General features: G+C 34.6%; 1 long non-coding RNA gene across 3 annotated transcripts; it reads left to right on the top strand.

The window, feature by feature from the left end:
• Positions 1 to 23,750: 23,750 nt before the first annotated feature.
• Positions 23,751 to 134,603, top strand: LOC105479517 (uncharacterized). 3 transcript variants are annotated; one of them, XR_011623639.1, is made up of 4 exons: positions 23,751 to 23,968; positions 128,227 to 128,302; positions 130,172 to 130,380; positions 132,902 to 134,603. It is a non-coding gene; the product is annotated as an uncharacterized lncRNA (long non-coding RNA). The 3 variants fall into 3 exon arrangements; XR_985950.2 differs by lacking the exon at positions 130,172 to 130,380; XR_985949.3 differs by lacking the exons at positions 23,751 to 23,968; positions 130,172 to 130,380 and adding an exon at positions 63,607 to 63,698.
• Positions 134,604 to 144,179: the final 9,576 nt, after the last annotated feature.

Raw genomic sequence — 144,179 nt, 5'->3', positions numbered from 1 at the left:
ATATATTATATATAAATATAAAAGGTTTTTACACATATATGCTACATAATATATACCATATGAATATAAAATAAATATACACCTAGATATAAATATATGTAATATTCTGAGAAATGATACAGCTAATAAGACAAAATGGCATATGGGAATCTTTTCTAATTTTCTTTCAATTTTTCTGCAAGTTCAAGTTATTTCAACATAAAAATTTAAGAAAAAATGAGTAGGATAAAAGTAACAACAAAATATATACATAATAAAATAGTTCATTATTTTACATAATAAAGTAGATAAAAACAAATATGATTATATACACCACATCCAATTTAAATATAATATCCCTAGTAGATATTATAACTTCGTACCATAGAAAAACAAATTATTTCTAAGACATTGTGCTCTAATAACAACTAGAGGTAATATTTATTACAGTTCAAAATATTTTAATATTACTATAGTCCATGAGCACTTTAAAACAATGAATACTCAGTCAATATCATATGCTTAAATTATTTATTAAATGCACAAAGATAGATCAGAAATTTGATAGTACCAGAAATTCAGCAGTAAGTAAAATTGATTTAATGTACTTTGTGCATGAAAAAAGGAGTTTTTGATTTTTTGACACTCTGTAGATTAATCTGAGACCACATTGAGCAGTGAAGCAGGGTAGCAAACCTGATCTGTGGAAATTTGAAAGAACAGGAGGAGAAGTTAAAAAAATTGATCATTCTTATTTAATTTTTTGTGTGGCCTCAGAAGTACAGAAGAAAAGTGTCCAATAATTTTCCAAATTTTCTTAAAAAGTAATGACTTAAAAATGTAACTTAAATGAAATATTTTATAATGTAGGTTAAAATTTTAGATGTGTAATTTTCTGTACATATAAGTAAAAGAAGTTAAGATTAATTTTTAGTGAGGCAGATTTTTATAATTTGTACTATTCTATGAGCATTAAGACAACCAACAACTGAAAGATATGATCAATTTTAACATACATTTCCACTTTGTGGGCTTTCCGTGACAATGAAGCAAACGATGAAGGTGCAAAAAACTACAAAAATAATATGGTTTCCATGATCAAATATCAACTCTTCCAATTATTTCCTTCCATGAGTAAGGAAGGGGTTTAAAATCAGTTTTATGTAATGTATTTTTCTGTTTGCTATGCAGAGGTGCTATAATCCCCATTATTTTTTCTTCTGTCATATATATATGAAGTGATACAGTCAAGATGTTTCTCTATAGCAGCTAGAAAATTATCCAGCTCTCATTATATACTAAGATTTAACACTAAAATACATCATTTAGTCTTTTCTTTATGCAATATTTTTAAAATATGACTAAAAGAACAGAAAATAATACTTCCAGGAGAAAACCATAATAGAGAATCATAAATCAGCCAAAATCTCTTTCTTATTTTTTCTCCATGTTTAATTTTAGAGGTAAGAGTTCAATCACAAGACCCACAAGCAAATACATTTCTAGGTTTTGCCAGATAATTAGAATAGATTCATCCAATATTTTATTACTTCATATAAAATACTGCCCAGAGTTCACTGATATTCAGAAAGATGATCCTAAAACTGGACAGGTCCCTTAATCATCAACAAAAGATTTAATTAAGATAAGTAAAATGCATTTTTTTACCAAATATCTGATTTTCTGAGTAAAAAACATTTTAAAGCTTTTATTGACAATGCTAAGTTAGCCACAAACCCATTGATTAAGTATTTTAGTTATATTACTACAAATGTAACAATAGTAGGCACTTTCTGCATTCAGTGGATAAATCAAACCAAGGACAATGGAATTCCTACAACCTTACAGTTTCTAACATCAACATTAGTAATAACAGATGGCAATATTCAAGGAAAGTCACAAAAAAATCAAACAAAATATGAATTACTAAAATTATTAGTATATAATTTTTTGAAATATTAACTATATAAAGGTAAAGCTATCAAAGGATGGACAGTTATTTGTATTATAAATAATTTTATTCAAATATAAGTACTATAATTTTTATATCTAGGGCTAGCATAAAAAAAAAACAAAATGGAAAAACTTGGCTTCCCTCTAACAAAATAAAACTCCTATTTCTTGATATCTATGATTCTCATGCTAATATTTCTAATTTCATTAGTATAATTATGTTATTGATAATAATTTGAAAAACATTTTACAAATGGCACAAATGACAAAGCAAACAGGTATAAGTCATTTTTCAATCTTTTTGCATTCTAGTTTAGATGATGCTTCTGGGTTAATTTAAAAAATGCTACCACCTTAGTGTCTGATGATGACATGTTATTTAAGGTAATTCTTTCCGAATAAGTGTCAGAAGAATGCTTCTTTGTAATTTAAAAAATATTGTCGAAGGACATATTTTCCAACATATATTACTTAAATATGTATAAACAATAACAAAAAATTCACGGTCAAACAAATCTGGAAAGTATCAAATATAAAATTCTTGGCCAGGTGCAGTGGCTCACACGTGTAATTCCACCACATTGGGAGGTCAAGGAGGGTAAATCACTTGAGGTCAGGAGTTTGAGACTAGCCTGGCCAACATGGCAAAACCTTGCCTCTACTAAAAATACAAAAATTAACCAGGCATGGTGGCGCACACTTGTAATCCTAGCACTTTGGGAGGTTGAGATGGGTGGATCACTTGAGGTTGGGAATTCGAGACCAGCCTGGACAACTTGGTGAAACCCCGTCTCTACTAAAAATACAAAAAAATTAGCCAGGCATGCTAGTGCCTGCCTCTAATCCAAGCTACTCAAGAGATGAGGGATGAAAATCTCTTGAACCTGGAAGGTGGAGGATGCAGTGAGCTTAGATTGCACCACTGCACTACATCCTAAGTGATGGATCGAGACCATCTCTCTCTCTCTCTCTCTCTCTCTCTCTCTCTCTCTCTCTCTATATATATATATATATATATATATATATACACACACACACATACACACACACATATAAATAAAATAAAATTCCTTATTGGAAAAGTACACATTGAAGGCTCCAAGGAGTCACAAGACAAGGAAATAGTCCTATCTAAAGTAATATTTAGGCATACTTTAGCATTTTCTTACATATAATTTTAAAAATTTAAAACAAAAAATAGATCAAGAGGTGAAAATGAAAACAAATAACCTGGGCAGCTTGTGCAACATGCAAAGAACAGTGAGACTGACGTAATTCAGTCTATAAAGATTGCATTAAATAAAATCACATGTGTCAAATGGCCAAACTGAGCATCTGACTCATAGTCTCTAAACCTTTTATCAGTTCATAAAATTTTTAAGAAAAATGACTCTGACAAAAGTGGTCATATTTCTAACTCCACACCATTAAAAACTATATAAAGTTTTTCTTACTCTAGTTAATAAGAAAGAGATTGGACAAAAATGCAATATTTTAAGAAGGAAAGGAAATCAGGAAAATATATGAAGTCAAGACGACTCAGTGAGTCTTACTGAGTCCAAACCATCATAATGAATAAAAACAGCCATAATCTTCCCGATGAGATAGAGAAACAGAGACTCTATCTACCCATCTAACTGGAGGAAAAAAAAAAAAAAACTGACAAAATACATGAAAAAAAAGTCTCAAGTCATTGCACAGAGGCAATAAAGGATAGTGCTTCCTGAAATGTGGGAAATGAGGTGAACTCTAAGATTTCCTCAGTGTAATTCCTGGATAAAGTTTCCAGGCAGCAGTGCAGAAAGTGAAGATAAAGGTGAGCTGGATAGTCTACCTGAGTTGAATAGGCTAACCTGGGTGTCCGGGCAGGCCCAATATCCAGAGTTTCCAGAGTAAAAAGAGCAGTGGAAAGAGACAATTCCAGATACCAGCAAGGTTCCTACTGCAGTATTCAGCTGAATCTTGATCAATGCTCCTTTGTGAGGAAACTACCCAAAGCCAAGTAAAGAATCATCTAAACAGATTAGAAGAAATGATACCTGAATGTTCAATAACTGTTTAATGACTACCCCCATGGGGCAGTATTCAGGAGGGCATTGGAAGAGTACTTAGAAAGGTTTCACCTCAAAGTGGGGAATACTTAACCTGCTGTTGAAGTGCCTAACTTATTAAAGCAAAACTCTAAAGGAGCAAGTTATTTATAAGTAACTTAACCATGTACAGAACAACATTTAAAAATCTTTACAGGGGCCAGGCGTGGTGGCTCACGCCTGTAATCCCAGCATTTTGGGAGGCCGAGGAGGGTGGGTCACTCCAGGTCAGGGGTTCAAGACCAGCCTGGCTAACATGGTAAAACCCCATCTCTACTAAAAATACAAAAATCAGCTAGGCATGGTGGTGGGTGCCTATAATCCCAGCTACTCCGGAGGCTGAGACAGGAGAATCGCTTGAACTCCCGGGAGGCAGAGGTTGCAGCGAGCCACTATTGTGCACCACTGCACTCCAGGCTGGGAGACAGACCGAGACTCCATCTCAAAACAAAATAAATAAATAAATAAATATGAATACAAATGATCAGGCACCTAAAAATGTAAAGTTTATAATGTTTGGTGTCCAGTTAAAAATTATCTGGCCTTCAGAGAAAAGAAAAATACTACCCAAAATTAAGAGAAAAAATCATTTAATTAAGCCATGTCAGAAATGGCACATATGATTATTTATTAGATAAGGACATTAAAACAATTGTAATGTATTCCATATGCTCAAGAAGATAAAAGATATTTGAACATCTTAAGAGACTTAGTCAACATAAAGATCTAAATTGACTTCAAAAAGTAAATATTATAAGATCTGAAATAAAAATTGTATTCGATGAGCTAAATATTGCAGAAGATGAGTTTAGACATTGCTGAAGAAAGTAACAAAACCATTCAAAATGTAATTGAGAAGGAAAAGAGTGAAAAAGAATAAAACATGCATCAATAAGCTATGGAGCAACTTCAAGCTGCCTAATGTGTGTGTGTGTGTCTCTCTCTCTATATATACAAAATATATAAAATATATACAATATATATTATATATATAAAATCAGGGTACTAGAAGGAGAGAATAAAGGAGAGGAACACAATGTTTAAAAAATAAAGGGCCATAATTTTCAAAATCTGATGCAAGTTAGAAGCCTATAAATCCAAGATGCTGGACAAACACCAATCACAAAAGAAAATTAACAAAATCACATCAAAGAAAAACAAAATCAAACTATTTAACCCAGTTAACAAAAGAAGCCAGATGACGTGAGCTTATATATGGACAAACAAAGTTTCTATCAAAAAAATTTTGACACTGATAAATAAATTCAATAAAGTTGCAGGATACAAAATCAACTAAAAAATTAGTAGTATTTATGTATGCAAAGAACAAACTAGCTGAGAAAGATATCAAGAAGGCTCTCCCATTTAAAAATCTACAAATAATTTACCTAGGAATAAAATTTAACCAATGGAGTGAAAGACCTCTACAAGTAAAACTGCAACACATTGATGAAAGAAATGGAAGAAGATACAAATAAATGAAAAAACATCCTACGTTCATGGATTAGAAAAATTAATATTGTTAAAATGACCTTACTATCCAAAGTAATCTATAGATTTGATGATATCCCTATTAAGATACCAATAAAATTCTTCATAGAAATAGATTAAAATCCTAAAATGTGTATGAAACCACAAAAGACAAAGAATAATCAAAGAAATCCTGAGTAAAAAGAACAAAGCTAGAAGCATCACACTATTAGATTTCAAAATTTACTACAAAGTTGTAGTCACCAAAACAACATGGTAATGATATGAAAACAGACACATAAACTGGTTGAACAGAATAGAGAACCTAGAAATTAATTCATATATCTACATTCAATTGATTTTTGACAAAGGTACCAAGAACCCTCTTTGGGGAAAGGACAGTCTCTTCAATAAATGATGCTAGAAAAGCTGGATATCTATATGCAGAAGAATGAAACTAGATCCCCACTTCTTACCCTACATAAAAATCAAACCCAAATGGTTTAGTGACCTAAATGTAAGACCCAAAACTATAATATTACTGGAACAAAACATAAGGAAAGCAGTTCATGACAATGATCTGGGAAATGCTTTTGTAATGAAGACCTTGTAAGCACAGCAAACAAAGACAAAAGTAAATAAATGAGATTATATAATAAACAAAAATGCTTTTGCACAGTAAAGGAAACAAAAGAGTCAAAAGACTACAAAATGGGAGAAAACATTGGCAAATTATTCATTCAACAGGCAATTAATATCAGAATATAGAACAAACTCAAACATCTGAACAACAAAACAACAATCTGATTTTAAAATGGGCAAATGATCTCAACAGACATTTCTCAGATAAGGACATACAAATAACAAAAAAACACATTAAATAAATGGTTAACACCACTAATCATCAGGGAAATGTAAATCAAAACCACAATAAGGTATCTTCTCACTCCAGGTAGGATGGCTATCATCAAAAAGACAAAAAATAACAAATGCTGACAAAGATTCAGAGAAAATAAACTCTTAAACATTGTTGGTAAAAATTTAAACTAGCACAGCCACTATAAAGAACAGTGTGGAGGTACCTCAAAAAACTAAAAATAGAACTACCATATGATCCAGTAATTCCATTACTGGGCATTTATCCAAAAGAAAATAAATCAGTATATTGAAGAGATGCCTATATCGCCATGTTTACCACAGCATTATTTATAATTGTCAAGATATGAAATCAACCTAAATTTCCAATAACAAATGATGAGTTCGTGTCCTTTGTAGGGACATGGATGAAGCTGGAAACCATCATTCTCAGCAAACGATCGCAAGAACAGAAAACCAAATACCGCATGTTCTCACTCATAGGTGGGAATTGAACAATGAGATCACTTGGACACCGGAAGGGGAACATCACACACCGGGTCCTATTGTGGGGAGGGGGTGGGGGTAGATATACCTAATGTAAATGACGAGTTAATGGGTGCAGCACACCAACATGGCACATGTATACATATGTAACAAACCTGCATGTTGTGCACATGTACCCTAGAACTTAAAGTATAATAAAAAAGAAAGAAAATATGGTATAGATACATAATGAATACTATTCAACCATCAAAGAAAATGAAATTTGTCATTTGTGGCAACATGTATAGAACTAGAGGACATGATGTTAAGTTAAGCCAGGAACAGAAAGTTAAAAACTACATGTTGTCACTCATGTATAGAACTAGAGGACATGATGTTAAGTTAAGCCAGGAACAGAAAGTTAAAAACTACATGTTGTCACTCATATATGAAAGTATAAAATATTGATCTCTAGAATTAAAAAGCATAACAGAGGATACTAGTAACTGGGAAGGGTAGGGTGAAAGGGGGAATAGAGAGAGATTTGTTAAAGTATATGAAATTACAGCTGGATAAGAAGAAAAAGTCCTAGTGTTCTATACCACTATAGGATGGCTATAGTTAAAAATAATAATAAAAATCCCACCATTTTGGGAGGCCAAGGCAGGCAGATCAGTTGAGCCCAGGAGTTCAAGACCAGCCTAGGCAACCTGATGAAACCTCATCTCTACAAAAGATACAAACATTATCTGGGCATGGTGGTGCACACTTGTAGTCCTAGCTACTTGGGAGGCTGAGTTAGGAAGGATTAGTCGAGCTTAGGAGGTCAAGGCTGGAGTGAGCCATAATCATGTCACTGCACTCCAGCCTGGGTGACAGAGTGAGAGCCTGCTTCAAAACAAAAGGAAAAGAAAAAAGAAAAGAAAAAAGTATCATCAATATACCTGAACACAAGAAAAGTCAAAAGAAAACCTTCAGAATGATGGAAAATAATATAAAATGGGAATATATGTCTACAAATAGGAATAGTAACTATGTGGATAAATGTATTTTCTTTCATCATTACATCTACTTAAAAGATAATCAACTGTTTAAAAAAATAATAAAAATGTACTAAAAATATATTATGAAATTTATAGCAGCAATTATCAAAAATGTATGACAACCTTCGCACAGAGACTAGAGGGAAGAAATAGATGTATACAATTACAAGATTCTTATACCACACCTGGGTGATACAATATCACTTTAAGGTAGGCAGTAGTAAATCAAAGATATATACTGTAAAGCAACAATCAATCACTAAATTGACAAAAAGAGTGTTAGCTAATGAACCAACAAATAAAACAAAAATAAATCATAGAATACTATTCAATTAATTTTTAAAAAGCAGGGGAAAAGAATAAAGAAAAGATTAGACATATGGAAACAAGAGTAAGATGATAAAATAGAACTCAAATATATCCATAACCATATTAAATGTAAATATTTAAACATTCAAATTACAAGAGATTATCAGACTGGATAAATAAACAATGTACAATTTTTTACTGCCTACAAGAAACCCACTTCATAACAACCTAAGAGCTTTACAATAAAAGTATAGAATAAGACACCATGTTAACCACACTAGTCAAAAGAAAGTTGGAATGGCTTATATTAATATCAGACTAAGGTTTTAGAGTAAAGAGTTTTATGTTGGATAAAGAATGTCATTTCATAATAATAAAAGACTGAATTCAACAAGAAAACATAATAACCCTAAATGTTTACGTCTCTGCTAAAATAGCTTCATGATATAAGAAGCCATGACAGATAGAACTGCAAAAAGACAAATTCACAATTGTAGTTGAAGATTTTAAAACCTCTTTCTCAGAAATGGATAGAGCAAGTAAACATATACTATTAAAGATATAAAAGCTAGCCTAGACTGCCATGATAGAAATCATCACTGTATTTTTCTTAAATTTGTGGAGTTGAAATTTAAGAATGCTATAAAAAGGGTGTAGAAATAAAATTATTTTACGGCTAAAGTTTGAATAGGGGAGAGCTAGTAACAATGTTTTTTAGAATTGTATCTGTAACTTTGGTGTTGCACATACTCATATTATCTGTTTAAGTTTTTCTTCATCTATATTATAAAATTATTTAACCTATGTTGTTTTGAAGATTTCAGTTATATCTTTGATGAAAAGTTTCCATAAAGCAATTTTATATAACTGCTATAAAAAATAAAATAAAATAGTATGAGCATTATATACCTTATAGTGAAAAAGTTACCAAATATGCTTTCTAGTGTTCATAATTCAAAAATACATCTATATAAATCAGAAAGAAGTTATACACTGATTAGTTCCACATAAAATTTCTGTTAATTATTAATACTATGTTTATAGTAGAAATCCAGACTTTAATCAGATATTTTTTGAATAATAAACAACGATAAAATATAATTAGGGAAACACTTTTTTAGGGTACCTATCGCTAATTCCTTATAATGAGTTGGACTTTGGTTTTATCAATTTCTAAATTAAAAGCTCATAATATAAGCTTTGGTAAAATATATTAATCTCTGATTATCAGATAAGTAACTCTTCTATTAAACCATGTTTTCATGCTTATATGTAAGTCATTAACTTTACACAAACAGCACTTTTGCAAGACATCACAGGTAAGCAAATCTGAGCTAAGGTAAAGCAGTGAAGTAGATATATTTGTCTTTCATGCCCCATGACTACTTTTGATGCCAAACCCAATATATGCTTAATTTTTCTGGAGGGATTCTGAAGCACTGACCTGTTTATTCTTGTTCTCTTCTCAACCCACACACTAAGCAGTTTTCTTAAGATGTGAGAAACAGCTTTCTGGCCTCAGCTGTCTTTCAAGTTTTTTTTAAGGTCCTAGAGCATTTTATTATATGGTGGTGAGGCTTGCTGGAACTCAAGTTCTGACCACTGGGATGGGCGATTCCTCTCTATGTAGGATTGGTCTGAATGTTTCCTCCATGGGTAAGCGTCAGCTGAGTTTAACCTGGTTTTTCTGTCCACTGTGACAGGGAAGCACTGAATTTAATGTGAAGTCTTACAATTGCTGTGCTTTCCCTCTTCTAAGTGCAGATTTCTCCATGCCGCATGACCACTGTGGGCAAGAGTAGTGAGAGGGGGTTGAGGGAAGGGTGGCAGCAGCAATTCAAGACTGTCTTTTGCACTCTCTTCAGTGCCCCTCTCAGTGATATGACGTTAAAATCTGGTACCATGAGTGCTCACTGGTTTTTCATTCTTACAATGATGCTTTAGATGGATAGATAGATATAGATAGATAGATAGATAGATAGATAGATAGATAGATAGATAGATAGATAGATAGTTGCTGAATTTGGTGTTCCTACAGGGGAAAATGTTTAGTGGGGCCTTCTATTCTGCATCTTACTCTGCTTTTTTCTAAATGTCTTTAATGTAAACGAAAAGTGCCCAGGCATGGTGGCTCACACCTGTAATCCCAGCACTCCAGGAGGCTGAGGAGGGCAGATCATGAGGTCAGGCATTTTGACACCAGCCTTGCCAACATGATGAAACTCTGTCTCTACTAAAAATACAAAACTTAGCCAGGCATGGTGGCAAGTGCCTGTAGTCCCAGCTACTTGGGAGACTGAGGTAGAGAATCGCTTGAACCCAGCAGGCGGAGGTTGCAGTGAGCCGAGATCACACCACTGCACTCTCCAGCCTGGGTGACAGAGCAAGACTCTCTCTCAAAAAAAAAAAAAAAAAAAAAAAAACTAGATTAATAGTGAAATATTTGTGAAAAATAAATCGCTAATCATAATGAAGATTAAGTGGCACTATTAATATCACACAACATAAATTTCAAGCAAGGAATATTACTAAGTATAAAGGAGAACATCAGTCAATCAACATTGAAACATAGTAATCCTAAATGTGTATACACTCAATAACTAAGCTTCAAATACATGAACAAAAAATTGGTTGAACTTCAAGGAGAAATAAACAAGTGCCACTCTTCTGTCACTAAATGATAGAACAATTAGACAGAAATGTTTTAAAGTGAAAAGACTAATAACACTATCGACCCACTTGAACCGTTGTATAAAATTCTAATATCTACCAAAAAAGAAAGAAAGAAAGAAAAAACTCAGAACTGACAAATGAGTTAATCAGGGTTATTACATCAAAATGAATTTTATTTTTATATCCTAGAAATGACAAAATGAAAACTAAAATTTAAAGAAAAGCATTTACAGTAGAATCTGGAAACACAAAATACTTAGAGATAAATTTAACAAAATATGCAGAAGATATTAAAAATTATAAATTGCTGAGAGAAAATAAAGATGACCTAAATTAATAAAAATATTTGCAGATTTATACATTGAAACACAATATTATTAAGGTGTTAAATATTTATCGATTCTGTGCAATGCCAATAAAATGTGACAATTGACAAGCTAATTCTGAAATTTATAGGAAAATCCAATGGTGCTATAATAGATAGTACTAAAAGAGTGAAACGAAGTTATTGGATTTATAACAACTTATTATTAAAAGTCCAGAAAGTCTAGAACTAGATTTGCACTTCATTCAAAATGGAGAAAATAGGCTGATCTTTTCAACACATTATGAAATAAGAGGATTTTTTTTGAAAAATTAACATTGACCCTTAGAGCATACAAAAATATTTCAAAATAAACCATAGACCAAACAGAAAATGTAAAATTTTATACTTTCCTAAAAAAGATATAGGTAAAAATCTTTGCAACTAAAAAAGTGAATAGGTAAGCTAATTGTGGCATACCTACATAATGAAATACGACTCAACAACAGAAAGACTGAATTTCTGATACATTTATTAAAACAACCTACAGAATGAGAGAAAATATTTTCAAACTATGCGTCCAAGAAAAGACTAATATCCAAAGTATATAAGGTATTCAAATAATGCAATAAGAGAAAAACAACACTATTATAAACTTGGCAAAAGGACACAAACAGACACTTTTCAAAAGAAGACATACAAGAAGCCAACGAACATGAAAAAAGATTCAACATCACTAATCATCAGAAATGCAAATTAAAACCACAATAAGATACCATCTTACACCAGTCAGAATAGCTATTACTAAAAAGTCAAAAACAACAGATTTTGGCCAGGGTATGGAGAAAAGCGAATGCTTATACACTGTTGGTGGGAATGCAGATTAGTACAACCTGTATGGGAAACAGTACAGAAATTTCTCAAGAAACTAAAAATAGAACTACCATTCAATCCAGCAATCCCACTACTGGGTGTCTGCCCAAAACAATGATAAAAGTTGTTTTATAAGAAAGACACCTACACTACCTACACTTATGTGTTTATTACAGTGCTATTCAGCACAGCAAAGCCATGGAATCAAGTTAAGTATGTATCAATGAATGATCAATGAATATGTGTGTGTGTGTGTATGTCTGTGTGCATGTGTGTATTTATATATACATATATATACGTATGTCTGTAAACTCAGAAACAGAAAGTCAAATCCTGCATGTTCTCACTTATAAGTGGGAGCTAAACAATGGTTGGTTACACATGGACACATAAATTGGAATAAGAGACATTGAAGACTCAAAAAGGTAGGAGGGTGGAAGGGTGATGATGGTTGAAAAAAATACATGTGGGGTACAGTGTTCACTATTCAGGTAATGGTTACACTAAAAGTCCAGACCTCATCACTATACAATATATCCATATAATAAAAATTGCATTGTATCCTCTTCTGTTGTTTAAAAAGGATAAATTTGAAAAGCATGATGCTGAGGGTAAACAGTTGTACACAAAAGACTAGGATACTGTCTTATTCAACTTACATGAAATTCTATGTATACTGCTTCCTTAGTAATGGAAAACCAGTGGTTGCCAGAGACTAGAGGGAAGAAGAAACAATTAAGTGTGATGGGGTATAAGAAAACTTTTTGGAATAATAGAAATGTTCTATATTCTGATTGTGGTATTGTTTACACTGATAAATACATTTGTCAAAATGTAAAACTGTATACTAAAAATGGTATATTTTATATTACATAATTTTTACCTCCACAAAAAGTTGATTCAAAAGGCAATAGAGATAAAAATGTGATCAACAAAATCAGACTATATAAAATAATACATTTATAAGACATTTTTAATAATTGAAAATAAAAACTAATTGGTATATTCCAGAAAATTATGAATTGTCAAAATTGACTGAATAAAGGTAATGTCTGAAGAAAATAGAACCCTATAATGTAATTGAATTAATAATAAAAAATTTTCTCCTTCCCAGCCCAAAACACTATGCCCAATTGGTTATAACAATTCTTAAAGAAGCATATGATTTTTATTCATGCAATCATTCAGAGTAGTACAAAGCAATCAAATGTAGCTTATCAGACCAATAAAAATTTGACACTACAATTAACATTGAACCAAGCCAATAAAGAAAATAAAATCTTAAATTGTATTAACCAATATAGGCTGAACCAAAAGTGTTCAAGATGGTAGCCACAACCCACTTTTCGCTTTTGAGCACTTGGAATGTGACTAGACTAAATAAAGATGTATGTACAAAATACTTAGTATGAGAAAATGAATGTAAAATATCTGAATAAGAATTTTATATTAACTATTAAAATGATAATTTGGATGTATTGGATTAAATAAAATACGCTAGTAAAACTAAATTTCTCCAATTTTAAAAATTATTTTACTATGCTAAATTTTTAATTATAATGGATACTCACATTAGTGACTCACATTTTATTTCTATTGAATAGGGTTGTTCTATGTTATTTTGCAGTGTGGTAAGCAGAATGACCCTAAATGTCCCTATCCTAATGCCTGAAACCTGAGAATTTGTCATGTCACACGACCAAATGGATTTTGCAGTTGTTATAAAGGGTGCAAACCATGACATGAGAGTTTATCCTATATTGTGCAAGTAGGCCATGTCTAATCATATAAGCTATTAAAAGCAGAGTATTTTCTCCAATTGCAGTCAGTGCGATGCAGCTGAAGGAGAAGTTGGAGTAAAAACCTTCACCACCAACCTGTTAACAAGCCATACCCCCATGAGGTCATGAAGGCCACAAGAGCAGTAAAAGCAAGGCGCTCCTGCTCCTTGTAGGGTACCCTGCTCCTTATAAGAAGTGGCCTAAGGGGAGTCAGGACTCCCACCTCAATGGGCAATAACAAAAAACCTTCACTTTTCCTCATGTCAGTGGAGCTTAGGTGGGAAACTCTACTCTATATCTACATGAAAGTAGAAGGTGACATTCTTTCCCATTCCCCCACTGGAACAGCATCAGAGGAAAGCAGCTGAAATGAAATATTTAAAGAATATTTGCATTCTTACAACTAATACTCAAAATGTCTAGCTTTCAGTAAAACCCCTCATTATACCAAGAACTAGGAAAATGTTACGTGAATGAGAAAAAATGAACAACCTACACCAAAAGCAAGATGACATAAATGTTAGGATTATATGTCAAAACTTTAAAAATAGCTATGATAAAAATACAATTATGAAGCAATAATAAACACCCTTGAAACACATGGAAAAATAAATTCTCAGCAAAGTAACAGAAAATTTAGGAAAAAGTAGAAGATATTTAAAAAAAAGAAAATTGAAACAGAAAAATACAATAATGAAAGTGGAAAACAAAAACAAAAAACAAACCCTAAATTGATGGGCTCAACAACGTAGGGGAGACCTTACACGAATGAATGAGGGAACTTGATGATAAAACAGTAGAAATTGATCAATCTAAACAACAGAGAAAAAATGGAATTAAACACAAAATTGGAAAAATATTAGGGATCCTTGGGACTATAACAAAAAAAACTAACATTAATGTCATCAGAGTCCAGGAAAAATAAAAAGAAAGAAGAAAAAGGGTGAGGTCAAAAAAGTGCTCGAATAAATAATAGCTGAAATTATCCTAAATTGGTAAAAGACATAAACCTATAGACTGTTAAAGCTGAGCAAGCCTTAACCAAGATACACCCAAAGGAATCCGAACCAAACCACATTATAGTCAAACTACTGTGAGCCAAAGATAGAGAAGAAATATCTTAGAAGCAGCAGAGAGAAACACGTATAGGGAAAAAATATTGAAAAGACAGTGAATTTCTCATTAAAAATCAGGAAGAGCCAGAGGGAAATGAAACATTTATCAAGTCCTGAAAGAAAACAAAACAAAACAAAACAAAAAACTATCAACTCAGAATTTTATATCTAGCATTAGTCTTTCAAGAATGAAGGGGAAATACATTTTCAAATGAAGAAAAACTAAGCATTTGTCACTGGCAAAACTACTCTATAATAATGGTTAAAGTAAGTGATTTAAGCAAGATGGAAATAATAAACAAACAAGCTTTGACACATCATGAAGAACAACAGAAAAAGCAAAAACATGAGCAAATACAATAGATTTTCCTTCCCTCCCTGTATTTTCTATATTATGTTTGAAGGTTAAAGCAATCAATCAAGAAGCTCCTCATTGATTAAAAAATGTGAAAAGTAAACATTAAAGTACTTTAGAAGAAAATACAATATCAAAGCAGGTATTGATTTTCTAAATCAGGCCCCAAAAGCAGATATGTAAGAGAAAGAAAATAAATGTAAGTACATTTAAAATAATTTCAAATGGCAATATAACAAAAATTAAAAGTCCAACTTTTGATTTGCATGATCCTTTTGCAAGTATTTAAGCAATAGAAAATAATACCTGGAAGTTATAAATATCTCTTACACATTAATATTTCAAGAAATGAATAACTGCATAAAATGGCATGGGATAAATACAGGCAGTTTCTGGCAGTGTGATGACAAAAATAAAGAAAATTTGCTCAATCTAATTTGTAATTAAAAAAATAAAAAATGAAACATCATTAAAACTATTCCTTTGCTTAAATTGAAAAACAGTAAAGGGTAACATAATACCATATATTAGTATTATGGAATAAAAACTCATATACACTTCTTATTAAGTGTTAATAAGTACATTTTAGAAAACATCCAGCAATGCTTAGTAAAGTTGAAGCTGCAAATAATCCACTATCCAGCATTTGTATCTTGAAAAGGTAGAGGAATATTTACCTACTGGAGGAACTCTCACACAATGTCTAAAAAGGTATAAGAGAGTATTGTAACATAAAGTACAATGATGGAGAGAAAAAGAAAAAAAAAAAAAAACCAAAGACATGACAGGGAAATAGATGTGTTCTGTCCTGAGTGAAGTGTTCTGCCTTAGATTCGCCTAATTATTAAGGGGTCCAAGCATTGAACCCTGATTTGATAGCACTGAACCCCTTACAGTATACCAGAGAAGTTAATTTTAGTAATAAATAGTTTCATAAAGAGCTGACTTGCAGGACTTGAAAACCTTGCCAAGGAAACCACAAGCAAGAAAAGAATTAATAGAGGCAGAATGTGTAGCTAAAACTTAATCTTAGACACAGTAAGATTAAATTGCATACAATATGCATTTTTCTCCCTTTTTCTGTTCTGTGTTGGCAACTCATTTCTTGAATACGTATGAATATGTACTGAATTCTTTGAACACATTCAAATGTTCTAGGTTCTATGATATCTGTTCCATTTTGTCTACGAAAGAGTTAATCAAATAAACTATCCCCCATTAATGTATTTCTTCTCAAAGGCAGCGTAGTATACCTAACCTCTAGAGTGATAGTGATAGAGGTACTTCCAGCTATCACACCAAGGTGAATTGGAGGCAAGGGATAAGTGGGTAATTGAGCTATTTTCCTGTGGAGAAGCTATTATATTGGCTCAGATTATACTTTAGAAGCACATCTTCAGAAACTACATTTATGTCGCATTTGCCTGGAGCAAAGAATGTGTATGGATATCTTTCTGCTGGTTCACATTCTTTCCTTTAGTGAACAAAGACCAGGACTCTCTGGTCCAGTTGGTGTAATACAATTCTTTTCTAACATGGTCTTGGCCAGAGAATCTACTTGTTTCACACATATTTATTTTATGTATACCCTGCTCAGGAATGCCTACTCCAAAATATTCATATATTAATTAAAATAATGTCGGAATTATTTATACTTTCCCCTATGTGTTAACTGAATCTCTAGCCACATTTGCAGTCTAGACTGGATCAAGAAGTCTTCAACATTTTAATTTATTTTTTAATGTGAAAAGAGAAAACAATCTCTCTTGATGTCATTCTTCAAGTGCCTACATGTATTAGAAATATCCGATCTAAGAAGAATTTTTCCTTTGTTTAATGCTTTACTTGTAAGAGTGAACAACTTTGTGGATATCAGTCCCCAGTATTGTGATACAATTTTAATTTAGAAACAGATGATCAGTATTATACTGTAAGGCATTTTCCAAATTTATGGAGTCATAAACCTGATGACATTTTAGGGATGTTCACAATGGAGAGCAACGAGAATCATCAGTATAATTTTAACAAATAGAAATATATCTTGCCTAGCAATTGTTTTATATTTTAGAAGCTTGAGGGGTTTTTCTCTTTAATATTTTATTGAGTTCATGGAAAGGCAGGGTTATTATGGATATCCTGCGTTTAAATACTACATAGCCCTTGATGATTAGATGAGCTTAAAAATCTTAAACTACTTAACTCTCAATCAAATGGTAAAATAGCTTTTTTTTTTTTTTTTTTTTTTTTTTTACACTTAGGAGTGATTCTTAAAAGTCCTATACTGAGTTAGTGAGTTCAACTGATAAAATGTAACAGTATAAGAGATAAGTGGTGGGCCGGGCACAATGGCTCATAACTGTAATCCCAGCATTTTGGGAGGCCGAGGCAGGCAGATCACTAAGTCAGGAGTTCGAGACCAGTGTGGTCAACACAGTGAAACCCCGTCTCTACTAAAATTACAAAAATTAGTCTGGTGTGGTGGCACTTGCCTGTAGTCCCAGCTGCTCAGGAGGCTGAGGCAGGAGAATCGCTTGAACCTGGTGGCAGTGAGCTGAGACCACACCATTGCACTCTAGCCTATGGGACAGAGCGAGATTCTGTTTCAAAAAAAAAAAAAAAGGGAGGTAAGTGGTGATCCTCTTCACACTCAAATGTTTTTCATCTCTTCCCTGCTAAAATATTGGTCCCTAAATTCTATAAGCAATCTCTAAACAGAGTGCCATTGTTTACGAAGAGATACATTAATATAAATGCATACACTTCTAACCAAAAAAAATCTTAACAATGATGAATCAGTAATATAATCTCTGAAAAGCAAGAGATTTGAATTGTTTCTATTATTATTATTATTACTTCAAGCTAAAAAAGATTTTTCAATCCTACCAACATTTTCATATTTAAATACTAAGGAGATATATGAGTATATCAACATGTCAATGCACATCAGTCTTTTTTCACTTGAAATATAGTCAACTTTCCATTATTCATGAGAATGGAACAGGAGAGTTGTATGGATAATTCAATAGCAAGTCAATAAAATTTCTCTCTGTATTGGGATTGTATTATATAATAACTTGTGCAGTGAATATTATTATTATTATTATTATTATTATTATTTTTTTTTTTTTTGAGACGGAGTCTCGCTCTGTCGCCGGGGCTGGAGCGCAGTGGCCGGATCTCAGCTCACTGCAAGCTCCGCCTCCCGGGTTTACGCCATTCTCCTGCCTCAGCCTCCTGTGTAGCTGGGACTACAGGCGCCCGCCACCTCGCCCAGCTAGTTTTTTGTATTTTTTTAGTAGAGATGGGGTTTCACCGTGTTCGCCAGGATGGTCTCGATCTCCTGACCTCGTGATCCGCCCGTCTCGGCCTCCCAAAGTGCTGGGATTACAGGCTTGAGCCACCGCGCCCGGCCTGTGAATATTATTTTCTAACTCTTTTGATTAAGCCAAAATGAATGGATCATTTTATGCCTGAAGCACACACATGTTCACTAGATTCAGCAGATTTTTTAAAAAAGGAAAAAGTGCTACAAGTGTATACCGGACAGTGATATTAAAGTTCTGTGTGAAATTTGTACCTTGGACATAATAATTATTCTGGACCCCGTCTATCTTCTGTTAATTGTAAAAAATTATTTATTTTCAAAAATAAGTTATTTTTTCCTTGAGTTAATAAAATAATTATTAACTGCTCTCTATTGGTTCTGGGGAATACAGAGATACCAGTCTTAAAATCAACGCAGTTTAGAGAAGGAGTTAAGCTTTCTACCTTAAATTTCTCTCTGCTATTTCTCTTCTACCAGTATTCAAAGATATTCACTCTCTTATACTATTACAATTTTTCCATGAACCTATATTTCCTTCTGTTTATAGCTGTATCTTGCTTTTAACTTGATAACTAGACATTTTGCGTGTCATTTATCTATCTGTCTCTTCTCGGTATTTGGGCTTTATTCCATGTCCCATCACATGATTAAATCCAATGAAGAGTTTTCACTTGCTTGGAAACTCAGAAGCTTTTGACACAAACATTCTCTTTATTTATCTAAAAATCAGCCCTTGGCTTCCCAGATTCCACACTATGCTTGCTTTTTTTTGTTCTTTTTGTTTTGTTTTGTTTTGGTTTGGTTTATTCATTTTGTACTCTAAATTTTGGCTAGGTTTTCTTCTGGTCCACTTCCTAATTGTTCTCCTTAGATAAACTCATTCATTCTCATGGCTTTAATGAACATTTTTATGCCAGTGCCATTCAACTCTCCAGCCCAGGGTTTTCTCCTGCATTGCTAACCCATTTATCCCACTGCCCACAGGCATCCTTCCTTTTCATGTTTCCCAAAAGTGAACTGATTTTTCAAGGCCAAGTCTACTACTTTATGTGTTTCCTTATCTCAGTTTGATGTTCCATCTACCTTGTTGCTCAAATACGTGTGACTGTTAATTCCTTTCTTTTTCTTACCTATGTTTAATTAATTATGTAGCAACTGGAATATACAATGGAAAAATGACCAAAGTAACTTATTTTTGTGTAAATGGTGACCAAATGTATTATTTAGATAGTTCACTTTTAATTATAGCCAAAGAAAACCTTTTTAATGTGGCAAGAAGGACCTGTGGAGTTGTATTGATAGTACTAAACTTCTGTCTGTTTTGCCTAAGACTTGAGATTATTTACATCCCTAATGTTATGAGTAAAGCTTGGTGCTGGGTAAGATTGCTTATGTCTATGAGTTTACTTGACAATAAGACCCTTTGTGTTAACTCAGTAAATCTTAACGTAAGTTGGTCTATTTTATATTATTGAGCCTCTTTTCTCTATCATAAATTCTATACTTCCACCTCACTGAACTTGGACTTACTTTGATGCCTTGAGTGCACTCTAGCTTGTATCTTTCTCTTTCTGAGTCTTTGAATAAGCTGTTCCCTTACCTGAAATGCTTTTCTCCTTATTCGCTCCTGCCTCTATTCTCATCAGTAACAAGTTACTCACTTTTTCTGTTAATCTGTATTTATCCTTTAATTTCTAGTTTAATATAACTTATTTAGTGAGGACTTTCTTACCTAAGTCTACATGCTGTAAGAACATCCTTTACTACTCTTTCAGTAGCATTGACTACTTTTGTAAATTACTTGTAAGACTTTAAATTCCATGAAGGAGAGAATTCTATCCCATAGCTTACCACAGCTTATTACCTAATAGGTCTAAAAATAAATGTTGAAAAAAAGGTGGCTATTTTGAAACATACATAATTGTTGACCTAAAATGCCTCACAGCAGGGAATGGATTTCAGAAAGCCCTACAGTATATTCACTGTAGCATAAAAACATAAACAGGCCTAGAGCAGAAGTTTTAGAGCACATCATTCTCTTTCCTTTTCTCTTCTTGTTTCACATTATTTGAGAGCAAGTATTTTTTCTAACTAGTATGTAACCTCAGGAAAGTCACATAATCACATAATCATTTAAATTTCTAACTGTAAAATGAGAGTAGGAATTATACCTTTTAAAAAATAGTGACTCTATGAATTGTTTACATTTCTAAAGAAGATCATTAAATAAATGTTATAAAATTCATTTAAGTAGAACTAATTTTAAAGTTGAACTGTGACATTTTTCTAAAATATTTATTTTCTCTGTGACTTTCTTTTAATAAAAGTACACATAGAATGCATTTCAACCATCAATTTATAACAAAAACTACACCTGATTTTGTACCAGCTTCTGTCTGCTTTATAATTATTACTCCTCTTATTTTGCCACAGTGTTCTAGAAATATGCCAGCAAGTTTAATGATTTATATATTTTGTTTTTTTTTTCTGTTAATAATGCTGAAGAACCTCCAAATATATTCCTGTTAATACACAATGAGGCTGGGAAGTGTATTAGAAATGCAACATGTTACAATCAAACAATAACAACAATTTTTCTACCATACAAAAGGCACATTACTTCCATTGTAAAAATGATTTAATGTATTATGAATTTCTTCCTGCATTACCAAACTTACTGTATCATCATCTATACCTTTATCTGATTACCTAAATGTATAAGATGGACATCAGTCAGTACTCCTGGAAAAATGCAATGCCTCGTAGGCTTTATGATTTTAGAAAGAAGATAAAAGCCTTATGACTCAAAGAAAGCAATCAAATGCATTTTGTACCCAGAAGCATCATATTTACTTAAAGGATTGTGACTATAAAAGCAAATCTGTCTTACTGGAAGCCGGGACAAAAGCTGTCAAAGAACAGGGTAGTAAATGGCTTTAAAATTGTTTTCTCTGCTTCGTTTCAACAGCTTAGGGCTACCAATGTTTGACCTTTTACAAGTAGAATGGTTTCCTGCAGGTCTTGGTTTCCACTGAATGCTGATGGTGGTGTGGACTTGATGAAGTCATCAACAATGGTAAATATGCTCATCACTGGTGCATTCTTCTGCGTCAAGAACACTTCTCATTCAGTGACATTTGCTGGTTCCCTCTAAGAAAAGGTAGAGTGATTCTATTTTCTCCCAAACATTTTCCCTGAAGTGTCTCTTGACCAGGCAGAGCAAGGAAAATTGTGTGATTGCCTAAATGACTCCACATAGCTCAGTGGTCAGAGGAAAATAAAGTCAGGTTGAACAAGAAGACATGTTATTGAGAACATTCGGATTCAACCTATTATCATCTTTACCACTTGGTAATGCAGAATACAAAAATATATTTGAAGATTCTTGGGATCTACTGCATTTCTTAGATTCTTTTGGTAGATTGTACATTACTTATAGTCTCATTCTCTGTTATTAGGATATTGACCCAATAGCTTCAAATATACACTGAAATATTAATGTATTGCATAGTAACATCAAAGCATAACATTGCTAACTTTTGAATGCTTATCATGTTAGGTAGACCTTGTTTTGTTTTTGACACACATCTGTGAGGAAGGGTTATTATTGCCTTATTTTTTTCTAGTTGAGAAAACTGTGGCTTATATAAAACACACAATTGTCCAGACACACAAAATAGTAAAGAAACTGGAGGCCAGATTGGAGCCTGGATCATTCTGAATACAAATCTCAAGCCAGTAAGGATTGCAACTGTATAAACTATGTGTGTAGGAATATCCTGAAAATAGAAGAGACATTCTTAAATTCTATTCTGTTTTGAAATAGAAGATTAAGTAGAAAAGAATTGTATGAGCCGAGATCATGCCACTGCACTCCAGCCTGGGTGACAGAGCGAGACTCCGTCTCAGAAAACAAACAAAAAAACAAACAAAACAAAACAAAAAAAAAACAAAAAAGAAAGAAAAGAAAATAATTGTTTTCACAAGTTAGGATCCCTCTGTTCAGAGCTTTAGGAAACTTTCAGAGGATACATTAAACCTTCACAAGTAATAAAAATGTGCTAAACTGCATGCTCAAAGCTTTGAATCCATTATTTCATTCAACCTTCACAGCAACTGTATAAGAAAGATATGATTATAATCCACAATTTATAGAAAGGAAAACTGAAGATTAGGGAATATTTTTATTCTCTATTTCCCTCCAGATCTATTCTCTGCACTTTTCTGCCTTGTTGCTCACATTGAGAGGCTAACCTCTAGGGACTTCTTTTCCTGGGCTCATGGTTCTCTGTCTTATGGTCGGATTCAGATGGTAGTAAGAACTGATTGGTGATGGACTGTCGGAGAAGAGATAGGGATATTTATTCACTCTGCTATGGTTTTGCTAGGGACTGCCTTCCGTTGTGACATAGTTCAAATCAGTGGTCTCACTTCTATGTCTCCAGCTGTCTCTACGATGTGATAACACCTTTCCTTCTTCTTTTCTTTCAGGGTGAAAATGGCTTCCTGCTGTTGCTAGTTCTGACTCTTTATTACCCCTTGTTATTTCCTTAACTCTGCACAACCTTGAGTTCTCTTCAATCAGACCTTTAATATATGACAATTGTTGACTGTTGGGACCTTGACTGACACAACAAAATTAAGTAAATTGTCTTAAGGCAATAGGGTTGCCAGAACTCAATTAGGGCTTATTTAGGATTTGGCAGAGTTGGTATTCAACTCAGATTGTTTGATGTTACACCCTTAACCACTCTATGGTCTCTATGATTTTGCCTTACAAAACATTCAGGAGAAAAAAATCATTCCTGAGTCCCCAAAGGGATTTTCTTTAATTCCTCTTCGGGTTCTAACCTTTATCTGGAAAAGGTGCTTCTGACATGGAAGGTGCCTCTATCAACTTCTGTTGAGAGAACCTGATCACAGGCCATCAAAAGAAATTCAAATCCTAAACAACTAGCCAAGCAGAAGCTGTTGAGTAGGCAGACAATATTTCTTAAAGTTGAAAGGTAGCAATAGCACTCTAGCAGTTGTTAGTGTGATTATTGCCAAGAACCACTCCTGCCTGCTGTAACTAAAAATACATGGGGCACTGTACAGTTACTGCTTGATCTCAGTATTAACTAAGAATGGCACTGCAACATTTTAGTCAGCTTTTCGTTCCTTCAAAACTTATGTATTGAATTTCTACTATAGGCTAGCCATCGTGCTATGTACAAGGCCTGTAAAGATGAATAAGACAAGGTTTCTGTCCACAAAGAACTAAAATAATAGATATGAAAACTCATGCTCCAGAAGTTCAACAAAGCGTCACGGTGGCAGTGGCTGTGACTGGAGGTTGGATATGTTGCTGTGGAAGGGTAAGTGTGAGTATTTCTTCACTGTCACTCTTTCTTGTGGCATTACCCATTGGGCCATCAGCCACGTACTACATTGCCCCTGGTGCATAAAATGCATGACACAAACACTAATAATGCCTTACTTTTCTGCATGAATGGGGGACTCATATGGAGGAATCAGCACATATAACGTGCTGAACTGCTCCTAAACAGCCCCTCAATATTTTCACATTCCTGTATCTCTATAAAGTATGACTAGATTTTTTTCATAATAAATATACAAATTATGCTGTTTTTTAAATCTCTAAAACCTTGCAGCAATTGTTTAGACAATATTTCAAAAAATAAATGCCTAATCTGAAGTATAAACAAAAGATTGACATCTTGATTCTTGCTCCACTTAACTAAACATGTGTCTGAATATCATTGCTTAAAGCATTTAAATAAATTTATTGATACATAACATTTGTACATATTTATTGAGTGCACATCTTATTTTCTTACATGCATAGAATGTATAATGACCAAGTCAGGGGTGTCCATCATCTTGAGAATTTATTATTTCTGTGTGTTGGAAACAGTTCAAATCTTCTCTTGTAGCTACTTTGAAATAGGCATTGTTGTTAACTATGGTCACCCTATTCTGCTATCAAATACTAGAATTTATTCCTTCTACCTAACTGTATGTTTGTACCCATTAACCTGCCTCTATTGATCACTACTCCACACCCTCACCCTTGCCAGCCTCTGATATTTACCATTCCACTCTCTACCACTATGAGATCAATTTTTTAGCTCCCACATATAAGAACAGATTATTTTTTTTTTCTTTTTGTGCCTGGCTTATTTCACTTAACATAACAACCTCCAGTTCTATTCATATTGCTGCAAATGACATTACTTCATTCTTTTTTATAGCCCAATGTAGTATTTCATGTATATATATAGACCACATTTTCTTTATACATCCACTGATGGCCACTTACGGTGATTACAAATCTCTACTATTGTTAATAGTGCCACAATAAACATATGAGTGCAGGCATCTCTTTGATCTACTAATTTATTTTGCATTGGATAAATAACGAGTAGTGAGATTACTAGATCGTATAGCAGTTCTATTTTTAGTATTTTGAGAAATCAATATACTGTTTTCTAACATGGCTGTTTTATTATTTCTAATACGTTTATCAGGGATAGTGATCTGTAGTTTTCTTTTTTGGGTGCATTCTTGTATAGATTGAGTATCAGAGTAATGATGGCATTGTGGCATGGTTAGGGAGAATTCTCCCCTGTCCAATTTTTCAGAATAGTTTGAAGAGAACTAGTTTAGTTTTTGCTTAAAAGCTTGGTTGAATTGGCAGTGAAGCTAAATGGTCCCGGATTTTTTTAGTGGGGCAAGATATTTTATTCATTATTCAAATATATTACTCATTATTGGTCTGTTCAGGTTTTCTATTTCTTCCTGATTCAATTTTGGTAGGTTGTATGTGTCCAGGAATTTATCTATTTCCTTTATTTTCCAGTTTGTCACTGTATATTCTTTATAGTCTCTGATGATCTTTGTATTCCTGTGGTATCAGTTGTACTGCCTTCTTTTTCATTTCATTTCTGATTTTATTTTGGTATTCTTTCTTTTTTCTTGGTTCTTCTAGCTAGCAGTTTATCAATTTTGTTTAATAAAAGAGAAATTTTTTCATTTTTTTTATCTTTTGCAGTGATTTTTCAGTCTCTGTTTTGTTCTCCTTTAATTTTTAATTTATATTTTTCTTTACTTCTACTAATTTTCTGTTTGGATCGAGTTTGCTTTCGAAGTTCCTGAGGTATATTATTAGATTGTTGAAATCTTTCAACTTTTTTGATGCAAGCATTTATGTGATAAACTTCTCTGTTAGAATTCCCTTACTTTTGCTGTATCCCATAGGTTTTCTTAATGTTGTGTTTTGATTTTTGTTTCAATAATTTTTTAAATTTTCTTTTTAATTTCTTCATTGACCCAGTAATCATTCAGATGCATGTTGTTTAATTTTCATGTATTTATACACTTTCCCAGGTTTGTCTTGTTGATTTCTAGTTTTATTCCATGGTCATTTGAGAAGATACTTGATATGATTTGGATTTTAAAAAATTTGTTGGTACTTGTTTCATGTCATTACATAGGGTCTGGCCTGGAGAATGCTCCATATGCTGATGAGAAAAATGTATACGCTGTACCTGTTGCATGAAGTGGTCTATAAATATCTGTTAGGTTCATTTAGTCTGATATACTGTTTAAATTTAATGTTTCTTTGTTATTTCTGTCTAGATGATCTGTCTAATGTTGAGAGTAGGGTGTTGAAGTCCCCAACTATTATTGTATTGAAGTTTATCTCTTTCTTTAGATTTAATAATATTTACTTTGCATATTTGTGTGCTCCAGTGGGGTGCATATGTTGTGAATTGTTATATTCTCTTGCTGTATTGATCACTTTATCATTATATAGTGACTTTCTTTTTCTCTTTTTACTGTTTCTGACTTAAAATCTGTTTTATCTGATATAAGCAAAGGCACTCCCACTCACTTTTGGTTTCCATTTGAATGGAATATCTTTTTCCGTACCTTTACTTTCAGTCTATGTATGTCTTTACAGGTAGGATGAGTTTCTTGTAGGCAGCATATAGTTGGGTCATACGGTTCTTTTTTTTTTTTTCAAAAAAATCTATTTGGCCAGTCTATATCTTTTAAGTGGAAAGTTTAATTCATTTATATTCAAGGTTATTGTTTACATGTGAGCACTTGTTTCTCTCATTTTATTAATTGATTTATCATTGTTGTGAATATCCTCTTTTTTTCTTTCTCTCTTATTGTTTATTACTGCTATTTGGTGGTTTTCTGTAGCAATAACATTTGAGTTTGAATCCTTTCTCTTCCTTCTTTGTGCGTTTGCTCTACCAGTGGGTATTATACTTTTATATGTTTTCATGATGGTATTAGGTTGGCGCAAAAGTAATTACAGTTTTTGCCATTACCCGTAAAGGCATAAACCACAATTATTTTTGCACCAACCTAATAGATATTGCCCTTTTGCTTCTAGGCATAGGACTACCTTAAGCAGTTCTTGTAGGACTGCTCTAATGGTAGTGAATTCCCTCATCTTTTGTTTGTCTGCAAAATACCTTATTTCTCCTTCATTTATGAAGAATAACTTTGCTGGGTGTAGCATTCTTGGTTGCCAGTTTCTTTTCTTTGCAGCAATTTGACTACATCATCCCATTGTCTTCTTACTTGTAAGATTTTTGCTGAGAAATCTAGTGTTAGTCCAATGTGGATTCACTTATAAGTGACTAGACAATTTTCTCTTGTGGTTTTTAGATTTATCTTTTTGTCTTTAGACAAAAACAGATAATAAGTCAGTTTGAGTATTATATTTGTGCATAAGACCTTTTTGAATTGTATCTTTTGAGGATACTTTAGCCTTTTTTATCTGAATGTCTAAGTCTCTTGCTACACTTGGGAAATTTTCAGCTATTATTTCATCAGACAAGTTTTCTATCCTTTTGGTCATCTCTTTACCATCTGTAACATCAAAATTTTGGATATTTGGTTTCTTTATCAGGTCCTACATGTCATCTAGGCTTTATTCATTCCTTCTTATTCTTCTTTGCTTTTGTCTGACTAGGTTATTTCAAAAGATCTGCCTTAAATTTCTGAAATTTTTTCTTCTACTTGATCTAATCTATTGTTGAAGCTTGAAGGTATTTTTCAAAATCCCTCCGACTTCAGGAACCAGGGGAAGGGCAAAGTGATCCCCAGGCCCTTGGCAAAGATCTCAAGTTGGGGTAGCTAGGGCTCTGCTACTAGGAATGCTTCCCGATACTAGGAAGAGTGGGGTTGTTTTCAGTGATAGTATGCATATGCAAGCAGCTAGGGACTGTTTGCTCACTGTTTGGCCACAATGATGACTGTAACAGATGAATATCAGTGGTGCTCTAGGGATGTGGAAATACAAAGGCTGTTGGTCCCTGGGAAATATGCATTTTGGTTGGGGCTGGGCTGTCAATATGGGGCCTGGTTGTAGCTTGGCAGAACCTGGGGAATGGGATGTGGGACCCAATGTCAGCTTCCTCTCTGAAGCAATGCCTTCACTAGGTCTCTAACCAGCTCCCTATGTTAGTCTTAGGGTCCCTGAGGGTCTAGGGGCTCTCCCATGGCTAGGATTGCTGGGGTTCATGGGGGGAAGTGGACTGCTGGAGCTCTCTCACTTACCCTATTCCTGTACTAGGAGCCTCTCTGGACTCCCAGCCTATCCCAGCTGAGCAGACTGCCTCGCTTTACTTTCTGTCTTTGATTAAGTGTTTCCTGTCACATCTATGTTGAATTTCAGAGTTCTCTCTTAGATGATATACTTTAAGTGTGATTATCTACTCATTCTTTTGATGTTTATTTGTGGAGAAGTCAATTACGAGATGCCTCTAGTCAGCCTCTTTGGTCATTCTCATTTAAACACCATTTTTTAAAACATTTTAATTTCACTTATGTATATAATTTTCTATTTGGAAGCAGAGGGACTGGCTTTGACTTATCAGTCATATAAATGCAAGAGAGGTATTTTGCTATCATGATGATTTTCTTTAAAAACAACATTTGTAGCTTTGACTTTCCATCTTCCCTTCATTTCCTGTTTTTATTTTCCTCCCCACCTTCCTATAATAGCCCATCTTCTTTTTAATGGCCCTCTGCTCTTCTCAAGTCATCTCTTCACTTCTCATCTTCCTTCCCCTTTACTTCCTCACCTGGTCAATTATCATACATAGGGTTATTTCAGATAAGATTCAACAATGGATGTTAATGCTGGTGTATATAAGTTTGATGAGTTATCATAGAATACCTCTCACAAAATACTAAGCAACTGAAAGGAAATAAAAATAGTGAAAATATGATGGAAAACCTGTCAGACACCAATGGCATAGATTGACATAACAAGATGAATCAGATTAACATTCCTAGTAATTGAATAATAATGTGTGGCATATGGTGCACTGAGAAGTTTACAGCATTATTTTAGGGGTTTTATTGCTAAGATTTTATGAGAAACTTTTTCTAAAGAAATCTGAAGACAAATGCTAATAAATGTAACAGATACTTCTGGATCAGAACATTGTCGGTGCAATTGATTCAACTGTCAATATTACTGTTTGGAATTATTGATAATATTGATGGTAATTTCCTAATTTCATAGATATGGAAATATATTTATCACATTAATGGTCTTTTATATAAAAAACTTACTAGTCTAAAAATTCTCTGACATTCTGTAGGATCAGGAAAAGAATGGAATTGTGTCTGTTTCAATAACAGTACATTTGTCTGCATGTAATAAATAATTCAACTAATATTGCATTAAAATAGTTTTTTTTTTCTAACATGACAAGTAGTCTCAAATTGCATATTTTCTGGGATCTGTTCAATTGAGTAATAAATATAATCAGGATTACAAATCATTTTTCCTCCTTGACATTGTGGATTTTAATTCTTACACTCTTCTTTTTACTTACAAGGCAGCTAACACAGATATAGAGCCATCATTATCATTAAAACTAACAAAAAAGTCTTCACGTTCTTCAGAATTCTACATCAGTTTAGGTTATTGCTAAAACTAAGCTGCATGGCCATTCAAAATAGCAAAGAGGCTGGGCAAGTGAGTCTGTTTAACTCCTAAGGAGTAAGTTGAGAAAGGTGGAAAAAAAATGAAGCAGTTTACAAGTGTTATTTCATTTAATTCTCACAAAATTTTTGTCAACTAGATAATATTATTATATTAAATTTATACAAGAGGCACAGAGAAGTACCCTTAGTAAGACTATCACTGTTTCAGATCAATTTCCCTACATAGTTCTATTTTTATGCCTTCTTTTATTAAACAAATAATATTACAGGAAAATTCTTCTATTCCTTTAACAAGTATATACTAAAAAGTATTGTATGCTTGATACAAATAAAATAGCCTTACTCAGGCCTAATTAGGTTCCTGTTCTATTGCTTAACTGGTACAGGAGACTCAATCTGAGTGGCTCTCTTGTGCTTAAGAGTACTTCAAGGATTATTCAGTTTTGTATAGCCCTTTCCCAACCTGGCCATCCCTGATTAATCTGACGTAGATCAATTGGTTTCCCTCTCCCAGGAATTTGAGACTTATAAACACATAAATACTGAAAATCTCTGAGTAATGTTAAAAGTCACGTTCTAGAAAATAAAATGACACAAACTCATGCAGCTTAGTTTCCTGTAGATGCACCCAAAGCTTGCTTTCCAAAATTTTATGATTTCGATCTTTATTGGGGGTATGTGAAATTTGCTTTAATATCCTTTCAAAAATGTTTTATTATGCAAAAGAAGCCAGTTGACTTCTGGTGCTTGTTATTTTGGAACTTGAAGCCACAATATCTTGTTTGCTATTCTGCATGCTAGAGTCTGGACTTTAAAAACTATTTTGATTCCTTTTGTACATTATAGAAGCAGCTATTTTACTTAGAAATGAATAAAATCAAAGAATCTCTTGAATACAAGGAAGGAAAATAAACTATGTAGTTTTCCAAAAAATCTGTTGAATATATATAAGCTACAAGTGCTATTAATATATGCACCAATTTCCATATGTTTCTGTTGTGAAATATCAGTCCTACTGATAGGAGGTCTTTTAGTTTAGGAACCTCAAATAGAAATGTCTCAGTCCTGATTTTATTTCTTTTTTGTTGTCCTTATCAAATATCAACCTTCTATGCTTTTCTGGGTACTATGCCAATTTGCATTCGCTCATTTGCTCCTAGGATCTGAATAGACAGGTCAACTGCCAAGAAAAACACAGAACTTAGTTGTCTGTTATTATTATAAGTGAAGAATTTTAAAATCATCTTAGAATTATAGTTTAAGTTATCATCATTTTTGTAGTTTAAACAATTTATGTTTCTACCTTCAGTGAAAACATGTAGACGTTTTAAAAAATGAGTTTTATATTCATGTATATAATGTTTACCTTTAAATTCATCTGCCACTATAGCATATCAAAAGAAGTTTCTATCTGCTCTGTCTCCAGTGGATGTGATAGTACAGAACTTTCTGCTTTCAATGAAGAAAAGCTAAGTTCTGAGCTAATTTCTCCTTTAAAATATTTACCTGCAGTTATTTTACCATATAAATGAATGACCAAATAGATTCCTCTAGCAGTTGCCTTGAGTCAAATAAGCCACTTGTCCCCTTTTTAAAAATTCTTTTTATAATGCTTTAATTCTAACTTTATGTGTGATTTACACTAACAAACAAAAGAAAGTACATTTTCAAGAGAGTAATAAAAGTCATCCTCTTTAATTCAAAGCTCTTCCCTTCACCTCAGCTTTTCTTAGTCTTGAAATCAAAGAATGGGCATGGTCTAGGGCCCTCTGCCTTACATTGTACTTTCTGTGTTCCTGGTTCTTACCCTCTAAGATAGAGTCCATGAGAAGGAAGAGGAGAAAGCACCCCCTGCATGACTTCCTCTGGAAAGACTGCCACCTTCTTTCTGTAACTTCACTACTGCTCCAGCTTATGGTCTATGATTTACTGTGCATTTTTAAAACTATACAAGTCTCACTGATGAAGGACTCCACTTCAAGCAGATTCCCTAGGCATGGCGTATTCTTTGGAAGAAAAAGTTCATTTTGCTAGTATCGTCTGAAGGCAACCTCAAACTTCTTGCCTCTGGTCTGTGCCAAAGTTTATTTTCTTAGCTTCAAGGAGGGGAAACCAATCAAGTACCAGTTCTCTTTACCTTCAACGATCATCCCTCTCTGCCCTTCTCACCTTCATTCATTTATCTCTTAAAGGAAATGGACAAATATTTTAGCTCCTCTTACTACTGCTAAGAGCATGATAATTTTATAGCAAGAAGTGTGACATTTTGAAATTGTCTCTGGAGAATATACAAAATTTTTCTTATGGGAATCTATTTCTATAGTAATGCCTGAAGCCAGTTACAATGTTTTAGGGAAGAAAATGATCTCAAACATTTTTTTCTCACCATGATACTACATAAGCCAAGGGAATTGTAAAAGCTTGCCCAGAAACACTGGAACTGGAGGAGCATCATCTCATCTATCTTTCTTTGTGGATAATGACTATGAGAGGTTTCATATGGAAGACAGTGACTCCTTAGCAGAGTCTTAAAGGATAAATAGGCATTACAGGGCAGTGAAGGAGAAATGCAGAGATGTCAGAATGAGCAAATGAATGGAATGAGAATTGACATGGGCTATGTAAGGAATTTTAAGCAGAGAAAATATCAATGTTTTCCAAACAACAGGACTGGGCCCGTGTTTGAAAGCTCTTGTATATATTGTGAGGCAAGTAGAGCAAGGGATATTCATAAACAGGTCACAGCATTCCTCTAAGTTATTTAGAAGAGCTTCATTTATATCTTCTCCAGATACTTATCATGAAGAGATTTTAGAATCAAGTAAAGTAGTGTTTCCTTGAAAGTAGTCAAGAATGCAAACTTGGGTCAGCCAACATTTTACTTAAAATATTAAGTCAAACATGCGTCAAGATTAAGTCACTAGATATTGATAATTTTTGACTCCTAGATAAAAGCTTACATCCTCAAATTTTTCAATCATTCTTTATAGGTTCATTGTTGTAGATAACTAGTCTGTACATACTTAATCACAGAACTAAACTTTCTATACAGAAAATTTCAATCATCTATAGAGATGCCTTGGGATGTTTTCAACATGTAAAGTGAGAGTTCCAAAATCAGTAAGCCTCCAAACCAAACATTTCATGATGAAATTAAATCGAGGAATACAACCCAGCCACTAGAATCACAAGGGAGAACCCTTGATGCTACTAAATAAATGTTGTCCTCTTAAAAGGAAATAATTATCATAACTCCACTGTATGGAAATGCCTATAGTTTTTTTTAACCTAATCCCAAAATGTTATTTTACTTGTTCTGTATTATAGCATTCCTTTTTTTGTTAGATCCAATAACTGAAAATTCTGTGCCATGGCAGTTGAACAGAAAGAAAATGAAGACAGGACTACACAAAAGCATAATCAATTCCAGAAAAATCTTCAAAGTTTTTGAAATCAATAAAATTAAAAATAGCCAAACTGTTAGTTGAAGCAAGACTGGCGTGCCCTAGTTTTCCGCATCAGTCATAAATTTAAGCTTATTATTATACTTCTTGAAATCAGCCAGAATATAAATTTTAAATTTTCAAACATACTTAGAACTAGAAAGTAGGAAGCTTTCAATTTATTTTTTATGGCACTTTTCAAATTGCTGGTGCATTTAGCCAATGACCATGTGATGGTTAACTGTCATGTTAAACATGTTAATGACCATATGATGGTTATATGTCAACTTTACTGGGTCATTTTCCCAGATATTTAGTCAAATGTTATTCTGTGTCTGGAATAGCGTTTTCGGATGAGAGTAACATTTTTATCAGTAGACTGAGTAAAAGAGATTGTGCTCCCTAATGTGGATGGTTTTCGTTTTATCAATTCAAGTCTTGAATGGAACAAAAAGGCTGCCACTCCCACATATAAAAGGCAATTCCTCCTGCCTGACTGCATGAGCTGGGGCATTACTTTTTTCCTGCCTTTGGACTGAAACTGAAACATTGATTTTTCTTGAGTCTTGTGACTGCAGCTTTTGTATTGGAATCTCTGCCATTGGATCTCCTTGTTCACAGGCTTTTGGACCCAAACCAGAGCTACAACATGATTTCTTGCTGATAGCAGATATGGAGATTCTCAGCCTCATAATCATCTGAGCCAGTTTCTTATAATATACATGCCTTTTTCATTCTCTTTTTCTTTTGCTCTTTCTTTCTCTTGCTGCCCATATATATATAGTTGTCTCTTGGTATATGTAGGCTATTAATTCCAGGACCCCCACATACACCAAAATTCACAAATACTTAAGTCGCCCAGTTGACCCCGCAAACCTGTGTATACAAAAAGTTTGTCCTCTGAATAGGTGGGTTTAGCATCCTGCCAATACTGTAATTTTGACTTCTTGTTGAAGAAAAACTTGCATATAAGTAGATCTTCACAGTTCAAAAATTGTGTGTTTCAAGGGTCAAAAGTCCACACACACACACACACACACACACACACACACAATCTTCTTGCTTTTGTTTCTCCAAATAACCCTGACAATACCTCACTCCTTAGACCACCTGATAGAAAAGATGAGAGAAATCATAGCACTGCCCACTTGATTGAAAAAACGATTGCTAAATAAAATTAAGAAAACACAACATGGCTATGTATTTCTATCCTTCAATATTTGAATTTAAGGTTAGTAGCAACTCATCAAAAAACTAACATTTTTTTCACAGGTCTTTGCAAGAATTTCTAAAGCCTTTGGAAACTTATAAATCATAGTGCCTTTTGTTCAGAGTGTATTATCATAGTCAAATATATTTAACAGAGAACAGAACAAGTTAACGATAGTTATGAATATTCACATACATATCAATTTTACACAGAATAAAATGGATATTCTTGAGAAAGCTCTCATTTTAACTCCCTACCATATGAGATTATTTAAATAAGTTTTATGATGCAATATGGTATCTCTCACCCAAATCTGCAGGGAAAGAATACATCTCCTTCATTTATTTCCTAGGCTTCTTTTATTAGTTACGCAAACCTGAATTTTTTAAGGGAAGAATCTGGAATTTCATTATTTAGCACATTAGTAAAAAAGTCTGATAGAGTTCAATTTTATTGGGGCAATGGAGAATAGACTGAATAGGAGTTTAAGCATTTTATGAGTTCACTTAATAAAGAGCCTTTGGCAATTTTCTTTCATAAGAACCAATATAAATGTTCAGACAATTGGCAAAAACAAAGTTCCTAAAAGAAGGAGAATGCATTATAAAATAATCCAAACAGCATTTTCTATGAAACTTAAGAGTACACTGCTTTAATATATGATGATTAGGTTTTTACAAAAACAACTTAGAGGAAAGAAAGAGTTACTGGGGATGTAAAACGTAATTATTAAACTAATTACTACAATGCAGGCATTAAGCACCCAATTGAATATGGCAAAGGGCCAGATTCTAAATTAAAAGTCAAGAAGAGGAATTTTCTCAGGCCAAAAAAAAAAAATTAAATGATACACTGAAAAGATATATGAAACAGACATAGAAATACATATAGAGAGCAAATATAAGCCATCCAATCTGTAGAGTATTACCAAAAGAAAAAAATTACCTGTCAGAGAAAGTAATCATCAAAAAATAGCGATACAGATTTGAATTTGGGAATAAAAGAAAACACCTTTAGTTTTCACACTGGAAATTGTTCTGGTATTTTGTTGTTACTAACAAATTACCTTAAAACTTAATTGCATAGAACAGAAATCATTTTGTTAGGCTCACAATTTTGTGTGTTTAGAATTCAGGCAGAGTCAGTTTATTTTTGCCCATGATGGGGTTCTCAACTATGGCAGCTTATATGATTAAAGGTAGTTTTGGAAGCTTGACTGGGGCCATATGGCTGAGATCCTAAATCTCAACGTTGTAAGGGTTCCTCTCTTCTTCACATTGCATCTCTTGGGGCCGGCACGTGCAAAGTAGCTGCTGCTTCACATGTTGGATGTTGGTCTGGGTGTCTGGAATAGGTGGGTGGATTGTTCCAGCATCTGTCACTTTTCACTTGACATTTCCTTGTGACCAACTCGGCTTCCTCATGGCTTGGTTATCTGAGAATAGTTGGACTTTTATTTGCAGCTTGGCCTTACCCAAAATGAATTCTATAAGAGGCCTGGATGGAAGCAGCAAAGCTTCTTAAGACCTAGCCTCAGAAGTTTTATACATCACTTCTGCATGTTCTATTTTTCAAAGAAGTTATAGGCCAGAATATATTCAAAGGTAATTAGACAGTTCTTAATGGAAAGAATATCAAACATTACGTGCCTATCTTATCATAGAAACTTTAATTCTTTCACAGCAAAATTAATAAATTTATTCTAAAAACAAATCTGAATTTGAAAGATAAAGAGAGAAGTATCTAGTAAGAAACAGAAATCTAAACATTCAAGCAAAAGAAAAAAAGGTAATTCTTGCTTCAGGCTTCTCTTCCATAATATAAAATGATAAAATGTAATTAAGTATGATAGCAGAATTTGAACAACAATATCAAAAAGCAAAGTTCCTATATACAGCCAAAATTATTTTTTAAATGTAAAATAAGAAGAATGACATTTTTCTATACTTAAAGATTTACAACAAATATCAACAACATAACTTTCTGAAAATCATGATCAATGAAATCCTTATTATATTAGTTGGTTTGTGCAACCATTACAAGAAATACCATAGACTAGGAGGCTTAAACAACAAGCATTTATTTCTCACAGTTTTGAAGACATCGAAGTTCAAGATAAAGATGTCAGCAGATCTGGGGTCTGCTGAGGGCTCTCTTCCCAGATTGCTATCTTCTTGCTATATCCTCACATGGCAGAGAACACAGAAAAAAAAAAAAAGAAAACAAAGAGGGAAAGCAAACTCTGTGTCTCTCCCATAACGGCACTAATCCTTTTCATGAAAACTCCAACCTCATGACCTGAATACATCCAAAGGACCCACATCTTAAAACCATCACATTTGAGTAAGAATTTCAACATTTGAATTCAGGGGAGACGTGTTCAGTCCATAGCACTACTTCAAAGTTAAAATTAATTAATTATTAACGTGGATATCAGAATTAATATAAATATCAAATAAATAGCATTAAAAATTGATCATATTGAAAATAGTATCACTCTGGATTTAAAACATTATATGATTTCAACAAAGTGTGGGAAGTAGAGAAGGAAAAAACAAGATAACTAGAAAATTATGTTATCAAGACATTATTTCAATATCTATACATTATTTCATTTTTACTCTTAATGGTATAAAGATTCAATTTACTCCCATTTCCTTTATATATTGAAGTAACAACTATTAAAACAAAAATATAAATCAATTCCAAAAGAATAGCAAAAAGAGACCAGAAACAACCTGATTAATGTTTCAAAAAATTATAACACGTAAGATAGGTATAGAAGTAAACATACAGAAATTCTAAAACCTTGTAGCTAGAATAAATAAACCAAAACTTTTGGTTATTTTGGTAGATAATAATAGATTACATTGCCCTAACTGCCAGTTATAAATTATTTACATTAGGGACACTTTAAACAAAATGACCCATAAAAATCCAAAAATAAATACTAAAACAAATTCAATCTAAAAGAAGGCAGGATAGTGATAATATCATAAGAACAGAAATAAAAAAATTACAAGAAACAAAATCAATAATTTTAAATTGATGACAGGTAAAAATGAAAGCATGAAATCAGAAATTTTTCATTTCAAAATGTCTAGAATAGAAAATCTTGGAAACTAAAAATATTCATATATAGTTATTGGAGTTGATTTTAACATGGATTTTTGAGAATAGTTTCAAGTATAATAAACATGAAAACATACAAATTATCTAAATAATATAATTCATGAAGGTTCAATGAGTAACTCTTCTTAAAAATATAAGCCTATGTATTACATACTTGATATATACATTTAAATATATTGAAAATTTTAGCTCCCTTTTCCAGTAAACACTGTAATATAATCCCCCAAAGATAAATTTAAAAAATGAAGCCCTTTAACAAAAATCAAATAAATATGAATAATTAAAAACAGTCAAATAAATTACAATTATGTGGAAATTTTAAAAGCCATTGTAATTGGAAGATCCTAACTGGTGATTTCCAGTGATTGATGGATATTCTGACATCACTTGTAAAGCATGAAGTGATTGTGTGTTTATGTTGAAGAGTCAGTGGCTTTAACAAGTTTAGTGACAATGATTTCTATTTATGTAAAAGTTTTCCTCTTTTAAATAACTCTTATTTCAAAAAGGAGAATAAAATTGTTTATATAAACCATTTTAAAATTAACAAAGACTTACATATCAGAACTTATAAAATGTGGCCAAAGCTATATATCTGGTAATTTACAGCAATAAATGTTTATATTTATGAAATCAAAAAATCAGTTTTATATAGCTATGCAAGTTGGTGGCAGAACATGTTGATTTTCAAAGAAAAGTAGGCAGAAGTTGTTAAAAAATGCCAATAATAAATTGCTTACATAAACTATTTTAAAATTAACAAAAAACTTACATACCAGAACTTATAAAATGTGATCAAAGCTATATTTCTGACAATTTACAGTAATAAATGTTTATGTTTATGAAATCAAAAGATCAATTGTATATATTTTTGTCAGTTGGTGTCTGAATATGTTGATTTTCAAAAAAAAGTAGGCAGAGTTGTTATAAGTTGCTAATAATAGCAGCTATTTACTAATCAGATAAAAAATCAGCAAAATTAATCAAAATATGAAGTTTTTAAATTATACTTTAAGTTCTGGGGTACATCTACAGAATGTGTAGGTTTGTTACACAGGTATACATGTGCCCTGGTGGTTTGCTGTACCCATCAACCCGTCATCTACATTAGTTATTCCTCCTAATTCTATCCCTCACCCTGCCCCCACCTCCCGTGTGTGATGTTCCCTCCCTGTGTCCATGTGTTCTCATTGTTCAACTCTCACCTATGAATGAGAACATAAGGTGTTTGGTTTTCCGTTCCTGTGTTAGTTTGCTGAGAATGGTTGTTCGCAGTTTCATCCATGTCCCTGCAAAGGACTTGAACTCATCCTTTTTTATGGCTGCATAGTTTTCATGGTGTATATGTGCCACATTTTCTTTACCCAGTCTATCATTGATGGGCATTTAGGTTGGTTCCAAGTCTGCTATTGTGAACAGTGCCACAATAAACATACATGTGTCTTTATAGTAGAATGATTTATAATCCTTTGGGTATATACCCAGTAATGAGATTGCTGGGTCAAATGGTATTTTTAGTTCTAGATCCTTGAGGAATAGCCACATTGTCTTCCACAATGATTGAATGAATTTACACTCCCAGCAACAGTGTAAAAGCACTCCTATTTCTCCACATCCTCTCTAGCATCTGTTGTTTCCTGACTTTTTAATGATCACCATTCTACCTGGCGTGAGATGGAATCTCATTGTGGTTTTGATTGGCATTTCTCTAATTACCAGTGATGATGAGCATTTTTTCATATGTTTATTGTCTGCATAAATATCTTTTTTTTGAGATGTATCTGTTCCTATCCTTTGCCCACTTTTTGATGGGGTTGTTTTTTTCTTGTAAATTTGTTTAAGTTCTTTGTAGATTCTGGATATTAGCCCTTTGTCAGATGAATAGACGGCAAAAATTTCTCCCATTCGGTGGGTTGCCTGTTCACTCTGATGAAAGTTTCTTTTGCTGTGCAGAAGTTCTTTAGTTTAATTAGATCCCATTTGTCAATTTTGGTTTTTGTTGTCATTGCTTTTGGTGTTTTAGTCATGAAGTCTTTGGCCATGTCTATGTTCTGAATGGTATTACCCAGGTTTTCTTCCAGGGTTTTTATGGTTTTAGGTCTTATGTTTAAGACTTAATCCATCTTGAGTTAATTTTTGTATAAGGTGTAAGGAAGGGATTCAGTTTCAGCCTTCTGCATATGGCTAGGCAGTTTTCCCAACACCATTTATTAAATAGGGAATCCTTTCCCCATTGCTTGTCTTTGTCAGGTTTGTCAAAGATCAGATGGTTGTAGATGTGTGGTGTTATTTCTAAGGCCTCTGTTCTGTTCCACTGGCCTATATATCTATTTTGGTACCAGTACCATGAAAAAACATGAATTTTTTAAAAAATCCTAATAAACAAATATGTGACAATTCTAAATGAGGCAGAATAATGGGCAATAGGAAAAGCATATTCATAACATAAGATATAATTAAGAAATTTTAACTACTTATTCAAAACGATTTTTTGTGGGGGAGCCAAGATGGCTGAATAGGTGCAACCGGAAGGAATATATCTCACTGAGAGTCTGGGACACTGGGGAGCCTGGCACACTCTGAGCAGACCTTCAGAAGGAAGGCATTGAAAGTGGATGGAGACACTGGACTGAAGTGGGAGAAGACTGGGTACCCTGCACTGGGCTGCTGAGCACCACGACTCATTCCTGGTGCCCAGTGGCTCTTGGGGAAGGTGTGAGGTGAACAGGTGAAGAATAGCTCATTCTTGCCATGGAATTCCAGAATCCTAGCTTCAGGAGAACCCTGGATCTTCAGGGAGACCCCTGGCAGGGAGAGCTGCTTCAAGTGGTGGCAAGGGCAGGACTCCAGCTTCTGCAGAAACCAGAGTGTTTGATGTGGGTATGGCTGCAGTGGAGCACACTCAGGGATGCCTACTCCCCAAGGCTCACCATACTCCTCTAGGTGGCTTTAGCCTTCAGGTGAATGTCAGACCTGAACAGAGAAGGGTGGTCTAGCCCAATGGATGGGACCAGTCTAATCTGAGTGCTCCCCTGTCTGGGGCCCCAGTCTGGCCATGCCTGCTTTCAGTACAGCCTCAGATGCCCAACTAGGATGCTTGCTGGCAGCTCTCATCATACCTCCTTTGCCAGAAGACTATACATAATATCATGGGAGAGCACCAACAGATTGACCACTGCCAACATGGACCCACCCATCTGCATCCTCCCCCCTGTCATTCTGCCAACATGCATTAGCCCATAGCCTCCTCCAAATGCTTTGAGCATGAGTGGACCTTGTCTCTTCTGCCCTGCTGGTGCTTGTGTGCACACACAGCCCACTGTCCCACTACTGCTGTGGTGAGTGCACCCTGCTGCCCTGCCCCTTACCAGCATCCCGCCTTGCTTATGCTGGGGCAGCCTGCTGCACTGCCACTGCCAGTACATATGCTGGCACCCTGCTCCCACTGGCGCCCCGCCCCTGCTGTGCCACTGCCTCTATCGGAGAGAGTGTGTGCACAGATGCCTGCACCTTGCCCCTATCAGCACCCTGCCTCCACTGAGCCTCTGCAGTTGCCACCAGAAGTGCCAGCATGCATATGGACTCCACTCTCCTACTTCTACCAGCTCCCCACCCTAGATGACATACAGACACCACACCATGCCACCATTAATGCTGGCATTCATGAGCAAGTACAGATCCTGCTGCCATAGCCCCAAGGAAACACTTTGGTCAGAACTCCCCTTCAGAGTGTTACGGACAGCAGACCAGGAACACATTTGCCCCTCTACCACAGAAGGTTGCTAACCTCGAGAGCTCAAAGAACAAAGTTAGAAAACTGGAACCAGCACCTCAGAATTAAAGCATGCAGCCAAGGATTGCGAAGCTGAATCTTGATCCCATGAAATCTTCCAGAAAGGAAACTAGTTGACTGAATTCACCATATAACACAATTAAACTCTTGATGGCATCAGAAGATGAAAGAAAAATAAAAAGCATCCAAAGGATAGCAACTTCAATGATTAAAGGAACATCTGCCTGCACAGATAAGAATGAACCAGCATAAGAGCTCTGGCATCTCAAAAAGCCAGAGTGTTCTCCTGTCTCAATGTGACCACAGTAATTTCCCAGCAATGGTTCTTAACTAGCCTGAAATCGTTGAAATCACAGAAATAGAACTCAGAATATGCATAGGAATGACGATCATTGAGATTCAAGAGAGAGTTGAAACCCAATCAAAGGAATCTAAAGAATACAACAAAATATACAGGAGCTAAAGGAAGAAATAGGCATTTAAAGAAAAATTCAAAGTGAACTGATACCAGCTGCAATACTTACTACAGTAATTTTATAATACAATTGCAAGTATTAACAGTAGAATGGACCAAACTGAGGAATGACTCTCAGAGCTCAAACTGTTTCTCCAAATTAACTCAGTCAGACAAAAAGAAGAGCAACAAGAATTAAAAAGAATGAATAAAATCTCTGAGAGAGACAGGATTATGTAAAGAAATCAAATCTATGACTCATTGGAACCATTGAAAAAGAAAGAGAGACAAAAAGCAAGGAACTTTGAAAACATATTTCAGGAGATTGTCCATGAAAATTTCCCCAACCTTGCTAAGAGAGGCCAGCATTCAAATTCAGGAAATGCCAGAGATCCCCTGCGAAATACTATACTAGATGACCATCCCTAAGACACATAGATATCAGATTCTCCAAGGTTGAGATGAAAGAAAATATATTAAATGTACCTAGAGAGAAGGGACAGGTCACCTACAAAGGAGACCCTATCAGGCCACAGTGGACCTTTCAGCAGAAACCTTACAAGCCAGAAGAGATTGTTGGCCTATATTTAGCATTCTTAAAACAAAGAAATTCCAGTCAAGAATTTTGTATCCAGACATACTAAGTTTCATAAACAAAAGAGAAATAAGATTCTTTTCAGACAAGCAAATGCTAAGGAAATTCGTTACCATCACTATTACTGATCACCACAAAAACACACTTAACAATGTGCACAATTGCCACTACAAAGCAATTAAACAATCAAGTCTGCATAATAACCAGCTAGAAACATGATGACAGGATCAAATCCACACATATCAATAGTAACCATGAATTTAAATGGGATTGATGCCCCAATTCCTATGGAATCTGTGAAACATAGATAAAGCAATGTTAAGAGGAAAGTTTATAGCACTAAACAACTACATCAAAAAAGCTAAAAAGATCTCAAATTAACAACTTAATATCATACCTTGAGGAATTAGTAAAACAAGAGCAAACTAACCCCAAAGGTAGCAGAAGACAAGAAAAAAAAAAAATCAGAGCTGAATTGAATAAAACTGAGATGTTAGAAACCATACAAAAGGTAAATAAAATTTGTAGACTACTAGCTAGAATAATAATAATAATAATAAAATAAAATCCAAATGCATACAATCAGAAATGACACATGGGACATTACTGCTTCTGTCACAGAAATACAAAAAACACTCAGAGACTATTATAAATACCTGCATGCATACAAACTAGAAAATCTAGAAGAAATGGATAAACTCCTGGACATATACAAACTCTCAAGACTGAATCAGGAAGAAATTGAATTCCTGAACAGACTAATAATGAGTTCCAAAATTGAATTAGTAATAAAAAGCCTACCAACCCAAAAAAGCTCAGAACAGATGGATTCATAGCCAAATTCTACCAGATGTATAAAAAAGAGGTGGTACTGTTTCTCCTGAAACTATTTGAAAATTTGAGGAGGAGGGAATCTTCCCTAACTCATTCTATGAAGCCAGAATAATCCTGGCACAGACACAGCAAATAAAGAAAACTTCAGACCAATATCTTTGATGACCATAGATGCGAAAATCCTTAGTAAAATACTAGCAAACTCAATCCAACAGCACATCTAAAAGCTAATCCATCATGATCAAGTAGGCTTTCTCCCTGGGATACAAATTTGTTTCAACATATGTAAATCAATAAATGTGATTCATTACATAAACAAAATTAAAAGCAAAACAAAACATGTTAATCTCAAAAGATGTGGAAAAGGCATTTGATAAAATACAACATACTTTTATATTAAAAACCTTCAATAAGCTAGGCATTGAAGGAACATAATTGAAAATAATAGGAGCCATCTATGACAAACCCACAGCCAACATCATACAGAATGGACAAAAGCTGGCAGCACTCTCCTTGAGAAATGAAACAAGATATGGATGCCCACTCTTACCACTCCTATTCAACATAGTACTGGAAGCACTATCCAGAGAAATCAGGCAAGAGAAAAAAATAGAACACATCCAAATTAGAAGAGAGGAAATCCAACAGTCTCTGATTGCAGACAATATGATTTTATACCTGGAAAACCCCACAGCCTCCGTTTAAAAACTCTTAGGTCTGATAAACAACTTCAGCAAAGTTTAAGGATGTGAATTCATGGTATAAACATCAGTAGCATTTCTATACACCAACAATGTCCATGCTGAGTGCCAAATTAAGAAGATTATTTCATTCATAATAGCCACCAAAAAATTCCTGGGAATATAGCTTACTGGAGAGCTGCAAGGTCTCTACAATGACAATTACAAAACACTGCTCAAAGAAATCAGAGATGACACAAACAAATGGAAAAATATTCCATGCTCATGAATAGGGAGAATCAATATTGTTAAAATGATCATACTCCTCAAAGAAATTTACAAACTCAATGCTATTCCTATCAAACCACAAATGCCATTTTTCAAAGAATTAAAGAAAACTGTCCTAAAATTCATGTTGAATCAACAAAGAGCCTCAATAGCCAAGGCAATCCTAAGGAAAAAAAAAAAACCTGGAGGCATCATGTTACCTAACTTGAAACTATACTATAAGCCTATAGTAACCAAAACAGTAGTTTCTGATACAAAAACAGACATATAGACCAATGGAACAGAATAGAGAACTCAGAAATAATATTGCACACCTACAACCATCTGATCTTTGACAAAGTTGATAAAAGCAAGTAATGGGGAAAAGACTCCATATTCAGTAAGTGGTGCTGGGATAACTGGTTAGCCATATGCGGAAGATTGAAACTGGACTACTTCTTGGTGCCATATACAAAAGTACACTCAAGATGGATTAAAGACTTAAATGTAAAGCCAAAAACTGTGAGAACTCTTGAAGGAAATATAGGAAATGTCATTATGGACAAAGGCCCTGGTAAAGATTTCATAGTAAAGCTGTCAAAAGCAATTGTAACAAAACAAAAATTGACAAATGGGACCTTATTAAACTGAAGTGCTTCTGCACTACTAAAGAAACTACCAACACAGTAAACAGACAACCTACAGAACGTGAGAAAATATTTGCAAACTATACATATGTCAAGAGTCTAATATCCAGAATCTGTAATGCCATTTTTCAACGAATTAAATAAATCTATGCCTATTTCCTGGTTGATAAAATAACCTGTACACCAAACCCCCTTAACACATAATTTGCCTACATAACAAATCTGCAAAGGTACCCCTGTACTTAAAATAAAAGTGAAAAAAAAGAGAAAACTTTTAAAAATCAAGTAAATACAAATTAAGATAAAATAGTTTCAACAAGTGGAAATAAAGGCAATAATTTTGAATTTAGAAATGTAAGGTAATAAATATTAAAGTATGATTTTTTAATAAAAAATGAATTTTTTTAAAGTATGATTTTTTAATAAAATGAATGGAAAAAGTAAATTAAAAATTTTAATTAAAATGCTCTATATAACTTGCTTTAAATTATAATATTTCAATAGAAATGATATATTCAAAAATGATCAAATCATGCAGGTTTACTTATGGCATGGTAACAGGTGTCAGTGGACCAACAATTATGAATCAAAATTGTTTACTATAGATCTAAATTCCATTAAGTATAAAACACATGCTTTAAAAAATAAGCGTTAGTTAGGTAAAATCTATGTTATCTAATTTTTTCTAGCGCATAAGCAATAATTCTTTCTCATTTTTGAAGAAATGGACACCAATACAAATCTTAAAACATACAAAGAATTTAGATACAAATGTCTTGTTAGTCATCGGTATGAATATCTTAAATTCTCAGTAAGTTATACCTTGCTCTATATTATCATCATGCTCAAGTAAAGTTTATTTGAGAAATGTAGTTATGATTTCACATGAAATAATTTATTAATGTACCTTTCATATTAATACAATAAAGGTAGAAATGTACATTATAATTTTATGGAGGTGGAGAAGGCTCAGAGACTTGTTGTGACCTTTCTCATATTCTCTCAACCCACCTTTTCACTACAGCTTTAGCAACTAGCTATGTGTAGAAAACATTCGGCAGATTCTAGCTTGGATGAACTGTCTGCTTTTGACTTTCTACCTAGGGTCTCTCTTCTGCCACTGAAAGGAAGCCTGTTCTGACACATGCATGAAAACAGAAGTGTAATGGAATTAGCTGCCCATAGGACAAACCTTGAAAAACTGGGAATTCACAGGAACCTATTGATAAATACTTTACTCTTCTGTCTCTCAGGAAGACAATTTTAGTGGAAAGTCTATGAAACTTTTTCAGATAGTCCCCAAAAGGATTGAGATTCAGTTGCTCAAGGGGTGGGACCAGATTAATAACAAACTCAATCCCTTTTTTTCATTTTAAACATTCCAGTGACCCATTCCTATGCCTTTGGATCACAATGTCTTTTAGATTTTTGCTGTTGAAGAGGGGGTTTAACATTTTTTTGAAATTAAGAAATATTTGGTAAATTAAAAATCATGACTCAAAGAGCATGCCAATTCACAAATATGGATTAACTAAATTTATACTTGAAGGAAAAAAAAGAAAAGCAGAATATATGTAGATAGCTCACAAGTAGCTACAAAGCTACAGTGAATTTTCAACTCTTTAATGAAATTAAAACTACAGTTGTCATATATCATTGTACTATTAATAAAGTCAATAGCTATCCCATTGACATCAATAATTACAGTAAGTGTATTCTGACATCTGATTTTTATAATTCATTGTCAGTATCTCCTGCAGTTACTTCTGACAGTGGATTTGCTTGAATATACCTGTGGTTAGTCAGAGTCTTCAACATTCCTGTTGTGGGAAGTCAGGGACCCCGAACAGAGGGACTGGCTGAAGCCATGGCAGAAGAACATAAATTGTGAAGATTTCATGGACGTTTATTAGTTCCCCAAATTAATACTTTTATAATTTCTTATGCCTGTCTTTACTGCAATCTCTGAACATAAATTGTGAAGATTTCATGGACACTTATCACTTCCCCAATCAATACCCCTTGTGATTTCCTATGCCTGTCTTTACTTTAATCTCTTAATCCCGTCATGTTCATAAACTGAGGAGGATATATGTGGCCTCAGGACCCTGTGATGATTGCGCTAACTGCACAAATTGTTTGTAGAGCATGTGTGTTTGAACAATATGAAATCTGGGCACCTTGAAAAGAGAACAGGATGGCAGCAATGTTCAGGGAACCAGAGAGATAACCTTAAACTCTGACTGCTGGTGAGCCAGGCGGAACAGAGCCATATTTCTCTTCTTTCAAGAGCAAATAGGAGAAATATCGCTGAATTCTTTTTCTCAGCAAGGAACATCCCTGAGAAAGAGAATGCATCCCTGAGGGTAGGCCTATGAATGGCCCCCTTGGAGGTGGTTGTCTTTTACGGTCAAAGCTAAAGGGATGAAATAAGCCCCAGTCTCCTGTAGTGCTCCCAGGCTTATTAGGATGAGGAAATTCCTGCCTAAAAAATTTTGGTCAGACAGGTTGTCTGCTCTCAAACCCTCTCTCCTGATAAGATGTTATCAATGACAATGTGTGCCCGAAACTTCATCAGCAATTTTAATTTCGCCCCATCTTGTGGTCTTGTGATCTCACCCTGCCTCCATTTGCTTTGTGATATGATTTATTACCTTGTGAAGCATGTGATCTCTGTGACCCACACCCTATTCGTGTACTCCCTCCCCTTTTGAAAATTGCTAATAAAAACTTGCTGGTTTTATGGCTCAGGGAGCTCATGGAACCTGCCAACATGTGATGTCTCCCCTGGATACCCAGCTTTAAAAGTTCTCTCTCTTGTACTCTTCCCCTTTATTTGTCAGACCAGCTGACACTTAGGGAAAAAGAAAAGAACCCATGTTGAATATCGGGGGTGGGGTTTCCCCCGATGATTTCTCAGTAAGATTATATTAAAATAAATTTCCCACAATCATTCCAACTTTTGATATTATTTCATAGTATCAGATTTTCTGTACAACTTGCATTACAGCATTAAGATATTTTTAAACTATTCCTAATTGCCTGTATATCCAGAAACCCCAAACTAGATAAGAAAGAAAAACTAATGTCATAATAGGATGAATTACAAAATTAAGAGAGATGTTAGCTATAGATGAATAGTTTTTGAAAATATATCAGTGACATATAGTTAAAGCAGATTCTTGGTTAGCTGTATGTAGGAATTCTCTCTGATCATATAAAAGTGTTATAAATTATTGATTAATTTTAATAGCTTGTTTTTCTAAGTTGTTTACAATTTGATATTTTTTCTTTTCATTAATTTAATGGCTTTATATGTATCTTCCAATGAATATCTCACAATAAAATTTTACTAATGGATAATGGGCTTGGTGGAATATGTGTATCTCTTGTTAAAAATATGAATTGGAAAAATAGAACTACTTCTATTGGCCCCAAGTTTAACCTAGAACTGTAAAATAACATGTAATAATGGACATTCATTCACAAGAGGTATATTCAGCTATGAAGAAAACATTCAAATCAAAGATTTAGACTACCAAGCACTTAATGCTGATTATGCATTAGGTATCAATTGGGAAAAACTAAAAGAGCTGAAAGAAAAAATAATGTCTTTAGGCTTTAAAATACATAAAGGAGTAAAATCCACATACATAATAGTAAAAGTAATAGCACATAAACAAACAGTGTTTTATGATCTTGCAATATCTAAGAAGTGGAAAAAGTCTTATCATTTAGTAAATCATGAATGCAGATTTTAATCATTAGACTAGTGACCAAAAGAATAATAAAAGCATGTAATACTGACAAACTAACACAAGAAAAAAAAAAGAGAAACTTAGAGTTTTGCTAAAAGAAAGCAAGAAAGAAAAAAGAGCATAAAACAGTGTGATGAAAAACATAATAAGACAGTACATTTAAAAATCTAATAATTATTAAATTAAAAGACCAACATTTTGAAATTAAAGAGAAACAAGATTGCTGTTTACAAAAGATAGACTTTACACATAAAGACACAAAACTATTGCAAGTAAAAGAACAGAAAAGGTTATGCTATGCAAAAATTAATTAGTTTTGTACTTGTATAGTTACTATGCAGTCTTTAAGATAAGAAAGCATTATTGAAGATAAAAAGGAATATTTCCTCAAAATGAAATCAATCCATCAGGAAATATTACAGTCCTAAATTTGTTTTCACCTGCTAACATGATCTTGAAATACATAAAGCAGGATATAATAGACACAAAGAGAAAAATAAGACAAAATCACTCCTATAATGTGAAATGTTTATGACACATTTTAGCAACTAATAGAAGAAGCAGTCTGTTCTAATGTAGAAGATTTTAGAAATATGATTAACAAAATTGACCTAATTGAAATACTATCAATTGTTAGTTTTACTTTTTGTGGTAAAATAACATACTCTGCATTATTTCAATAATTTTAAAGCTATTGAAAAGAACATAAATTCTACTGTTTGGGGCAGAGTTGTCTATAGAAGGGCAAGTTGATTTTATAGTGTTTCTTTACCTTTAACGAACTTTTTGTCTACTTTCTATCAGTTACTGTAGAGTCATCTATTTGTCCTTTTTTTTCTATCTGTTTTGCTTTATGTTTTGGAACTTCTGTTCTTAGGTGCAAAGATTACTGTTTCTTCTTGAGAAATTAGCCCTTTCATCATTAGGTAATGTTAAATTGCCAGTTTGTTATCTGGTTGAATTTTTGTCCCTTCGTGTACATATACTTCATGTATAGAATAAGAATCTTACAAAAGTGTTGTCTATTTTCCCTCTAGCCTTTGTATTATTGTATTTCTACAGTTATTAGAAGCTGCACAAAACATTTATATTTATTGGCTGCAAATAAATTAAAAATGTAAAAATTGACTTTTATTTTTATCAATATTGTTATCATTTCTGGCAGTTTCCAATTTTTTGTGTATATTCAAATTTTCATTTGATGTCATTTTCATTCTTCCTATAAAAATTTAACATGCTTCTAGGGCAAGCTTTCTAGCCATTAATTATTCTGCTTTTAAATATAGAAATATTTTTATTTCACACTCACTTTGGAGGACATTTTCACTGGATGTAGATATTTGCAGGCCATGTTTTATTTTTATTTTCTTCCTACTTTAAAATTGGCTGGCTGTTGTCACTGACTTGGATAATTCTGCACACAAGCCTCTCATTGTTCTTATCTTTTTGCTTCTGTAAACAATATTACATTTTTCCTCTGGCCACCTTCAAACTTATCTCTTTATTTGGTTTTCAGAAGTTTGATGGTAATGTATGTGTTTTTTTCTGTGTACTTTTACTCGGGTCATCTCTGAGCATCTTGAATTTGTAGTTTTTGTTGTTTTTTGTTAATTTTTGAAAAAGTGTGACTGTTATATAGTCAAATACTTCTTCATTGTTCTCATTATTTTCTACTTTTGAAATTTGAATTACACGTTAGCTCACTTGCCTGTGTCCCACAGGTCTTGAACGTTCTGTGTTGTTCCTGCTATTCTCTTTTCTTTTTTCCCTTCTACTTTGTGCTTTGACATAGATGATTTCTATTGCCCTAAGTTCAAGTTCTTTGATTTTTTTCTTCTGCTAGACCGAATCTACTGAAAAATCCCATGGCAGGAATTTCTTCATCTCTGATATTATATTTTTTGAGCATCAGTTAAAATGGTTTATTTTTGTGTGTGTGTGTTTCCTTTTCTCTACTTAAGTTTCCTGTTTATTGATTTATTTTGCTCACATTTTACACTAAATGTATTAATCACAGTTACTTAGATGCTGATATCTGGACAGTCTCTGTGTCTGTTCTGATATCTTTTTTCTTGCTCTTCTGTTCATCTTATAAATCTTTCTTGACTTTCGGATATTTTGTGTAAAAAAAAAGTGGAAACAAGTGAATAGTATTTTTCCTCATAAATAGAAATGGCACTTCTTCTGTTAGATAATTAGTGTGGATGGTTGAATCAACCTTGGCAGTACTTGAATTATGGATAGTTTTATTGTTGTTATAGTTTCCTACAGTGAACAACAGACTTCAGATTTCTCCACAGATGGAGCACAGGTGCTTATGTAAGGCTTGAGGCCTTGGATATTACAGGGTTTTTCTAAGTGGTTTTACTCTGCCACCAAAAGGCTTCCAATTGCTCTCCCTGACTGTGCCATAGATGGCAGTCTCTCTCCGCATTTGTCTCCCACAACAACAGACTGCTGCTGCTTATTGTGCAGTGCAAGGCTTGTGGTGAAGTTAAAAAGTGTTTTTAATTTCTCCTAAGGTTGAGTCACACGAAAAACTTGTGTACTTTAGCATCAAGGGCAGGGTTTTCTCAGAATGACTTTTCCTCCCAGACTTGGTAGCCAAACATTCCCCTATATTTTGGTGAATGGAAGTTGGGATGGCATTTGTGCATCAGGGTATTTTTTGTCCCTCTTTCAGAAATAGCAAACTTCTTTACATCAGTGCAAAATGTTGAAAATGAAAAGGTTTCCCACTTTTCTGCAGTATCAAAGAGGTTTTCCCTCATTTTGCTTTTATGGCAGAAGGAATGTTTTGTGGCTGTCTCCAGAAGCAAGGGTTCACCACTTGCATGCCTGCCTTTCATTAGATCAATCAAATATTTTTCTCATTTAAGAGCTATATATTATGTTTTTAGACACATTATAGTTATTCTTGAATTATCATAACTCACAGTTATTTCTGTTTTTTACTTTAAAATGTTTTAAATTTAACTATTTATCCCACTCCATCTTCTCTACCTCCATCTGCACTCAGGGCAAATACCTATAATTTTATCTCCCTTTTCTCATTAGTCCCCACCTTTATTAATATTCCTGTCCCACACCTGCCATGTTAGTATTACCTAAAATGGTATTTGTAGATTGTTAAGTATAATATTTTGTAGCTGAGCGCGGTGGCTCACACCTGTAATCCCAGCACTTTGGGAGGCCGAGGCGGGTGGATCACGAAGTCAGGAGATCCAGACCATCCTGGCTAACACGGTGAAACCCCGTCTCTACCAAAAATACAAAAAATTAGCCAGGCGTGGTGGCAGGTGCCTATAGTCCCAGCTACTCAGGAGGTTGAGGCAGGAGAATGGTGTGAACCCCAGAGGCGGAGCTTGTAGTGAGTGGAGATCGCGCCACTGCACTCCAGCCTGGGCGACAGAGTGACAGAGTGAGACTCTGTCTCAGAAAAAAATATATATATATATATATTTTTAAATATATATATATTTTTAAATACATAAATAATAAAATATATATATATACACACACACACATATATACACATACATATATATACACACACATATATATATATATAAAAAAAGTTTCTCAGTTAGATAATGGAAAATCTGACTAATTTTATATTCATCTTCCATTCCCATATATTTTAATATGCCTCAGTTTAAATACTCTTCCTCATAGAATAATTCTTGTCTTTTGCATTCAAACAAAATTGTTATGTAATAATATTTCTGAGGTTTTTCAGAACCTAAGATTATATAATCTCTTATTTAATAATATTTAGCTACATATAAAATTCTAAGTTTGAAATCAAGGTTATTTTTCTTCAACTCTAAAGCCAAAAATCCATTGTCTTCTTTTACCCAGTGTTGTCATTTAAAAGTCTGATGTCAGATTTACTTTCTCTTTCTTGTTAAGTGATCTGCTTTTTCTACTTAGGAATTTAGAATTTTTACTTTTCTTTGATATAGGTTTTAATAAAATGTATGTGGTTTGGTCATTATTTTCATTTTTGCTTTTTTTTTCTGTTCTCTCCGTCATGCTTGGCATTATTCAATTTGGCATAATTCAATTTGTCTTTAATTTGGAAAATTCTTGCTTATTATTTGTTATCACAATTATTACTTTCACCATATCATTTTATCTTTTTCTGGTGCTCTACTATGTCTACTTTTGTCACCCATATCGCTACATATTTGTCTCATTCTTTGATTTTCTTTACTTATTTCTAATTTTTTTGGCAGAGGTAATTGACATTAACTTTCAGCTTTTTGCACTAAGATGGTATAGTGAAAGCAATGATCCTAAAAATGATTCCAAGAATATGTGGAAACTCCTTCAATATCTATCTTCCTTCAGTGTCACTCAGGTATTTTCTTTGCCATTTCCCTCTCTACTTCTTGCACATTTCTGCTTCCACAAGCCTTTCTCATAGTTTGAGAAATTATTCATAAAACATCTTTTTGTTCTGTGGCATCTCTTGATTGTTCAGTGAGGGAAGCATTTCCTGTTTTGCCATCTTCTCTTAAATAAGAACTTTCCATGCACTTATTTTCTTAGTCATCAATATTTGTACAGTGCATCTTTTCTTGTGTGAAGAAAATCTGGTATACATAATATATTTAAAACTAACTCACAACAATCGTTATTTCTTCTTTCCACTGACAATTTCAATTTCAAACTCATTATAATTGTATAATTGTGAATATATTTTTCTTTTCTAAAAGTTTATGTTAATTTTTATTAATTTATCTCAACATTGACTAACTGGAGACAGCATGTTTTGTTTGTTTGTTTGTTTGTTTTGTTTTGTTTTTGAGACGAAGTCTCACTCTGTTGCCCAGGCTGGAATGCAGTGGTATGATCTCGGCTCACTGAAACCTTTGCCTCCCAGGTTCAAGCGATTCTCCTGCCTCAGCCTCCCAAGTAGCTGAGATTACAGGTGGGTTCACTATTAAATCGCTAATTTTTGTATTTTTAGTAGAGACGGGGTTTTGCCATGTTGGCCAGGCTTGTCTTGAACTCCTGGCCACAAGTGATCCGCCCACCACAGCCTCCCAAAGTGCTGCGATTACAGGCATTAGCCACCGCGCCCGGCCTGACGCCATGTTCTTAACATAGAAAGGAGACATTAAATGTCTATCCAAATCCTGTTTGACATAATTTGCTTTCAGCTGTACCCATAAAATGTCTCAAAATATATTTTTCTCCTCCTACGATTACCTTGGGAAATATTAATCTCAGAATAATTGAGAAACACTGACAAAGCCATTAATTTTAAATGACACATTACTGTCATCTAAATTGATAGAGCTATAATTGAGAATAGTATTAAAAGGTAACATCCTTATCATTGAATATAAATTGCTTATCTAATGAAACCTTGAGGCTTGTAGTTGCTTATCATAAGAAAATACCAGAATCTTATATAAATAAAGATAGATGAGTTTTTTGCTTTTCTCAGGATGATACTTCATCTTTCTGTGTTAAATGTTTGCATTTAACACTTGAAGACTAAATGTCTTTCTCAGAAAATCTCTAAAGCAATGTCAATAGTCCTGAAATCTATAGCTAGTGAATCACATATCCTGGTAAATCTGAAGAGAAAAAAATACGTACAGAGATGTTAAAACATACACTATTCTGCCTATGTGTTTGTTAAACAGGCTCTGTGTTTTTGTGCAAAAGCAATTGTTTGGGTGATTCGGGTATAATAGGGAGGGGTGTAACTAACTATATTCATTGTATTAGTCTGATAATATAATTATTTTACATAAAACAATAAATGCATTTGTGCTTGTCTCTCTGTGTGTGTATGTGTGTGCAAAAGAAAGCGTAATCTTGACAGAGAATTTAAATTAACTGGAAAAAAATGTTATTCATCAGGTTTTCTTACAGAGTGATAAAAAGTGTATTTCCAAAAGAAAAAGCACTCATTTGGTTGCAACTGAAAGAATATAATAATTATATTTCTAATATTTGAAAGAAAATTTTGAGTGAACAATGGTTACCTTCGAAAACTGAATATGTAAATATTATATGGATTATACCTTTAAATATATTCCTAAGAAAATGTTTTTAATGCAAAGTAACTAAAGTTTCTGTCCACCTTTATAAAATTAATGCAATATATTGTAAAATTCCACTTTATTTTACTCTAAATAAAAAGGAAATATTCCTATTTTTAGGGAAGAATGCAGTAACATTCACACAAGAATATGCTCGTGATTTCTGCAGTTCACTAAACCTTATATATGAACAACTTTTAAATTATGAAATATTTAAGATTATCCATCATTTGCAAGATTGAAAGACTTAATTGCATGTAAGTAACAGGGCTTATGATAGTGATCAGATTGTTTCCTCAATACAAAGTAACTTTATATTTGAGAAATTTTACTTTCAACATCAAATTTGCCTAAGATGATCAAGGAGTACAAAAACCAGTTTTGCTTATAACTTTATTAATTGCTTCTTGGCTCTGCTGAAATGTATTTATAGCAATGTTTATGTTGTAATCTGAATGTAAATTTGTAGAATTATTTGTATAGCTTAAAGAATTTCTGGGCACAGTGGCTCAAGCCACTGTAATCTCAGCACTTTGGGAGATCAAGGAGGGTGGATAACTTGAGCCCGGGAGTTCAAGATCAGCCTGGGCAATATGATGAAACCCCGTGTTTCATACAAAAAAATTAACCAGACATGGTGGTGCACACCTCTACCCCAGCTACTTGGGAGGCTGAGGTGGCAGAATCATTTGAGCCTGGAAGGTCACAGCTGAGCTAATTGCACCACTGCACTCCAGCCTGGGTGACAGAGGGAGACCCTATTTAAAAAAAAAAAAAAATCATTTCTGAACTATGATCTTCTCTCAGAAGATTTACTTGATCAGGCAGCAAAACTCTCTACAATACTTTATGAGTATATAAAAACACATAAATTATACACTTGACCAGCATTCTTATTATACATTTTCTCATTGTGAATATGATATAAATAATATAATTCAATAAACAGTTCACAATTCCTTATTAAGTATTGTGGCACTATTGAGGCACTGCAGCAGAATCCAAGGTGCAAATGAATGACAAAGGTTCCTCATCTCAAGGGCCATAATGTACAATAGAAGCTCTCTGCTCAAGATTGCAGTTAACTTATTTGTTTTACTTCTCTTTTCTTTTTCTCTCTCTTTTCCTTTATAGCTTTCTTGTTTTTGTCGTTTAAAATGTAAGCTTTTAAATAGGACATAAACTTATGGGACATTTTTTCTTGTGCAAGAAACCATAATGTAAACTTTGAAGCTGTGTACTATAGTATCAGCACAACTGTGTTGGATGAGCCATTATTAGTGTCATTTTATAAATGAGTAAATGAAACCAAAAGGGGTAAAATCTTCACACGGTAAACAGACTAATTTTTCTGTTTCACCATACCATAATGAAAGGATCACACAGTGTAATATACATTTAGGTAGTTAATTAATGCTCATAAGTAAAATAATAAAGCCCCGCAATACTCAGTGTTTCCAAAATGTCTAAATATATCTTACTATATTTCTAAATTTTGAGAGGTATAAAATATTCAAAATAAAACTAATGCTCTGAGTTACATGAATTTTGAATAGCACATCCCTCTTTACAATGGAGAATAAGTGTTTGACTTCAAAAAGGTGACTATGATTAAATATACCTTAGAATAGTGGAAATGAAATGTGAATTGATGCATTTGCTATGAATCTCCCATTCATTTCTGCCAAATAGGAAAAGTATCTGTCTACCGAAGATTCATGCTTCTTTTCCATAGCATCATTCATTGCTGCTAAGACTCATCTGTCTAGAGAGGAAGTATAATTCCCAGACTCCTTTGCAGCTAGATCGAGCCAGTTGACTAGTCTTCACCAATGGAATAAGAGAAGGGACATATATCACTGTCTCAAAATGAATAAGAGGCAGATGTGCTTTCTCCACCATCTCTTCCTCTATGTGCTGTCTGGCAAAAAGTGAATCTCTTGGTTTGATGTCTGATAGCTTATGAAAAAAAACTTTCCCATACCCTGATGAAGAACCCTTTCTTGGCATGGTTGTATGAGAAAGAGATACATGTTTATTATGAAAGGTACTAAGATTTTAAGATGTGTTAGTTATAAGAGCTATTACGTAGTTTCCTAATACAAGATGCTTTCACTGCAAGCCTTGTCTTTTGATCTTTGACATATATAAAGGACTTATTTGTTCGTTTTTATTAGTTTTATTGTTTAGAGTTGAATTATGAGTCATTGATAATTATTCAACATAAGGGAAGAACAAAAAAGTGAAGAGTACTAAAAAACATCAAAAGAAATTACAAAAAGTGGATGGGTGCAGTGGCTCATGCCTGTAATCCCAACACTTTGGGAGGCTGAGGAGGGTGGATCACGAAGTCAGGAGTTCGAGACCAGCCTGGCCAACATGGTATAACTCCATCTGTACTAAAAATTCAAAAATTAGCCTGGTGTGGTGGCAGGCGCCTGTGATCCCAGCTATTCAGGAGGCTGAAGCAGGAGAATAGCTTGAACCCGGGAGGCAGAGGTTGCAGTGAGCCGAGATTGCGCCACCACACTCCACCCTGGGAGACAGAGTGAGACTCCATCTCCAAAAATAAAAATAAAAAATAAAAATAAAAATAAATTAAAAAAAAGAAATTTGAAAAAGTTTAGAAATTTGATAAGGTAGTTCCAATGGGTCAGTGAGAAATACATGGAGAGAAAGAGAAAGATCAGAGGCTTCTAAATGACAGACCCATGTGACACTAATCAATTTAATGTTTTCAAGATGAAAATTTACAAATCTACAATCAAAGAGGAAAAAATATACCCAGTCTATATTGTCAAAATGAAAATAGATTAGGGCATTATTATTCTTTCCTGGCACACCTGTGTAATGTTGAAATCCAGTAAAAGAAAACAAATACGGAAATAGAGAGCTCAGAGTTGTGAGTGGAATGTTTCCAGAGCTCCACAAAGGCTATTTGGGAAATTGTAAACCTGAATCAATACATTGGAATTCAGAATATGCTCTCACAAGCCTAGAAGTGGGAATTTAATATTATCATATAAACGGAAACAAGTGAAATGGCAAGAAATACTATTGGTCTCCAACACATAGCAAAGACTCTCAAAGGTCTCTTTATGAAAAAAGCAGGAAATTTTAATGAGTGAATGATCCAGTTTCCATACAGAGACCAAAGTAGTTACTTTAGTAGTGCTTTGGTTCCATGTGTGTAAATTTCAGCAAGCCTTTTAAACCAAAGGAGAGATTTGAGTTATTATAGATCTCAGCTGTAGAAGGAATCTTCTTTGCTTATGAATTATGTAATAAGGCAAGTGTCATTCTGGTCATGTATTGCCTAGGCCATACCAGTTGTTTCATGTTTTTGAGCAATTTCTTGTGGTAACTGCATAAAGCATCACTTTCTTCATCAGTGCAATGTGAAATCTAATGACATAGTCGGAGAAATTATGTAGGAGTGTTTTTTGTTTGTTTTAATATTTGTATATTTTTATTTCCAAGTCATCCTGTTCGTAGCATGCAATAAGTTTTAAGTGGATGCTTTAACATAAAGTTATTTTTTAATAGATTTTGAGTAAAAAATTAATCCAGTGTTTTCAGATAACTGCTTCTAGAGAGAAAGAGCCCACAGCAAGCAGTGATCCTTAATGAAGAAATTTTACCATTTCTTAGTGACTGCTCCAAAGTTCAGGTGCAATATTTCTGGAGAAGCAACCAGACTACATTATTCTAGAGGGAGCAGAAGTGAAATCTCTGTACTGATTAATGACAGTGCTATTTCCTTTCATATATCTTTACATATGTCATTTTCTGATTTCTATAAATTTAGGGCTTATTAAATTTTCATTTGAAATAAGATTATGAATTGAATATGCCTATATGCGTGATAGAAGCTTTGTATCCCTTGAACATAACATATGACAAGCTTACATACCTTTTAGCACCAGATTTCAATAAAATGATAAAATGGAAAGGGTCACCAGAAGTCACCTAGCTTAATGCCTCATTCAATAGTTGAGGGAACTAAAGCCTAAAGAAGGAAAGTGATTTGTCCAAGGTCAATAAAATCTTTCATTTTATTCTTTTGCATTATAAGGTACTGACTTTCATGGTTTGATAGCTAAATGTGCATAAAGATTCCTTAAAACAATGAAGGAATATCAACTATGAAGGAATATCAACTATGAAAGAATATTGCTTTAATTCCTTAAAGCAATGAAGGAATATCTCCCTATACCCATTACTCTCAAATATAAGGGTTCAAAATAATCACCAGGGAAGTTTGTTGAAGTTTTCTTTGGTTACTATGCCCAAATATTTGGAGTCAGAAAGTCTAGTGTGGAACCAAAGCACCCATTCCAATGTAAGGGGCCTGTACTGATCTTTACAAAACAGTGCATGTTAAATGACATTCTATCCTGCTTTTTCTATTCTTGTCTCAACAAACACTGAAAATTTGGCTTAACATTTTAATAATAGATTTATTAATGTTACATAGTGTAGGCAGAATGCATTATAAATTTAACCACTGAATTGAAGATTTCCATGACTTTGAATATTTCTCAAGTTTCCTGTCTCCATCATCAGATTCACCATAGCTTATGTAATAATACTTAAGATTATGTAATAATTACTTAAGATTTTCTATAAATTTTATTGATATTTTTGTATTTATGAATTACATAATCTTATACTGCCTTTGATATTTTAGCTCTGAGAAAGAAAACTTCTCTACTAATAGGTTTTTATAGAAAATAAATATATTATTTAATTTTCTCAAAAGAAATATTGCATAGAGTCACTCAAAGAACTAGATGAATCCTGTTAACCATTCATTTTTCATTGCAGAATATATAACTACTTTTTTTCAAAGGTTATATGGTGAATAGTTAGAAATGAAATATTGATGCAATCATTCAAGAGCCTCTCACATGAAAACTGACAATTCTCCACTAAAATCGGGATCCGCAGACACCATCCGGAATTGCAAAATGCCAGCATCGAGTTGCTATTTTCAGTTAGATATTATGCCTTGTTTGACTGGTATGTGTTCTCTAGGTTATGGTGGCAGAGATTATATTACTGACTGTGCGCTGGTACATTTTTCTGAATGGCTAACACACAACAATTTTTATAGAATTAAGGTATAAATTCATATGTGGAAATTTAAAAAAATTTTGGTTTCAGTCAATATGACTTAAGAGATGTGGCCGGGCGCGGTGGCTCAAGCCTGTAATCCCAGCACTTTGTGAGGCCGAGATGGGTGGATCACGAGGTCAGGAGATCGAGATCATCCTGGTTAACACGGTGAAACCCCGTCTCTACTAAAAACTACAAAAAAACTAGCCGGGCGAGGTGGCAGGCGCCTGTAGTCCCAGCTACTCGGGAGGCTGAGGCAGGAGAATGGCGCGAACCCGGGAGGCGGAACTTGCAGTGAGCTGAGATCTGGCCACTGCACTCCAGCCTGGGCGACAGAGCAAGACTCCGTCTCAAAAAAAAAAAAAAAAAAAAAAAAAAGAGATGTTTTCCTGTTTTTTTTTTTTTTTTAAACAAATCTGGCTTATATCTCTTAAATATAATAAATACCCCATCCCTAAGTCAGACTGAAAATGTAATGTTATAATGCAGAGTTGTTTAACAGAAAACATTTTTTAACCAGAACTACTAAATCATAAAAGAGATAAAGTGGTAATTAGATTACAAATACTCACATCTGAGTATATCTTTTTGTTTGAGTTTCTTGGCTCAGAAGGGTAAGTGTTTGAATATTAAATATAGATCTTCTTGTACATTATTTGGCATTCATGCTAACTTTCCCACAAAGGGGACAACTTTTCACTTTCTATCATGAATTTTATATCACAATGAAGTAACTTCATTACTTAGTGGTCAATTCTGTACATTAAAAACCTAAGGCAGCTTTGTGACCCAATCAAGAAGCTATCGGTTCTTTTAAAATCTGTTTTGGCCAAAATATTACACCTAAATTATTACCCTAAGTTTCACACTATATTTTAGCCTCTGTATTAAAAAGTAATGTTCTATATATTCGACTTAACATATATATTTAAGGTGCATTCACACTGTATTGCTATCAATGCTTCACCCCTTTGTATGGTTAGATAATATTCCATTGGTTGGGCTCGGTGGGTCATGCCTGTAATCCCAGCACTTTGGGAGGCCAAGGTGGGTGGATAGCCTGTGGTCAGGAGTTTGAGACCAGCCTGGCCAAAGTGATGACACCCCATCTCTACTAAAAATGCAAAACTTAGCTGGATGTGGTGGCAGTGTGTGGCAGGCGCCTGTAATCCCAGCTACTTGGGAGGCTGAGGTAGGAGAGTGCTTGAACACAGGAGACGGAGGTAGCAGTAAGCCGAGATTGTGCCACTGCTCTCCACCCTGGGCGACAGAACGAGACTCTGTCTCAAAAAGAAAAAAAAAAAAAATCAATTTTGTGGCTATATCACATTTCTATATTCAGTCATCTGTTGGTGGTCATTTGGGTTAGTTCCACTTTATGGCTGTTATAAATAATGCTGCTATGAAGATTCATGTGCAAGTTTTTGTGTGGACATGTTTCAACTCACTTGGGCATATATTTTGAGTGGACTTGTGGCAGGCGCCTGTAGTCCCAGCTACTCCGGAGGCTGAGGCAGGAGAATGACGTGAACCCGGGAGGCGGAGCTTGCAGTGAGCCAAGATGGCGCCACTGCACTCCAGCCTGGGTGACAGAGCGAGACTCCGTCTCAAAAAAAGAAAAAAGAGTGGACTTGCAGGGTCATATAACAGTGTTGAACATTTTGAGTAACTTCCAGGCTGTTTTCCCAAGTCTCTATACCATTTTACAGTGCCACTGGCAACGTATAAGCATTCCTATTTCTTTACATCCTCATTAACATGTTATTGTCTATCTTTTTTATTCTAGCTAAACTAGTAGGTGTGATTGATATCTCATGGTTTCGATTTGTATTTTCCTAAAGACTAGTGGTGTTGAGCAGTTCTTCATGTGCTTATTGACCATTTGTATATCTTCATTTGAGGAATGTCTATTCAAAACCTTTCTCAATTTTAAAATTCAGTTATTTGTCTTTTTATTGTTGAGTTGTAGGAATTCTTTATATATTCTAAATCTAAGTATCATGTCAGACATATAATTTTAAAATATTGTCTTTCTGGGTTACTTTTCACTTTCTTGATAGTGTTCTTTTAAGTGTAATATTTTTGATAGCATCAAATTTATCTTCTATTTTCTTTTGTTGCTGGTGCTTTTGATGTCATAACTAGGAAACCATAATAATTCAAGGTTATGACATTTTACTCCTAGATTTTCTTCTGTATGTTTTATTTTATTGAATTAGTCCTTACATTTAGGAATATGGTGCATTCTCACCTAATATTTTTTGTATGGTGTGAGGTATTAATCCAGCCTCATTTTTTTGCATGCGGATACCCAGGTGTTTCAATACAATTTGTTGAAAAAACTATTATTTCTTCATTTTCTTGGTACTCTTGTCAAAATTCAAAATTCAGTTGACCATAAATGTGAAGGTTTATTTCTGGACTCTCAATTCTATTTCATAATTCTCGATGTCTACTCTTATGCCAATACTGTTCTGTTTTGATTACTGAACATTGTAGTAAGTTTCTAAACTGAAAAGTGTTAATCTTTCAACTTTGATTTTTTTAAAGATTCTTTTTGTTATTATGGTTCTTTTATATTTCCAAATGAATTTTAGGATCAACCTGTCAATCGCTGCCCAAAAAAATGTCTTCTGGGATGTTGAGAGGGATTGACTTAAATCTGCAGATCAGTTGTGTGAAAGAATTGTGTTTCTGTGTACTAGCCATGAACAAACAAAATAAAATTAAGAAAATAATTCCACATACAATTGTGTCAAAAAGATTAAAATACCCAGGAATAAACATTAAAATTGTTTAAAAATTAAATGAGACTTAAATAAAAAAGATTTTATACTGGTGGATCAGAATGACTTACTGTTAAGATGACAATACTTCTGGCATAGGTTGAAGGTTGAAAAAACAAATGTGCTAAGTACAGAATTCTAGGTTGGCATTTATTTTCTCTCATGAGTTTATTATTTCACTCTTTGAACATCCTTTGATTTTGTTGAGAAATCTGTCAGTTTAATACTCATTCTTTTATACATGAACTTTTTTCTCTTTTTTAATTTCAAACCACTTTTTTCTTATAGTTTTGTGGAGTTTCCATTTCTTTTTGCTTTAGTTTATCCTGTTTGTTATACATTGTCATTCAGTATTTATAGACTTTTATCTTCCTTCAGTTCTAGAAAATTCTTAACATTATAATTATAAATGTAACTTTGCCTTTATTCTATCTTACTTTCTGAAGACACTCATTAGACAAATGCTAGGCATTCATAATTTTCTTTCTTATCTTTGAACCTTTAAAAAAAATACTTTCAACCTCCTTTATCTAAATGTTACACTATAGATTTTTTTCCCGATATTCCATTCATCAGTTTCCTTTAAGTTGTGTCTTAGCTGATAGCTAAGCACCCTATCTTGTTTTGTTTTGTTCTTAATTTCAAATGCCTTATTTCTTATTTCTTAAGATTTCATTTCATTCTCTTTCAAATTTGCCTAGTCATTGTGGATAGTCTCTATTGCTCATTTCTGTGATCCCAACTTTCCAATTTATTAATTCCACAATATATACTTATTTCAAAACATCATACTGTACATGACAAATATATATATATGTCAAAAGAAAACTTAAAAAGTCTATACATAGTTATATTCTATTCTGCTCTGGGTATTTCTAATTCCTGAAGTCTTCTGAGAGATTTAAATCTCCTTTTTTTCTTGATGATTTTCACTCATAATGAAAGTTTTCTTCTGTGCTTGGTGATTTTTGCCTCTAAGCTCAGATGCCATTAGTTTTTATCAGTGGTAATCCTGAGGCCCTTACTTAAGAATGACTATGCAATTGCTTTTGTCAGAAACCTGGAGATGTTTCCAACCTTGGATTTCTTAATTCTTTTACAGGATTCAAATTTAAAGCAGTATCAGGTTCAGCTCTAACAACTTGTTCCTGGCCCAAGCCTAGGAATCCAAAATACAGTGCAGGCATTGGCATTTGCTCTTGGGTGGGGCTGTTAGCATTTCGTTAACACTAAAGGCTTTTTGCTCCAGCTCTGTTTGCCTGTGTTTACACAGAAGAAGCCTCTGCAGTTTTCCATGCTCCTGCCAGCCCAGAAACGTCTTAAAAGTAAGTTTTATCCAGAAACTAATTGTTTTGCATAAGAAGCTTTTTCATAGTGAGACTTTTCATTTGCCAGACTGACAAAAGCAGAAGTGTTGTTATATTTTTAATCTAATTATTTTTAAGTTTATGATTTGAATTAACTTATATCCTTAACATAAAGATAACAATCCTGGGCAAATACTATGAAGATTATTTGAGTTAGTTCTTGCAAAATAAAATGTATTTAATAAATGACAATTTTATCATTATTAGTATTGAAATTAATCATATATATTACTCGTATTATATGATACCTAAAATTAAAATTCAGAACTTATCTAATAGATGTCAATATTTCAAGAATTTATTTTATTTTGATGGATCAAATGCAATCCAGGCATTTTATTTGCATCCTACTAGACTATAAATGCTATGACATATTTTATTTTATGTGAAATTCAAGAAATACTAAAAGCATTTTATTCAAGGTTTTTATAAATTATTGGTTATTTTAATAAAATAATTTATATAATATAAAAATGATTACACTGAATTATTTTTGGGAAAAAATCAGAAATGCTTTGCCTTCTATAAGCCATTCAATGATTAATTGATTCATTCAATAAATATTTCTTGAATCACACTTTATAAAACAGAGCACATCATGTGTGCAGAATAATTTATGTTCCTTGAGTCAACAATACTTACAGGTGTGATTCAGGAGATAGGCATGTCAATGGCTTATTTTATTCCTGGGATGATAATAATTGTAAATAAATAAAAAATCGATATTTATACTAGGCACTATGCAAAATATTTTACATTCATGAACTAATTTAATACTTAGAAAATCCCAATAAAATGGTTTCTCATATTATCCTTGGTTTTCCTGATAAGAAAATTTAAGATTAGAGATTAAGTTCCCAAGGTCACCCTCTTGGGAGCAGTCATGAGTTTATTCCTAATTCTCCCAGACTGTAGAGTTCATGCAAGTAAAAATACTCTATTTTTCTCAATTACTAGATGTGACAATTAAAGGATGTGGCATATGCTCCTAGCATTCCATATGTAAAGAACTATTGTTGCATTTTGTAGAGAAGAAGGGGGCATCAGGGTGGAGGCACATTTGAACCGGGCATAGGAAGATGAGCGAATTAGAGAAGGGAAAAGCTGGGTGAGGTTATTCCAGATGAAGGTAATGGCTTGAATTGGGGACTAAGAGCATAATGGTCTATTAAGGAAGGAAAAGGGTCTGATGTGGTTGGTGCTTTATTGAAAGTCACAACAGGTGAATAGGCAGGTTGAAACTAGTTCCTTAAGGCTCTGAAGCCAACTAAGAAATCTGGCTTTCATTATATCAGCATTTGAGAACCACCAAACCTTTTAAAGAGAGTAGAAATTAGACATGATTTGGATTTTAATAAAATAACTCCAGCAACAGCCTAAAGATGGAGAGCTAGGATTTTATATGCAGGTAGAGCAGGTGAAAGATTATTGAAATGATAAAATCAGGAAGGGAGCGGTCAGACTGTGGAAATGGAATTTGAAGGCCATAAAAGTATTTTAAATTTTGAAACTCATAACTCATTTCCAGGTTTCTAAAACTAAAGCTTTCTTCTTTAAATTGAATTAAAAGGTAACTACAGATAACTAGATAATATTCCACATTTATATCTTCTGTGGCATTTTTATCTTTAGTTACAAGTATATGGAGTAAACATATCAAACACATTTTGTGCATTTTTATAATTCTATTATAAATTTTATTCTTTAAAATAACCTATTTTATTTATACCACTAATATAGTTTGTGGTATAAAGAAAAGATTTCTAACTTACTGTCAATAAGTATGCAGAAGCAAGAGGCCAACAGAAGGTGAGGCCTGGTGCTCAGCAGCCTAGGGCTTTTACAAGGAGCAATCATCCAACCCACTTGGGAATAAACATCCACAAAATAACAAGTCTACTCTGCTATCAAACCTAGCAGTAATGCACCAAACTATCAAAGTCTTTTGTATTCTTACACATTGTGTGTAGTGAGAATTTTTATTCTTATTTTTTACACAAGTAAATTATAAATTAGTTGGAAACCAAAAGATTTGAATTTTAACTGATATCTTGGGTTTGGTAGTTTTTCTCTGAGGTCTTTGTAGAATGATGTTGCAATTGTACTGTTCACATTTCATGAAAATATTGACTAGTATAATTGCATGCATTAACAAAGGTGAGAGAAAGATTAAAGAATGTATCTGTTGGTCACTGTCAGAGTTGATCATTTTAATATCAAATAATGGGATGTGTAGCATGGTGTCCAAACATGTATCGTGCAATATAAAACAAATATATAAATGTAGAAAAAGTCAAAACAATATGTGTCCCGATATAGAAAACTAACAAATGCAACACAGAATGCCAATGTAATGTTGTATTCTTTTTTTATTCTTCTCATTGTCATTCTACTCAATCTCAGGAGGAATATGAAAATATTCCTGCAACACAGACCAAAGCCATAAAGCATACAAGGAAAAATCAGCATCTCCCAGAAGATCAATTTATTACATTACCAAATTTCTTATTCATGAAGTTTGATCTAATTGTCTCAGCATAGAAGTATATTATTTTTATGGATCATAATGATGCATGAATGTAATTACATTAGTGATTTTCCCATATTAGCAAAATAATGCTTGTCTTTAGCAGTGAAACAGTGTTTGATTTCTTGAAATACAGCCTACAAATTAGAAACATATTAAAATTATCTTTTTATTTTAATAGTGTATGCTATTATGACAAGCATAAATTATAAATTTTTTCTATACTGTTTTTATCTTAAATACATGGTTTCAATGCATGTGGGTGTATTTATAGTTCACATGGTTTTTACTAGCGACATAATTCTTATTTCCAAATAGTTTTCTAGTTTATTATTTCTAGCTTATGAAGCATTTAATCTTTCTGGTTGTTGTCGTCTAGGTCCAGGCATACAAATTAACCAAAAATCAATGTGATATATTGTCAATCAATTTGGATATGCCAATTCTTTCTAAATAACCTTTCAGATTGCTACTACTACCAATTGCATTAGGGTGGTGGCATTTTCTAGAAATAGTTTTTTTTTTTTTAAATTATTGGACTAGTCTTCTCAGATTGTAAGTCTCATTAATTTTCTTGGTTATTGAGCACCCACTGATTAGGGCTTAAGCTATCAGGATCAGCTGGTTTTAGCCAAACTGTGGAAAAGCTGGTTCATGATCCTTCCTTGAAGTTTTTGTTGTTGTTGTAATTTAATGAAAAACTGAACAAAATTTAGTAACACAAGCTTCAAACCAGTTTCAACATACCATGTTAATGTAAAAGAGACACATACCAGAATTATTGGCCTTTTGAAAATGAATCTGGCTAAAATATTTTAATTTTTAAGGATAACATTTTTAACAGCTTTATTGAGGTATAATTGATAACACAAACCTGCATATATAATGTATTCAATTTGATGAGTTTGTACCTACATATACATACACCATGAACACTACCACCGCAGTTAAAGTAAAAGACATGTCTGACACGTCTGAAATTTTCTTTGTGTCCTTTTGGTTTTTGTTTGTTTTGTTTTTGATATAGTTTGGTTCTATGTCCCCACCCAAATCTCATGTGGGATTGTAATCCTCATGTGTTGAACGTGGGTCCTGTGGAAGGTGAATGGATCATAGGGGTGGATTTCCCCCATGCTGTTTTCATGATAGTGGGTGGGTTCTCATGAGATGTGGTGCTTTTAAAGTGTGTGGAACTTTGCCATTCTCTCTCTCCTGCCACCCTGTGAAGAAGTGCTTACTTCCCCTTCACTTTGTGCTGTGATTGTAAGTTTCCTGAGGACTCCCAATCATGCTTCCTGTTAAGCATACAGAACTGTGAGTCAATTAAACCTCTTTTTTTTCATAAATAACCCAGTCTCAGGTAGCTCTTTATAGCAATGTAAAAACAGACTAATACAGTTTGTTTGATTTTCTTTTGTGTTTTGGTGGTAAGAACACTTAAAATGAGATATTAAGCTATTTAAGATATGAAGAGGTTAAACAAAAAAACTACAGATTTATTAAAGTACTTCTCAAGTAGGCCTTTTATTTTCACACTGATTTTTTGACTGACCTTCTCTCACCTCCTGAATCTGAATTTGCTCTTTGGTAAAAATCAAAATGCCATATTATGCATAAATAGGAGTCTGAGTGCTGAAATTAAAATGTGGGAACTTGTTTTTAAACTGATATCCTGAGAAGTAGTCTTATTAAGAAAATTCATATATGCAGTTAAAAGTTATTTCAAGCTGTGACTCAGAGGTTATGGACTGTGTTGCCATGCATAATAGACATTGGGGTCATCCATCACTTCAGTGTCAGCTTCCTTGCTTAGCCGAGAGGAGTTGTGATGCTACACAGAAAGACCCTAATCCTTTTGTGTTAGGAATGACATTTGGGGCCTTTTATCTTAATGGACAGGTTAGCATTCCTTCAGTACGGTTTTGAAAAACATGACCAGGATGCTCCAGGATTATTGAACAGAATGAAAGCCAGTTAGGTACAGGAGTATCTGAATCAATAATACAACATTCAGAATATACTTCTGAATATACTTTTGTTCTCCTTTCTTTCTTTAGCAGTTTTGAAATGAAACAACAAAATAACATTTTTAAATCAGAAATCAATGTTTGATTCTGCAGATCACAAGCAAGTAAGGTCTTATTTATTATAAATTAATAAAGATTTCTCTAAAATGCTCCATTGTTATAGCAATTCTAATGATATTAATTTAAGGTATTATGCTTCTCTGCCTAAGGTAATTTTTAAAATAACAACTAATTCTTTGATGCAGTTGTAAATTACCAGGAGGAAATCCCCTCTGGATTTAAAATGATGAGAGGATCTGTCTTCATTTATTCATGGAGCTGCAGAATGTTTACTTTTCTTCTTCTTCCTTTTTTTTTCTGTTTTATTTTAAATCTCCTTTCTACTTTTTTGTTAACTCTGCTGACATTATGACAAAATTAATTTTATAATGAAGACAGCACAGAGGGCATATTACCAAAATATGCATTCCCCCTTCCTCAAATGTAACTATAAAACTGTGATTGAGTCTACATGTAGCATACAGTAAAGTGAAAGACTACAATTGCCATATTTAAATGTAAATATGGATTTTTAATATTTTAGAAAAATATGAATGTCTCTAGGAGTTGCTTTAAATGTTATGTGATTTTTAGTGTCAATGAAAAGAGTCAAACTGTAAAATATTTTAAGAGTTTATTCTGAGCCAAATATGAGTGACCATGGCCCATGACAGTCTTCAGGAGGTCCAGGAATATGTGCCCAAGGTGGTCAGGGTACAGCTTCATTGTATATATTTTAGGGAGACATGAGATATCAATCAAATACATTCAAGAAATACATTGGTTTGGTTCAGAAAGGCAAGACAACTCAAAGCAGGCGGGGTGTGGGGGTGAGTAGTGGGGGTGGGGACTTTCCGGCTATTGGTAAATTTAAACATTTTCTGGTTGACAATTGGTTGAGTTTGTCGAAAGACCTGGGATCTATAGAAAGAAATGTTCAGATTAAGATAAAAGATAGCAGAGACCAAGGTTCCTTTAAAGTCTTACAGTGGCTGCCCTTAGAGACAACAGATGGCAAATATTTCTTCTTCAGATAGTTAAAAGGTGCTAGACGTTTAGTTAATCTCTCCAAGACCGGGAGAGCCCAGAAAAAAAAAAATCTAATTATGTTATTAGAGAGTCTTTACAGATGTAGGTTTTTTCCCCACAAAGGATGAAGATATAGCAGAGAAACATGTTTAGGGGTTAAATATTTTGATTTCTTTCCTTGTCTCATAATGTTATGCCAGAGTCAGACTGGAAAGTAAGTCACAATATATAGGGTCAAATAAAATCCATCTGATGAGAATTTATGGTTTTTAGGGCATGGCTCCCCAGAACCTTTAAATAGGAATTTGGGCAAGATTAAAAAAAAAAAAAAATCAGAGCTTTGTCCTCATTAATAAAGGATAAAGGAGAAAACTGGGAAGGATAATACTATCCTACCCCAGTAGGTAAAGTGTTAGGGGACAATCAGGTGGTTTGATAGTATGTAGATGGATTTAACTCAGTGGTTTTATCAGCTGGTTTAAAATTATAGTAACACTAAAGAAATCACAAAGAGTGGAAGAGAGATTGAGGACCACAGGGAATTGTCTAGTTGAAAGATGTCTCCTGGCTTTAAGAAATAAGATATGAAGTCTCTGTACTGTGAAACCCACTTGTTTCCATATATATTCTGATAAATTAATGCTAATCCACTGCTTTACATTTTGAACGTTAAAGACACTGTCAAAGGATAAATCCAAAGCAGTATCTCCTTAGTAATAATAAAGCATGAGGTTACAACTGAAATAACAAATTCGCACCCTACTAACCTCTCCTTTGGTCGCCAAAAGAAAATCTGAAAAGGTAATATTTATAAAATAAGAGGACTATTAAAAGAAAATTTTCATAAGATGAGTAAATCATGATTGTCATATATTAGGTTAGTGCAAAAGAAATTGAGGTTTTTGCCATTAAGAGTGATGGCAAAAAAAAATTTGAACTTTTTAAAAGTAATGGCAAAAGTTGCAATTATGTTTGCACCAACCTAATACTGTGATAAATGAACATCTGTTAAAAAAATTTCATTTAACTTAATAATAAGTGAACTACTAAGATGCTACAATCAAGTCAAAGGAGAATCCAAAGAACAGATATATTATAAATCAAGAATATTAAAATGAATGGGTGGATGTCCACAATTGGGGATGACTGAACCTCCAATAGACAAAATTTACATGTCTATAGGTAAGAATTATTTTGCATTGCCATCAGTTATCTAAAACTTAGAAAGTTGTGAAATAAATCCTATAGAATCAGATGACCTGGAAGGATATGCTCTAGGCAGTGTATAATTTTCCAATGAAGCACAATTTTTTAAAAAAATCAATACTTCTTTTTAGTACAGATAGTCCCTGACTTATGATGGGTTTGACTAACTTTACAATGGTGCAAAAAGTGATAGGCATTCAGCATGCTCTTCAACTTACAATGGGGTTAAGCCTGGATAAACCTATCAAATGTTAAAAATATTTTAAGTTGACGATGTACTTTTGACTTACAATTTTTTCAGGTTATAATGAGTTTCTTGGGTTGTAACCCCACCCTTGGTTGAGAAGCATCTGTGTAGTTGATTCACGAAATAAGAGACAGGAAAATAAACTAATGAATAAATGATAGGTAAAGAGATAAAAGAATGAATGGACAAACTAATAAAATATTCTATATGGGAAGTGTTTTCCATAAACCCTTAACTCTCCCACATTTGTTTTCAGACAAATAGGAATAAATTTTTATCTGACTTTTCCTCTAAATTTTATGTTATGATGAATTTATTAGCTTACATGCTTTTCTGTAAGCCTTTCACCTGATTTAACTCTTTTTCTTCCATTTTCTGTTTTTTCCTAACATCTTTATTTTCCCAGCCACACTTCTTTTTTGTGCTCATTTTTAACAATCACTTTTCTTCCCTGTTGGTGATTCAATGGTGGAAAATGAAAGAAAAAGCTATATAAAATTTAGAATATATAGAAAAAATGCAAACTTAAGGAAGAGAGTGTTCCCATATTTTTTTCCTTCCCCACATTAGTATCTCATGTTCAATTGCCTATAATTTTTCCTCTCTAAATATTTTTAAGCCCTTTTTTTCATTTATTGAAAGTTAGCTCAGGAGACCAAACTTAAAAATAACTTAATGTTCAAACAACAAAAAAGTTGAATTGTATTTAAATTCCTTGTTTTGAATTGTTGAAAGCATGGAAAAAAAGTGATGAAAGAAAAGGAAAATCTATAAATAGATAATAAAAGTTTAGATTTCAACTTTGCAAAAAAACTATTAGAACTATTAAACAAATTCAGTAATGTTGCAAGATACAAAAAATACAAAAATTAGTTGCTTATCTATATGCTAATAGTAAACTATCTGAAAAAAATCAAGAAAAAAATTCAATTTACAATAGCTACAAAGAAAATAAGATATCTAAAAATATAGTTAACGAAGGAGGTAAAAGATCTCTACACTGAAAATTGTAAAATGTTGATGAAAAAAATTGAAGAAGACACAGATAAATGGAAAAATAATCCATGTTCATAGATTAGAAGAATTAATATTGTTAAAATGACCAGGCTACCCTAAGTTATCTACAGATTTAATGCAATCTGGATTAAAATACCAATGACATTCTTCACAGAAATATAAAAAGAAATCCTAAAATTCTTACAAAAGTACAAAGACCCCCAAAGGCCAAACAATCCTGAGAAAATAGAACAGAGCTGAAGACATCACACTACCTGACTTCAAAAGATGCTGCAAAGACACAGTAACCAAAATATCATGGTACAGGCATAAAACAGACACATAGACCAGTAGAGCAGAATACAGATCCCAGAAATAAATCAACATACATACAGCCAACTGATTTTCAACAGAGATGCCATGAATACACAGTGAAGGAAAGATAGTCTCTTCGGTAAAAGGTTATGAGAAAATCAGATATTGACATGCAGAAGAATGAGTTTAGATCCTTACTCTTACCATATAAAAAACTCAACTAAAAATGGGTTAAAAACTTGAATGTAAAACCAAAAATCTATGAAAACACAAGAAGAAATTACAGGGGAAATGCTTCATGGCCTTGAAGTGTTGTTCATGTGCAAGGATTTTTAAAATAAGACCTCAAAAGCACAGACAATTAAAAGAAAAAATAGACAAATAGGGTTACCTCAAAATAAAAAGCTTTTGCACAGCAAAGGAAACAATTAACAGAATAAAGAGGCAACCTACGGAATGCGAGAAAATAGTTGCAAACTTTACATTTGATAAGGGTTTAATTTTTGGAATATATAAGAATTTTAACAACTCAACAACAAAAAGACAAATATTAAAAAAATGGTCAAAAGGGCTTAACAGACATTTCTCAAAGGAAGGCATAAAAATGACCAACAGATATATTAAAAATTGCTCAACATTACTAGTCATCAGGAAAATGCAAATCAAAACTACAATCAGATAATACCTTGCTCTAGTTAGAATGGTAATTACCATAGGGAAAAAAGAAAGCAAGCATTGGTGAGGATGTGGAGAAAAGGGAACACTTGCACACTGTTGGTGGGATTGTAAATTAGTACAGCCATTATGGAAAATACTAAGGAATTTCCTCAAAAAATTAAAAACAGGGCTATCATATGACCCATCAACCCCAGCTCACTACTGGGATTACAATGTGTCATTAAAAAAAAATTTAGACTTCAGATTTAATTTTACAACTGAAACAATATATACCATGGTATGGTGATCATATTGTATTGCTTATACTATACAACATATATTTAATCTCTCTAAAAATCATATTAGAATTTTAAATTAAAAAAACCTACCACATCATCTTGTTGTAGGTTGGCTTGACTTGCTTTCCCTATAGGTGGGAAGAGGTTATTCATAGTTAACTTCTTTCATAGATTCTTCATGAGTCCTTGATTACAACAAATAGCATTTTTAACAGTGATAATGTGGCACACACTCCTAAAAGAATAAAAATATTTTAATAAGAAATTTAATAAAAATTTTAACCCAGATACTGATCTGAAGTAAGGAGTTGTGATCAGGAGAAGAAGGTATGGAATATGGTACTATGGACTGAATTCAGTCAAAGGAAGTAGTACCCCAATGGTCATTTAGAAATCATCACGACTACTGATTCCACCACAAACCAGAGTATACAGACCCCAGGAGCAAGGCTTCATCCTCCATCTTGGTTTTAAAAGAGCAGGACCAATGCTGTGGATGGAGTTTCCCCACCAAGGCTAAGGGGTGGGTCTGCCTCAGAAGAGCCAAGGGGATAATTATGCCAACCTAGCTGGACTGGAGTGCAGAGCATCTAACCAAAAAAGGGTATTATGCAACCTTAAGAGCTAATGAAACTTGTCTTACTAAGTTTTGGGTTTGCTTGAGACGTCACCTCTTCCTTCTTCCATATTTCTCTCATTTGGACTGGAAATGTCTTCTCTATGCCTTTCCTACCATGGAAGTTTGGAAGCACATAATTTATCTAGTTTCACAGGTTCACAGCTGGAGAGAAATCTTGCCTCAGAATGAATTTACCTTGAGTCTCACTCATGTCTGATTTAGGTGATATTTGGATGAATCTTTGGACTTTAGACTTTAGAGTTGATGCTGAAACAAGTTAAGAGTTTTAGTGACGTCGTGGTGGAATTAATAGACTTTGCATGTGAGAAGGACATGAATTTGGGGCCCAAAACAGAATGCTATTGACTGAATTCCTCAAATTCATATGTTGAAGACCTAACCTTCTATGTGATTATATTTGGAGATGGCACCTTTGGAAGGTAATCAGGTTTCGATGAGGTTATGAGTAGGAGACCTACATGATAGGATTAGTTTCCTTATAAGAAGAGACACAAGACAGCTTGCTCATTCTCTCTCTGCCATGTGAGGATACAGCAAGAAGGTGTCCATATGCAAGTCAAAAAGAGCTCTCATCAGAACCCAGGCATCCTGGCACCCTCATCCCAGACTTCCATCCTTCAGAACTGTGAAAAGTAAATTTCTGTTGTTGAAGTCACCTAATTTATGGTGTTTCGTTATGGCAGCCCAAGCTAACTAAAACAGATGTGATGTCCTTCCCCAGGAATAAACAATACAGGAAACATCTCAAAGATAACTGAAGATAGTGTTCACTAACATACCCTGTATATTTAATTACATTTAAAGAGGAAGATGGCAGAGAACTGATAAGGCAAGTTTTAAATCAGTGATATCAAGGAGGAATGAAAGGTAAGGTATTTCTGATAGGAATCATGATTGAAATAAACAATGCAGGCAATTGTTAAGAGGTACATTTTTTCATAAAACATTACAATGTTACTTCCATAGGAAGAATATCCACTTTTCTTATTTCCTGTCTTCTCTTCAGATGGTGCCATATTTATACAGCAACACAAAGAAATGTTCTAAGTGTGAAATTACTTACTTGGCCTTTTTATGGATTCATATGGCCTTACATGGAATGAAGGAAAGAATAAAAAATGGATATGATCCTGACCATGTTGAACAACAGATTTTCAAGACTGTCAGAAAAGGACCACAGTGCTTATATCAGCTAATTTATGTCAAGATGGCACTTTTGTATAGTTATAAAAATGAAGAATATTATTTGTACAGAGCTTTAACTTGTATTGAGGCCTTTCACAAATGATATGTCATTGAGTTCTCACAATAAACTGCTTTCTTTGTGAATTATTTTGTGAAATTCTATTTACAATTCACAAATGAAGAATGTGAGGTTCAGAGGATTTTTGCAAATTAATGACCAACCATAGATCTAGTAAATTTCAGAGTTAGTACCTAAACCTAAACTTTACCTCTTTATTCTTTATTCCCCAGTACTTGAACAGTTATCAAAGTATTTATTCCCTTGAAGGAAGGTACTTTGGACTTCTATATTTAGTTTTGAACTTACCATTAAATAATATCCATAATAGGCCAGGCATGGTGGCTCACAAATGTAATCCAAGTCCTTTGGGAGGCTGAGGCAAGAGGATTGCTTGAACCTAGGAATTCAAGATCAGCTTGGGCAAGATGGCAAGACCCTGTTTCTACAAAAATAAAATAAAGTAAAATTAGTTGGGCATAGTGGTGCATGCATGTAGTCCCAGTTACTCAGGAGGCTGAAGTGTGAGGATTGCTTGAGGTCAGCAGTTTGAGGTTACGGTGAGCTATGATCAAGCCACCACACTCCAGCCTGGGTGGCAGAGAGAGAGAGAGAGAGAGAGGCTCTTTAAATAATAATACCCATGATAAAAATACCTGTATTTTATTACTATTCTTTTAATATTTATAATTTAGTGAGTGTCAGACTTTTTGCTAAGTCTTTCATATATATAAATATTAGATAGATAGATAGATGATTGATAGATAGATAGACAGATAAATAGATAGATAGATACTCTATGAGGTATTGATTATCTGGACATGAATTCTCTGCTACATTCCCAAAGAAATACTCACTTTTCCCAATCTCATTCTGTCTGATATCAAGCTACTACTAGTCACACCAATTAGGACACTCATTTTAGGTTATTTGATCTACTGTTCATCTATAACAAGATTCCAACCAGTGCCAACTCCCTGTCAATGCAGAATTTACTGAAATTTTACTTCTCCAACTATTCACTTTTCCCTTTAGCCTCCGTGTAACCTGAAAATCTCCTATCAATAATGCTTTTGAGAAAATATTTATCTAACTGGAAATCTATACCCTTTGAACAACATTTCCTCAATCCTTCACTCTCCTCCATCCCCAGTCTCTGGTAATCACTGTTTTACTCTCTACTTCCATGAGTTTGACTTTACTAGAGTCCACATATAAGTGAGATCATGACGTATTTGTCTTTCTGTGCCTGGCTTGTTTCACTTAGCATAATATCTTCTAGGTTCATTCATGTTGTCTGAAATGACAGAATTTTCCTCTTTTGTAAGGCAGAATAGTATTCCATTGTATACATATATGTGTATATGACTTTTTAAAATCCAGTCATCTGTTGATAATCATTGCACATTATATAGAAATTCAACATACCACATTGCACCCCATAAATGCATACAATTATGATTTATCAATTAAAAATAATATTAATAAAAAGAGATAGTTTTTTATAAATTAACAGAAACCTATGTCCCACATATTTATTAGTACTGAATATGTATATAATCTGACTACTACATCTCCATCTCATTGAATATCAGGGTTCAGGTTTATATGAAAGCATTTTTTCTCATCTCCAAGACTGCATTTTAATTCCTTTGGAAGCTATGAATTGGATTTATAAAACAATGACAGACTTCTAAAACAGACAAGGATGTTTCTTCAGTTATAATTTTTCAGGTAATTGTGGCTTTCTATGTTAATTTCCTATCTCAGTGTTTTCCACTAATTTATAAGGGAGAACTGTAACTTTAATGTATGCATTTTCCTCATAGCCAAAATTGTTAAACTGTTGAAATCTAAACAACACTTAAAATATCTATCAGGCGGGAGATGAGGCTTTAAGTTTGAAATCCAATCTAAGATGATACTTCATAAACTTTTATTTACTGAGTTTTTAAAAATGGGCTGTTTTTTAAAAATATGTAGACTTTCTTGTCAAAGAGCCCATCTTTGTTGTCTGTGATATCTATTCCCCGAAGTAATCTGTTAGTATCCTTTCCTCCAAAACAAGTATATGACAATCTGCTCCTCAGATAACAGAACAAGGAAATAATGGTATATGTTCTCATTCAAAATAAATATAAAAGATAAAAGAAATAAAGTGTAATAACAAATCCTAAGAGAAAAAAATAAGATTTTAAAAAATTATTTCAACTGGGAAAAATAACTATTCAATGTATGTATTTTATTTATATTGTCTTATCCGGACTCGAAGGTGTGCTGACACCTTTCACAAGTTGTTCCACAAGTCAACACCAACCACAAGTTAATTTTAACAAAACACAATCTCTGTTTTTGTTTTTGTTTTGTTTTTTTAAATGAGGGGTAACAGAACTAACACCAGGCAGGTTAGGAAAAGATAACTTTGACAAATATCTAACCAAAATGACTTTTTTATGGAAAGAGGAAATTTCACAAGTTTGGAAGTAAATGTCTTCCAAGTTGAGCTCAACAATAAAAGCTATTTTTATAATTTACTATGCAAGATAACACAAATAGCTAATATGGCTATACAGACACCCCTAAAGAGAAATAGAGAGTCCCCATTTAATAGTTATGCACTTCAATTGCTACTTTACCTGAGAGAGAAAACAAAACTTATATACTGCTCTACTTATTTTAGGAAACAGAAACTGGTTTTCTTGTTATAAGTTGCATTTTATTTTACTTACAAGTTTCAGCTAATTATTCATGAATTAAACCGAAGGATGATCAGCTTGGAAGGTTTTATAAGATGCAATATTGTGATTCACTTGTACCTACAGACTTACATAATCAGTATAGCTGATAATTTTAATAAGTAATTAAACTTGTATACTTAGTCCAAGAGAAGATATTTAGATTAAATACTGCTCCACCCCTGCCAAACAAGATGAGAGTACTCTAAATATATTTTCTCTTCTGTTGAGTTAACATTCCAAAAATAATTGTTTAAATTATGTATTCCTCTTTAGTGAGATAATACTTACCTAGTCCATGTAACATGTTCCCTTAACTTTGATAATGCAATTTCAATTCAGTTCACTTTTAAGAAATTATTTAACATCTATTTTTGGTTGAAACATTGTTTGTTTATTTATTTATTTATTTATTTTATTTTTATTTATTTATTTTTGAGACAGAGTCTCGCTCTGTCGCCCAGGCTGGAGTGCAGTGGCACGATCTCGGCTCACTGCAAGCTCCACCTCCCAGGTTCGCACCATTCTCCTGCCTCAGCCTCCTGAGTAGCTGGGACTACAGGTGCCCGCCACCTCGCCCGGCTAATTTTTTTGTATTTTTTTAGTAGAGACTGGGTTTTACCGTGTTAGCCAGGATGGTCTTGATCTCCTGACCTTGTGATCCCCCGACCTTGGCCTCCCAAAGTGCTGGGATTACAGACATGAGCCATCACACCCCACCAAAACATTGTTTTTAATAAATATGAAAATTTATATTTGTGTGTTAAATTATTCCTAATTGTCTCCAGTTCTTCATAATGATAAGAGCTCTGTAAACAGAAAAATATAGTCCTCCATCTATGTCTTTCTTACTGCTGGCAGAAAAGAATTGAAGGGATGCATTGCTGCAGGAGCCTATGGGGTGACTGACGGATAAACTCCATTATACAAGTTTCACAATTATTAGGTCTAAGCTTCAACTCAGGGAGTCAAAGAGCATTTTGTGAGTGACAGAAAAAATGAGTTTACATGGAGGCATCTGCTGTTCACATACTTTTTGGTGCTATATGTCGATGGCAAAGAAAAACATCAGACCTTTCTGCACAACATCCCTAAAGTGTTTCTGTGCAAGGTGAGAGGAAGGGGAAAGGTTGGATGATAGAGAGCATAAGGTAGAGATAGGGGGTTGGGAGAGAGTTATGTATCCTCTTTTCCTCCCTCGTAAAAACATGGAATGTTTCCCTAAGTGGCTTTATATCTGCCCAATTTCCCTTCTTTCATGGACGCTGTAAATAATGGTAGTGAACCACGTTCTTTTATTTCTTTTGTAGCTCCAAATAAATGACTTTGCTCTAACAGGACAGACACAAATATCTGACTTCCTGCTAACAGTCATCCTAGGTTCCCTTTCATTAGAGTTTATTCTCTTACATGTGAATGTTTTTTCAATGAATTTATAAATGGAAAGTAATATTCTCTTGTATCTTTCTTCTTTCCAGAAATATTTCATTTATTCAAGCACAAAATAGTACCTTAGGGGACTTTCTCTTTTGGATGAAACGGTAAACATGGAACAATAAAAAGACTTCATGTTAATTGTTCAATTTTGCATGAATTTAGTGTTTGAAATAAATTAGCAGTGACTTTATTTTGGATATAGGACTATATAGTACTGTAAATAAAACATTCAACTGATTTCATTTTCCCTGTCAGCATAAATAAGTTTGAAATATATTGATAACAATGCATGGCTCCCTCTGGTGGTTAACACTTGAAAACTCTCATTAATTTGGAAGGAGACAAGTAGTCAAGAAAGTAAACAAGGAAAAAATGTCTGTGCCACAAATTTGAAGATAGCTATAACTGAGATTGTTTCTCCATTAAAATATCTTAGTAATTGAATTATATTAAGGACGTTATTATTGAAAATCTCTGTCTTTCCTGGAAACCACTAAGGGCTTCTTAGCTTGCAGTGGGCATTTTGCTACCAGTTGGAGGTGCGCTGAGTGAACTCCAGTAGGCCTATGTGAGCCGCAATCAAATTAACTCCACGGCTGTGTAGTCCAAGCTCTGTGGTGTCCTAATTACATTTAAAGAGGAGATAAAAGAGCTGGAAAGATGACAAATTATGAAAGCGGAAATTAAACAAAGGAAACTCTAAAAAAGAATTTGGGAAGAGATATACAGGGCTTCCATGTGAAGATTCTTTGTGTTTTTGCTTTTCATTTTGTCTTTCAAATTAAACATTGTAACACAGATCATAAAATTCACTTTGTGTTTATGAAAATGTATGGCCCTGCTAGAGTGTTTATTTCTCTGCCCCTTAGGACATACTTAGGATCGATTCTGTATACATTATCTTCCATACTATGCATTAGATCACTTAATCAGTCCATTAGTTAAGTGTTATTAATCCCATTTTTCAGATGATGAAACCAAGTCTCATGTAGACTGCATAACTTTCCCAAGTCACACAATTAGTAAATTAAGATTGGAGGCTAGGCTGGGCATGGTGGCTCACGCCTATAATCCCAATACTTTGGGAGGCCAAGGTGGGCAGAACACGAGGTCAGGAGTTTGAGACCAGCCTGGCTAACATAGTGAAACCCCATCTCTGCTAAAATTACAAAAAAATAGCCAGGTGTAGTGGCAGGTGCCTATAATTTCAGCTACTTGGGAGGCTGAGGCAGGAGAATCAGAATAGCTTGAACCCAGGAGGCAGAGGTTGCAGTGAGCCAAGATTGTGCCATTGCACTCCAGCCTGGGTGGCAGTGAAAGACTCTGTCTCAGAAAGAAAAAAAAAAAAAAAAAAAGAGAGAGATTGGAGCCTAAATAGGTTTAATACCAGAACCCATCTTATTTCCAGCATACAATCCTTTCTCCTTCAAATTAAGGGATTCATACATGAAATTTTTTAACAATTGTGACTTAGTTGCTGGGAATTTTTATTACCCCCCCAATCTATCTTAAACTGCATAATCTAGTGAAAAAAAATTGCTAAACTTTTCTTGATATTTTATTATACTTTGTCATTTTGTTGGTTTGTAAACAGTTTCATCTTGGAACAAAATATAGAATAAGGCAGCCTATGCTATTTCCAATGAATTTTTTAAAAATATTGTCCTTATAAGAAATTGATTGGGCATACATTTTGTGTCAGATCTAAGCTAAGAGCTTGATAGGTACTCTATGAAAATGTTAAGATCACAGACTTTGCCCTAGCACCTTAGTTTCTAGAGTTAGAATCTCTACTTTCCTATTTCACAGCTATGTGACTCTCACAAGTTACTTACAACTTCAGAGTTTGAGTTCCCCGTCTGTAAAGCCAGCATAAAGATACTACCTCTATTCTTGCATTGTTTTGTCAGTTAAATTACTTGAGATAAAGTGCTTAAAGCAATAGCCTGAAACATGAGAAATCCACACTAAGTATTCATTTGAGAAATAGAGATATAGCAATAAAATAAATCACCAGGGCACAGAGCCAAATAAGTGGAAAAGTCAAGACTTAAGCAAAAGCAGTCTGTATCTGGCATGTGAAGCTGAATTATCGCTCAACATTACTGTTTAGTAAGCCAATTACTACTTTGGAATCTCTCTTCCTTGGTTAAAAGTGTATCTGGATAAACATAAACGATTGTTATTATATTCTTTTCTTTCAGTTAAGAAGTTCGCTCATTTTCAGAATGGCTGGAGTAAAATCAAAGTTAAAGCTACAGACATTTCAAAGTCCCTGGAGATGTTTCCTACTCTTCAGCAGGAGTTATTTGAACAATTTTCCTCCCTACTCACACAAATAATACATTGTTGAAAGCAAATAAATGATGGCATAGTCTTTAAGACACATTCTGAATAATTCTTCATTAAAATAAGTAGATTCTAGAAATGCTTCAGAGTAGCAACAAGTCTTCAACAAATGTCCATGCTCATGTTTAACACTTCTAGCCATACTTAGCAGTAGCCTAATCAACCCTTGGCTGCTAGTGTTTGAGAAAGGCAATGAGGAAGTAAAACCCTGATAATTATTTAAGACTATTTCTTCTGTCCAGTAAACATAAAATGTACAAATGTTTGCGTATAATTTTATTTTATTATTTATTTATTTTTGAGACAGAGTCTTGCTCTGTTGCCCAGGCTGGAGTGCAGTGGCATGATCTCGGCTCACTGCAAGTTCCGCCTCCCGGGTTCGTGCCATTCTCCTGCCTCAGCCTCCCGAGCAGCTGGGACTACAGGTGCCCGCCACCACGCCTGGCTAATTATTTGTTGTTGTTGTTGTTGTTGTGTGTGTTTTTTTTTTTTGTTTTTTTGTTTTTTTGTTTTGTTGAGACGGAGTCTCGCTCTGTCGCCCAGGCTGGAGTGCAGTGGCAGGATCTCAGCTCACTGCAAGCTCCGCCTCCCGGGTTTACGCCATTCTCCTGCCTCAGCCTCCCATGTAGCTGGGACTACAGGCGCCCGCCACCTCGCCCGGCTAATTTTTTGTATTTTTAGTAGAGATGGGGTTTCACCGTGTTAGCCAGGATGGTCTCGATCTCCTGACCTCGTGATCCGCCCGTCTCGGCCTCCCAAAGTGCTAGGATTACAGGCTTGAGCCACCGCGCCCGGCCTTTGTTGTTGTTGTTTTGAGACGGAATCTCACTCTGTCACCCAGGCTGGAGTGCAGTGGCCGGATCTCAGCTCACTGCAAGCTCCGCCTCCCGGGTTTACACCATTCTCCTGCCTCAGCCTCCCGAATAGCTGGGACCACAGGCGCCCGCCACCATGCCCAGCTAGTTTTTTGTATTTTTTTTTTTTTTTTTAGTAGAGACGGGGTTTCACCGTGTTAGCCAGGATGGTCTGGATCTCCTGACCTCGTGATCCGCCCACCTTGGCCTCCCAAAGTGCTGGGATTACAGGCGTGAGCCACCGCACCTGGCATGTGTGTAATTTTTTTAAAGCCCTCTTCTTCAGGCATATGTTAGTCTCCAGGTCATTATTATGAAGTTAATTTTCATTACCCTCTTTCAAATATCTTATCAGTAGGGGACTACTGAATGTTTGGAAAGTGGAGATGTGTAGTCACCTGAACACAGGTTTTAAGGTTAATAGGCTTTAGGCAATACTGCCAAATGTATGGTAGGCCCATTTTTGCAGCTCCAAAATTAGGCTTCAGTATAGTTTCAGGGATGTGCAGTTTTAGAAAAAAGCCTTTCTTGCATCTGTGAAAAATGTTTCTTCCAGTGCAGAGGGAATAATACACACCTAACGCAGTATGTCCATTATTTTCCTTGAAGAAGGGATTTGAAAAGATGATGAGAAAAAATTCAATCTCTTTTCCCTTGTCTTCCCTATATTTAATGTGGAGGACAATTAATATGGTTTAAAAAAATGTATGCAGCCCAATATAGGACAATTTTTACATGGAGATGCTTTATTAAAAGGTATCTATTTAAATTTAGATAATCTGCATACGTTTAAGAGGAATTCCTATTTTATGATCCAAGGAATAATTCAAGAAAGAAACTGATAAGACTGCCTCAGAACCTTTGTAATAGTGTTGCAGTGGTTATAATTAGTTTTAATTAAATGTGTTCTGATATAAACTGGAATCATTAAGCCAACCAAAGACAGTTAACTGAGAGTTCATCAATTTACATAACTAACTCAGCTAAATATGATATGAAGAAGAGGGGTCTTTATATTTTTATAATGAAGAAGACATAATTTTTGGAAATTTTTACAAATGTTTAAAGGAAAGATCAACCCATGAAATTAGGCATTAGTTCCATGCACACAAATATTCTTGTTATTCTAAGATTCTCTTTTTGTACTACTATATTAATAATTACAGTGACAGGACTCCTATGTTAGGACCATGTTTTGCAAAACAAGTATTTAAAAATGAAACTAAAATTTAAATTCTGAAATTATAAATGTCTGTGTTAAAAGATCCTTTTATAGCTTTTTCCCATTCATATTTTTTTATTTGAGACTCAGAAACAAGGACCACACTTTTGTATAGACGTTTTCAAGTTAATGAGATTTAGTGTTTGGAATGGGTACCTAGAAACTTAGTTCTTGACCGTTTGTCATGGCCTATCTACTCACATACATGTCAACTTTTCAGGGGCAGATTAAACACAATTCAAAATGAGTTTAGTCCTAATTTGGTTTAACCAAATCTAAATGAAGGGAAGAAATTCCTAAATAGCAAAAGTTTTTGTACTAGGTTAAATAATTTGCTTCTGCTGCCTATTCAGTATTATTTACTCTGAATTCATCTATGTTTGATTTATTAATATACTAAAATGACATAACATTCCACTCTCAGCTTTCTAATAAACCTATAAAGGGTTATAACAAATTGCGTAGAGAAAATTTTTCATAACTTAGAAACTAGAAGCAAGAACTGAAAAAACTGGTCATCTGCAAGACTATACTGCCTACAGGATAAGGACCCTACATATTGGGCCACATGGCATACTCCAGTGTGCTGGCTTCGACTCAGATACCTACATTTGAATCTCTGTACCTAAACTTACTACATCACCCTGTTGAGTTACTTTATCTATTCGAGGCTCAACTTTTCTATTATTAAAATAGGAATAATAATGCCTACTCTAATTGGGATGATGATGAAATGGGATGAAACCTCTAAAATGCAGAGCGCAGTCACTGTAATCAGAATGATCTCTTAAATGGCAGTTGTGACTATTACAATTTATACATCTTTGGATCTTCTAGATGCCATCTTACTCTTGATTTCACTAAATATTTATCTGATGCTTGTTTTATGTCCTGTATTTACTTTATGCAGGGAATACAAAGAGAATGTAGTATGTGTCTGGTTCTTGAGGACTACCTAGTGAGCAATTGTTAAGTGTTGTACATTGTATGTTTTATAATTTGATTTACATTTTTCAAAATCATATTTGTAATTTTAATTTTATTAAATGGTATTTTTCTAATATTCTGAATTAGTCATTTTATTTATTTATTTATTATTATTATACTTTAAGTTCTAGGGTACATGTGCATAACGTGCAGGTTTGTTACATATGTATACTTGTGCCATGTTGGTGTGCTGCACCCATCAACTCGTCAGCACCCATCAACTCGTCATTTATATCAGGTATAACTCCCAATGCAATCATTCCCCCCTCCCCCCTCCCCATGATAGGCCCCGGTGTGTGATGTTCCCCTTCCCGAGTCCAAGTGATCTCATTGTTCATTCCCACCTATGAGTGAGAACATGCGGTGTTTGGTTTTCTGTTCCTGTGATAGTTTGCTAAGAATGATGGTTTCCGGCTGCATCCATGTCCCTACAAAGGACACAAACTCATCCTTTTTTATGGCTGCATAGTATTCCATGGTGTAGATGTGCCACATTTTCTTAATCCAGTCTGTCACTGATGGACATTTGGGTTGATTCCAAGTCTTTGCTATTGTGAATAGTGCCGCAGTAAACACACGTGTGCATGTGTCTTTATAGCAGCATGATTTATAATCCTTTGGGTATATACCCAGTAATGGAATGGCTGGGTCATATGGTACATCTAGTTCTAGATCCTTGAGGAATTGCCATACTGTTTTCCATAATGGTTGAACTAGTTTACAATCCCACCAATAGTGTAAAAGTGTTCCTATTTCTCCACATCCTCTCCAGCACCTGTTGTTTCCTGACTTTTTAATGATCGCCATTCTAACTGGTGTGAGATGGTATCTCATTGTGGTTTTGATTTGCATTTCTCTGATGGCCAGTGATGATGAGCATTTTTTCATGTGTCTGTTGGCTGTGTGAATGTCTTCTTTTGAGAAATGTCTGTTCATATCCTTTGCCCACTTTTTGATGGGGTTGTTTGTTTTTTTCTTGTAAATTTGTTGGAGTTCTTTGTAGGTTCTGGATATTAGCCCTTTGTCAGATAAGTAGACTGCAAAAATTTTCTCCCATTCTGTAGGTTGCCTGTTCACTCTGATGGTAGTTTCTTTTGCTGCGCAGAAGCTCTTTAGTTTAATTAGATCCCATTTGTCAATTTTGGCTTCTGTTGCCGTTGCTTTTGGTGTTTTAGACATGAAGTCCTTGCCCATGCCTATGTCCTGAATGGTACTACCTAGGTTTTCTTCTAGGGTTTTTATAGTATTAGGTCTAACATTTAAGTCTCTAATCCATCTTGAATTAATTTTCGTATAAGGAGTAAGGAAAGGATCCAGTTTCAGCTTTCTACTTATGGCTAGCCAATTTTCCCAGCACCATTTATTAAATAGGGAATCCTTTCCCCATTTCTTGTTTCTCTCAGGTTTGTCAAAGATCAGATGGCTGTAGATGTGTGGTATTATTTCTGAGGACTCTGTTCTGTTCCATTGGTCTATATCTCTGTTTTGGTACCAGTACCATGCTGTTTTGTTTACTGTAGCCTTGTAGTATAGTTTGAAGTCAGGTAGCGTGATGCCTCCAGCTTTGTTCTTTTGACTTAGGATTGTCTTGGAGATGCGGGCTCTTTTTTGGTTCCATATGAACTTTAAAGCAGTTTTTTTCCAATTCTGTGAAGAAACTCATTGGTAGCTTGATGGGGATGGCATTGAATCTATAAATAACCTTGGGCAGTATGGCCATTTTCACAATATTGATTCTTCTTATCCATGAGCATGCTATGTTCTTCCATTTGTTTGTGTCCTCTTTTATTTCACTGAGCAGTGGTTTGTAGTTCTCCTTGAAGAGGTCCTTTACATCCCTTGTAAGTTGGATTCCTAGGTATTTTATTCTCTTTGAAGCAATTGTGAATGGAAGTTCATTCATGATTTTGCTCTCTGTTTGTCTGTTACTGGTGTATAAGAATGCTTGTGATTTTTGGAAAAAGTGAACAGAATCAATAATATTTGTCATTCCTTTGATAACACTAATACATTCAGAACAGAATACTCATTGCACAGTCCTTGGTTGGACAAAGTCTTATAACAGCTAAGACCATCTTATGTTTGGACATGTGCTTGTTTCATGCTTAAGTAAGTTTAAGCAGCTTTTTCTGGAAACCTTGTGGAGATCTGTATTCAAATTTTTGCCTTTGATATATATCTGTTTTTATTTTAATACCAAGTTATTTTTTAACCCCCCAATGACACATTTCACCTAAATTTAGACTGGGTACAAAGAAAAAACTTACATTATTTTTTATTTTCTTTTTGCTTGAGATTTCAGGTCTCTTTACCTTAACTTATACTCCTTTGAGTTTATCAAAGAAATGTATCAGGCAAATTAAATCCACATAGTCATAGAAAAATCATTTAAGGAAATGAACACTCATCAGCAGAAACATATGACATTTGAATTGTTCTAAAAAATTTTAAAGATTGATATCTCCCCACCATGCAAACCCACACTTATTCTTTCTTATGTATCAGTCAGCTCTTTCAAAATAAATCCCATAACCTCAAATGCTCAGCAGTAGGAGAGATTTTTAAGTAAATATAGCACTTAAAATTATTGGATTACTGTGCAACCATAAAAAATACAATTGATGTAATTGTGTGGAAAAAAACATTGCTTGACTTTTTTATTCAATTAATTTCTAGAAGAAAGCAACATGTATTTTCTTCATATAACATAATTATTATCCTCAAGTCACAAAGATAGCATACTACTTATTATAATAAATAAGTGGAATTTTATTAGAAGGAAGGACAGTTTTATAAAAAAGAGAACTGGAGAAGGCAACTTTATGTTTTTCAACTATTTTCGTAGCTGAAACTTTCCATTCTTCCAAGGTAGCTGATGTTATAGAACAAATGTCTAGAATTTTCTCTTATTTGTGTTGCAGTCTCATTCTTGGAAAGCTAAGGGGGGCCAGGTTTAAGGCTGTATCGTGAGTATGAACATTAAACCACAAGCTCAGAATGTGCAAAAATACCACTTTTCTTTACTTTTTTAGTCAAGGCAGATCACAGTATAAGTCCATGACCTTCCACACAGAAGAGAAATTAATATCAGTCCTAACCCCAACATATCCTCTCAACACACCTATCCAACTTCCTTCCAATTACAAAACCCATTTTTCCCAAAGTACCAAGATAATAAACTGACACTGGAGTGATTATTGTGTTCAATGGAAGGAAGGAAAATGTCAGGAGCATGAAGACAAACTATTATTCTCTAACATCAACCATAGTAGAATAGAATGGAAAGCTTCAACACAAATGAAAGAGAACAAATTTTTTTCCTAAAGCACTCTGTGTAGTACTCCTCTCCTTTCTCTTCCGTGTAGCTAGTGCAGTGTGACATTTGAACCCCAAGCAAGACTTGGAAATGGAAAGATGATAAGGAATTTTGAGTATGATATTGCAGGAAATAAATATCTTAAGACATATTTAATGCCTACTTTTTAAAAATGCTGCAGTATAAAACATTTATTTGTTCATCCCTTAGAGGTCTGGGCAAAATATATAGATATATTATATAATATATTATTATTATATATTTTATATATGTTCATTAATTTACTTATTAATATTATCCTATGTACATGGTAATTTAGGTACCAAGGAACCTAAAGCTGAAAATATCTAATGGATAAGCTCGTTATAGTCAGGCAGATGCTAAAATGGCTGTGAGTGATCCCCACCTATTGGTATTCATGCCCTTACGTAGTACCTTGCCCTTACCGTGGTCTCCGGGTTTAAGGACTTGTTTCAAATAACAGAAAACAATAAAAGTTATATAGAATGTCACTCCATCGATAGATTACAAGAAAACTGTGCCTTCTCTCACAGGCACACTATAATCTATCTCACTCTGTCTTGGGTCACCTGCCCTAGGAGACTCCAACTACCAAAGAAGACCACTAGGTCAGGAATTAAGACCTGGCAACAAACATATGGTGAAGTTGGAAATGAGTCTTTCCTGAAGTTGAGCCTTCAGAAGAAAGGATCATTTGTTAACAGGTAAAATAGGAAAGAAGAAATATCTATGACTGGCCAGTGGCCTGGAAGAATTAGCCAATCACATCATTTTCTGGGGTTTACAGCCTCAGCCCATAGCTTGACTGCAATCATATGACAGAACTGTAACAGAGGCACTCACCTAGGCCATGCCCAGATTCCTGACACACAGAAACAGCAAAATGATAAATATGTGCTAAGCTGCTAGGTTCGGGGTAATTTATTACACGGCAATAATATCCAGTACACCATGGTTTTATATATCTTCTCCAAAAATATTACCTTAGTTCTAGGCTCTCAAAATATTTTGTTAAATGAAAGAAATGAGGAGAAAACGAGTGGAATAAGATAAAAATACAGAAAGCAAATCTAAAATACACAAAAATCTTAATGCATGATGTCTCTAAATTGACACTTTTGTCAGGTAATGAATTCTTCACTTTTTAAGCCATATTTTGTCAGATACACTCCAAAATTCCTTTTATATATACAAATTAGGGAGAAATGTTAAAATTCTATCTTGACATGGAATAATTTGTTGTAACTTTCAAACCTTTATTCTTGAAATGGAAAATTCGACATTCTCTTTATTTAATGTTTGCTTGAAAGCAAATAGTTTGCTTTGTTATGGAGAATTGGATGATGCTGTCACACTTTTGTGCAAACAACTTGTTTCTCTGGCACCATTGTGCACAGTGAACATTCCTGGAGTAGCTATGATTTTCAGGGAGGTTAACCAAATGGTTTATTCTACTTATTTATACAAATTTTCTTCCAGGACAAAAAAAGTTGCAGCTACTATGTTAAATGCCATTTCATTTATGTATATAAAAGCTTCTATATGAAAAGCTCTAAGTTTTTCTTAGACCAAGGGTAAAATAAAGATGATCGCATACAAACAGACCTAGGAGCAAGCTAAAATTGATACCAGAAATTGAATGTTAAAATCCTTTATTTTTCTTTTCAAACTGTTTGCTGAGTTTACATAAAAAGTTTCCATTAATAATCATAAAATTGGTGTTAGGTGCCCAATCAATATCTGTGATTATTATATATTCACCTATACTGAGAAATATGTCATTTAGATAATGTTTCATTCTTTATTGTGACATCAGTTCTTCAAAATGGCAGTGACAGGAAATGACAATTATAAATCTTAGTTCGCGTTATTATTTTTGTATTACTGTTGCTCTCTAAAGTCATAGCAACTCCTGAAGATGACAGTCAAACCAAGTATTAGAGTTGTGGCAGAAGTGCTTTGGAGACATCATCCTGTGTACGATACATCCTAGCCATTATAGACATGCTACCTTTCACTTAGAAATGCAACCCCAGAAAATGATGTGATTGGCTAATTCTTCCAGGCCACTGGCCAGTCATAGATATTTCTTCTTTCCTATTTTACCTGTTAACAAATGATCTAGATCCAGGGTCAGAAAGCTTTAGAGTTATGTAGCTGTTTAACAGTTGAGTCATGAATAACCAAATGAAATTAAATAAGTGTTGAGAGAAAAAGTTAATAATTCCCTTAGCCGAGTATTTTAGTCAATTACTTTTGTCTCATGATAAAACGCAAATAGATTCTACAATATCCATGGGCATTTGAAATATTTCCAAATGTTGCATAATGCTTTGATTAAAATGATAGGATCGACAGTAATGAAGAGACATTAAAGTAAAATTAATTGTTTTCCTGTCACATTTTTGGCGATTGCAAAAAAAAAAAAAAAAAAAAAAAAAGAATTAGGCAAGCCCATTCCTAAGTAAGAAATAGGTGAAATAGCTTATGTATGTAACCCAAAGCAGTTGTTTAACCTCAAATGAGATTCAATTCACATATTGTTTCTTAATCTATTTAATTGTTTCATTTCTTTGAAGTTTAAGCTCCTTTAATAATAAAAGTTAGTTATATTAGATTAAACCTGGCATTTCTAGACCCTTTCTACTAAGAAAAGGAATGAAAAGCTTATTTTTTCTGAACATATGGAATCATCACATTAGCTTAGTAATGTCCATTTTATGTATAATATTTCAGAAGAAAATAACCAAAATAAGTTTCAATATAACATGCTTTCATTTTGCTAGCATTTATTTAACAGAAGTTTAATTTTAGTGATACATAATACAAAGAAATGTTCTGATATCAGCAGTTCTGATTCATAATGAAAGCATTATAAATTATAAGGAATCACATTTTTCTGTCTAGAGTTTAATATATTATTTAAAATATCCACCAAATGTTCTTTCAGTCCTTGATGTAAGTTAAGATTTATTAATTTTATCAGTAACCCACCAAGGAATTATATATTAATAAAAGATCAATAAAAATCTATTAAAAATGGCTCCCAAATAGACATCAGTCAAACTAATATGAACCTACCTAAGGCTCAGAGATGCCCTCAGTTACATGACTTATTTCTCCAAATTATTTAAAACCCTCTCAAGGCCCACATGATGAAACAAGTCCAATGACATCTCCATTTGTCTGCCCTATACATATCTCTCTGAGAATCCTATGCAGGTGAGGTTTCACAAAGCAAAGGGGAGATTGTCTGATAAATGCTACAGAGGAAAGCAACAGTGCCATTGTAGATACTACCTTTTGCTTCCATTCAGATTCACTGTTTTGAATGGTCTGTTATTGTCCTTTGGACAATGCTAGCTCACTAAACACAGCTGCCTTCCTTGTTGAGATTAACAACACAGCTCACTAATCACCTTTGAAATGAAGGCAATATTAATTGTAATGATAGAAACAATTTTATTGAATGTTTTTATGTGCCAGGCATGATTATAAGTATAGCACCTATTTTATCTCACCTTGCCTAATACCAGATGATTTAGAACAAGTACTTCTCCTGAATTATGTTAATAATATATTCATTCAGACTCCCTGTTAGTTTGCTAGTGCTGCTATAACAAAACACCACAGATTGAGTGGCTTAAACAATAGAAATTAATTTTCTCATAATGCTTGAGGCTAGAAGTCCAAGATCAAGATATTGGCAGGCTTAATTTGTTCTGAGGTCTCTCTTGTTGTCCCGGAAATATCCAATATCCATTTTCTTGCTGTAACCTCACATGGTGGCCCCTTGGTCTGTGCATGCTCAGACCTGGTGTCTCTCTGTGTGCTAATATCTTCTTATAAGGACACCAGTCATACCAGTTTAAAGCTGATCCTAACAACATGATTTTAACTTAATTACTTATTCAAAGGCCTTTTCTCCAAATGAAAGTCATATTCTGAGGTACTGGAGTTAGGGTCTCCACATGCAAATTTTTGAGGGAATGCAATTCAGCCCATAACACTCCCAAGTCTACATACACATACATCAGAATTTATCTTACTCTCCTGCAGGAATGGAAGACAGTATCTAGTATTCCATACTGCAGTTTAAGACTTTCCTTTTTTGATCCTGTAAACAAACAGGATAAGTTTTATTAAACATTTGTGCTTCAACAATGAAAACTTTCTTTAAGAAACATAGTTAGGCCGGGCAGGGTGGCTCACGCCTGTAATCCCAGCACTTTGGGAGGCTGAGGCGGGCGGATCATGAGGTCAGATGATCGAGACCATCCTGGCTAACACGGTGAAACCCTGTCTCTACCAAAATACGAAAAATTAGCCGAGCATGGTGGCGGGCGCCTGTAGTCCCAGCTATTCAGGAGGCTGAGGCAGGAGAATGGCATGAACCTGGGAGATGGAGCTTGCAGTGAGCCGAGATAGCGCCACTGCACTCCAGCCTGGGCTACAGAGCCAGACTCCTTCTCAAAAAAAAAAAAAAAAGAAAAAGAAAAAGAAAAAGAAAAAAGAAACATAGTTAAACATACTTCACAAATATAGTTCATCCTGGAAGCAGGCGGATGTCAGAAATATCAGTATGTCTCAGTGGGCTATTCTTTCGGACAAGGATGTGACCAAGACATATATCACTAGCAGTTCAGTTTTCTACACTTGTGTATATAACTTTTATATAATTAACTAAACATTATAAATGTATGAAGATGGTGAGAATTATGAAATTAATGGCATTGAAGCAACGAAAAACTACTGAGTTGCAATTTAGGTGCTTTCTTTATTTATTAAACCAAAACAAATTACCGAGAATATTTAAAGGATTAAATACTTTAAAATCAGGAATATGACTCTAGAGTAAACTTAATAATATTGATCAAATCTCATCTGAAAAATTTTCTAATCTGAAAGAGAAAGTGAGAAAAAGATTCATGCATTCTGTTGTCGATTTCACATTGTACAAATTGTGTTGAATACTGTTGCTTTATAGTAAATATATCTATATATATTTTAATAGGTTATATTTTTAGAGCAGTTCAGTTTCACAGCAAATTTGAGCAGAAGTTACAGAGATTTCCTATATACCTATATATACCCAACACATGTATAGCCTTCACAATTATCAGAGTCTTCCACTAGAATGATACATGTGTTACAATTGACTAATCAACATTGACATGTCATTATACAAAGTCCGTAGTTTACATTAGGGTTCAATCATGGTATTGTACATTCTATGGGTTTTGAAAAATGTGCAATGACATGTACCTACCATAACAGTATCATGCAGAATAGTTTCATTAGCTCGAAAATCCTCTATGCTCCATCTATTTATCCTTCCCCTAACCCTTAACCACTGATCTTTTAACTGTCTCCATAATTTTACATTTTCCAGTATGTCATAGAGTTGTAGTCACAGAGTATGTGTTCTTTTCAGATTAGCTGCTTTTACTTAGTAACATGAATTTAAGTTCGATTTTTTTCTCTTTCTCAATGCTTCAAAATATGTCACTCGACATACTTTTTGCGTACATAGTTTTTGAAGAGAAGTTGGATGCTATGTTTATTTTTGCTCCTCTATGGGTAAGGTGTTTTTTCCTCTGGCTTTCATTATGGTTTTCTTTATTTTTGGTTTTGTGTAATTTGAAATGACATGCCTAGTTGTAGTTTTCTTGGCATTTATCCACCCTGAGATTCTCTGAGCTTTTTTGATCTGTGGTTTGGTGTCTCATATTATATGGGGGAATTTTTCAGTCATAATTGTTCCAATTTTTTTATGTTACTTTCTCTCTTCTAATATTTTCATTATGTGTATATTATACCTTCTGTAGTTGTTCCATGTAACATATAGAAAGCATGAAACAAGAAATCAGGTGAGGGATAAGTCTTTGTTATGTAGATTTGAGATCATCCACCTGAATGGACAATGTGGTGTGCATCCAAATTCTATTTTCAGAGTAAAACGTTAATACCTCCAGCTTCTGAGGCTATTGACAACTAAGAGATTATAGAAAAATGACCTCAGTTACAGATTGCCTTTGGCTAAAGAGAACTGCCATACACAGGGTCATAGCTTCTTCTCTGGAGCATATAAAATAAAATGACTGGTTAATGAATTTGCCTAGGCTGTGGGGTTTGGGGATGTTTTTGGTGAGGTGGAGAAAAGATAAAGGTGGTGCCAAAGGCCTGGCTCCACTTTCCACATTGAGAGAGAATCCTAAACAATTATCTTTTCTAGAGCCATATAGAATGCGGATGTCTTTGTGAAATCTATGGTACAGCCCAACTTCTCATTCTGTCCAAACTTAATTTTTACTCTTCCCCCATGAGTTTTGATCTCAAGACCCTCCCATAATAAATGCCTAAAAGTATATCTCAGTCTCAAAGTCTGATTTCACCTGAATCTAGCATGCACCAAATAATGATGAAAGTAGAGACTACAAAGGTAAGAATTTTCTGAGAGAGAAAAAAAATTAGAAAATCAAGCAAAGAGTCTGGAGTAAGGCAGAAAAAGTAACAGTTGGAAAAAAGAGACTAATCTGGTAGGTGCCATGTCTAGAAATTTCAAAAGAAGAATATTTTAAAACATTTGGCCAGTAAACATAAATAAACCAGATATTAGTATCCATAAAGGAGTGAATAGGGTAGAAATCAGATGTTAGTAATTCATAATGAATGAAGAGATTCAATAATATCAGGAAAATAAAGCAGGTAGTTTCAAAATTGGTTGTTATTAGGAAAAGGGAGCCCCAGGAATATTTTTAAATGGTAGGAGGATAGCCTGTAAAGAGAGGTGGTGGATCTGCAAGTAAAAATAAGGTAATGTTTAAAGGGATATCCCAGGGGCGGTTATTAGAAATGAGTTTCAGAGTACAGGAAAAATACTGGATTTAAACAACAAGGAAGACTTCTGGGTTTTTGCTCAGGGAAGTAGAGAGCTTGAAAATTCATTAGTTTCCTCCTTGCTTCAAAAAAAAAAAAAATCTGAGTAAAATGCAAGTTCATGATGTTTTTAGAAACTTTCAGAGAGCTGCAATTGTAGGACAAACAAGTAACCCAAAATCGTAGGAGTGCAGGCACCTACAGGCCAAGATTACATGCAAATGATTGGAAGAGATATCTCTGTACACTGATTTTTAAAAGATAACATATTGAGAAAGGCTGAGCGTAAGCTGATGGGAGAGTGTAAAGTCCCTGTGAACCAAATATAAGGAGCAGGTCAAACCCTTTTCCCCCACAAACCTTTCCAGTTTCTCACAAGGAAACCTAAGGAGAATCCTGGGAAAAATTGCCTCTAGATACAGACCAGGTGAATAAACAGAAGCCATCACAAGATGTGCATGAAACTGTCCAGACCTTTCTCCCTTTTCTCTTTCATGGGATAAACTTCTTAATCTGTGATGAAAAAGCAACTAAAAAAAAAAACCTCACCTTTAGGATATTGCTGATAATTCATTTGCATTCAGTGCATAAGAACAGAGGGAAAAAACAAAATAAAAGTTCCCTACTGGGAGAGGGATTAGAGCATGTGATGGGCCCCAAACTAAAGGTGGAGGAGGAGGAGGGGTACTTGTGAATTTTATACACCTGAGATGCAGGAAATGCAATCCCTTTCTAAAATTTGAGGCTTAATCATAGCACTGGAGCATAATTCAATAATGGGATCCTACAAAGTGGAATATAAACAATATCTATCATATTTATTACTGTTTTATATTTGTTGGCCTTGTTTTTTGTTCTTATTTTTGTCTTTCACTCTTTGTCTGTCTTTTATGGTTTTAGTTGAGTAATTTTGTATGATTTTATTTTCTCTTCCTTTTTACATATCAGTTGTATTTTTTTCTTTCTTTTACCTTTTTTTTGTAGTTACTCTAGAGTTTGCAATATAGATTTACAACTAAAACAAGTTAACTTTCAAAAAACATTATACCATTTCACAGGAAGTATGAATACCTTATAGTAACAAAATTTTATCTGTTTATTTTGTTTTTGTGGTTTAAATATCATAACCCTAGGTGTGTATGTGTGTATGTGTATGTGTATGTGTATGCATGTATGTATACATGTAAATGCATCCAGAATAAAAAGACGCATCACAGGCAGAGAAAAAACAAATGATAATCAATAGAGCAGAATTCTTGTCTTATACCAAAAGGAAATGGTGTAGAATCTTTAAAATATTAAAAGAAAAACGTCTGTCAAACCAGAATTCTGTACTCAACAAAAACAGTTTTCAAAAATACAGGAAAAACAAAGAATTTCTGAAACAACAATGAAGAATTTATCACCAGCAGACATATGCTACAAGATGCTTAAAAGAAGTTTTGGAAAAATGCATGTACCAGAGAGAAGCTAATCAACACAAGGAAATAAAGATATGTATAAATGTAATAAAAACATTAAAAATAATATTCCTTTTTATTTTTAATTATCCTTAAAAACTAAAGTGAAAATGGTAGCAATATATTTTGTGTTTATAGCATAAAATGCATGGCAACAATAGTGCAAAAATGGTAGGGTAAATTGTGAATATAATTTGTAAAGTTCTTACATAGCATGTGAAGAAATAAAAAAATAATTGAAGGTAGCATCTCATTAATTAAAGATGTGTCTTATAAACACAAAGTGTATACAAAACATAATATAAATAAGCTGAGTGAATATAAATCTGAATAACAGAAAAGTATCTAACTAAATCTAGAGAAAGCAAACCAAGAAGGAAAAAGAAACAAAAGGCAAAGAGAATAACTAGGATACAGATAGCAAAATATACCTTTAATCCAAATATATCAATAATTACCCTATTAATTATTTTTCACATTGCTATAAAGAAATACCTGAGACTGGGTAATCCACAAAAAAAGAGGTTTAATTGGTCCATGGTTCCACAGACTGTACAGGAAGCTTGATGCTGGTATATACTCATCTTCTGGGGAGGCCTCAGGAAACTTACAATCATGGTGTAATGCAAAGAAGGAGCAAGTGTCTCACATGGCAGGAGTAGGAGCAAGAGAGAGGGGAGAGGTGCTACACACTTTAACAAACAGATCTCCTGAGAACTCACTCATTATCATGATAACAGCACCAAGAAGATGGTGATAAACCATTCATGAGAAATCCACTCCCATGATTCAATCACCTCCCATCAGATTCTGCCTCCAATACTGGGGATTACAATTTGACATGAGACTTGGGTGGGGACACAGACCTAAACCATATCAATTACTTAAATGTAAATTATCTAAAGACATGAATTAAACCTGTTAGTTGGGATAAATAAACAATATTCAATTATATACTGACTATAAAAAGTCTACTTTATTCTTATTTATTTTATTCATTTATTTATTTTTATTTCAGTAGGTTTTTGGGAACAAGTGGTGTTTTGTTACATAAATAAGTTCTTCAGTGGTGATTTCCGAGATTTTGGTGTGCCCATTACCCGAGAAGTGTACACCGTACCCAGTGTGTAGTCTTTTATTCCTCACCCCACTCCCAACCTTCCCTCTGAGTCTGTCTCCAAAGTCCATCGTATCATTCTTACGCCTTTGTGTCCTTGTAGCTTAGCTCCCACTTTTAAGTGAGAATATACGATGTTTGTTTTTTCATTCCTGAGTTACTTCACTTAGAATAATGGTCTCCAACTGCAAGTCAAAGTCAATCCAGGTTGCTAGGAATGCTATTACTTGATTCCTTTTTATAGTTGAGCTTTTTTTAAAAATTTTTTTTTATTTTTATTTTTTAACTATGGCCATTCTTGCAGGAGCAAGGTGGTATTACATTGCGGTTTTGATTTGCATTTTCCTGATAATTAGTGATTTTAAGCACTTTTTCAAGTTTGTTGGCCATTTGTATATCTTCCTTTGAGAATTGTCTGTTCATGTCCTTAGCCCACTTTTTGATTGGGTTATTTGTTGCTTTCTTACTGATTTGTTTGAGTTCCTTGTAAATTCTGGATATTAGTTATTTCCAGAGGGATATAATTAGAGGGATAGATTGTGAAAATTTTCTCCCAGTCTGTGGGTGACCTGTTTACTTTGCTGACTATTTCTTTGGCTGTGCAGAAGCTTTTTAATTTAATTAAGCCCCATCTATTTATCTTTGTTTTTGTTGCATTTGCTTTTGAGTTCTTGGTCATGAATTTTTTGCCTACGCTAAGGCCTAGAAGGGTATTTTCAATGTTCTCTTCTATAATAGAATGTTTATGGTTTCATTCTTCAATTTAAGTCTTTGATCCACCTTGAATTGATTTTTGTATAAGGTGAGAGATAAAGGTCTAGTTTCATTCTTCTAACTGGGCTTGCCAATTATCACAGCATCATTTGTTGGATAGGGTGTCATTTCCCCACTTTATGTTTTTGTCAATTGGCTGTAAGCATTTGAGTTTATTTCTGGGTTCTCTATTCTCTTCCCTTAGTCTATGTGTCTACTTTTATATCAGTACCATGCTGTTTTGGTGACTATGGCCTTATAGTATAGTTTAAATTCAGGGAAGGTGATGTCTCTAGATTTGTTCTTTTTGCTTAGTCTTGCTTTGGCTATGTGGGCTCTTTTTGGGTTCCATGCGAATTATAGGACTATTTTTTCTAGTTCTGTACAGAATGATGATGGTATTTTTATTGGAATTGTGTGGAATTTGTAGATTGCTTTTGGAAGTATGGTCATTATCATTATCACAACATTGATTATATCCATCCATGAGTATGGGATATGTTTCCATATGTTTGCTTCATCTATGATTTCTTTCAGCAGTTTTTATTTTTATTTTTTGTAGTTTTCCTTGTATAGGTCTTTCACTTCCTTGGTTAGGTATATTGCTAAGTATTTTATTTCACTTTATTTTATTATTTTATTTTTAGCTATTGTGAAAGGGATTGGGTTCTTGGTTTGATTCTCAGCTTGATTGCTGTTTGTGTATAGCAGAGCTACTGATTTGTTTGCATTGAATTTGTATCCTGAAACTTTACTGAATTCAGTTATCCCATCTAGAAGCTTTATAGATGAGTCTTTAGAATTTTCTAGGTATACATCATATCATTAGTGAACAGTGACAGTTTGACTTCTTCGTTAGTGATTTGGATGCCATTTCTTTCTCTTGTCTGAAGGCTCTGGCTACACTTCCAGTACTATGTTGAATAGACGTGGTAAAACTGGGCATCTTTTTCTGTTCCAGTTCTCAGGGGGAATGCTATTAACTTTTCCCTATTCAGTATAACGTTGGTTGTAGGTTTGTCATAGATGGCTTTTTTTACCTTAAGGTATGTCCCTTCTTGCCAATTTTGCTGACCGTTTTAATCATAAAGGGATGCTGTATTTTGTCAAATGCTTTTCCTACACCTATTGAGATCATTATATGATTTTTGCTTTTAATTCTGTTTATGTGATATTTCACATTTGTTGACTTGTGTATGTTGAACTATCTCTGCATCCCTGGTATGAAACACACCTGATCATGGCAAATTACCTTTCTACTATGTTATTGGATTTGATTAGATAGCATTTTGTAGAGGATTTTTCATCTATGTTTATCAGGGATAATGGTCTGTAGTTTTTGTTTGTTTGTTTGTTTGTTTGCTATGACCTTTCTTGTTTTTAGTATAGGAATAATAATGGCTTCATAGAATTACTTAAGGAGGATTTTTTATCTTTTATAATAGTTTCAATAGGGTTGGTACCAAATCTTCTTTGAATGTCTGATAGAAATCAGCTCTGAATCCATCTGGTCCTGGATTTTTTTTTTTTTTTTTTGGCAATTTTTAAATTATCCTTTCAATCTTGTGGCTTGTTATTGGTCTGTTTACAGTTTCTATTTATTCCTGGTTTATTCTACAAGGGTTGCATATTTCCAGGAATTTATCCATCTTCTCTAGGTTTGCTAGTTTGTGGGTATAAAGGTGTTCATAGTAGCCTTGAATAATCTTTTGTAGTTCTGTAGTATCAGATGTACTATCTCCAGTTTTATTTCTAATCAAGCTTATTTGGATCTTCTATCTTCTTGGTTAATCTCACTAATGGTCTATCAATTTTTTTTTATCTTTTCAAAGATGCAGATTTTTGTTTCATTGATCTTTTATATATATATATTTTTTCATTTTTCTTTAGTTATGCTCGATATTCATTATTTCTTTCCCTCTGCTGGGTTTGGGTTCGTTTAATTCTTGTTTCTCTAGTTCCTTGAAGTATGACCTTAGATTGTCTATGTGTGTTCTTTCAGACTTTTTGATGTAGGCATTTAATGCTATGAACTTTCCTCTTAGCAACACTTTTGTTGTATCCAAAAGGTTTTGACAGGCTGTGTCACTATTATCATTCAGTCCAAAGATTTTTGAAATTCCCATCTTGATTTCTACTATTTTTTTTTCTTTTTCTTTTTCTTTTTTTTTTGAGATGAAGTTTTGCTCTGCCTTCCAGGTTGGAGTGCAATGGCAAGATCTTGGCTCACTGCAAACTCCGCCGCCTGAATTTAAGCAATTCTCCTGTCTCAGTCTCCCAAGAGCTGAAATTACAGGCATGTGCCACAATGCCCCACTATGTTTTTGTATTTTTAGTAGAGACAGGGTTTCACCATGTTGGCTAGGCTGATCTTAAACTCCTGACCTCAAGTTATCCACATGCCTCAGTCTCCCAAAGTGCTAGGATTACAGGCCTGAGCCACCATACTCCAGCCTTGATTTCATTTTTGACTTAACTGTTACTCGGGAGTGGGTTATTTAATTTTCATGTGTTCATGTGGTTTTGAGGGTTCCCCTTGGAGCTGATTTCCAATTTTATCCCACTGTGGTCTGAGAGAGTACTTGATATAATTTTGATATTCTTAAATTTATTGAGACTTCTATTGTGGCCTATGATACAGTCTATCCTGGATAATGTTTCATGTAATGAGGAACAGAATGTATATTCTACAGTTGTTGGATGGAATGTTCTGTAAGTGTCTGTTAAGTCCATTTCTTCTAGAGTATAGTTTAAGTCCATTGTTTCTTTGTTGATGACTTGATGACTTATGTAGTGCTGTCAGTGGAGTACTGACATCCCCCACTATTATTGTGTTGCTGTCTCTCTCATTCCTTAGGTCTAGTAGTAATTGTTTTATAAATTTGGGAGCTCCAGCATTAGGTGCATATACATTTAGGATTGTGAAAATTTCTTGTTGAACTGCATATTTTATCATTATGTAATGTCCCTTTTTTTCTTTTTTAACAGGTGTTGCTTTACAGTCTGTTTTATCTGACGTAAGAATAGCTACTCCTGCTCACTATTGGTGTCCATTTGCATGGAAAATATTTTTTCATCCCTTTACCTTAAGTTTATGTGAGTCTTTATGTGTCAAGCTTGTCTCTTGAAGACAGGAGATACTTGGTTGATGATGGCTTATCCATTCTGTCGTTCTATATCTTTTAAGTGGAATATTTAAGCCATTTACATTAGTATTGAGATGCATTGTGTTATCTGTTGCCTGAATACCTTGTCCTTTTTTATTGTATTGTTATTTTACAGGCCCTGTGAGATTTATGCTTTAGGAAGGTTCAATTTTGGTGTGTTTCTGAAGTTTATTTATTTATTTATTTAACATTTAGAACTTCTTTTAGTAGTTCTTTTAATGCTAGCTTGGTAGTGGCAGATTCTCAGGATTTGTCTGAAAATACTTTATCTTTCTTTCATTTATGAAGGTTAGTTTTGCTAGATACAAAATTCTTTGCTGTTAACTGTTTTGTTTAAAGAGGCTATGTGTAAGACCCCAATCCCTTATAGCTTTTGGGATTTCTGCTGACAAATCTGTTGTTAATCTGGTAGGTTTTCCTTTATATGTTACCTGAGGCTTTCACCTCACAGCTCTTAAGATTCTTTTCTTCATCTAGATTTTAGATAACCTGATGACTATGTGCCTAGGTGATTATCTTTTTGTAATGAATTTCTCAGTTGTTCTTTGAATTTCTTGTATTTGGATATGTAGATCTCTAGCAAGGCTAGGGAAGTTTTTCATGAATATTTTCTCAGATAAGTTTTCCAAACTTTTGATTGCTCTTCTTCCTTGGCAACACAAATTATTCTTAGGTTCGGTTGCTTAACAGAATCCCAAACTTCATGGAGGCTTTGTTCATTTATTTTAAATTTTTTTCTTTGTCTTTGTCTGATTGGGTTAATTCCAAAGTCTTGTCTTAGAGGTCTGAAAGTTTTTTTCTACTTGTTCAATTCTTCTGTCAAAACTTTCCAGAGTATTTTACATTTCTCTAATTGTGTGTTTTACTTCCAGAAGATGTGATTGCTTTTTATTTATGCTATATTTTTCTCTGGAGAATTTTTAGTCCATTTTTTTTTTTTAATTTCTTTAAGTTGGTTTTCACCTTTCTCTGGTGCCTCCTTGAATAGCTTAATAATCGACCTTCTGAATTCTTTTTCTGGCAATTCAGAGATTTATTATTGGTTTGGATCCATCACTGGTGAGCTAGTGGAATCTTTTGGGAGTGGTTGAAGAATCTTGTTCTGTCATATTACCAGAATTGTTTAACTAGTTCTTTCTCATTTGGGTAGACTATGTCAGAGGAAAGATCTGTGGCTCAAGGGATATTGTTCAGGTAATTTTATCCATGGGATGATCCCTTGATGCGGTACTGTCCCCCTTTCCCTAGCGATGTGGCTTCCTGAGGGCTGGACTGCAGTGATTGTTATTGGTCTTCTGGGTTTAGCCATCCAGCAGAGCTACTAGGCTCTTGGCTGGTACTGAGGAGTGTCTGCAAAGAGTCCTGTGATATGATGCCTCTTCAGGTCTCTCAGTCATGGATACCAGCACCTGCTCTGGTGGAGGTAGCAGCAGAGTAAACCGGACTAAGGGTGATTCCTTGGTTTTCTGGAATCCTGTGAAGCAGTGAAGTTGTCATGTGAACAGACTCAGGACCACTGGTTAGCCAGGACGTTACACGTGGTGAAATTAGATGTTTTCTCTTTTCTTGGAGCAGGGTTTGTTCTTTTACGAGTTTTGTAACGACTTGAGTTGATTGGTCTCCAGCCAGGAGGTGGCACTTTCAAGAAAGCATGAGCTGTGGTAGTATAGGGGGTATACAAACTTGCCCTAAGGTCACCTGGATAAGTATTCGCGTTTCTCATGTGATGGGTGAGGTCATAGAGCTCCCAGGAGATTATGTCTTTTGTCTTTGGCTACCTGGGCAGGTAAAGAAAGACCATCAGGTGGGGGCAGTGTTAGGTGTGTCTGAGCTAAGACTCCTTTTGGGCAGGGCTTGCTGCAGCCGCTGTGGGGATGGGAGTGAGTTCTGAGGCCAATGAAGTTGTGTTCCCAGCAGGATTATGGCTGCCTCTGTTGCATCATACTGGTTGCTAGGAAAATGTGGGAAAGCTGGCAGAGACGGACCTTACCCTGCTCCCATGCAGCCAGTCTGTCTCACTCCCACCATGCCTCCCCAGTAGCACCAAGTTTACATCCAGACAGCTGATGAGGAGGGCTGAGATCTTGCCGCAGGCTACAAGTCTCTCTGCTGAGAAAGTAAGCAGGACTCTCAGGCCCTGCCCCTTCCTGCCTGCCTGCACTTCCTATTTGCATGCCTGCCCTCACTTCCCCCATGCCAATTCTGCCCTGGAAAATTTGTGCTGGGTCAAACTATTACAAAGCTCAGATGGAAGCTTTATTTTACCTGTAGTCTTTCTACTGACAATTCCACTGTCAGTCCTCCCCAAGGATCTCTGTGACATAAAGTCAGGAATGGCTTCCCTAGGCATCCCTGGGGACCAGGAGTGCCTACAGGGCTCTTCCTGCTGCTTTTACTTTTATATTTTGCTCAGCTCTCTAAATTTGTTTCAACCCTACATATGGTTAAATCCTTCTCCCATGATCTGAATTTTCAGGTTCCCCAGTGAGGATGTGTGTTCAGAAGTGAACTTTCCCCATGTTTCACACTTTGAGCACTCATAGTTTTTCAACTGTCACACAGAGTTTACAGTGGCAAGTGGCTTCTTTCAAAGGATCTGTGAATTACTTCAGTTTTTCTGATATGTTCCTGCAGTAGTTCTTGGAGCAAAAGTTTATGATACAAGCCTTCATGTGCTGTTCTGCCTGTCTGAGTGGGAGCTGCAAGTTAGCCCTGCCTCTCAACCACCATTTTTCCCCTCCAAGAAGTCTACTTTAAATATAAAGCCTTAACTCTGTTGTGTTGGATTAGAATCAGAGTAAATTCATGCTTTGACAGATAGATACATATGTACAATTACATAGATCCATATTTATGTGTGTGTATGCATGGATTAGTATGCATGCAGATATTTGTGAGCTCTGTTCATCTAGAGGGCCTGAAAAAAATGACACAGTTGCCACAAGCATACTGACACCTATATCTTGGCTTCCAAACATTATTCTCCAATATAAATAACCAGATCTCCTTTGTGAAGTGTTTGATACCAGACTATGAGCAGGCAAAATGCAAGATGAAACCTGGAATATTATGTGGCATCAGGAATAAATATATGCACAGTAAAGGATGAGAGCATGTGAAAAAGGCACAGAAGCTATTCTGAAAGAGTATCTATTAGCTAAAGGTAGAATAATTTTGACAACACAATAAATCATAAAAGTATTGGATTAAATTCCATAAAATAAATGTCCATGAGATCATAGTGATATCAATAAACTTTTTAATAAATAAATAAATGGGGGATATGGGAGAGTAATTCCTTACAGAAAAATTTCAATGGTTAAATCTAGAATGAATAAGGGAAATATAAAACCATCATTAGAAAACCACCGTATTAATTGTTGTAGGCAAGGTCCAGCTATGAATATTAATATTTATGAGTGAAAATTTGAAGAGAAACAGGATGTTTGCACAGTCTCAAAGTATCTCACTCAACATAATTATTAATTACAGACAAATCTAGTAACTGCACAGTAGAGAAACTGAGTTGACATTATCTTAACCAACTGATCAAAGTTAACATCACCAGTGTTATGATATATTAACTTCATGTACTCTTGGTATAGCACTGTTAGAATGGCATAACTCTTCTGTGGTGTACCTGTCAAAAATTCACAATCTCAACCTAATCGTGAAAGTACATCAGACAAACCCAAACTGAGGACATCTGTAAAATAATTGGCCAGTTCTCTTTAAAAGCATGAAAGCAAGGAAAGACTGAGGAATGTACAAAGATTAAAGGATACTAAGGAGACATGACAACTAAAGACATGATCTGCATCAGATTCTCAAACAGAAAATGATGTTGATAGAGAAGATGGGCAAAACCTGCTAAAGATCTATAGTTTTTTCAGTATGGTTGTACCAATATTAACTCCTCTATTAATTTTCCCACAGTCATGTGGAATGTTAACACCGGGGGATGCTGGGTGAAGGCTGTAAGGCAGCTGTCTGCAAAACTCATGCAATTTTTCTGTAAGTCTGGAATTATTCCAATATTAGAAGTTTAAAGAAATCCCTAAAAAAAGTAGTAAAAATTTCATTAGACTGAAAAGTATAAAAAATAGCATTTACAAAATAATTTAAACTGAGTATTTTTAAGAAGCTTCTTGGAGACTCTGACCTATAGGCAGCTGAGAGCTAACTGGTTAACTATCTGTAACACAAGACTCCTCACCAAAATTACCTTCAATTTCTATTGAAGACCACACAGAATCACTCTAAGAACTAATGGAATTCTACAATAAGCATGAACCTGGCCCGCAACAACATATTCTCCTTCATAATCACCATCCTGTCCTTCAAAATCTACAAAGTCATATCTCATTATTTCCTGCTTGCTATTCCATGATTTTTGACTTGCTTTTATTGCTACTTTATATACACTATCTTTTTCATCTCACAGTTTATGCTTCACTTCCCACTCCAAATACATAAGCATTGGCTTCGGTTTGACTTCTCGCTCCACTACTTTTCCTCTGCCACAGGTCATACAGTAAGGGAAACTTGAAATGACAATAAAGTATATAAGCTCATACCACTACAAATCAAAGTAGTTATCTTATGCTATGGTGATTTGGAAATCTGAGAAATTGAGATAAACTTTAAGGTGAAGTTTTAGGCTAAAGAAGAACAAAACAAATAAAAAACAACAAAAAAAGGAGAAAGAAAATGTACAGATGATAAGATTTGGTAATAGCATCAGAGAATGATACAATCTTCTCATTTCACAAAGGAGTATTTAGAGACCTAGAAACTTTCACAAGGTCACATAGAAACTAGACTCCAAGTCTTTTTACTACTAAATCGGTTTCCCACTGCCTATCACACACTAGCTCAGTGCGATGAAGAAAATGACCATCATGTGAGATATCAAGTAGAAAATTAATAATAACTTAAAAAGTAGATTATAAAAAGATTTGAATGTCAGGCTTAAAACTTCATATTGAATTTTACTCAAGTAATAATTCAGTTTTGTAATCATAGTTTTTAATATCCAAGAATCTCAAACACACTTTTCTCTGGGTCCCAGATTTTTGTATCTCTTAAGTGGCAATAGCAATCAATATCTAGGTATGGTTTATTTTGTATATAGTAAATCTGTATATAAGTTTCCAATGAATGTCAGCCATTATTATTATTATTATTTTATGGTTTCTATAATATTTTAATGTTGCCTGTTAATGTTTAATGTTTAATGAAAGGGTAAGTTTTAGTTGTCTTCCATTCTCTATTTCATTCATAAGTTTTATGTTTTACTACTTACTATTTTTTGTGAGTGTTTAAGAAAACAGGAGTAAAAAGCAAGTTTTATGAGATCAGGGAGGTTGCTTTATTCATGACCCACTATATTGCAGAGAAATAATGGATTTGGGGTAAATTATTAAAAAGTAATGAAAAGCTCCATGAAAATATGCAAGTCAAATTACAATGTAAGCCTTTCACTTGATTGCTCCAATATATCATAAAAGAAGATGGTACACTGATGAAATTTAGAAGAGACAAAGCGAAAGTTTTCAGGGAAGGCCTTCATATCATCATTTGTCGGGTATGAGGATAAGTATGCAATGACAAATTTTTAGAGATAAGATAATTGAGTGTAAGAAACTGATAGGCAAACACTAAGTTTATGTTAATATAGCACACTCAACTTAGTTATGACTTTTGGAAAAGTCTTCAAATGAATTTATGCTCAGTGCCTCTTTGGCAATGTTGTCACACATGTTCAAGTCAATAACTTAACCAGAACTTATTGAATGCCTACCACTTGTAAAACAACTGAATTAAATGGTTTTGTTATGGACTGAAAGTGTCACCCAAAATTCATATATTAGAAAAGGTATCCCCAAGGCAACACTTTTGGGAGGTGGGGCCTTTGGGAAGTGCTTTGGTGAGGAAGGTTCCATCCTCAGAAATGGAATAATGCCATTATAAAAAGGGCTTGGAGGAGTGGGTTTGCTCTCCTCTGCTCTTCTACCATGTGAGGACAGAGAACGAAAGCACTCATTAGATACCAGTGCCTTGGTATACTTCCTAGCCTTCAGAACTGTGAGAAATAAATTTCTGTTACTTATAAATTACCCAGTCTGTGGCAATTTATTATAATAGGATAAACAGACTAAGACAGGTCTCTACTAAGGAAATTCAACTTGATACAAGTTGTGAGGATAAAAAAGATGGGCATCCTATGTTTAAAGTAATATATATAGATACGCAGTTTTATCATACCTATATGTACTCATGGGCCCAAAGAAAGTATTAAGATTTGTTTGTAAAGAGGTATTCAGCTGTATGTTAATACCATTTTGATTAACTTTGAAGGTAAGGTAACTTTTCAAATGGAGTTTGATAGCAACCATGGAAAAAGAATTAATAACAAATGAACTAAAATATTGTAGTGACAAAATTTAAAATGAATTGCTGCTGTGTTCATGAAAAAAATATATGATCATTAAATGAATAATTTTCTTCTTCAATCACTAGCACACTAAAATATATTCAAAGTATTTACAGGGAAATACACTGTGAAATCGTTGCTTTAAATATTAAACTAACAAGTCTTTTAATTTACCAGCTTTGAGTGTCAAAATTTATGTTTATTAACCTGTGGTGACTAAGAATAAACAGGCTTTCAAGTAAATTGTTTTTCACCGAACAGAAAAATAAATCCTTAACAATAGTAATGGATCTTTACTTCCTCATTTATAAATACACTGACAGGAAAAATTGTTTCATCACTGATTAATTACTAAATTAACAAACAGTCATTCTAGAAAGTTACAGATAAAAACAAAATAAACACACAACAGATTAAGCAAAAAGATAACAATGTCTGTTCACTAACATTAATTTCATTTAAAGAAAACGAAATTCTTCCTAGAAGAAAATCATTACTCAGAGTCTTTAATCAAGAGACAAATAATTGACTACTTTTTTTTCTTTTTGATTCATTAAATAGGAAGTTTTCTAGAGAAGAATCCATTTATATATTAACTCTTTAAGCTCTTCAACAATTAATAAATATTTGATAATACTCCTTTGAAATTACTTCTCTGTAAGGTATTACACTTAAGCATTTCATTAGAATTAGTTTGTAAGAATAGCTAACTGCAGTGATATGTCTGAGTCAATAATACTACCAATGGCTTCAAATTTATTAAAAGCGGACAAAGACTCTATTATGCATGCAGAATAATGCTCTCACATTTGACTTCCTGCTAGCATCTTCTTCTGTTTGATCCTGTCCTTACAAGTCTGTAATCATCAAGTTTCAGGCAGCCAGTTCTTTAATGTGAAAATTGAAATAAGCTGAAAAGATTATTTCCAAAAGCAGGTAACACAGCATTGTGCCCTGCAGTGCTGTATGATACAATTCAGAGAGAGTTGTATTGCCACTTAAATTGTGGACATATGGAATGGGATCAAAACAGGCCAGCAGGCATTGTGGGACAGCTGCCAAGGAAGTCTTACAGAGAAGTGTTTCATCGTCACCTTCACTTCATGGAGATAAAAGGTTAACAATGAGCAAGTGATTCATTCTGTTGATGATTACAGAAAGAAAGATGAGCTTCTAGAGGGAAGCTATAAAAAGAGCAAGCAGGAAGTTTTAAGTGACGCATTGCTAATTTGCAGATTTTCTTCCCTCCTAAATTTCACTGGAGATGGCACCATTGTGAGAAATGTGTTGGTATAAGAAGTTACAGGTGACTGAATACAGAACACTGGTTGCTCAATTGCCCTCTGTATTAATGCGGGCTGATGAGCTCGTGCCCTTCAACAGAGAGTCACCAGTTTTGGTCTGGTCATTTTAAATAACACTTAGATGTCAGCACAAAGCTATGAAAGCAGTGAAGGGCTACATGCTGCCAAGAGCAACAATTTTCAGTTGCAGTTTCCTTTAAAACAAATTGTTTACATATAAATGTCAGTACATGTGCTTAGTAAGGTCTCTTAATTTGATTTCTCTTGAACATACTTTTCAGCCCATTGAAACCTCTTTTAAATATGAATCTAAGGGTTATATTTTTCTTAGTAGAAAAAAATTAAAGGTTGCATTTCTAGGCAAAATGGCAGAGTGAAGATGGATCACAAAACTCTTTCTCAATGCCAAAAATAAAAAGCAAGAAATAAAAAACGAATTTTAATAATGAACAAACAATTCATCAACAACAAATTAGGAATGGTGCAAAATCTTATACATAATCTGTGATATGGCTTAGTGTGACTTCTATTCCTACTCCCAAATCCTAGAAGCAGTGCAGAAGTAGAAAATAATCCCACTTTATCACTCTAGCACTATTTCAATAGGAACAGATTCAGGGTTGAATAATTATAATGTGGTGACTGTAAGGGTTTCCTTGAAAACATAATGGTCCTAAGTCTTAATTGACATTATAGAATGTAAATCAGTCTCTTCAGGACCCAGATAAACCCAGTCTCCAGTTATACAATGCAGAGATATCTCCAAAATCATGGACTTCATCAGCCCTGAAAATGTAATCACATACCTCTGCAGTTAACCTGGGAGTCTATCTCCTGAAATAACCATGTGTTTCCTACAGAGATGAGTTTTATGCCTCTTTTGTTTGGTTTGCTGTACGTATTAGTTTGTTCTCACACTGCTATAAAGAACTTCCCTGAGACTGAGTTATTTATAAAGGAAAGAGGTATAATTGACTCACAGTTCCACATGGCTGGGGAGGCCTCAGAAAACTTACAATCGTGTCAGAAGGGGAAGCAGGCACATTGTACATGGCAGCATGAGAGAGAGAGTGTTCATGTAGGAGGAATTGTAAAATACTTATAATGGCATCCGATCTCATGAGAACTCACTCACTATCACAAGAACAGCATGGGGGAAACTGCGCCCATGATACATTCACCTCCCACCAGGTCTCTCCCTCAATACATGGGGATTATGAGGATTACAATTCAAGATGAGATTAGGGTGGGAACACAAAGTTAAACCATATCATTGAATAAATGAAATGTGAAATTTCATCCTGACATTTTAGACTCCTGTAGGCCGCATACAAATACACTGATTTTTCTTTCATCCCGTATTGATTACAAAAAGATCTGTCTTTGTTGGTAGGACTTTTATTTCCTCAACTGATAAAATAGCTAATTCTCACTTTGTATTTCCTATATTGACATGATCAACTTTCTTATGAAAATGAATAAATGCTATATTATTCTAATTTTACAGATGAAGAAACAGTCAAGGGAAGGCAAAAACAGTTGCCCCAAATCGTGCAACTAAGGAATGAAGAAAGGACTAGGGATTAAAAACAAATTTTCTGACCTCTGTCACCAAGAATCTCAGAAGATAACAACAACAACAACAAACATAAGACGAGATCTGGCCATAGTTCAGAGCTCTCGTTTTACCAGGAAGGCAATGTGACATGTGAGGAGAGTCCTCCAGAGGTAGATTACTTAGACAAGAAAGTGGACCTGAAAAGGAAAAATCTAAAACAGAGAGTAGATTCTTCAAGTAAGAATGCCAAAGACTGCTGAGATTTTTCTACTCACTATCTTTACCCTCAGGCTCCCAAAAAGTAGATAGAACACAATCCTCAATCCCTAGCTTAGTTAGGAAGACAAGAGAACAAAAAGTAGAGAGCATATCACTGAGACTTTATCATCATTAAATCAGACAAAATGAGTGAATGAATCTTTCCCATGAAGTATGAGCAAAATGAAGAAAAAAAAAAAAAAAGACATTGAAACCACACTTACCAAAACAATTTGAGAAAAGAATATATAACATGCAAAAGACCTGCCAAGAAGCCATTCTAAAAGAACAGTCACAAAAATGGGAAAGTGGAATCCTGTGTAGATATTTATTCTAGATAAGCACTTACAATATCAATGAATTTTATGAAGACCTCATAGGTGAGTTAATTAGGTAACAGAAAGCAATGAAAATAGAAACTGTTGAGTTAATCAGTGTACCCTTACAAAAATAATAAGTAAATGTAAATTGACAAAATATACTGATTATAGACAAAGTCAAATAATTTCTGGAATAAAAGAAATATGAAATAATTACAATAAATAAGTTAAAAAGGGTAAAAATGATCCAGCATAAAGATTATTGTTCCTAAATTTGAGAAACCAAAAAATAGATCATAAAAACTCCAGAATCACTGAATCATATTTAGAAAATAAAAATTTCTGTAAAATGAGGGAAAAAAAGCTGAAAGTATGAATCAAATAGGCTCACTGCTAACAGGTAACTCTAATATAGCTAATGCTAACTGTTATAATGCTAATATAGAAAGATACACACTGACACATGCTTTCTTTAAGTTACTGGATTCCAGTGATTAAAAAAATTATTCATAAATTCAGGCAGGAAAATGTAAATTACATAGAAGATAAAAATAAATTAGAATACGTTGCTTAAGTCTTTGATATACCAAAGTTGAGTAACAAAAGTCATTAAAACAGTATCTACAAAATTCTGAGAGAAAAAAAACTCTACTTTGTCTTCTTTTTTTTTAGCCCCTAAATGTGTATAGGTCTTGCTTTGCGTATAGGTCCACAATTTGTTTTCCAAAATGAATGTTCTGTAATTCAAAATTTGCTAGATTCCAGAAAGATTATATGATATAATCTTATGACACATATATTGTTATTACATAAGCTTGTCAGCAGGCTAAGATCACATAATGACTTATCACATGCATTAATGTTTCTTCAGAAAAATTTATTAATATTCACACCTAAGAGAGTAAATATAGATTAGAAATAGGTTTTCATCAGCTTACGTCAGAATTTGCTGCCTAATAATATTGGTTCAAAATTATAGAAACACAAACACAAACACACCTTTTAATTTTCTTTTTGAATTTCAGAATTATTAATAAGGACAACAGATATAAGTGTCTCAACCTCAAACCTCAGGCCCTGTAAACACACCGGGGCCTATCATGGGGAGGGGGGAGGGGGGAGGGATTGCATTGGGAGTTATACCTGATGTAAATGACGAGTTGATGGGTGCTGATGAGTTGATGGGTGCAGCACACCAACATGGCACAGGTATACATATGTAACAAACCTGCACGTTATGCACATGTACCCTAGAACTTAAAGTATAATAATAATTAAAAAAAAAAGAAAGAAAAAAAGAAAAAAAATTACAAAAGGCAAAATACAACCAATAAAAAATGAATTAAATAATTCATGAAAGAAAAAGACAACTATGGTAAAAGAACTAGAGGAAAACATAAAATACATTAGAATATAAAAATAGAATTGTAGAAATGGGAACTGTAGCACAACAAAGATGATACATTTTATAGGCCATAATTATATAAAAATTAGAATTATTTAACTGTATAATTATGAGACAGGTAAAACTCTGGAAGAAAAGAAGGAAAGATGAAAGGAAGGAAAGAAAATAAGGGAACTCAAACTTACCATTATAATGTAAAATAAAATAAAATTGTAGGAATAGTGAAAACACATTAGCAATCAAAATAATGTAAATATGCTCATGTGAACGTATTAAATTTTACTATTAAAAGAGAAACATACCTGATGTAAATGACAAGTTGATGGGTAAAAGAGAAACATACCTGATGTAAATGAGTATACCTGATGTAAATGACGAGTTGATGGGTGCTGACGAGTTGATGGGTGCAGCACACCAACATGGCACAAGTATACGTATTTAACAAACCTGCACGTTATGCACATGTACCCTAGAACTTAAAGTATAATAATAAAAAAAATTTTTTTTAATTACTAAAACTTGGAATAGCTTTTTCAAATGCCAAAGCAGATTTATAAAAAAAAAAAAAAAAAAAAAAAAAAAAGAGAGAAACATTTTCACATTGGTTTGGAAAAATACCCCGCAATATGTTATTAGCAAGACAAAACATCTAATAAGACCAAGACACAATCTACAAGTGCAACTATACATCAACTACATCACGACATTCATAATATACATCAACAGAGTGAAACTAATCATCTAGGATTTTCAAAAAGATATACCAGGAAAAAGGTAATGAGAAGTTATTCATGTTTCAGAATATTAAAAGATAGAAAAATAAACTTCAAGACCAAATGTGTTAAAGTAAATACAGTATAATATATCACTCAGATAAAAGTTAATTATCTGTTTCTGTCTGTTTATGTATTTACCACCCATATACATTTTACTTTTCTAGTTATTCATAGTGTCTGGAGTGATGTTCGCCTAATGTTAACTTGTGCTTATTTACAAGTAGTAGAATATTTCACGTTGATTCACAAAGATCTGGTAAAGCAAATCTTTATATAACCTAACAAAGTATCACCTAAAACACAGCTTAAATATTTAAAGCAAAAACTGAATGAAACAAGAGGTGAAATTTTATGATTCAAAATAATAGAAGATTTAAAAATATTATTTCAGGAAATCATGATGATGAGACAGAACTTAAGTTACAATGCATAGATATAGAAGTAAAAGTAGAGCCAGATGGAGATATAGAGATACATATTTCCTTATACCTTATAAGCCTTAAATATAAAGTATACATTGTTTTAAAATTCACTTGAGCTATTCACTAAATGTGACCACTTAGTACACCAGAAAAATATTTCTAAAATTTTCAAAATGCAAAATTCACAAAAATCACATTTACTTCCCACAAACCATACATTTAGAAATAAAACAAAAGGAAATTTTTAAAAACTTTATTCACTCGAAAAATTTTAAATTCTCTTTTAAATAGCTCTTGTGTTCAAGAGTCAATCAAAGTAGAAATTAAAATTGAAAACAAATTTCTATGACTTCCCTACATATTGAATCCAATAAACACAGGGAAAAAAGGTAAAGCTAGAGCATCAGTATATTGGTGGAAATGCAAGAATGCTTTAAAATAATTGAACAAAAATTTCTCACTTAATAAACTAGGAAAATATCAATGAAAGAAACACAAAGATGGTATAATACAAGCTGTAAATAAAAATGTGGACAGAAATTAATGAATCAGAAAGAATAACTTATTAGAGTTGATTAAAAAATAAAAAGCTGATCTTAAATAATATATAAAAATCAATGGTTTGGCAAAGCTTATCAAGAAAAAAGATACTATTAAGATGAATATACACTATTAAGAATGAGAAGAGCATAAATGCTTATAGAACAGAATTTTGTTTTGTTTTCATTTATTTTTAATTGTACCCTACATGGTATGGAATTTTATACCAATAAATTTGAATGTCTAAATGAGAAATAAGATTTTTAAAAATATTCATAAAAGCTCAAGAAAAATTGGAAACTCTGAGCAATAACATAGAAGAAAGTGAAAACATTGCTGCATTCACCTAAAATAGGAGCATTAGCCCGAGGTGTTCAACAGTGAGGATTACCAATCAGTCCTTTGCGTTCCAATAAACTGCATTGGAGCAGGAAAAAGGGGAAAATGTACCCAGTTCATTAAGATCAACATGACTATGGTTCCAAGAATGACATAAAAGCAAAAGTTATAGGCTAATCTCACTTGAAAAGACAGAATATTCTAACTGAACTATGATAAAATACGAACAGATTCGATCCAGCTATAATACGTGTAATGAAGGAATGATACATCATGAACTGTGGGTTTTATATTAGAAATGTAACAATTGTTGAACATCAAAAAAGTTGTTAATGTAATTAATAAGACTTACAAATAAAAGAGAAAAGTATTTCAAAAAGACTAATAAAGTTTAAAGTACATTTTAAAGAACACACTATTCACTAAGGCTTGGCTAAGGAAAATTCTTTAGCTTGATAAAGGGTACCTAACAAAAGCCTTAGCAGACATAGAAATTAATGCTAAAATTTTAGAATCTTTACCATTACATGCGGAATAGACACTGTTATTATTTGAATTTTTGTGATGAAGGTATATTTTTTGTATAATTAAAATAAATTTTAAAAACCTGATTTATAAAATTATTACAGAATGGAAAAAGTAAAAAGGCACTGATATTAATATCAGTTGCTTTTATTTTGGTTAGCATAGTTAGAGTAGGGTAATTATTTCCTTGATTATTAAGAAGAAAAGACTCTAATAACTGTAAGTCAATACTTTTCCATTATTTAAAACAAGCAATATTAAATAATTTAATTTTAAAGTAGCCATATTAAATTTTTATGTTTGAGAAAATTACAAAATTTGAAATAAATGTGTCTAAGTTTACCCATTAATAATAAGATATATTTTCTCTACCCTTATGTGCTTATCTCTGGAGGAGAAAAGAAAATGGGGAATATAAGGTAGATTAAAAAATTGAGGCATGGAGAGATTGCACAATATGCATGAAGACATACAGCTAGCAAATGCCAAAGCTAGTGTTGGCCTCAAAGCCCATTCATTCACAAAGTTTAGACTCTTGTGCTTGTTACTAACTCTTTATGTTGCTAGAAAAGTAATTTTACCGTTTTTTTTTAAATTTCCTTTTGTTTTATTTCTAATTTCCAAAGGAGCATGTGTTAATAGATTAATGTAGATGTTCTTTATTTATATTCTAAATCTCTGGTACATCATTTTTTACTAAGAATGTCCTTCAACCAAATAATGAATATCAATATACTTTTGTGAAGTGTATGTTCCTTTTTTCCTCATCCAGCTTGTTTTATCTTGGCTGGTTGTTTTTAATTGTGAAAACCATCATAACTAATGTATAATTCCCTTCTTCTTAGTCTGAAGTAATTTTGGTTCTTATAAAGTATTTATCCTGAAATGTGAAGGTTTCCATTTTCTGCTCTAGAGAATATAACCTTTTAATAGGAACACAGAAACATAATGAGTTCTAGTCTCCTGGGCTCCTCACCTACTCTGAAAACAGAATGTTATAATTTAACGTCCCTGCAAACCTTCCATTACATAAATGAGGACTTCTCTCCTTTCCACCTGTGTGAACTAAGACCCTAAGCAAGTGTTCTAGGCCTTATGAATCGTATAGGGAGGGAGAGTGATGGGAGACCGAAAGTCTTCCATCCCAGAAATAGTTGGGTCTTCTGGTGAAGTGTGGCCCCTGATCTAGGTCACATCAGGAGAGCAAGTATATGGCAGCTTCAGTCACAGTGTCCAGGCAGCTGGAGGTAGAGGCTGTCTCCTGGCAGCTCTATTTTGCTGACATAAAACAGGCTGGAATGGAGAAAATAAGCCTCTTTAAGACGAATGCTGGCTTTCTCCATTTTTCTGTTCATAGTTTTATTAGCACCAGCAATCTGATGTTCTTTTGATATGATGGCCACGGACTAGATTCAATTTTTTTTTTCCAACCTAGAAGCTTAAAAAGTGATGGATTGAAAACCTCACTCAAGGCTGGGTGCGGTGGCTCACACCTGTAATCCCAGAACTTTGGAAGGCCCAGGTGGGTGGATCACCTGAGGTCAGCAGTTCTAGACCAGCCTGGACAACGTGGTGAAACCCTGTCTCTACTAAAACTACAAAAATTAGCCGGGCGTGTGGCGGGCACCTATAATCCCAGCTACTCGGGAGTCTGAGGCAGGAGAATCGCTTGAACCTGAGAGGCAGAGGTTGCAGTGAGCCGAGATCCCACCATTGCACTCCAGCCCAAGCGACAGAGTGAGACTCCATCTCAAAAAAAAAAAAAAAAAGAAAGAAAACAAACAAACAAAAAGAAAACCTCACTCATGTGTTTCCTTTTTACCAGTTTCTATTTAATGGCTAAGAAGAGTTAAAATTGATAATCCACAACTGATTGTTTCTTTCAGACAGTGTTGTTCTCAGTGGTTCAAAACAGTAAAAAAGTAACTCACCAGCTCATCATTATTGTTTCTTCCCATTGATGTTTATTATTTCTCAGCCAAAGAAAACAATTAAAAACCAGAAAGACTCACATGCACAGATTTGCACTATGTTTTATTTCTGCTTCCCCATGCAAAAATAAATGGCTTAGAATTCTCTAGGCAAAAATGGAGATACAAAACTGTTTTTTTCAACTACTTTGTTCCTATGCCAGGAGGACTTGTACATTGTCCTCCTTGCATTAATGGGCTGCTACATTAGGAAGACAATGCCTGTGAAATTTCAAAGTCACAATCAATTCTCTACTACTAGGGTGCACATTGCATTTGGAGCTTCATCTGTTTTTAACTTCAATAGTGGTTATTCTTCATCTTATAGATCCAGCATAAAATGTAACTTAGTCTTAATTGGCTTAAATGAAATATAACTGAGAAAGTCAATAAGGTGTAAGGTATTACATATAATTCATTCAAAATCCTTTAAACATACAGGGTCTCCTCATTGTCTAGTAAATTCAGTGTTTCTGTCAGGATTCAGTTGCCTGACACATAAATGTCTCTATCTCAAATTTACTTAAGATGAAGAATTGGGTGCTTACAAAATGGTTGAACAGATTACAGGCAGGGCCTTGAGAAATAATCTCCATAACAACACTAGCAAATTGACTAACCAGGGGAGTCTGCCTACTCAGGATGATGGGGAATTGAGATATGCCCATAGAACACATCACCTAGCAATGAAATCATCGCTATCCTCTCCTTGGCATACTGTTGGCTGCTTGGCATCCATGAAGCAAGAACCTGGAAAGATGAACATGATTGCAAAAAAAAAAAAAAAATTCTAATTTCAAATTTCACTCAAGTCTATCAAATTGGTAGAATGTAATTTTCAATGAGAATCCTAGCTACATAGCAGTATAGGAAACATGATATCTAACTTTGCAGCCGCTGTAGCCCAGGAAGGCAGAGTAGAGAAAGGCTATTGAAGAGACTGAGAGCTAGTACTCTCTTGTACTATATAATTCAAATTCCTCTAAGTATGATCTTTAAGGCTCTTTGTGGTCTTGCCTCAACCAGTCTTTCCTACTTTATCTCCTGTCCACAATATCCTTTACATGACTCACATGTCAGACAAACAATTCCTGTATAAGGTTTTCTGAATATACTGCAAAGTGTCCTAATTTTGTGCTCTTGATTACCATTTTTCCCTTTCATCTGTTCAAATCCTACCCTTTATTACAGCAAAAGTCTCCCCCTCATTTCAATATTAAGATCTTATCACCCCTAGATTATTGACCTTTGAAATCAAAGTCTCTTTCTGATAGTCTTAGAATCCCTTACTATAATTTTTACACAATGTCATGAACAAAAGAATGCAGTAAACATCTGAAAAAATAAGATGGAGGCAATTTGACAATTTTACACCATTAGTTTCAATCACCTGGACTTTATGGAATGTGAACTTTACTATAAATAAAGAAATGCAACTCCTAGGAAATTAATTTTCAAAGCTTCTTTAAGGTTCAGGACCTTTAATTCAAACCCAAAATTTACCTGGATAACTACTGGGCTTTAAAAAATGTATCAATTTCTTCTAGATTTTCTAGTTTATTTGCATAGAGGTGTTTATAGTATTGGATGGTAGTTTATATTTCTGTGGGATCAGTGGTGATAGCCCCTATATCTTTTTTATTGCATCTATTTGATTCTTCTATTTTTTCTTCTTTATTAGTCTGGCTAGCAGTCTGTCTATTTTGTTGATCTTTTCAAAAAACCAGCTGCTGGATTCATGGATTTTTTGAAAGATTTCTCCTGTCTCTATATCCTTCAGTTCTGCTCTGATCTTAGTTATTTCTTGTCTTCTTCTAGCTTTTGAGTTTGTTTGCTGTTGCTTATATAGTTCTTTTAATTTTTATGTTAGAGTATCAATTTTAGATCTTTCCTCCTTTCTCTTGTGGGCATTTAGTGCTATAAATTTCCCTCTACTCACTGCTTTAAATGTGACCCAGAGATTCTAGTACGTTGTGTCTTTATTCTCATTGTTTCCAAAGAAGGTCTTTATTTCTGCCTTCATTTCGTTATGTACCCAGTAGTCATTCAGGAGCAGGTTGCTCAGTTTCCATGTAGTTGTGTGATTTTGAGTGAGTTTCTTAATGCTGAGTTCTAATTGAATTGCACTGTGGTCTGAGAGATTGTTTGTTATGATTTCAGTTCTTTTGTATTTGCTAAGGAGTATTTTATTTGCAATTATGTGATCAATTATAGAATAAGTGCAATGTGGTGCTGAGAAGAATGTATATTCTGTTGATTTAGGGTAGAGATTTCTGTAGATGTCTATTAGGTCTGTTTAGTCCAGAGCTGAATTCAAGTCCTGAATATCCTTCTTAATTTGCTGTCTCATTGATCTCTCTAATATTGACAGTGGGATATTAAAGTCTCCTACTATTATTGTGTGGGAGTCTAAGTATCTTTGTAGGTCTCTGAGAACTTGCTTTTTGAATCTGGGTACTCCTGTATTGGGTGCATGTATATTTAGGATAGTTAGCTCTTCTTGTTGCGTTAATCCTTTTACCATTATGTAATGCCCTTCTTCTTTTTTTTTTTTTTTAATCTTTGTTGGTTTAAAGTCTGTTTTATCAGAGACTAGGATCACAACCCCTGCTTTTTTTTTTGCTTTCCATTTGCTTGGTAAATATTCCTCCATCCCTTTATTTTGAGCCTGTGTGTGTCTTTGCACATGACATTGGTCTCTTGAATATAGCATGCTGATGGGTCTCGACTCTTTATCCAATTTGCCAGTCTGTACCTTTTAATTGGGGCATTTAGCCCATTTACATTGAAGGTTAATATTGCTATGTGTGAATTTGATCCTGCCATTGTGATGCTAGCTGGTCATTTTGCCCATTAGTTGATGCGCTTTCTTCATAATGTCAATGGTCTTTACAATTTGGTATGTTTTTGCAGTGGCTGGTACCATTTGTCCTTTCCACATTTAGTGCTTCCTTCAGGAGCTCTATAAGGCAGGCCTGGTGGTGACAAAATCCCTCAGTATTTGCTTGTTTGTAAAGGATTTTATTTCTCCTTTGCTAATGAAGCTTAGTTTGGCTGGATATGAAATTCTGAGTTTAAAATTCTTTTCTTTAAGAGAGTTGAATATTGGCCCTCACTCTCTTCTGGCTTATAGGGTTTCTGCAGAGAGATTCACTGTTAGTCTGATGGGCTTCCCTTTGTGGGTAGCCTGACATTACTCTCTGGCTGCCCTTAACAATTTTTCCTTCATTTTGACCTTGGTGAATCTGACAATTTTGTGTCTTGGGGAAGCCCTTCTCGAGGAGTATCTTTGTGGTGTTCTCTGTATTTCCTGAATTTGAATGTTGGCCTGTCTTGCTAGGTTGGGGAAGTTCTCCTGGATAATATCCTGAAGAGTGTTTTCCAACTTGGTTCTATTCTCCCTGTCACTTTCAGGTATACCAATCAAACATAAGTTTGGTCTTTTCACATAGTCCCATATTTCTTGGAGGCTTTGTTCATTCCTTTTCATTCTTTTTTCTGTAATCTTGCCTTCACACTTTATTTCATTAAGTTGATCTTCAGTCTCTGATATCCTTTCTTCCATTTGATCGATTTGGCTATTGATACTTGTATATGCTTCATGAAGTTCTTGTGCTGTGTTTTTCAGCTCCATTAGGTCATTTATGTTCTTCTCTAAACTGGTTATTCTAGTTATCAATTCCTCTAACCTTTTTTCAAGGTTCTTAACTCCCTTGCATTGGGTTAGAACATACTTCTTTAGCTCAGAGGAGTTTATTACCCATCCTCGGAAGCCTATTTCCGTCAATTTGTCAAACTCATTCTCCATCCAGTTTTGTTCCCTTGCTGGCAAGAAGTTGTGATCCTTTGGCGGAGAAGAGGTATTTTGGTTTTTGGAATTTTCAGCCTTGCTGCACTTGTTTTTCCTCATCTTTGTGGATTTATCTACCTTCAGTCTTTGATGTTGGTGACCTTCAGATGGAGTTTCTGTGTGGATGTCCTTTTTATTGATGTTGATGCTAATCCTTTCTGTTTGTTAGTTTTCCTTCTAACAGTCAGGCCCCTCTTCTGTAGGTCTGCTGGAGTTTGCTGGGTTTTCACTCCAGACCCTGTTTGCCTGGGTATCATCAGCAGAGGCTTCAAAACAGCAAAGGTTGCTTCCTGTTCCTTCCACTGTAAGCTTCATCCTTGAGAGGCACCCACCAGATGCCAGCTGGAGCTATCCTGTATGAGGTGTCTGTCGACCCTTGCTGGGAGGTGGATCCTTCTCAGGAGGCACGGGAGTCAGGGACTCACTTGAGGAGGCAGTCTGTCTCTTAGCAGAGTTGGAGCCCTGTGCTAGGAGATCTGCTGCTCTCTTCAGAGCTGGCAGGCAGGAACGTTTAAGTCTGCTGAAGCTGCACCAACCACCCCTTCCCTGAGGTACTCTGTCCCAGGGAGATGGGAGTTTTACCTATAAACCCCCGACTGGAGCTGCTGCCTTTCTTTTAGAGATGCCCTGCCCAGAGAGGAGGAATACAGAGAGGCAGTCTGGCTACAGTGGTTTTGCTGAGCTGTGGTGGACTCCACCAGTCCAAATTTCCTGTCAGCCTAGTTTACACCATGAGGGGAAAATAGCCTACTCAAGCCTCAGTCATAGTGGATGCCCCTCCCCCAACCAAGCTGGAGTATTGGAAAGGAAATATAATGCCAGGTCATCATCACCTCACCAAGGAAACATTCAGAGTCTCCCCAATCCAATTCTCCAAGTCTATGTTAATTAGTTCTTTTTGTTTCTGGTAGTGTTCTGAATATTTTAATACTTTGTAAATATTAAATAGTTCATAAAACTAGAAAATTAAATGATCTTTTATCTATATATAGAAGTAACCATTATTTCTAGTCCACATCATAATGGAACAGCAGGCTGTTCCAAGTTTGACAACTCTTTTCTCTCATTGAAAACATTAGGTCTGTTGGACTCTACTTCATATTGCACAGAATAAAACATCATTATAGGTACACGTTATTGGCCTTTAGTAAAGAAGATAAAATATAATATTTACTACCTATGCCACTAGACCTCCCAGATTCTTTCAATTAGTAAATAATTAATTTTATGTCCTGTTTATGGTGTCAAATTTTGTTCTTGATATTTTTTATTCCATCTACATAATACAATAAGGCTCCATATGGTCATTGTATTCTTCCTAAATTGCCTTAACTTGTGATTTATGGGAGCCTTTGTTACTCTTTTTTTTTTTTTTCACTAAAAACTATATATTTCACCAAATTTAAATTGTTCCTTTTGGAAATTTTATATGGGTTGAGGTTTGCAGAAAGAGTACTTGAGGATAATCCTGTTTACAGGATTTCACAGCAATGTAGTCACGGCTATTTACTATATTTTTGGATGAAAAATGTAAAAAGACTAGTAGCTGTAGTACTGAATGCTTGTCAAGTATAAGTGCATTATCAAGTAGTTACAGTAAAGGATTTACAAATCAGAAGTGTCTTCTTTTCTATTGACTAACCAGCTTCTGACTCATAATTTGACCTTGGAAAGTAAGCTGGCCTTCTTTGTACCTCAGTCTGACTGGAGAATTCGGCAAAAGGAGGATTTTGCTCATAGCTCAATGTTGTATCATGGCTGAATATATCACAAAGAAATTATACATAGTTTTCTTTTGCTATGCAAAAATTTGACAATGATGGAACAACATATCTGCTTCACTAAGTATCCATTGCCTTATCTTTAGTAAGGCATTTTCTCATACCTAATTTGTTTTAAAAAGCTGAATATTACATTTAAACTTAAATTTAAATAAGATTGACTACATTAACTTGAATATTAACATAAGCATGGGTATTTCCAGATAATATTTTATATATACTATACTTATATTTATTTTATTATATGTATTTATTAATTTACCTTTTTATTTTTAGATATTTTATATATAATTGTAAAATAAATGTGTATATATGTATACACATAGAGATGACAAAACCACAGATTTATCCAAAGGTATGATCTTTTATTCACTTCTGTATTCCCTGAACATAGTTCAGCATCTGTAACTTAGAAGGTGTTTAACAAATGTTCATTCAATGAATTAATGGGCAAAATGACCTGACTTATGACATCTGCAATTATGTAAATAATGTATTACTTGAATGTGAAATGGAAAAGTACACTTTTTCATGTAATAAAAAAGTCTTCAATATGTCTCTTTTTGTAATATGTTTTTGTACTGACATATTGAAGGGGGCAAACAGAGGAATGATAGCTAAAGGAGAAAGCAATAGGGGAAGAGAGAGGAAAGCAACAGCAAGCCACTATTTCAACGTGGTAATCATTGGCATGACTTCAACTTCCATTATTCTTCCCAAATCCCTTCTGTGTCACCTCTTATACATGTTATTTATTATCCACTTAAAGAATTATCAAGGATTATTGGTTTAAACTTACTATAAAGATGAACTCATGTTAATGTTTATGGGTAGATCTAGCTGAACATCTTCTACTGTAATAATGGTGCTCCACTCTATGTGTGTGAGATGCAGGGTACATTATCAATTTAGGGAAAGGGTTAACATATAGCATAAGATGTACATGTTCCTGAAATCAACTAAAGGAATGTAAAGACAAGTACTTAGATGTATACTGACTCTCTTACTAGTTTATATCAAAATAACTGAAAATTTTGACCTTTACATTTTGATTCAGTGAGGAAATAAATTCATTCCCACTATTTATTTTACTGGATGACAAGATAAATAGCCCAATTCAACTGTCCATATCCATGGATGGTATATTTTCAGGCCACTGATTCCACTGAGACTATAACAAAGGCTCTGCACCCACTTCCAGAAAAATGCATGCACTCATGTGCACACACACGCACAGGATGCTCATGAGCATATTAAAGGTGGATCCCAATGTAAGAGTTCCTATTGCTTGCAAAAGATATGGAATACTTTTCACTCCTCATGTTTTCATGCCAAGTGATATCTACTAGAGGAACATTACTGGCCACTTGACTCACTCACTCCCTTATTAAAAGAGTTTGCTTCTTGTTTAGTGACATCTATTGAAACACATTTCTTGCTGGAGGTAATTTAGTAAAACTCTGCAGAAGATATGCACTTAATTTGCTGCCCTCATTTCCATAGACTCTGGGAGGCAGCATGTGTCTTATCTACAAACAGATTTTTTTTTAATCTCAGGCGTATTATGTAACTGAATAACATAAGAAGGGTAAGGGGTCAGGATGTTGGCATGGGCAGGTCATAACAGAAAGCTAGTTTGGCCAGAGATCAAAGCCTTTTGTTTTAAGCAGCTTTATCATTAATGAAGTTCAATAGCTGCAAACTTGAAAAGTATACATAGATACATCATTTATTAACCCCCTTAATACCTTAATACTTGCCATATATAGTTATATGTACAAAGCAGAATAAAAGGAAAAAAAGAAGCAAATTATAACTAACTATGATTTTTGGTGAGAAAATTTTTTCAAAATTTGTGAAACTATTTTGTTCAAACTCAAGCCAGCATATTCTATTGTACCTAGGAATTAAAAAAAAAACTAATTCATCTTCTATCAATGGTTCCCATAATATCAAACAATTTTTAAAAGCAAGAAGGTACTTTAAAATTTATCTAAGTACAATATGTTTTACAGATAAGCGAAATAAAAATATAAATAAATAATGTTAAATTATATGGACAGATCAATGCTAGTCCTAGAACTGAGGTCTAAAGCACTTTAGTTGTGTTGTTTATATCACCTCTAAAAACTTATTTCACTCCATGAGAACAAATTATGTGGAGGAGAAACTCAAGTTTTGTATTACTGACTTAGTGTGGCCTGCTGTAACAAAATGCAATAGACTGAGGAGCTTAAATATCAGACGTTTATTTCTTACAGTTCTGGATGCTGAAAAGTTCAAGACCATATTTGGTTCTTGGTGAATCCCTTCCTCCTGGCTTCTAGACAACTGTCTTCTTTGATGTTCTCTTTTCATAGGGCACTAGTCGTCTTATAGGGACTCCACCCACTTGACCTCATATAACATAATAACCTCCCAAAGCCTCATCTCCAAGTACCATTCCACCTGGAATTACAGCTTCAATATATGAATTTGGGGACAATGCAAACATTCAATTTATAACAAATACTAATTCAGTTATATGTGTGTATATGTATGTGTGTGCATCTCTGTGTGTATCTGTAGACAAATACTCTTTTCCATTGTCTTTATTGTTGATGTGTTGTGACCAAGATTCTTATAAACATTAAAGAACAATTAAATAAAATTACTATGCATATAGTCTTGGCAGATAAAAGAAAAAAGTCCTAAATATCTATCCTCTGACCTATCTCTGAGTTTTCTTCCCTGTTTTCCTTTTATACTCTCCTTTAGGACTGACCATTTAAACAGAAATTTTCAGTCTGCCTTCTGGCTATCACACTTAAATTGTTCAATAAAATGAGTCATGTACTACCACTGCATTGGAATCATATTCTAAAAGTGCTTTTGTTGTTTCTATTTTATTAGTCCTCCTGAAGCAGCACAATGAAAAAGCTGGTTTACTTTCCCCCATATCCTCTGAAATACTGGTTACTTTAACAGTTGTTAAATCTTTCAAACCAGATAGGCATTAAATTTTCTGCAAAACTAGAATTTCTGGTATTTATATTTCAAAAGACACTCAGGACTCCTTTTCTGTTTATAAATATACATTATTATATTTGTTGTTCTTCATTTAAATTCTTTTTTTTTCTTTTCTTTTCTTTTTTTGGTCAGGAAGACTGTGGGATTCCCTAGGTACACTGAAGGATATTTCTCTAAGTGTTGCTAATGTATTTCCACTGAAAATTAATTATTTAGTATTAATTCACATAGATGCAAAATGAAACAGAAAGTGATGTAATTAGTGCAAAGTTTTGACCAAAATAACTCATTCATTTGCTTGTCAATCAAACTGCAATGGTCATCAAAGTGCTCATTGAGTTGATCAAACTTCTTAGTCTCTAAGTACCCATTAATTCCAGACTCATGGCCAGGCATGGTGGCTCACACCTGTAATCCCAGCATTTTGGGAGCCTGAGGCTGGTGGATCACCTGAGGTCGGGAGTTCGAGACCAGCCTGGCCAACATGAAGAAACTGTGTCTCTACTAAAAATACAAAATTAGCCGGGCATGGTGGCGCATGCCTGTAATCCCAGCTACTCAGGAGGCTGAGGCAGGAAAATCACTTGAACCTGGGAGGCGGAGATTGCAGTGAGCCAAGATTGCACCATTGCACTCTAGCCTGTGCAACAAGAGCTAACCAAAGCTCCGTTAAAAAAAAAAAAAAAAAAAAAAATCCAGACTCATTTCCACCTTTCACTTAAATTGAATACATCAGTCAGTTCCTTTGTGAGATATTGAATAAATGACTTCCTACATGCCGGGAAATTCACCAAATCAATTTGACTGCATTCAGTTTGGATGCCTTTTCAGAATTAGTCAAAAATATTTAATTAGGATATCTACCTGAGAGGCACCTCTTTCTACATGGAATAGTCTTTTCACAAAAATTTTTATAGTTTCTTGTGCAATTTTCAGTAACACAATTTGTTTAACATAAATAGGCCTACATTAAAAATGTGTTTATAAAATGTGAGTGATTTTTGTGTGATAATTGGAAATACATAGCAAGTAAATAACATACGAAATGTCATTTATCTTGTCCCTGAGAAAGAACTAGGTAAGATCATTATTTCTACTTCATCCTGTTTTTTCCTGTATTCTGCCACTGTCGACTTGAGTAGTCAAGAAGTTGGGTGCAAGGCAGAATGGTAATTAGTTTAGGTCGTGTTTAAGTAGGAGATACTCTAGAATGCTTTTGCTTTTCTCTTTCAAATTTCTGTAAAGACTTCTAATATCAATAAAGTTTTGAAATGAGAATGAGAACTATTAATTTTCGTTTTTGTTTTTGTTTTTGTTTTTTGAGATGAAGTCTCGCTCTGCTGCCAGACTGGAGTGCAGTGGCGTGATCTGGGCTCACTGCAATCTCCACCTCCCCGGCTCAAGCCATTCTCCTGTGTCAGCCTCCCGAGAAACTGGGACTACAGTGGTGTGCCACCACACCCAGCTAATTTTTGTATTGTTAGTAGAGAACGGGATTTCACCATGTTGGGCAGGATGGTCTTGATCTCTTGACCTCATGATCCACCCACCTCGGCCTCCCAAAGTGCTGGGATTACAGACGTGAGCCACCGCGCCCAGCCTATGAAATCGTTTTAAAAGGACAGAGACTGAATGTAAACATATCCTTTTCCTATTTAAAATAGAGTATTTCAAAATTTCTGTTCTTTTTCCCTACTAAATTTTGTGATTTTAGGTATATCACCTTACGAATTACTCGGTTCTTTCTATCTGATTCCATACATTCAGATAGTGAATTTGTTCTTATAAGCAATTATACACTGTGACCCATTGCTGTTAGCTTGATGTTTACTACAAGTCATTCAGAAAGAGCTGAAGAGTAAAAATATTTACCTTAAAATCTAAAAATATATTTACATTTAACATAATCAAGATGGAAATTTCTGGAGAGTGAAACTAAATAATAAATTTTCTTTAACTTTTTTTATCCTACTACTGATGTTACACTAAGAAAAGATCATCACATGACTTTGTAGGCTTCCTAAAAGTGATAAGCTGTTTTACAAATGAGAAAGCTTTCTTGTTGAAACTCGAACTTGAATGGTATGTATTTAAAAAAAAAAAAAAAAGTCACTTCCCACGACAAGGATCTCAATCTGGGCTATTTTACATCTAAAGAATGAATATATAATACGAACATCGAAAAAATGGCATGTTAAGTTTGTAGTTCTTTTCAGCATTCTCTTGCTATTCTACTTCTTCCTTATGTTTTCTTTTCCTCTTTCGATGTTTATTTACTTTTGGTATGTGGCCTTTCCCAATACATTCACTTTGTCTTGCAGGTCCAAAATAGATTTTTCAGATGTTAATTTTGAATTAACAAATCTTCCTTTATGTTATTACTTACCTTAACTGAGGATAACAGCATAAATTTATTATTTAAACTAGCTTTTAAAGTTACATAAACTTTAATCTAACTTTTATATTTCCAGGTTAATACTAGCATTTATTATTCAAATGGAGGCTGCATGTGTGACAAGAATCCCCATATATGATTTCTTCTTTGAGGTAAGATGACCAGCAGGTGAGTTGTATAAACTGTCATAAATGATATGTGCTTATACCTTGCTTTTAGAACAAGTTTCACCATTTTCTCATATTGATACAGGAGATATAAAAAATAAATATTTAGGAAGATAATGAGGTTAAAAAAGTCCTCTGCAAGTCTTCCTTTCTAACAAAAAGCAGCACAAGAAATTATTTTTTTTTCTAACAAAGAGCAGCCTAAAAAATCGAGTTGCCAACAGATAAGCAAGCTGAAAGCTTGCACAGGTGAATGCCAGCAGCTGTACCAATAGAAGAAGGCTACCTGGGGACCGTGTATGTTCAACATGGAGGCTCCATCTTCCCTTTTCTTTGTCACCACATGTACAGTAAAGAAACAGGCAACATGGTGCAGGCCGGGCAGAGAACCCATCTGCAGAATAAAAGATTAGGGTGAGGGTGGCCAGAATTTTGTGCTCTATGCAAATGGCATACGTAGCCCTAACAAGTATTTTGCACCTTATGCAAATAACACACCTGATCCAACCAATCTTTTGCATCCTGTGTACATCAGACACTGCCTCCTCAAGCTCATCTATAAAATCCCCTTCATTTCACCACGGAAGCAGAAAACCCATTTGGGACCCTTCTCTCTGCGGCAGAGAGAGCTAGTCCCTTTCCATCACCTATTAAACTTCCACTCTTAATCTTACTCCTGGTGTGTTTGCATCCTAGTTTTCCATGATGGCTGTGAGACAACGAACCTCAGGTACTATCACAGACAATGAGGCCATTTAAAAACAGAAGTCTATTCCTAGACTTCTCCTTAAGTCTCATGATCACAGTTGGATGGTACGCCATTCTTCAAACAGTTGCTGGCTAAAGGAATACTATAGTGAGCAATAACTATTCAGCATTCTCTTCTGGTAATTTAGAAGAAGTCCAACACAAGGCTGCCCAATATCTGTAAAAAAGATTCTATGTGCAAGGAATATGAGGAAAATGGCATTGGGATAGGCAACAAATTAGCAATTTCTGCCACAGACTTTAAGCTCCATGAAGGTAATCTCATACATTTCTTATTGAGTGCAGTATGTAAAAGGCTTAATACAGAGCCTGGAATACAGTTGGTGCTCATCAGGTTTGTGAAATAAATTTGTGAATAATGCAAATACTAATATTTATGAGAATACTAATTTATAGTCCTTGAAGGCAGAATAGAAGCCATATAACCACAATTTCTAAGAGACTATAAGAAATGTGAAAGAAAAATAAATCGTGGAACTCCCAAATCACTAAGCCAAAGGGAAAAGCCAAGCTGGACACTGCTTAGGGCAAAGTTGCCTCCCCTTCTATTCCTAAAGATAACTACACAAATTAAAATGCTATGTACCTCCCTCACAAGGAATTCCCTTGTGGACAAAGGACAGACAGAACCCAACGTCATCCTTCTGTTCATTGAGATAAATGTGTATCTGATTGCCTTCTTTAAAAAGGCTAATGAGCAACTCAAAAGAATGCAATCATTTGTCTCTTCTCTACCTATTACCTGGAAGCCCCATCCCCACTTCGAGTTCTCCCACCTTTCCAAAAAGAACCAACGTACATCTTACATATATTGTTGTACCCTGCACATCTTGGAGACCTCCTAAGGCTGTGTCTCAGGTGCATGTCCTTAACTTTAGCAGAATAAATTTCCAAAATTGACTGAGACCTGTCTCACATATTTAGGGTTCACAGAGTAAACACAAAGTTAGCCAGGCACCCTGGCTCACGGCTGTAATCTGAGCACTTTGGGTGATGGAGGTGGCTGATCACCTCAGCCCAGAAGTTCCGGACCAACCTGGACAACATGGAGAATCCATGCCTCTACTAAATATATTAAAATTACAGGGACGTAGTGGGCCTGTGGTCCCAGCTCTACTACTGGTTGGCTGAGGAAGGAGGATCCCTTGAACCTAGGAGGTCGAGACTGCAACGAGCTGAGATCAAGATCGCGCCACTGCACTCCAGTCCAGGTGGCAGATTGAGACCCTGTCTAAAACAACAACAACAGCAGCAGCAGCAACAACAACAACAACAAATGGGAATAAACACAAAGGGTATGTAAGAGCTAGATATTCAGGAACTTTATTTTGAGGTCACTCATGTGTTCAAAGTTGCTGAATCTAATGATCAGTTTCCAGTCGTGTTACTTGAATCATGAATAGTGTATGATACTTTAGATCATTTCCTTCTCCTTACACACTTTCTCCTTTTGACTTTCAGGGTATTACACTCTCTTGTTTGCTTTCTCTCTCATTGGCGATTTACTTTCAAGCTACTTTAATTGTTCTCTCTTTCACTTCTTAATATTGGAGTGCTCTCAAGACAAGGATGCCCTCTCTCACCACTCCTATTCAACATAGTACTGGAAGTTCTGGCCATGGCAATCAGGCAAGAGAAAGCAATAAAGGATATTCAAATAGGAAGAGAGGAAGTCAAATTGTCTCTGTTTACAGATGACATGATTGTATATTTAGAAAACCCCATTGTTTTAGCCCAAAATCTCCTTAAGCTGATAAGCAACTTCAGCAAAGTCTCAGGATACAAAATCAATGTGCAAAAATCACAAGCATTCCTATACACAAATAATAGACAAACAGAGAGCCAAATCATGAGTGAACTCCCATTCACAATTGCTACAAGGAGAATAAAATACCTGGGAATACAACATACAGGGGATGTGAAGGACCTCTTCAAGGAGAACTAGAAACCACTGCTCAAGGAAATAAGAGAGGACTCAAACAAATTGAAAAACATTCCATGCTCATGGATAGGAAGAATCCATATTATGAAAATGGCCATTCTTCCCAAAACAATTTATAGATTCAATGCTATCTCCATCAAGCCACCACTGACTTTCTTTACAGAATTGGAGAAAAACTACTTTAAACTTCATATGGGACCCAAAAAGAGCCCACATACCAAGACAATCCTGGGCCAGAAGAACAAAGCTGGAACATCATGCTACCTGACTTCAAACTGTATTACAAGACTACAGTAACCAAAACAGCATGGTACTGGTACCAAAACAGAGGTATAGACCAATGGAACAGAAAGGAGGCCTCAGAAATAACACCACACAGCTACAAATATCTGATCTTTGACAAACTTGACACACACAAGCAATGGGGAAAAGATTCCCTATTTAATAAATGGTGTTGGGAAAACTGGGTAGCCATATGCGGAAAACTGAAATTGGACCCCTTCCTCACACCTTATACAAAAATCAACTCAAAATGGATCAAAGACTTAAATGTAAGACATAGGACCATAAAAATCTTAGAAGAAAACCTGAGCAATATCATTCAGGACACAGACATGGGCAAACACTTCATGTCTAAAGCACCAAAAGCAATGGCAACAAAAGTTAAAATTGGCAATGGGATCTAATTAAACTAAAGAGCCTCTGCACAGCAAAAGAAACTATCATCAGAGTGAACAGGCAACCTACAGAATGGGAGAAAATTTTTGCAATCTATCCATTTGACAAAGGGCTAACACTCTCTTGAGATGGCATACAGAATCTACAAATAACTTAAAGAAATGTACAAGAAAAAAACAAACAACCCCATCAAAAACTGGCAAAAGGCACTTCGCAAAAGAAGACATTATTCAGCCAACAGACATATGAAAATATGCTCATCAATGGTAATTAGAGAAATGCAAATCAAAAGCACAATGAGATACCATCTCATGCCAATTAAAATGGTGATCATTAAAAAGTCAGGAAACAACAGGTGCTGGAGAGGTGGAGAAATAGCAACACTTTTACACTGTTGGTAGGAGTGTAAATTAGTTCAACTATTGTGGAAGACAATGTGGTGATTCCTCAAGGATCTAGAACTGGAAATATCATTTGATCCAGCAATTCCATTACTGGGCATATACCCAAAGGACTATAAATCATTCTACAATAAAGACACATGCACGTGTATGTTTATTGCCACACTATTCACAATAGCAAAGACTTGGAACCAACACAAATGTCCATCAGTAATTGACTGGATTCAAAAAATGTGGCACATATACATCATGGAATACTATGTAGCCATAAAAAAGGATGAGTTCATGTCCTTTGCAGGGACATTTATGAAGCTGGAAACCATCATTCTCAGCAAGCTATCACAAGATCAGAAAACCAAACACCGCATCTCACTTATAAGTGGGAGTTGAACAATGAGAACATATGAACACAGGGAGGGGAACATCAAACACCGTGATCTGTCAGGGGGTTGGGGACTAGGAGAGGGATAACATTAGGATAAATACCTAATGTAGGTGACGGGTTGATGGATGCAGCAAACCACCAGGGCACGTGTATACCTATGTAACAAAACTGCACATTCCACACATGTAACCCAGAACTTAAAGTATGATGATAATAATAATAATAATGAAATATTGTAGTGCTCTAGGCCTAATCCTTTTTCCTCTTGTCTTCTCTATTTACAACCATTCCTTTGGTAATCTTTACTGTCTCTTGTCTTTATATGTTAACCAGATATACCAAAAAAATTGCTAATATGTATCTAAAATTTTTCTTCTTCTTTTTTTTTTTTTTTTTTTAACCTTTCACAGACAAAGGAAGAAACCAAACAAGAAAATGAAACAAAGTTTCACTGTGATTGCAGAATTACTTAGAGTAACCTCTGAAGAAATATGCCTATTGGGAGAAATGACACAATTCAATTCAACAAATATCTTTGTAGTGCCTGTGATGTGAATAACGGAGTGCTAAAAAGCCTAATGGGAATCAGTCCTGCTCTCAAGATGTTTATGACAGTGCACAGAGAATGTCAGTACACAAATAACTCTAACTGTAAAAGAAGAGGGAATAATCCCTAGCTCCTTTTCCTTAGCCAAAACTTATTCCCTATTTCTTCTATCCTAACAAAAGCAAAACAAAACAAAAACAAACCACTTGAGCATTTTTCCCCTCAGAACTGCTTTCTTTCACACTTTCATATTCCAAATCCTCGAAGGACTTTCTTATACTTACTCTACTCACTTCTTAATCTTTTAATATCCATATTTTATTACCTCATTCATACTAAAGTTACTATCTTAAGGTTGAGTGAATACTGACCGCCATGGGCTCAGTCTTCTCTTTCTCTCCAGTCCTCACCTTCCTCACTCTCCCTGCTATACTGAATGCTGTGAACCACCCTTCCTTCTTTAAACTCTATTGTATTGTTCTTGTTCTTTCTTTGTTCACTTCTCATCTCTTAACCATAGTAGGGCAGAATCTTGGCTTAGCATAAGTTTATGTGAAAGGGTTTATTTTGACACAAAGCACACTAAGAATCAGCAATATAAAATACTCATTAAAAAACAGTGAAAGCTTATATTGAACAAATACAAGTACCAAAAAGGGGAAGTAATAGTTTCTTTGTGATCTAAAGTCACACTCCACAAAAAACAATGTATTAGGTCGAGTTACAAGTTCCATGTTATAAAGATATTAGGCAGTTAAAATATAACCCCAGGAAGCTAACTAAGAGAGACATTGAAAGGATTTGTAAAGCTCTTGCTTCACACAATGAATGGTTAAGGATACAGGATATGTTTAGCCTGAGAGGCACAAAAGGGAATATAATTATTGACTTAGCATTTGAGGGACATTATATGGATGTTAGGGTTAGGACATACGGGAAGAAATTTCAAGATAGATCTTAAACAATTCCTAACAATTTGAGATATCTAATATTGGAAAGGATTGTTTTGTGAAGCAATTCAGGCAAAAGCTAAATAGCAATATATCTGAAATGTTCTGAAAATAATTATTGCTTTGGATGGGGGCTGAGACTAGATTAAAATTATCTTCCAATGTGGAAATGTTATGATTAATGAAATCATTAGAAATATATCATTAGTTTAAGCTTTTAATTTATGACCTGGACATCTTTCAATGTATGTTTCCATACCAGTATCCTGGATTTGTGGAGGAGGTGAAGAAAGCTAGTTGCGCTATGAATGATTAATGAGTTCTAAGTCTGATGGGAAGTTTTGCCTAAGACATGTTAGCATTCAAAGTGAAAAGTATAAGATTCACACATCACCCTTATGGTGGAGAAAATTCAGCAAAAGAGAAAGTATTACAATAATGAAAACTTTTTCTGTGTATTTTTGGTTTAAAAAACATTTTCATAAAATTTATAATTAGAGTATTTTATTCAGATTTTCAGTGGTGAGAGATGAAAGACATACATTTGAAGACTCTACTAGAAGCAAACAATTGCATTGCTATAACCTTGGCATGGCAATCCCTTTCAAAATACAGTACAAGGGGAAAAATAAAACAAACCTGTTTTACTGATTTTGGAATAAAGACATTTTCAGTATCTTGAAATGTTCAGCATATGTATACATGCATATGTATATGTTAGAAAATATAACACATATAGATGTGCACACATATATGTTTTCACATGTTTTCACATGTAAATTCAAAGATGTGAATATATGTTTTTTATATATATATTTATATATAATTTATTTTCCAATATAAGAGTAAACTCCAAATGGCAGGTAACTTCTTTTAACCTGTTTTTATATTCAGGCCCTCTTGCCTGATATAATCCTGAGTTCAAAGTCACTTTTAAATAATAATTTACTGAGTTTAATTGATTTTGCTTTGAAGTGCCTCATAGCATAAAGAATACTATACATGAATTTTACTTTTTGGGTAATTCTAGATGTATGTTGCATGCAATGAGGAGGAAACTTGGAGCATTAAGGACAGAGACTACACTCAAGGCTTTCAATTCATCATGTCTAAATAAATCAGCATGCAATTCATGAACGAATAGATCATCATGCAATAAATGTCAGCTACTAATAAAAAAGTGAATAACAACAATTTAGAGAAAACTAATTTCATAGTAACAAGTATTCCCATAAAAGAACATTCTTGTCTTCAAGGTAACAAATGGTTGTCATTAGGTTGGTGTGGGTGTCTACTAAGTGTTGTTACTATCAAATGATGTATTTTAGGAATGGCAGGTTATCTTCCATGTACAGATCCTCTTGCTTATATTACAATACTGCTCAACTTAAAAATGATAAATTGTCAACATTGTGCAAGCCCTTCAAGGTCACGGTTCAATTTTAACATTCATTAAGTCTTGTTTATTTTTGCCCACATATGTCAATGTTCACTATCAAGCTGTAGATGAATAAGAACAATTGATGTTTGGTGTTAGACATACATCATTAACTTCAGAGTTGGGATGAGTAATTTTAAGTAAAATAAAGTGAAGCCAGTGGAACCAGAGGTAAGATTCTAACTACAATCAGATAGTAGAATTTTCTCAGCCCTTCCAGACTCAAGTTATCTTCCCCTCCTGCCACAGGGGCTAGTGGTAAATTGCAAGCTCCTTGAAGTTAAAAGTAGAGTAATTTGGATCTTCATATTTGACCCAGCACCTGATATACAATTTAGTGCAGATCATAGCATGAATGGAATCGCAAATCTGATTTCCAAAGTTTAGTTGGAATATATTTTGTGTTTTTCCTGATATTAAAGTATTTCTCCCTTATTTTAGTCCATATCCACAACATATAGAAAAATATACAAAATTTGCACAGTAAAAATGAGGAGAGATATATTCTCTTTGTAGTGCAGTGCCCCATAAATATTCTGTGGTCTCAGTAAAATCTATAATAAGGTCATGAGTTCTATTGCATGAAAAAGAATTTTGAAAATATTCTCTTCTAGCACTCTCATTTTCCTTTTCTTTGAACTTCTATTTTAGGTTCAGTGGCAAATGTGTAGGTTTCTTATATAGATAAAGTGTGTGTCATGAGGGTTTGTTGTACAGTTTATTTCAGCACCCAGGTAATAAGCATAATACCCAATAAGTGTTCTTGCTAATCCTCTCCTTCTTCTTATTCTTCACCCTCAAGTAGGCCCCTGTGTTTGCTGTTCCCCTTTTTGTGTCCATGTATTCTTGTTGTTTAGTTTCCACTTCAAAGGGAGAACACATGTTGTTTTTTCTGTTCCTATGTTGGTTTCCCTAAGACAATGGCCTCCAGCTCCATGCATGTTACTGCAGAGAACATGACCTCATTCTTTTTTATGCCTGTAGAGTATTCCATGGTGTATATGTACCACATTTTCTTTATCCAGTCTACCATTGATAAGCATTTAGGTTGCTTCCATGTTTTTTCTGTTGTGAACATATGTGTGCATGTGTCTTTGTGGTAGAACAATTTATATTCCTTAGGGTATATTGTTCTAGCATAAATTGTTATAATATACCCAATTAGATATTACACTCAATATATCAGGGGGTGTTCACTTCCCCTGTAATATTGTTCCTAATATCAAGAAAGGGAGAGGATGATATCATTCTTAACACGGCAGGAGGTGTACACCCACCCTGTGATATCATTACTAATATCCAGAAGGGGAATAAATGATATCACTCCAATATCACAGCGGGTGTAAATCTCCCCTGTGATATTGTTTCTAATATTTAGGAGGAAAGAGGATGATGCTACTTCCAGTGTCGCAGGGAGTGTAGTCTCCCACTGTGATAATGTTCCTAATATCCAGAAGAGAAGAGGATGATATTACTCCTAATATCGCAGAAGGTGTAAACCCTTTCTGTGATACATTGTTTTTAATATTCAGAAGGGGAGAGGATATTACTGCCAATATTGCAGGGGGTATACACCCCCCTGTGATATTGTTTTTAATGTCCAGGAGAAAAGAGGATGATACTGCTTTCAATATCGCAGGGAGTGTAAAACCACCATGTGATATTGTTTTTAATATCCAGGGGGAGAGAATGACATTACTCCCATCATTGCAGAAACTGTGCACACCCTCTGTGATATTGTTCATAATTTCCAAAGAAAGATATTACTCCCAATATCGCAAGGGATGTACACTCCCTTTTGATATTGTTTCTAATATCAAGGGAGAAAAGGATGATATTACTCCCTATTTCGTAGTGGGTATACACCACCCGTGGGATATTGCGTTAAATATCCGTGGGGGGGGGGGGGAGGGAGAAACTGATATTACTCCCAATATGACAGGAGGTGTACAGGCTTCCTGTAATATTGTTCCTAATTTCCAGGGGGAGAGAGGATGATATTACCCCAATATTGCAAAGGACGTACAACCTTCTTGTGATATTGTTTCTAATATCCAGGATGGAACAGAATGATATTACCACAAATATCATAGGGGGTGTAAGTCCCGCTCCATGATATTGTTTCTAATATCCACGGAAAAAGATGATGATATTACTCCCAATACCACGGGTGGACACTCCCCGTGTGATATTGTTCCTAATACCTGGAGGAAGAGAGGATGATATTACTCCCGATATTGCAGGGAGTGTACACCGCCTTGTGATACTGTTCCTAATATTCAGGAGAAAAGATGATACTATTCCTAATATCTCATGAGGTGTACATCCCTCTTGTGATATTGTTCCTTATATCCAGTGATATAAGGAGAGGATGATATTACTGTCAATATCACAGGGAGGTTACACGCCCTGTGGTATTGTTTTTAATGTAAAGTGGGGGGAAGAGATTATACTACTCCCAATATCGCAGGGGGTGTACACTCCTCCTGTGAGATTGTTTCTACTATCCAGTGGAAGAAAGGCTAATATGACTTCCAATATTGCATCAGTGCAAGCTCCCCTATGATATATTTTCTAATACACAGGGAGCAAGAGGCTGATATTACTCCCAATATCGCAGGTGTACACCTTCCCTTTGAGATATTTTTTCTAATATCCAGGGGAGAAGAGGATGATATTAATCCCAATATTGCAAGGGATGTACAAAACACCTGTAATGTTGTTCCTAATATCCAGGAGAGGAAAAGATTACTTCAAATATTGCAGGGGGTGTACACCCTCTTTTAATATTGTTCTTAATGTTCAGGGAGGAAGGAAATGACATTTCTCCCAATATCACAGAAAGTGTGAACTTTCCTGTAATATTGTTTTTAATATCCCAGGGAGGAGAGGAGAATATTACTTTAAATATCTCAGGGGGTTTACACACTCCCAGTAATATTGTTCTTAGTGTCCAGTAAAGAAGAGGATGATATTACTTTCTATATCACAGGGTGTGTACAACACTTGTGATTTTTTTTTCTAATATCCAGGAGGGGGAGAAAATAATATTACTCCCAATATTGCAGGGGCTGTGCGCACCCCTTGTGATATTGTTTCTAATATCCAGAAGGGTAGTAAATGATTTTACTATCAATATCGCAGTGGGTGTACGCTCCCTCTGTGATATTGTTCCTAATATCCAGGAGGTAAGAGGATGATATTACTCCCAATATCACAGGAATTTACACCCCACCCCAAGATATTGTTCCCAATATGAATGGATAGACAGGATGATATTATTTTCAATGTCATAGGGGGTGTACACCAATTCTGTGATATTGTTCCTAATATCCAGGGAGGAGAGGTTGATATTACTCCCAATATCGCAGGGGGTGTAGAACTTCTCTTGTGATATTATTTCTAATATCCTGGGGGAAAGAGGATGATGTTACTTTCAATATTGCAGAGGGTGTACATCCCCGGCTCCCCGCTGTTATATTGTTTCTAATATCCAAAGACTAAGAGGTTGATATTACTCCCAAAACCGCAGGTGATGAAAACACCATTTGTGACGTTATTTCTAATATCCAGGAAGGAAAAGAATGATATTACTCCAAACATCGCAGAAAGTGTTCAACCCCCTTGTGATTTTGTTCCTAATATCAAAGGAAAGAGAGGATGATATTAGTCCCAATATCACAGGGTGTATACACCCCCTTGTGATATTGTTCTAATATCTAGGAAAAGACAGGATGATGTTGCTCTCCATAATGCAAGGGGTGTACACCAGCCCTGTGATATTGTTCCTAATATCCAGGGGGAAGAGGATGACATTACTTCCAATACCGCAGGGGTTGTACGCACTCCCTGTGAGATTGTTTCTAAGAAAGAAGGGCTATTACTTCCAATATTGCAGGTGGTGTAAATTTCTCTGTAATATTATTCCTAATATCCAGAGCGGGGGTGGGGAGAAGATGATATTACCCTCAATATCACAGAGAGTGTACACCCTCCACTGAGATATGGTTTCCAATATCCAGTGGGGAAGAGGATGATATTACTTTCAATATCGCAGGGGGTGCACACCCATCCTGTGATGTTGTTCCTAATAACCGGGGGGCGGGGGAGAGGATGATATTACTCCCAATATCTCAGAGAGTGTGTACACCAAATTTGATATTGTTCCTAATATCCAGGAGGAGGAGGTTGATATTTACTCCCAATACCCCCCCGTGATATTGTTGCTAATATCCAGGGGTGGGTGAGCTACTTTTTTCTAACATTCAGGGGGAAAGTGGATGATATTACTCCCAATATCGCAGTTGTTCTACCAACAACTTGTAACATTTTTCCTAATATCCAGGAGAGAAAGAATGACATTACTCCCAATGTCGCAGGGGATGCACACACCTCTTTTGATATTGTTCTTAATATCCAGGGAGAAGGAAAATAATATTACTCTCTATATTGCAGAAGGTGTACAACTCTCCTGTAATTTTGTTTTTAATATGCCAGGAAGGAGGCGATAATATTTCTTTCAATATAGCAGGGAGTTTACACACCCCTTGTGATATTGTTCTTAACTTCCAGTGAAGGAGAGGATGATATTACTTTCAATATCGCAGGGGGTGTACACACCTCTGTGATTTTTTAAAAATATCCAGGGGTGGGAAGAATATTACTCCTATTATCGCTGGGGCTGTATGCACCCCGTGTGATATTGTTTCTAAATCCAGAAAGGGAGTAAGTAATATTACTCTCAGTATCGTAGGGAGTGTACACTCCCTCTGTGACATTATTTCTAATATTCAGGTTATGAGGATATTTGAAATATCCAGTTAAAAAAAGGAGATGATATTACTCTCAATATCGAAGCTGGTGTAAACTACTTTGTGATATTTTTCCTAATATACAGCGGAGGAGACAATATTATTACCAACATCGCAGGAAGTGTGATATTGCTTGTTGTGATACTGTTTCTAATATCCAGCGGGAAAGACGATGATATTACTCTCAATATCGCAGGGAGTGTACACTCCACCTGTGATATTGTTCCTTGTATCCAGGTGGGAGAGAATGATATTACTCCCTATAATGCAGCAGGTGTACAACTTTTCTGTGATACTGTTTTTAATATCCAGTGGCAGAGAGGATGGTATTACTTCCAATATGACAGGGTCTGAACACATCCCACCTTGTAATATTGTTCCTAATGTCCAGGGGAAGAGAGAGTAATATTAATCACCACTCACCCCCTGTGATACTGTTCTTAATTTCAGTGAAGAAGAGGATGATATTACTTTCAATATCACAGGGAGTGTACATCCCCCTGCTGTTCCTAATATCCGAGGAGGGCGATGAGAAGATAATATTACTCCCAGTATCACAAGGGCTGTACACCCACCTTCTGATATTGTTTCTAATGCCTAGGGGAAGAGAAAGTTACATTACTCTTAATGCCACAGGTGGTGTACACTCCCTCTGTGATATTATTTCTAATATCCAGGAGAGGAGAGGTTATATTACTCTTAATATCGCAGGACTTTTACACCCTCTGGTGATATTGTTTTTAATATCCAGGTTGGGGGAAGATGATATTACTTGCAATATCGCATGGGTTGTACACACCCCTGTGATATTGTTCCTAATATAAGGGGGTGGGGGAGAGGATTATATTATTCCCAATATTACAGGGAGTTTACACCCTCCTTGTGATTTTTTTTTTATAGTATGAAGGGAGGGTGAGGATTATATTATTTTCAATATCGCAGGGGTTGTACACCTTCCCAGTGATACTTTTCCTAATATCCAGGGGAATAGAGGATTATACTACTCTTAATATTGCAGGAAGTGTACACTCACTGTATGATATTTTTCCTAATATACAGGGAGCGATATTGCTCCAAATATCGAAGTGTTGTACACCCTTCCTTTGATATTTTTCCAAATATTTAGGTGGAGAGAGAATATTACTTCTATTTTCCCAGAGGTTGTACACCCACCCTTTGTTATTTTTCCTAATACACAGTGGTGGATAGGATGATATTAATCTCAATATCCCAAGTCGGGGCGGGGGGGAACCTCCTCTGTGATATTATTCTTAATATTTAGATTGGGAGAAAATTATATTCCTCTCCATATCGCAGGGAAAGTACACCACCCCCGGTGATATTGTTTCCAATATCGAGGGGTTGAGAGGGTGTTACTCTCACTATAATAGAGGTTGTACACCCCACCTGTGATATTGTATCTAATATCAAGGAGGGAAGAGATGATATTACTCAATATCGCAGCAGGTGTTCAGCTTTCCTTTGATACTGTTTTTAATATCCAGGGGAGGAGAGGCTGATATTACTCCCAATATTGCATTGGTTGTACTCCCCTCCCCGTAATATTATTCCTAATATCCATGGGGAGACAGGATGAGGTAGCACTCCTTTCACGGTGGCACTAGCGGCGGGGAGTCTGTCCCTTGCAGACTCCTAACCTGGCGACGGATGAATAAACGTACACCGACACACAGATATTCTGTTTTACCGGTCCTGCTGAGTGTCCGACCGCCTACACACCAAAAGAGGTTTGTCACTGCTGGCCAGCCCCGTTCAGCTGGTACTCCAGGCATTTATTTAGTATAGAATTAACAACAGAAGCTTTGGGTAAACACACTTCAGGATAATTAACATGGTTAAGAGAGTAGTTCTACAAATGATTAAAGCTCAGGTATGGCAGCCTAAAGTAAATACCATTAGGGGGCAATTTCCCTGGTCGGCCTTCCCTCAAGAGGGCCATCTGGCTTAAAGATTACTTTATAGAGGTAGGGTAAACAGACTTAACTGGGGAAGCCTCTATTGTCTCTTGTCTTTACCCTGTGACCTAATGTTCTAAGGTAAGAACTGGCGCCTTCAGCCTGTTCAATTATTACAAGCTATGTAACCTTTCAGCCTTCCAAATAGGTTTGTGCCTATTCCCTATAACCTCCCCTAATGTTTCTCTTTAATATTTCTGCCACCATCCGGAGTGAATCCCAACAAAAGGATGACAATACTTCCAACATCTGAGGAGGTTTACACAATCCCTGTGATACTGTTCTCAATTTCCAGTGAAGGAAAGGATAACATTACTTTCAATTTCTCAGGGGGTGTACACCCCCCTGTAATACTGTTTCTAAAATCCGGGGTGGGGGGAGAAGATACTACTACTCCCAATATCGCAACGGCTGTATACCCCCCTCTTTTACATTGTTTTTAATATCTGGGGAGAGAAAATAATATTAATCTCAATATCGCAGAGGGTGTACGCTCCCCCTGTGATATTGTTTCTAATATCCAGGAGAGGAGAGAATGACATTACTCCCAATATCGCAGAGCGTGTACACTCTACTGTGATATTGTTCTTAATATCCAGTTTGGGAGAGGATGATATTACTTGCAATATTGCATGGGGTGTACAAATCATTGTGATATTATTCCTAATATGAGGAGGGGCAGAAAATGATATCACTCTCAATATCTTAGGGGGTGCACAACCCCCTGTGATAGTGTTCCTAATATCAAGAGGGAAATAAATGCTGTCACTCTCAATATCACAGAAGGTGTACACCCCTTTGGTGATATTGTTTCTAATATCTAGTGGGAAAAAGGATGGCGTTACTTCCAATATCGCAGGGAGTGTACACTCCTACTGTGATATTGTTCTTAATAACCAGAAGAGAGGAGGGTGATATAACTCCCAATATTGCAGGAAGTGTACACCCTTCCTGTGATATTCTTCCTAATATTCAGAGGGGGAGAATATGATCTTACTCCCAATATCACCGGGGATGTACACCCCTTGTGATATTGTTCATAATATCCAGGGGGAAAAAAATGATGATACTATTTTGAATATCGCAGAAAGCGTACATCCATCCTTTGATATTGTTTCTAATATCCAGGATGGGAGAGGATGACATTACTCCCATTATCGCAGAAACTCTACACACCACCTGTGATATTGCTCTTAATATCCAGGGAGAGAGAGGATGACATTACTCCCAATATCTCAAGTAGTGTGCTCCCTCTTGTGATATTGTTTTTAATATCGGGGGGTGGTGACAGGATGATATTACTCCCAACATCGCAGACTGGGTACACCCCGCTGTGATATTGTTCTTATATCCAGGCGGGGAGAAGATGATATTACTCCCAATTTCGTAGGAATTGTACACCCCCTTGTAATATGGTTCCTAATATCCAGAGAGGAAGAGAATGATATTATTCCAAATATTGCAAAGCTTGTACACCCTTCTTGTGATATTGTTTCTAAAATCCAGGAAGGGAGACGATGATATTACTTTCAATATCGCAGAGGGTGTACAACTCCCTGTGACATTGTTCCTAATATCCAGGGGGTGGGCAAATAAGATTACTCCCAATATCGCAGGGGCTGTACACCTTACATGTTATATTGTTTCTAATATTCAGGGAGGGAGAAAATGCTATTACTCTCTATATCATTGAGAGTGAGGGAGTGTACACCCTTCTGTGATGTTGTTTCTAATACCCAGTTGACAAGAGGATGATATTACTCCCAATATGGCAGCAAGTGTACAACTTATCTGTAATATCGTTTTTAATATCAAAATGTAGAGAGGATGATATTACTGCCACTATTGTAGGGAGTGTATACACCTTCCATAATATTTCTTCTAATACTGTGGTGGAAAGAGGATGACATTACTACCAATATCACATTTTGTAACATTGTTCTTAATTTCCAGTGAAAGAGAGGAT

The sequence above is a fragment of the Macaca nemestrina genome, chromosome 5 (assembly GCF_043159975.1).
Source record: "Macaca nemestrina isolate mMacNem1 chromosome 5, mMacNem.hap1, whole genome shotgun sequence".
NCBI lineage: Eukaryota > Metazoa > Chordata > Mammalia > Primates > Cercopithecidae > Macaca > Macaca nemestrina.
Note: the sequence above shows the minus strand (reverse complement) of the source record. Positions and strands in the feature narration are given on the sequence as shown.